This window comes from Natrix helvetica (genome assembly GCF_964273705.1).
Source record: "Natrix helvetica genome assembly, chromosome: W".
NCBI classification, from domain to species: Eukaryota; Metazoa; Chordata; class Lepidosauria; order Squamata; family Natricidae; genus Natrix; species Natrix helvetica.
The window spans coordinates 50,111,299-50,255,477 of NC_138555.1; positions in this window are offsets into that span (position 1 = coordinate 50,111,299).

The window sequence follows — 144,179 nt, forward strand, 5'->3', positions numbered from 1 at the left end:
GCTGCTTCGTGAACCAGCAGCAGAACAATTGGGCGGAGTACCTCGCCGTGGCGGAGTTTGCGTTCAACAACTCGCAGCACTCCTCCACACGGATGACGCCTTTCATGGCGAACGTCGGGTACCACCCACGTTTTTTCCCTCTCACCCCCATGGACTCTCCGGTCCCCGCAGCGCAGGATTTCCTCTCTGAGCTTCAGGCGGTTCACCAGATGGTGCGCCGCTACTTGAATCAGGCGAAGGAGGATTACAAGAGGGTGGCGGACAGGTCTCGCCGTGCGGTGCCGGAATTGGCCGTGGGTGATCGCGTGTGGTTGTCCACGCGGCATCTTCCATCCCACCGGCCTACGAGGAAGTTGGACCACCGGTATCTGGGGCCGTTCCCTGTGGAGGCCGTTATCAATCCAGTGGCCTATCGCCTGACCCTCCCGCGCTCGATGCGAGTACACCCGGTGTTCCATCGCTCGCTCCTGATCCCTGAGCGGTCGGATTGTCCTCTCCGACATCCCTCTTCGCCCCTGCCGTCGTCGCCTGAGGTGCATGCACGGCCATTGCACAGAGTGACCCGGATCCGTGACTCGAGATGGCTCAAGGGTCGGTTCCAGTATTTGGTCGACTGGGCGGACGAGGACTCGGACGGTGGGACCTGGACCGATGCGACGGCTGTGCATGCTCCAGCTTTGGTGCGGGCCTATCATGGACGTTTTCCCTCCCGACCGCATCCCGAGCGTCAGGCCCGGGGGAAGGGCCCTGCGGTGAGGGATAGTGTTGTGGCCCAGCCGGTGCCGGTGCCGCTGCCACCAGACTCCGACAGCGAGGTGTCCTCTGAGTCGGCTCAAGAGGAGGTGGGGGACCCTGGACAGGGTTCCGACGCTGAGCAGGGCGCAGAGAGGCTGGTTGGCCACCAGGGGGCGCCTGAGGCATGGAGCAGTGGTGAAAGCCAAAGGAAGGGGGCTCCTGATGTCATGCCTTGGAGCAGTGGAGAGGAGTCACAGGACAGTGAGTCAGACAGCAGTGAGCTATTAGATGCTCGTTACCGACGTGCTACCCGGCGTAAGGAGCAATTGAGCAATTACCGGAGGTAATGGCTCTCAGCTGCTGATCATTAGACTCCTCTCCAGACTATAAAGGGACTGATTGTGGACACACCCTTTGCAGGAATCAACTGATCATTGGAGTTGGAGAAGCTCAGATCTGTGTCGTACTTTGGCAGGCTGGATTGCTGCTAAAGATTTTACCTGGATTACTGTCAATCTGTTCCCTGGACCTTGGCTGCTAAGGTGATTATCTGGAGCTTGGTAGCTGGATTGCTGCCAAGGGGTGTCGCTGTAGCTGGATTGCTGCCCAGAGTGCTATCTTGACCTTGGCAGTCTGGATTGCTGCCAAGGTGGAACCTGTATGTCAATAAACATCTTTGAAGAGACTTTGTGTCGGAGTGTCTTGGTATACAAGAGGAGGGGGTCAGAACACATACCCATATCAGTGATGTCCTGAGTCGGGAAAGCTAAAACACTACTCCTTTCGCTGATCTGAGTTTTCCCTGAGGAGTTAGACCAAAGCTTATCTCAGAATTGGCAAAAGAACTCAATTCATCCAGAAATGTTACTTTTGACCAGGAGCTCAGTTATGAATAACATACAGATATCAGTGATGTCCTGAGTCGAGATAGCTAAAACACTACTCCATTCGCTGATCTGAGCTTTCCCTGAGGAGTTCGACCAAAGCTTATCTCAGAATGGGCAAAAGAGCCCTATTCATCCAGAACCGTTATTTTTGACCCAGAGCTCAGTTTCGAATAACATACCCATATCAGTGATGTCCTGAGTCGGGAAAGCTAAATCACTACTCCATTCGCTGATCTGAGCTTTCCCTGAGGAGTTAGACCAAAGCTTATCTCAGAATTGACAAAAGAGCCCAATTCATCCAGAACCGTTATTTTTGACCCAGAGCTCAGTTTCGAATAACATACCCATATCAGTGATGTCCTGAGTCGGGAAAGCTAAAACACTACTCCATTCGCTGATCTGAGCTTTCCCTGAGGAGTTCGACCAAAGCTTATCTCAGAATTGGGAAAAGAGCCCTATTCATCCAGAACCGTTATTTTTGACCCAGAGCTCAGTTTCGAATAACATACCCATAACAGTGATGTCCTGAGTCGGGAAAGCTAAAACACTACTCCATTCGCTGATCTGAGCTTTCCCTGAGGAGTTAGACGAAAGCTTATCTCAGAATTGCCAAAAGAGCCCAATTCAGCCAGAAACGTTACTTTTGACAAAGAGCTCAGTTTCGAATAACATACACTGAGTGTATGTTATTGTGAGGTCCTGAGTCGGGAAAATTAAAAAAATGCTCCATTTGCTGATCTCAGCTTTCCCTGAGGAGTTAGACCAAAGCCTATCTCAGAATTGGCAAAATAACTCAATTCAGCCAGAAGACGTTAGTTTGGATCCAGAGCTTGGATTCCAACTAGTAACACATATTGGTGTGTTCCTGAGTCGGGAAAGATGGAAAACTATTCGATTCGCTGATCTGAGCTTTCCCTGAGGAGTTAGACCAAAGCTTATCTCAGAATTGCCAAAAGAGCCGAATTCATCCAGAACCGTTATTTTTGACCCAGAGCTCAGTTTCGAATAACAAAGAAATCAGCGGTGTCCTGAGTCGAGAAAGCTAAAACACTACTCCATTCGCTGATCTGAGCTTTCTCTGAGGAGTTAGACCAAAGCCTATCTCAGAATTGGCAAAAGAACTCAATTCAGCCAGAAGACGTTAGTTTGGATCCAGAGCTTGGATTCCAACTAGTAACACATATTGGTGTGTTCCTGAGTCGGGAAAGATGGAAAACTATTCGATTCGCTGATCTGAGCTTTCCCTGAGGAGTTCGACCAAAGCTTATCTCAGAATTGCCAAAAGAGCCGAATTCATCCAGAACCGTTATTTTTGACCCAGAGCTCAGTTTCGAATACCATACCCATATCAGTGATGTCCTGAGTCGGGAAAATTAAAAAAATGCTCCATTCGCTGATCTCAGCTTTCCCTGAGGAGTTAGACCAAAGCCTATCTCAGAATTAGCAAAACAACTCAATTCAGCCAGAAGACGTTAGTTTGGATCCAGAGCTTGGATTCCAACTAGTAACACATATTGGTGTGTTCCTGAGTCGGGAAAGATGGAAAACTATTCGATTCGCTGATCTGAGCTTTCCCTGAGGAGTTCGACCAAAGCTTATCTCAGAATTGCCAAAAGAGCCGAATTCATCCAGAACCGTTATTTTTGACCCAGAGCTCAGTTTCGAATAACAAAGAAATCAGCGGTGTCCTGAGTCGAGAAAGCTAAAACACTACTCCATTCGCTGATCTGAGCTTTCCCTGAGGAGTTAGACCAAAGCTTATCTCAGAATTGCCAAAAGAGCCAAATTCATCCAGAACCGTTATTTTTGACCCAGAGCTCAGTTTCGAATAACATACAGATATCAGTGGTGTCCTGAGTCGAGAAAGCTAAAACACTACTCCATTCGCGGATCTGAATTTTCCCTGAGGAGTTCGACCAAAGCTTATCTCACAATTGGCAAAAGAACCCTATTCATCCAGAACCGTTATTTTTGACCCAGAGCTCAGTTTCGAATAACATTCCCATATCAGTGATGTCCTGAGTCGGGAAAGCTAAAATATTACTCCATTCGCTGATCTGAGCTTTCCCTGACGAGTTCGACCAAAGCTTATCTCAGAATTGCCAAAAGAGCCCAATTCAGCCAGAAACGTTACTTTTGACAAAGAGCTCAGTTTCGAATAACATACAGATATCAGTGGTGTCCTGAGTCGGGAAAGCTAGAAAACCACTCCATTCGCTGATCTGAGCTTTCCCTGAGGAGTTAGACCAAAGCCTATCTCAGAATTGGCAAAATAACTCAATTCAGCCAGAAGACGTTAGTTTGGATCCAGAGCTTGGATTCCAAGTAGTAACACATATTGGTGTGTTCCTGAGTCGGGAAAGATGGAAAACTATTCGATTGGCTGATCTGAGCTTTCCCTGAGGAGTTAGACGAAAGCTTATCTCAGAATTGCCAAAAGAGCCCAATTCAGCCAGAAACGTTACTTTTGACAAAGAGCTCAGTTTCGAATAACAAACACTGAGTGTATGTTATTGTAAGGTCCTGAGTCGGGAAAATTAAAAAAATGCTCCATTCGCTGATCTCAGCTTTCCCTGAGGAGTTAGACCAAAGCCTATCTCAGAATTGGCAAAAGAACTCAATTCATCCAGAAATGTTACTTTTGACCAGGAGCTCAGTTATGAATAACATACAGATATCAGTGATGTCCTGAGTCGAGATAGCTAAAACACTACTCCATTCGCTGATCTGAGCTTTCCCTGAGGAGTTCGACCAAAGCTTATCTCAGAATGGGCAAAAGAGCCCTATTCATCCAGAACCGTTATTTTTGACCCAGAGCTCAGTTTCGAATAACATACCTGTTGTGGCCCAGCCGGTGCCGGTGCCGCTGCCACCAGACTCCGACAGCGAGGTGTCCTCTGAGTCGGCTCAAGAGGAGGTGGGGGACCCTGGACAGGGTTCCGACGCTGAGCAGGGCGCAGAGAGGCTGGTTGGCCACCAGGGGGCGCCTGAGGCATGGAGCAGTGGTGAAAGCCAAAGGAAGGGGGCTCCTGATGTCATGCCTTGGAGCAGTGGAGAGGAGTCACAGGACAGTGAGTCAGACAGCAGTGAGCTATTAGATGCTCGTTACCGACGTGCTACCCGGCGTAAGGAGCAATTGAGCAATTACCGGAGGTAATGGCTCTCAGCTGCTGATCATTAGACTCCTCTCCAGACTATAAAGGGACTGATTGTGGACACACCCTTTGCAGGAATCAACTGATCATTGGAGTTGGAGAAGCTCAGATCTGTGTCGTACTTTGGCAGGCTGGATTGCTGCTAAAGATTTTACCTGGATTACTGTCAATCTGTTCCCTGGACCTTGGCTGCTAAGGTGATTATCTGGAGCTTGGTAGCTGGATTGCTGCCAAGGGGTGTCGCTGTAGCTGGATTGCTGCCCAGAGTGCTATCTTGACCTTGGCAGTCTGGATTGCTGCCAAGGTGGAACCTGTATGTCAATAAACATCTTTGAAGAGACTTTGTGTCGGAGTGTCTTGGTATACAAGAGGAGGGGGTCGGAACAGATTGATTCCTGCCCCAAACAAAACTCCATTAAGTTGCAATGGAGCAACTACAAGCTGAGATGGCCCAGTTGGCTCAACTGATTGCTTTGCTGGCTGGTCAGGTCTCTCAGCTCCAGGGGCTTGCAAACCCCCTCCAGCCAAGGAGGAAATGTCCAGTGGCTACACCAGACAAGTTTGATGGCAAACAAGCAATGTTTGCAGCGTTCCTGGGCCAATGCCAGCTGTTTATCAGCTTGAGAGCGGAGGACTTTCCCACTGACCGGACGAAGGTGGGATTTATCATCAGCTTGCTCTCAGGCACAGCAGCGAGGTGGGCCACTCCATTGCTCTCCCAACCGAGCCCCCTGCTGGACGATTTTCAGGGTTTTTGTAACCATCTCCGGCTGATGTTTGAAGATCCCATTAAGGGGGAAACAGCCACCAGACTCCTGAAAGAGTTGCACCAGGGGCGTGGTTCTTTGCAGGATTATGTCAGCGAATTCCGGCTGCTTAGTCAGGACTCTGCTTGGAATGAGCCAGCCCTTATGGACACTTTCCAGGACGGCCTATCAGATGGCCTGCAGGACGAGCTTGTGAGGGTGGACAGGCCTCCAACGTTCGACGCGTTGGTTTATTTGTGCCTCCGGATAGACGCCCGGCTGCAGAGGCGGAGGCCTCGCCGCGTGTCCCAGGAGACCAGTAGGGTGCCGGTCCCTCACGAGACTGCAGTTGCACGGGAGGAGCCCATGGAGTTGGGTGCCGCCAAACCCCGCTTGTTGCGCACGGAGATGGACAGACGGCGTGCAGGGGGGTTGTGTTTCTACTGTGGGGATTTTGGACACTTGGCTTTGGTTTGCCCCAAAAAGGGTAGGGGGGCTGTGCGGACTGCGGCCTCCCCTCAGCAACGTGTCGGGAAACGGGCGGGGCCCAATCTGAGGGAGACTTCGGGTCGGGCACAGGCCGGAACAGAGGCGGAGGGGCCTCCACGACATCTGATTCTTGCAGCGCACATTCTCTTGTCGGGTAGTCCGCAGGGAATTCCAGCCCATGCCTTGGTCGATTCCGGGGCTACCACGAATTTTATGGATGCAGCGTTTGTCACGAAATATCACGTCCCTCTGTGCCCGGTAGACCCTCCGATGCGAGTGGAGACCATTGACGGCCGGGTGCTTCTGTCTGGACCCATCAAGAACGCCACGCAGCCTTTGTGCCTGATCCTCGGGGAGCATGAGGAGGCCATTCAATTTTACGTGGCTTCGGGTCTGCATTTCCCCGTGGTGTTGGGCTTGGCTTGGCTGCGGGCGCACGATCCCCAGATCTACTGGTCGCAGAACCGCATCTCGTTCCCGTCCTTGCAATGCGTGGACCATACCCGTCATGTTTGCGCGGCTCAGGTGCCCAGTTCGGCCGAGGTGACAGTGCCGCCGGATTTAGCGGAGTTCGCGGACGTGTTTAGCGAGCAGGAGGCGGATCAACTGCCACCGCACCGGCCTTACGACTGTCCCATTGACCTGGTACCTGATGCGAAACTCCCGACGGGCCGCCTATACTCCATGTCTGAACCGGAGTTGGCCGCATTGCGGGACTTCCTTGACAAGAACCTGGCCCGGGGTTTTATCCGGCCTTCGTCTTCGCCCTTGTCTGCCCCGGTTTTGTTCGTCAAAAAGAAGACCGGGGATCTAAGACTTTGTTGCGATTACCGGCGCTTGAACACCATCACGATCCGTAATCGCTACCCGTTGCCTCTGATTCCCGAGTTGTTGGAGCGGCTCCGGGAGGCCGTGGTGTTTACAAAACTGGACTTACGTGGAGCTTACAATCTGGTTCGAGTCAGGGCGGGGGACGAATGGAAGACAGCTTTTGGCACCCGATATGGACATTTTGAGTATACGGTCATGCCGTTCGGGTTGACCAATGCCCCAGCTGTCTTCCAACATTTTATGAACGATATCTTTCGGGACCTTTTGGATCAGTTTGTCGTCATCTACCTGGACGACATCTTGATCTACTCTACATCTCGGAAGGATCACCAACAGCACTTGCGTCAGGTCTTGCAGCGCCTTCGAAAGCATCGCTTGTTTGCCAAGCTGGAGAAGTGTCAGTTCTGGCAGACCACCATCGAGTTCCTGGGGCACCGTATATCCCCTGAAGGAATTGCGATGGAGCCAGGCAAGGTGGAGGCATTACGAAGTTGGCAATCTCCTCGACGGATGAAAGACGTTCAGAGACTCCTCGGGTTTGCCAACTACTACCGGTCCTTCATCCCCGGCTTTGCTTTCTTGACCGCGCCCCTCACTCGGCTCCTGCAAAAGAAAGTGCCGTTTCACTGGGGGTCCACGGAACAACAAGCGTTCGTGGCCTTGAAGCGCGCTTTTACAAAGGAGCCGATCTTGAAACACCCTGATCCCCATCGCCCCTTTGTAGTCGAGGCGGATGCGTCCGACATCGCGGTGGGGGCGGTGTTATTGCAGGCTCACGCCCCTGATGGCACCCTTTTCCCTTGCGCCTATTACTCTCGGAAACTCAATCCTTCCGAGCGCAATTATACCATCTGGGAGAAGGAGTTGCTGGCTATCAAGGCGGCGTTCGAAGCCTGGCGACATCACCTGGAGGGGGCCAGGCATCAGGTCGAAGTCCGGACAGACCATCGGAATCTGGAGTTTTTGACAACAGCCCGGAAGCTCAATCAGCGCCAGATCCGGTGGTCTCTGTTTTTTGCCCGGTTCCACTTCAAGGTCACGTATATCCCCAGTGCCTTGAACCAGAGGGCGGATGCCCTATCTAGAAAGCCGGAGTACTCAGACCCTGCTGACTCACTGCCCCCCCGGACGGTCCTACCCGTCGAGTCCTTCGCTGCAATCCAGGAACCCGTGGATTTACGGTCGTTGATACGGAATGCGCAGCGAAACGACGAGTGGGTAGAACAACGGCGGGCAGAGGTAGGGCCGACATCCCCGTGGACCTTTGACGAGGACCTTTTGAGGTATCGGGATCGGCTCTACGTGCCTGCAGGACCGCTCCGTGGATTGGTTCTCTCCCAATGTCATGACACTCCGGCAGCGGGACACTTTGGCCTGTTCAAAACTTTGCACCTGGTTTCCCGTACGTTTTGGTGGCCTCGCCTGCGACACGACGTGCAGACGTACGTCACGTCATGTGTGCAGTGTCGACAGGCCAAATCAGCGACGGGAGCTCCTCCAGGCTTGCTACAGCCATTGCCGACCCCGGACAGACCCTGGGGAGCCGTGTCCATGGACTTCTTGACGGAACTGCCTCCGTCGTCCGGTTTCACTACGGTCCTAGTGGTGGTGGACATGCTCACCAAGATGGCGCATTTCATCCCCTGCCGGAGATTGCCGACAGCCCGCGCCACCGCCCGCATGTTCATCCAGCACGTGTTCCGGCTGCACGGCCTACCTGACCGGGTCGTCTCCGATCGTGGTACACAATTCACGGCCCAGTTCTGGAAAGGGCTGATGGCCGCTCTTGACGTTCAAGTTTGTCTGTCCTCGGCGCACCATCCCGAAACCGATGGAGGGACGGAGAAGGTGATTGGGATTCTGGAACAATATCTGCGCTGCTTCGTGAACCAGCAGCAGAACAATTGGGCGGAGTACCTCGCCGTGGCGGAGTTTGCGTTCAACAACTCGCAGCACTCCTCCACACGGATGACGCCTTTCATGGCGAACGTCGGGTACCACCCACGTTTTTTCCCTCTCACCCCCATGGACTCTCCGGTCCCCGCAGCGCAGGATTTCCTCTCTGAGCTTCAGGCGGTTCACCAGATGGTGCGCCGCTACTTGAATCAGGCGAAGGAGGATTACAAGAGGGTGGCGGACAGGTCTCGCCGTGCGGTGCCGGAATTGGCCGTGGGTGATCGCGTGTGGTTGTCCACGCGGCATCTTCCATCCCACCGGCCTACGAGGAAGTTGGACCACCGGTATCTGGGGCCGTTCCCTGTGGAGGCCGTTATCAATCCAGTGGCCTATCGCCTGACCCTCCCGCGCTCGATGCGAGTACACCCGGTGTTCCATCGCTCGCTCCTGATCCCTGAGCGGTCGGATTGTCCTCTCCGACATCCCTCTTCGCCCCTGCCGTCGTCGCCTGAGGTGCATGCACGGCCATTGCACAGAGTGACCCGGATCCGTGACTCGAGATGGCTCAAGGGTCGGTTCCAGTATTTGGTCGACTGGGCGGACGAGGACTCGGACGGTGGGACCTGGACCGATGCGACGGCTGTGCATGCTCCAGCTTTGGTGCGGGCCTATCATGGACGTTTTCCCTCCCGACCGCATCCCGAGCGTCAGGCCCGGGGGAAGGGCCCTGCGGTGAGGGATAGTGTTGTGGCCCAGCCGGTGCCGGTGCCGCTGCCACCAGACTCCGACAGCGAGGTGTCCTCTGAGTCGGCTCAAGAGGAGGTGGGGGACCCTGGACAGGGTTCCGACGCTGAGCAGGGCGCAGAGAGGCTGGTTGGCCACCAGGGGGCGCCTGAGGCATGGAGCAGTGGTGAAAGCCAAAGGAAGGGGGCTCCTGATGTCATGCCTTGGAGCAGTGGAGAGGAGTCACAGGACAGTGAGTCAGACAGCAGTGAGCTATTAGATGCTCGTTACCGACGTGCTACCCGGCGTAAGGAGCAATTGAGCAATTACCGGAGGTAATGGCTCTCAGCTGCTGATCATTAGACTCCTCTCCAGACTATAAAGGGACTGATTGTGGACACACCCTTTGCAGGAATCAACTGATCATTGGAGTTGGAGAAGCTCAGATCTGTGTCGTACTTTGGCAGGCTGGATTGCTGCTAAAGATTTTACCTGGATTACTGTCAATCTGTTCCCTGGACCTTGGCTGCTAAGGTGATTATCTGGAGCTTGGTAGCTGGATTGCTGCCAAGGGGTGTCGCTGTAGCTGGATTGCTGCCCAGAGTGCTATCTTGACCTTGGCAGTCTGGATTGCTGCCAAGGTGGAACCTGTATGTCAATAAACATCTTTGAAGAGACTTTGTGTCGGAGTGTCTTGGTATACAAGAGGAGGGGGTCAGAACACATACCCATATCAGTGATGTCCTGAGTCGGGAAAGCTAAAACACTACTCCTTTCGCTGATCTGAGTTTTCCCTGAGGAGTTAGACCAAAGCTTATCTCAGAATTGCCAAAAGAGCCGAATTCATCCAGAACCGTTATTTTTGACCCAGAGCTCAGTTTCGAATAACATATCCATATCAGTGATGTCCTGAGTCGGGAAAGCTAAAACACTACTCCATTCGCGGATCTGAGTTTTCCCTGAGGAGTTCGACCAAAGCTTATCTCACAATTGGCAAAAGAGCCCTATTCATCCAGAACCGTTATTTTTGACCCAGAGCTCAGTTTCGAATAACATACCCATATCAGTGATGTCCTGAGTCGGGAAAGCTAAAACACTACTCCATTCGCTGATCTGAGCTTTCCCTGAGGAGTTAGACCAAAGCTTATCTCAGAATTGCCAAAAGAGCCCAATTCAGCCAGAAACGTTACTTTTGACAAAGAGCTCAGTTTCGAATAACATACACTGAGTGTATGTTATTGTGAGGTCCTGAGTCGGGAAAATTAAAAAAAATGTTCCATTCGCTGATCTCAGCTTTCCCTGAGGAGTTAGACCAAAGCCTATCTCAGAATTGGCAAAAGAACTCAATTCATCCAGAAATGTTACTTTTGACCAGGAGCTCAGTTATGAATAACATACAGATATCAGTGGTGTCCTGAGTCGAGATAGCTAAAACACTACTCCATTCGCTGATCTGAGCTTTCCCTGAGGAGTTCGACCAAAGCTTATCTCAGAATGGGCAAAAGAGCCCTATTCATCCAGAACCGTTATTTTTGACCCAGAGCTCAGTTTCGAATAACATACCCATATCAGTGATGTCCTGAGTCGGGAAAGCTAAATCACTACTCCATTCGCTGATCTGAGCTTTCCCTGAGGAGTTAGACCAAAGCTTATCTCAGAATTGACAAAAGAGCCCAATTCATCCAGAACCGTTATTTTTGACCCAGAGCTCAGTTTCGAATAACATACCCATATCAGTGATGTCCTGAGTCGGGAAAGCTAAAACACTACTCCATTCGCTGATCTGAGCTTTCCCTGAGGAGTTCGACCAAAGCTTATCTCAGAATTGGCAAAAGAGCCCTATTCATCCAGAACCGTTATTTTTGACCCAGAGCTCAGTTTCGAAAAACATACCCATATCAGTGATGTCCTGAGTCGGGAAAGCTAAAACACTACTCTATTCGCTGATCTGAGCTTTCCCTGAGGAGTTAGACCAAAGCTTATCTCAGAATTGACAAAAGAGCCCAATTCATCCAGAACCGTTATTTTTGACCCAGAGCTCAGTTTCGAATAACACACCCATAACAGTGATGTCCTGAGTCGGGAAAGCTAAAACACTACTCCATTCGCTGATCTGAGCTTTCCCTGAGGAGTTAGACGAAAGCTTATCTCAGAATTGCCAAAAGAGCCCAATTCAGCCAGAAACGTTACTTTTGACAAAGAGCTCAGTTTCGAATAACATACACTGAGTGTATGTTATTGTGAGGTCCTGAGTCGGGAAAATTAAAAAAATGCTCCATTTGCTGATCTCAGCTTTCCCTGAGGAGTTAGACCAAAGCCTATCTCAGAATTGGCAAAATAACTCAATTCAGCCAGAAGACGTTAGTTTGGATCCAGAGCTTGGATTCCAACTAGTAACACATATTGGTGTGTTCCTGAGTCGGGAAAGATGGAAAACTATTCGATTCGCTGATCTGCGCTTTCCCTGAGGAGTTAGACCAAAGCTTATCTCAGAATTGCCAAAAGAGCCGAATTCATCCAGAACCGTTATTTTTGACCCAGAGCTCAGTTTCGAATAACAAAGAAATCAGCGGTGTCCTGAGTCGAGAAAGCTAAAACACTACTCCATTCGCTGATCTGAGCTTTCCCTGAGGAGTTAGACCAAAGCCTATCTCAGAATTGGCAAAAGAACTCAATTCAGCCAGAAGACGTTAGTTTGGATCCACAGCTTGGATTCCAACTAGTAACACATATTGGTGTGTTCCTGAGTCGGGAAAGATGGAAAACTATTCGATTCGCTGATCTGAGCTTTCCCTGAGGAGTTCGACCAAAGCTTATCTCAGAATTGCCAAAAGAGCCGAATTCATCCAGAACCGTTATTTTTGACCCAGAGCTCAGTTTCGAATAACATACAGATATCAGTGGTGTCCTGAGTCGAGAAAGCTAAAACACTACTCCATTCGCTGATCTGAGCTTTCCCTGAGGAGTTCGACCAAAGCTTATCTCACAATTGGCAAAAGAGCCCTATTCATCCAGAACCGTTATTTTTGACCCAGAGCTCAGTTTCGAATAACATACCCATATCAGTGATGTCCTGAGTCGGGAAAGCTAAAACACTACTCCTTTCGCTGATCTGAGTTTTCCCTGAGGAGTTAGACCAAAGCTTATCTCAGAATTGCCAAAAGAGCCGAATTCATCCAGAACCGTTATTTTTGACCCAGAGCTCAGTTTCGAATAACATACCCATATCAGTGATGTCCTGAGTCGGGAAAGCTAAAACACTACTCCATTCGCGGATCTGAGTTTTCCCTGAGGAGTTCGACCAAAGCTTATCTCACAATTGGCAAAAGAGCCCTATTCATCCAGAACCGTTATTTTTGACCCAGAGCTCAGTTTCGAATAACATACCCATATCAGTGATGTCCTGAGTCGGGAAAGCTAAAACACTACTCCATTCGCTGATCTGAGCTTTCCCTGAGGAGTTAGACCAAAGCTTATCTCAGAATTGCCAAAAGAGCCCAATTCAGCCAGAAACGTTACTTTTGACAAAGAGCTCAGTTTCGAATAACATACACTGAGTGTATGTTATTGTGAGGTCCTGAGTCAGGAAAATTAAAAAAAATTCTCCATTCGCTGATCTCAGCTTTCCCTGAGGAGTTAGACCAAAGCCTATCTCAGAATTGGCAAAAGAACTCAATTCATCCAGAACCGTTATTTTTGACCCAGAGCTCAGTTTCGAATAACATACAGATATCAGTGGTGTCCTGAGTCGAGAAAGCTAAAACACTACTCCATTCGCTGATCTGAGTTTTCCCTGAGGAGTTAGACCAAAGCTTATCTCAGAATTGACAAAAGAGCCCAATTCAGCCAGAACCGTTATTTTTGACCCAGAGCTCAGTTTCGAATACCAGACTCATATCAATGATGTCCTGAGTCGGGAAAATTAAAAAAATGCTCCATTTGCTGATCTCAGCTTTCCCTGAGGAGTTAGACCAAAGCCTATCTCAGAATTGGCAAAATAACTCAATTCCGCCAGAAGACGTTAGTTTGGATCCAGAGCTTGGATTCCAACTAGTAACACATATTGGTGTGTTCCTGAGTCGGGAAAGATGGAAAACTATTCGATTCGCTGATCTGAGCTTTCCCTGAGGAGTTCGACCAAAGCTTATCTCAGAATTGCCAAAAGAGCCGAATTCATCCAGAACCGTTATTTTTGACCCAGAGCTCAGTTTCGAATAACATACAGATATCAGTGGTGTCCTGAGTCGAGAAAGCTAAAACACTATTCCATTCGCTGATCTGAGCTTTCCCTGAGGAGTTCGACCAAAGCTTATCTCACAATTGGCAAAAGAGCCCTATTCATCCAGAACCGTTATTTTTGACCCAGAGCTCAGTTTCGAATAACATACCCATATCAGTGATGTCCTGAGTCGGGAAAGCTAAAACACTACTCCTTTCGCTGATCTGAGTTTTCCCTGAGGAGTTAGACCAAAGCTTATCTCAGAATTGCCAAAAGAGCCGAATTCATCCAGAACCGTTATTTTTGACCCAGAGCTCAGTTTCGAATAACATACCCATATCAGTGATGTCCTGAGTTGGGAAAGCTAAAACACTACTCCATTCGCGGATCTGAGTTTTCCCTGAGGAGTTCGACCAAAGCTTATCTCACAATTGGCAAAAGAGCCCTATTCATCCAGAACCGTTATTTTTGACCCAGAGCTCAGTTTCGAATAACATACCCATATCAGTGATGTCCTGAGTCGGGAAAGCTAAAACACTACTCCATTCGCTGATCTGAGCTTTCCCTGAGGAGTTAGACCAAAGCTTATCTCAGAATTGCCAAAAGAGCCCAATTCAGCCAGAAACGTTACTTTTGACAAAGAGCTCAGTTTCGAATAACATACACTGAGTGTATGTTATTGTGAGGTCCTGAGTCGGGAAAATTAAAAAAAATGCTCCATTCGCTGATCTCAGCTTTCCCTGAGGAGTTAGACCAAAGCCTATCTCAGAATTGGCAAAAGAACTCAATTCATCCAGAAATGTTACTTTTGACCAGGAGCTCAGTTATGAATAACATACAGATATCAGTGGTGTCCTGAGTCGAGATAGCTAAAACACTACTCCATTCGCTGATCTGAGCTTTCCCTGAGGAGTTAGACCAAAGCTTATCTCAGAATTGCCAAAAGAGCCCAATTCAGCCAGAACCGTTATTTTTGACCCAGAGCTCAGTTTCAAATACCATACCCATATCAGTGATGTCCTGAGTCGGGAAAATTAAAAAAATGCTCCATTCGGTGATCTGAGCTTTCCCTGAGGAGTTAGACCAAAGCCTATCTCAGAATTGGCAAAACAACTCAATTCAGCCAGAAGACGTTAGTTTGGATCCAGAGCTTGGATTCCAACTAGTAACACATATTGGTGTGTTCCTGAGTCGGGAAAGATGGAAAACTATTCGATTCGCTGATCTGAGCTTTCCCTGAGGAGTTCTACCAAAGCTTATCTCAGAATTGGCAAAAGAGCCCTATTCATCCAGAACCGTTATTTTTGACCCAGAGCTCAGTTTCGAAAAACATACCCATATCAGTGATGTCCTGAGTCGGGAAAGCTAAAACACTACTCTATTCGCTGATCTGAGCTTTCCCTGAGGAGTTAGACCAAAGCTTATCTCAGAATTGACAAAAGAGCCCAATTCATCCAGAACCGTTATTTTTGACCCAGAGCTCAGTTTCGAATAACACACCCATAACAGTGATGTCCTGAGTCGGGAAAGCTAAAACACTACTCCATTCGCTGATCTGAGCTTTCCCTGAGGAGTTAGACGAAAGCTTATCTCAGAATTGCCAAAAGAGCCCAATTCAGCCAGAAACGTTACTTTTGACAAAGAGCTCAGTTTCGAATAACATACACTGAGTGTATGTTATTGTGAGGTCCTGAGTCGGGAAAATTAAAAAAATGCTCCATTTGCTGATCTCAGCTTTCCCTGAGGAGTTAGACCAAAGCTTATCTCAGAATTGCCAAAAGAGCCGAATTCATCCAGAACCGTTATTTTTGACCCAGAGCTCAGTTTCGAATAACAAAGAAATCAGCGGTGTCCTGAGTCGAGAAAGCTAAAACACTACTCCATTCGCTGATCTGAGCTTTCCCTGAGGAGTTAGACCAAAGCCTATCTCAGAATTGGCAAAAGAACTCAATTCATCCAGAAGACGTTAGTTTGGATCCAGAGCTTGGATTCCAACTAGTAACACATATTGGTGTGTTCCTGAGTCGGGAAAGATGGAAAACTATTCGATTCGCTGATCTGAGCTTTCCCTGAGGAGTTCGACCAAAGCTTATCTCAGAATTGCCAAAAGAGCCGAATTCATCCAGAACCGTTATTTTTGACCCAGAGCTCAGTTTCGAATACCATACCCATATCAGTGATGTCCTGAGTCGGGAAAATTAAAAAAATGCTCCATTCGCTGATCTCAGCTTTCCCTGAGGAGTTAGACCAAAGCCTATCTCAGAATTAGCAAAACAACTCAATTCAGCCAGAAGACGTTAGTTTGGATCCAGAGCTTGGATTCCAACTAGTAACACATATTGGTGTGTTCCTGAGTCGGGAAAGATGGAAAACTATTCGATTCGCTGATCTGAGCTTTCCCTGAGGAGTTCGACCAAAACTTATCTCAGAATTGCCAAAAGAGCCGAACTCATCCAGAACCGTTATTTTTGACCCAGAGCTCAGTTTCGAATAACATACCCATATCAGTGATGTCCTGAGTCGGGAAAGCTAAAACACTACTCCATTCGCGGATCTGAGTTTTCCCTGAGGAGTTCGACCAAAGCTTATCTCACAATTGGCAAAAGAACCCTATTCATCCAGAACCGTTATTTTTGACCCAGAGCTCAGTTTCGAATAACATACCCATATCAGTGATGTCCTGAGTCGGGAAAGCTAAAATATTACTCCATTCGCTGATCTGAGCTTTCCCTGACGAGTTCGACCAAAGCTTATCTCAGAATTGCCAAAAGAGCCCAATTCAGCCAGAAACGTTACTTTTGACAAAGAGCTCAGTTTCGAATAACATACAGATATCAGTGGTGTCCTGAGTCGGGAAAGCTAGAAAACCACTCCATTCGCTGATCTGAGCTTTCCCTGAGGAGTTAGACCAAAGCCTATCTCAGAATTGGCAAAAGAACTCAATTCAGCCAGAAGACGTTAGTTTGGATCCAGAGCTTGGATTCCAAGTAGTAACACATATTGGTGTGTTCCTGAGTCGGGAAAGATGGAAAACTATTCGATTGGCTGATCTGAGCTTTCCCTGAGGAGTTCGACCAAAGCTTATCTCAGAATTGTCAAAAGAGCCCAATTCATCCAGAAACGTTACTTTTGACCCAGAGCTCAGTTTCGAATAACATACCCATTCCAGTGATGTCCTGAGTCGGGAAAGCTAAAACACTACTCCATTCGCTGATCTGAGCTTTCCCTGAGGAGTTAGACGAAAGCTTATCTCAGAATTGCCAAAAGAGCCCAATTCAGCCAGAAACGTTACTTTTGACAAAGAGCTCAGTTTCGAATAACAAACACTGAGTGTATGTTATTGTAAGGTCCTGAGTCGGGAAAATTAAAAAAATGCTCCATTCGCTGATCTCAGCTTTCCCTGAGGAGTTAGACCAAAGCCTATCTCAGAATTGGCAAAAGAACTCAATTCATCCAGAAATGTTACTTTTGACCAGGAGCTCAGTTATGAATAACATACAGATATCAGTGATGTCCTGAGTCGAGATAGCTAAAACACTACTCCATTCGCTGATCTGAGCTTTCCCTGAGGAGTTCGACCAAAGCTTATCTCAGAATGGGCAAAAGAGCCCTATTCATCCAGAACCGTTATTTTTGACCCAGAGCTCAGTTTCGAATAACATACCCATATCAGTGATGTCCTGAGTCGGGAAAGCTAAATCACTACTCCATTCGCTGATCTGAGCTTTCCCTGAGGAGTTAGACCAAAGCTTATCTCAGAATTGACAAAAGAGCCCAATTCAGCCAGAACCGTTATTTTTGACCCAGAGCTCAGTTTCAAATACCATACCCATATCAGTGATGTCCTGAGTCGGGAAAATTAAAAAAATGCTCCATTCGGTGATCTGAGCTTTCCCTGAGGAGTTAGACCAAAGCCTATCTCAGAATTGGCAAAACAACTCAATTCAGCCAGAAGACGTTAGTTTGGATCCAGAGCTTGGATTCCAACTAGTAACACATATTGGTGTGTTCCTGAGTCGGGAAAGATGGAAAACTATTCGATTCGCTGATCTGAGCTTTCCCTGAGGAGTTCTACCAAAGCTTATCTCAGAATTGGCAAAAGAGCCCTATTCATCCAGAACCGTTATTTTTGACCCAGAGCTCAGTTTCGAAAAACATACCCATATCAGTGATGTCCTGAGTCGGGAAAGCTAAAACACTACTCTATTCGCTGATCTGAGCTTTCCCTGAGGAGTTAGACCAAAGCTTATCTCAGAATTGACAAAAGAGCCCAATTCATCCAGAACCGTTATTTTTGACCCAGAGCTCAGTTTCGAATAACACACCCATAACAGTGATGTCCTGAGTCGGGAAAGCTAAAACACTACTCCATTCGCTGATCTGAGCTTTCCCTGAGGAGTTAGACGAAAGCTTATCTCAGAATTGCCAAAAGAGCCCAATTCAGCCAGAAACGTTACTTTTGACAAAGAGCTCAGTTTCGAATAACATACACTGAGTGTATGTTATTGTGAGGTCCTGAGTCGGGAAAATTAAAAAAATGCTCCATTTGCTGATCTCAGCTTTCCCTGAGGAGTTAGACCAAAGCTTATCTCAGAATTGCCAAAAGAGCCGAATTCATCCAGAACCGTTATTTTTGACCCAGAGCTCAGTTTCGAATAACAAAGAAATCAGCGGTGTCCTGAGTCGAGAAAGCTAAAACACTACTCCATTCGCTGATCTGAGCTTTCCCTGAGGAGTTAGACCAAAGCCTATCTCAGAATTGGCAAAAGAACTCAATTCAGCCAGAAGACGTTAGTTTGGATCCAGAGCTTGGATTCCAACTAGTAACACATATTGGTGTGTTCCTGAGTCGGGAAAGATGGAAAACTATTCGATTCGCTGATCTGAGCTTTCCCTGAGGAGTTCGACCAAAGCTTATCTCAGAATTGCCAAAAGAGCCGAATTCATCCAGAACCGTTATTTTTGACCCAGAGCTCAGTTTCGAATACCATACCCATATCAGTGATGTCCTGAGTCGGGAAAATTAAAAAAATGCTCCATTCGCTGATCTCAGCTTTCCCTGAGGAGTTAGACCAAAGCCTATCTCAGAATTAGCAAAACAACTCAATTCAGCCAGAAGACGTTAGTTTGGATCCAGAGCTTGGATTCCAACTAGTAACACATATTGGTGTGTTCCTGAGTCGGGAAAGATGGAAAACTATTCGATTCGCTGATCTGAGCTTTCCCTGAGGAGTTCGACCAAAACTTATCTCAGAATTGCCAAAAGAGCCGAACTCATCCAGAACCGTTATTTTTGACCCAGAGCTCAGTTTCGAATAACATACCCATATCAGTGATGTCCTGAGTCGGGAAAGCTAAAACACTACTCCATTCGCGGATCTGAGTTTTCCCTGAGGAGTTCGACCAAAGCTTATCTCACAATTGGCAAAAGAACCCTATTCATCCAGAACCGTTATTTTTGACCCAGAGCTCAGTTTCGAATAACATACCCATATCAGTGATGTCCTGAGTCGGGAAAGCTAAAATATTACTCCATTCGCTGATCTGAGCTTTCCCTGACGAGTTCGACCAAAGCTTATCTCAGAATTGCCAAAAGAGCCCAATTCAGCCAGAAACGTTACTTTTGACAAAGAGCTCAGTTTCGAATAACATACAGATATCAGTGGTGTCCTGAGTCGGGAAAGCTAGAAAACCACTCCATTCGCTGATCTGAGCTTTCCCTGAGGAGTTAGACCAAAGCCTATCTCAGAATTGGCAAAAGAACTCAATTCAGCCAGAAGACGTTAGTTTGGATCCAGAGCTTGGATTCCAAGTAGTAACACATATTGGTGTGTTCCTGAGTCGGGAAAGATGGAAAACTATTCGATTGGCTGATCTGAGCTTTCCCTGAGGAGTTCGACCAAAGCTTATCTCAGAATTGTCAAAAGAGCCCAATTCATCCAGAAACGTTACTTTTGACCCAGAGCTCAGTTTCGAATAACATACCCATTCCAGTGATGTCCTGAGTCGGGAAAGCTAAAACACTACTCCATTCGCTGATCTGAGCTTTCCCTGAGGAGTTAGACGAAAGCTTATCTCAGAATTGCCAAAAGAGCCCAATTCAGCCAGAAACGTTACTTTTGACAAAGAGCTCAGTTTCGAATAACAAACACTGAGTGTATGTTATTGTAAGGTCCTGAGTCGGGAAAATTAAAAAAATGCTCCATTCGCTGATCTCAGCTTTCCCTGAGGAGTTAGACCAAAGCCTATCTCAGAATTGGCAAAAGAACTCAATTCATCCAGAAATGTTACTTTTGACCAGGAGCTCAGTTATGAATAACATACAGATATCAGTGATGTCCTGAGTCGAGATAGCTAAAACACTACTCCATTCGCTGATCTGAGCTTTCCCTGAGGAGTTCGACCAAAGCTTATCTCAGAATGGGCAAAAGAGCCCTATTCATCCAGAACCGTTATTTTTGACCCAGAGCTCAGTTTCGAATAACATACCCATATCAGTGATGTCCTGAGTCGGGAAAGCTAAATCACTACTCCATTCGCTGATCTGAGCTTTCCCTGAGGAGTTAGACCAAAGCTTATCTCAGAATTGACAAAAGAGCCCAATTCAGCCAGAACCGTTATTTTTGACCCAGAGCTCAGTTTCAAATACCATACCCATATCAGTGATGTCCTGAGTCGGGAAAATTAAAAAAATGCTCCATTCGGTGATCTGAGCTTTCCCTGAGGAGTTAGACCAAAGCCTATCTCAGAATTGGCAAAACAACTCAATTCAGCCAGAAGACGTTAGTTTGGATCCAGAGCTTGGATTCCAACTAGTAACACATATTGGTGTGTTCCTGAGTCGGGAAAGATGGAAAACTATTCGATTCGCTGATCTGAGCTTTCCCTGAGGAGTTCTACCAAAGCTTATCTCAGAATTGGCAAAAGAGCCCTATTCATCCAGAACCGTTATTTTTGACCCAGAGCTCAGTTTCGAAAAACATACCCATATCAGTGATGTCCTGAGTCGGGAAAGCTAAAACACTACTCTATTCGCTGATCTGAGCTTTCCCTGAGGAGTTAGACCAAAGCTTATCTCAGAATTGACAAAAGAGCCCAATTCATCCAGAACCGTTATTTTTGACCCAGAGCTCAGTTTCGAATAACACACCCATAACAGTGATGTCCTGAGTCGGGAAAGCTAAAACACTACTCCATTCGCTGATCTCAGCTTTCCCTGAGGAGTTAGACCAAAGCCTATCTCAGAATTGGCAAAAGAACTCAATTCATCCAGAAATGTTACTTTTGACCAGGAGCTCAGTTATGAATAACATACAGATATCAGTGATGTCCTGAGTCGAGATAGCTAAAACACTACTCCATTCGCTGATCTGAGCTTTCCCTGAGGAGTTCGACCAAAGCTTATCTCAGAATGGGCAAAAGAGCCCTATTCATCCAGAACCGTTATTTTTGACCCAGAGCTCAGTTTCGAATAACATACCCATATCAGTGATGTCCTGAGTCGGGAAAGCTAAATCACTACTCCATTCGCTGATCTGAGCTTTCCCTGAGGAGTTAGACCAAAGCTTATCTCAGAATTGACAAAAGAGCCCAATTCATCCAGAACCGTTATTTTTGACCCAGAGCTCAGTTTCGAATAACATACCCATATCAGTGATGTCCTGAGTCGGGAAAGCTAAAACACTACTCCATTCGCTGATCTGAGCTTTCCCTGAGGAGTTCGACCAAAGCTTATCTCAGAATTGGCAAAAGAGCCCTATTCATCCAGAACCGTTATTTTTGACCCAGAGCTCAGTTTCGAATAACATACCCATAACAGTGATGTCCTGAGTCGGGAAAGCTAAAACACTACTCCATTCGCTGATCTGAGCTTTCCCTGAGGAGTTAGACGAAAGCTTATCTCAGAATTGCCAAAAGAGCCCAATTCAGCCAGAAACGTTACTTTTGACAAAGAGCTCAGTTTCGAATAACATACACTGAGTGTATGTTATTGTGAGGTCCTGAGTCGGGAAAATTAAAAAAATGCTCCATTTGCTGATCTCAGCTTTCCCTGAGGAGTTAGACCAAAGCCTATCTCAGAATTGGCAAAATAACTCAATTCAGCCAGAAGACGTTAGTTTGGATCCAGAGCTTGGATTCCAACTAGTAACACATATTGGTGTGTTCCTGAGTCGGGAAAGATGGAAAACTATTCGATTCGCTGATCTGAGCTTTCCCTGAGGAGTTCGACCAAAGCTTATCTCAGAATTGCCAAAAGAGCCGAATTCATCCAGAACCGTTATTTTTGACCCAGAGCTCAGTTTCGAATAACAAAGAAATCAGCGGTGTCCTGAGTCGAGAAAGCTAAAACACTACTCCATTCGCTGATCTGAGCTTTCCCTGAGGAGTTAGACCAAAGCCTATCTCAGAATTGGCAAAAGAACTCAATTCAGCCAGAAGACGTTAGTTTGGATCCAGAGCTTGGATTCCAACTAGTAACACATATTGGTGTGTTCCTGAGTCGGGAAAGATGGAAAACTATTCGATTCGCTGATCTGAGCTTTCCCTGAGGAGTTCGACCAAAGCTTATCTCAGAATTGCCAAAAGAGCCGAATTCATTCAGAACCGTTATTTTTGACCCAGAGCTCAGTTTCGAATACCATACCCATATCAGTGATGTCCTGAGTCGGGAAAATTAAAAAAATGCTCCATTCGCTGATCTCAGCTTTCCCTGAGGAGTTAGACCAAAGCCTATCTCAGAATTAGCAAAACAACTCAATTCAGCCAGAAGACGTTAGTTTGGATCCAGAGCTTGGATTCCAACTAGTAACACATATTGGTGTGTTCCTGAGTCGGGAAAGATGGAAAACTATTCGATTCGCTGATCTGAGCTTTCCCTGAGGAGTTCGACCAAAGCTTATCTCAGAATTGCCAAAAGAGCCGAATTCATCCAGAACCGTTATTTTTGACCCAGAGCTCAGTTTCGAATAACAAAGAAATCAGCGGTGTCCTGAGTCGAGAAAGCTAAAACACTACTCCATTCGCTGATCTGAGCTTTCCCTGAGGAGTTAGACCAAAGCTTATCTCAGAATTGCCAAAAGAGCCAAATTCATCCAGAACCGTTATTTTTGACCCAGAGCTCAGTTTCGAATAACATACAGATATCAGTGGTGTCCTGAGTCGAGAAAGCTAAAACACTACTCCATTCGCGGATCTGAGTTTTCCCTGAGGAGTTCGACCAAAGCTTATCTCACAATTGGCAAAAGAACCCTATTCATCCAGAACCGTTATTTTTGACCCAGAGCTCAGTTTCGAATAACATTCCCATATCAGTGATGTCCTGAGTCGGGAAAGCTAAAATATTACTCCATTCGCTGATCTGAGCTTTCCCTGACGAGTTCGACCAAAGCTTATCTCAGAATTGCCAAAAGAGCCCAATTCAGCCAGAAACGTTACTTTTGACAAAGAGCTCAGTTTCGAATAACATACAGATATCAGTGGTGTCCTGAGTCGGGAAAGCTAGAAAACCACTCCATTCGCTGATCTGAGCTTTCCCTGAGGAGTTAGACCAAAGCCTATCTCAGAATTGGCAAAATAACTCAATTCAGCCAGAAGACGTTAGTTTGGATCCAGAGCTTGGATTCCAAGTAGTAACACATATTGGTGTGTTCCTGAGTCGGGAAAGATGGAAAACTATTCGATTGGCTGATCTGAGCTTTCCCTGAGGAGTTAGACGAAAGCTTATCTCAGAATTGCCAAAAGAGCCCAATTCAGCCAGAAACGTTACTTTTGACAAAGAGCTCAGTTTCGAATAACAAACACTGAGTGTATGTTATTGTAAGGTCCTGAGTCGGGAAAATTAAAAAAATGCTCCATTCGCTGATCTCAGCTTTCCCTGAGGAGTTAGACCAAAGCCTATCTCAGAATTGGCAAAAGAACTCAATTCATCCAGAAATGTTACTTTTGACCAGGAGCTCAGTTATGAATAACATACAGATATCAGTGATGTCCTGAGTCGAGATAGCTAAAACACTACTCCATTCGCTGATCTGAGCTTTCCCTGAGGAGTTCGACCAAAGCTTATCTCAGAATGGGCAAAAGAGCCCTATTCATCCAGAACCGTTATTTTTGACCCAGAGCTCAGTTTCGAATAACATACCTGTTGTGGCCCAGCCGGTGCCGGTGCCGCTGCCACCAGACTCCGACAGCGAGGTGTCCTCTGAGTCGGCTCAAGAGGAGGTGGGGGACCCTGGACAGGGTTCCGACGCTGAGCAGGGCGCAGAGAGGCTGGTTGGCCACCAGGGGGCGCCTGAGGCATGGAGCAGTGGTGAAAGCCAAAGGAAGGGGGCTCCTGATGTCATGCCTTGGAGCAGTGGAGAGGAGTCACAGGACAGTGAGTCAGACAGCAGTGAGCTATTAGATGCTCGTTACCGACGTGCTACCCGGCGTAAGGAGCAATTGAGCAATTACCGGAGGTAATGGCTCTCAGCTGCTGATCATTAGACTCCTCTCCAGACTATAAAGGGACTGATTGTGGACACACCCTTTGCAGGAATCAACTGATCATTGGAGTTGGAGAAGCTCAGATCTGTGTCGTACTTTGGCAGGCTGGATTGCTGCTAAAGATTTTACCTGGATTACTGTCAATCTGTTCCCTGGACCTTGGCTGCTAAGGTGATTATCTGGAGCTTGGTAGCTGGATTGCTGCCAAGGGGTGTCGCTGTAGCTGGATTGCTGCCCAGAGTGCTATCTTGACCTTGGCAGTCTGGATTGCTGCCAAGGTGGAACCTGTATGTCAATAAACATCTTTGAAGAGACTTTGTGTCGGAGTGTCTTGGTATACAAGAGGAGGGGGTCGGAACAGATTGATTCCTGCCCCAAACAAAACTCCATTAAGTTGCAATGGAGCAACTACAAGCTGAGATGGCCCAGTTGGCTCAACTGATTGCTTTGCTGGCTGGTCAGGTCTCTCAGCTCCAGGGGCTTGCAAACCCCCTCCAGCCAAGGAGGAAATGTCCAGTGGCTACACCAGACAAGTTTGATGGCAAACAAGCAATGTTTGCAGCGTTCCTGGGCCAATGCCAGCTGTTTATCAGCTTGAGAGCGGAGGACTTTCCCACTGACCGGACGAAGGTGGGATTTATCATCAGCTTGCTCTCAGGCACAGCAGCGAGGTGGGCCACTCCATTGCTCTCCCAACCGAGCCCCCTGCTGGACGATTTTCAGGGTTTTTGTAACCATCTCCGGCTGATGTTTGAAGATCCCATTAAGGGGGAAACAGCCACCAGACTCCTGAAAGAGTTGCACCAGGGGCGTGGTTCTTTGCAGGATTATGTCAGCGAATTCCGGCTGCTTAGTCAGGACTCTGCTTGGAATGAGCCAGCCCTTATGGACACTTTCCAGGACGGCCTATCAGATGGCCTGCAGGACGAGCTTGTGAGGGTGGACAGGCCTCCAACGTTCGACGCGTTGGTTTATTTGTGCCTCCGGATAGACGCCCGGCTGCAGAGGCGGAGGCCTCGCCGCGTGTCCCAGGAGACCAGTAGGGTGCCGGTCCCTCACGAGACTGCAGTTGCACGGGAGGAGCCCATGGAGTTGGGTGCCGCCAAACCCCGCTTGTTGCGCACGGAGATGGACAGACGGCGTGCAGGGGGGTTGTGTTTCTACTGTGGGGATTTTGGACACTTGGCTTTGGTTTGCCCCAAAAAGGGTAGGGGGGCTGTGCGGACTGCGGCCTCCCCTCAGCAACGTGTCGGGAAACGGGCGGGGCCCAATCTGAGGGAGACTTCGGGTCGGGCACAGGCCGGAACAGAGGCGGAGGGGCCTCCACGACATCTGATTCTTGCAGCGCACATTCTCTTGTCGGGTAGTCCGCAGGGAATTCCAGCCCATGCCTTGGTCGATTCCGGGGCTACCACGAATTTTATGGATGCAGCGTTTGTCACGAAATATCACGTCCCTCTGTGCCCGGTAGACCCTCCGATGCGAGTGGAGACCATTGACGGCCGGGTGCTTCTGTCTGGACCCATCAAGAACGCCACGCAGCCTTTGTGCCTGATCCTCGGGGAGCATGAGGAGGCCATTCAATTTTACGTGGCTTCGGGTCTGCATTTCCCCGTGGTGTTGGGCTTGGCTTGGCTGCGGGCGCACGATCCCCAGATCTACTGGTCGCAGAACCGCATCTCGTTCCCGTCCTTGCAATGCGTGGACCATACCCGTCATGTTTGCGCGGCTCAGGTGCCCAGTTCGGCCGAGGTGACAGTGCCGCCGGATTTAGCGGAGTTCGCGGACGTGTTTAGCGAGCAGGAGGCGGATCAACTGCCACCGCACCGGCCTTACGACTGTCCCATTGACCTGGTACCTGATGCGAAACTCCCGACGGGCCGCCTATACTCCATGTCTGAACCGGAGTTGGCCGCATTGCGGGACTTCCTTGACAAGAACCTGGCCCGGGGTTTTATCCGGCCTTCGTCTTCGCCCTTGTCTGCCCCGGTTTTGTTCGTCAAAAAGAAGACCGGGGATCTAAGACTTTGTTGCGATTACCGGCGCTTGAACACCATCACGATCCGTAATCGCTACCCGTTGCCTCTGATTCCCGAGTTGTTGGAGCGGCTCCGGGAGGCCGTGGTGTTTACAAAACTGGACTTACGTGGAGCTTACAATCTGGTTCGAGTCAGGGCGGGGGACGAATGGAAGACAGCTTTTGGCACCCGATATGGACATTTTGAGTATACGGTCATGCCGTTCGGGTTGACCAATGCCCCAGCTGTCTTCCAACATTTTATGAACGATATCTTTCGGGACCTTTTGGATCAGTTTGTCGTCATCTACCTGGACGACATCTTGATCTACTCTACATCTCGGAAGGATCACCAACAGCACTTGCGTCAGGTCTTGCAGCGCCTTCGAAAGCATCGCTTGTTTGCCAAGCTGGAGAAGTGTCAGTTCTGGCAGACCACCATCGAGTTCCTGGGGCACCGTATATCCCCTGAAGGAATTGCGATGGAGCCAGGCAAGGTGGAGGCATTACGAAGTTGGCAATCTCCTCGACGGATGAAAGACGTTCAGAGACTCCTCGGGTTTGCCAACTACTACCGGTCCTTCATCCCCGGCTTTGCTTTCTTGACCGCGCCCCTCACTCGGCTCCTGCAAAAGAAAGTGCCGTTTCACTGGGGGTCCACGGAACAACAAGCGTTCGTGGCCTTGAAGCGCGCTTTTACAAAGGAGCCGATCTTGAAACACCCTGATCCCCATCGCCCCTTTGTAGTCGAGGCGGATGCGTCCGACATCGCGGTGGGGGCGGTGTTATTGCAGGCTCACGCCCCTGATGGCACCCTTTTCCCTTGCGCCTATTACTCTCGGAAACTCAATCCTTCCGAGCGCAATTATACCATCTGGGAGAAGGAGTTGCTGGCTATCAAGGCGGCGTTCGAAGCCTGGCGACATCACCTGGAGGGGGCCAGGCATCAGGTCGAAGTCCGGACAGACCATCGGAATCTGGAGTTTTTGACAACAGCCCGGAAGCTCAATCAGCGCCAGATCCGGTGGTCTCTGTTTTTTGCCCGGTTCCACTTCAAGGTCACGTATATCCCCAGTGCCTTGAACCAGAGGGCGGATGCCCTATCTAGAAAGCCGGAGTACTCAGACCCTGCTGACTCACTGCCCCCCCGGACGGTCCTACCCGTCGAGTCCTTCGCTGCAATCCAGGAACCCGTGGATTTACGGTCGTTGATACGGAATGCGCAGCGAAACGACGAGTGGGTAGAACAACGGCGGGCAGAGGTAGGGCCGACATCCCCGTGGACCTTTGACGAGGACCTTTTGAGGTATCGGGATCGGCTCTACGTGCCTGCAGGACCGCTCCGTGGATTGGTTCTCTCCCAATGTCATGACACTCCGGCAGCGGGACACTTTGGCCTGTTCAAAACTTTGCACCTGGTTTCCCGTACGTTTTGGTGGCCTCGCCTGCGACACGACGTGCAGACGTACGTCACGTCATGTGTGCAGTGTCGACAGGCCAAATCAGCGACGGGAGCTCCTCCAGGCTTGCTACAGCCATTGCCGACCCCGGACAGACCCTGGGGAGCCGTGTCCATGGACTTCTTGACGGAACTGCCTCCGTCGTCCGGTTTCACTACGGTCCTAGTGGTGGTGGACATGCTCACCAAGATGGCGCATTTCATCCCCTGCCGGAGATTGCCGACAGCCCGCGCCACCGCCCGCATGTTCATCCAGCACGTGTTCCGGCTGCACGGCCTACCTGACCGGGTCGTCTCCGATCGTGGTACACAATTCACGGCCCAGTTCTGGAAAGGGCTGATGGCCGCTCTTGACGTTCAAGTTTGTCTGTCCTCGGCGCACCATCCCGAAACCGATGGAGGGACGGAGAAGGTGATTGGGATTCTGGAACAATATCTGCGCTGCTTCGTGAACCAGCAGCAGAACAATTGGGCGGAGTACCTCGCCGTGGCGGAGTTTGCGTTCAACAACTCGCAGCACTCCTCCACACGGATGACGCCTTTCATGGCGAACGTCGGGTACCACCCACGTTTTTTCCCTCTCACCCCCATGGACTCTCCGGTCCCCGCAGCGCAGGATTTCCTCTCTGAGCTTCAGGCGGTTCACCAGATGGTGCGCCGCTACTTGAATCAGGCGAAGGAGGATTACAAGAGGGTGGCGGACAGGTCTCGCCGTGCGGTGCCGGAATTGGCCGTGGGTGATCGCGTGTGGTTGTCCACGCGGCATCTTCCATCCCACCGGCCTACGAGGAAGTTGGACCACCGGTATCTGGGGCCGTTCCCTGTGGAGGCCGTTATCAATCCAGTGGCCTATCGCCTGACCCTCCCGCGCTCGATGCGAGTACACCCGGTGTTCCATCGCTCGCTCCTGATCCCTGAGCGGTCGGATTGTCCTCTCCGACATCCCTCTTCGCCCCTGCCGTCGTCGCCTGAGGTGCATGCACGGCCATTGCACAGAGTGACCCGGATCCGTGACTCGAGATGGCTCAAGGGTCGGTTCCAGTATTTGGTCGACTGGGCGGACGAGGACTCGGACGGTGGGACCTGGACCGATGCGACGGCTGTGCATGCTCCAGCTTTGGTGCGGGCCTATCATGGACGTTTTCCCTCCCGACCGCATCCCGAGCGTCAGGCCCGGGGGAAGGGCCCTGCGGTGAGGGATAGTGTTGTGGCCCAGCCGGTGCCGGTGCCGCTGCCACCAGACTCCGACAGCGAGGTGTCCTCTGAGTCGGCTCAAGAGGAGGTGGGGGACCCTGGACAGGGTTCCGACGCTGAGCAGGGCGCAGAGAGGCTGGTTGGCCACCAGGGGGCGCCTGAGGCATGGAGCAGTGGTGAAAGCCAAAGGAAGGGGGCTCCTGATGTCATGCCTTGGAGCAGTGGAGAGGAGTCACAGGACAGTGAGTCAGACAGCAGTGAGCTATTAGATGCTCGTTACCGACGTGCTACCCGGCGTAAGGAGCAATTGAGCAATTACCGGAGGTAATGGCTCTCAGCTGCTGATCATTAGACTCCTCTCCAGACTATAAAGGGACTGATTGTGGACACACCCTTTGCAGGAATCAACTGATCATTGGAGTTGGAGAAGCTCAGATCTGTGTCGTACTTTGGCAGGCTGGATTGCTGCTAAAGATTTTACCTGGATTACTGTCAATCTGTTCCCTGGACCTTGGCTGCTAAGGTGATTATCTGGAGCTTGGTAGCTGGATTGCTGCCAAGGGGTGTCGCTGTAGCTGGATTGCTGCCCAGAGTGCTATCTTGACCTTGGCAGTCTGGATTGCTGCCAAGGTGGAACCTGTATGTCAATAAACATCTTTGAAGAGACTTTGTGTCGGAGTGTCTTGGTATACAAGAGGAGGGGGTCAGAACACATACCCATATCAGTGATGTCCTGAGTCGGGAAAGCTAAAACACTACTCCTTTCGCTGATCTGAGTTTTCCCTGAGGAGTTAGACCAAAGCTTATCTCAGAATTGCCAAAAGAGCCGAATTCATCCAGAACCGTTATTTTTGACCCAGAGCTCAGTTTCGAATAACATACCCATATCAGTGATGTCCTGAGTCGGGAAAGCTAAAACACTACTCCATTCGCGGATCTGAGTTTTCCCTGAGGAGTTCGACCAAAGCTTATCTCACAATTGGCAAAAGAGCCCTATTCATCCAGAACCGTTATTTTTGACCCAGAGCTCAGTTTCGAATAACATACCCATATCAGTGATGTCCTGAGTCGGGAAAGCTAAAACACTACTCCATTCGCTGATCTGAGCTTTCCCTGAGGAGTTAGACCAAAGCTTATCTCAGAATTGCCAAAAGAGCCCAATTCAGCCAGAAACGTTACTTTTGACAAAGAGCTCAGTTTCGAATAACATACACTGAGTGTATGTTATTGTGAGGTCCTGAGTCGGGAAAATTAAAAAAAATGCTCCATTCGCTGATCTCAGCTTTCCCTGAGGAGTTAGACCAAAGCCTATCTCAGAATTGGCAAAAGAACTCAATTCATCCAGAAATGTTACTTTTGACCAGGAGCTCAGTTATGAATAACATACAGATATCAGTGGTGTCCTGAGTCGAGATAGCTAAAACACTACTCCATTCGCTGATCTCAGCTTTCCCTGAGGAGTTCGACCAAAGCTTATCTCAGAATGGGCAAAAGAGCCCTATTCATCCAGAACCGTTATTTTTGACCCAGAGCTCAGTTTCGAATAACATACCCATATCAGTGATGTCCTGAGTCGGGAAAGCTAAATCACTACTCCATTCGCTGATCTGAGCTTTCCCTGAGGAGTTAGACCAAAGCTTATCTCAGAATTGACAAAAGAGCCCAATTCATCCAGAACCGTTATTTTTGACCCAGAGCTCAGTTTCGAATAACATACCCATATCAGTGATGTCCTGAGTCGGGAAAGCTAAAACACTACTCCATTCGCTGATCTGAGCTTTCCCTGAGGAGTTCGACCAAAGCTTATCTCAGAATTGGCAAAAGAGCCCTATTCATCCAGAACCGTTATTTTTGACCCAGAGCTCAGTTTCGAATACCATACCCATATCAGTGATGTCCTGAGTCGGGAAAATTAAAAAAATGCTCCATTCGGTGATCTGAGCTTTCCCTGAGGAGTTAGACCAAAGCCTATCTCAGAATTGGCAAAACAACTCAATTCAGCCAGAAGACGTTAGTTTGGATCCAGAGCTTGGATTCCAACTAGTAACACATATTGGTGTGTTCCTGAGTCGGGAAAGATGGAAAACTATTCGATTCGCTGATCTGAGCTTTCCCTGAGGAGTTCGACCAAAGCTTATCTCAGAATTGCCAAAAGAGCCCTATTCATCCAGAAACGTTACTTTTGACCCAGAGCTCAGTTTCGAATAACATACCCATTCCAGTGATGTCCTGAGTCGGGAAAGCTAAAACACTACTCCATTCGCTGATCTGAGCTTTCCCTGAGGACTTAGACCAAAGCTTATCTCAGAATTGCCAAAAGAGCCCAATTCAGCCAGAAACGTTACTTTTGACAAAGAGCTCAGTTTCGAATAACATACACTGAGTGTATGTTATTGTGAGGTCCTGAGTCGGGAAAATTAAAAAAATGCTCCATTTGCTGATCTCAGCTTTCCCTGAGGAGTTAGACCAAAGCCTATCTCAGAATTGGCAAAATAACTCAATTCAGCCAGAAGACGTTAGTTTGGATCCAGAGCTTGGATTCCAACTAGTAACACATATTGGTGTGTTCCTGAGTCGGGAAAGATGGAAAACTATTCGATTCGCTGATCTGCGCTTTCCCTGAGGAGTTAGACCAAAGCTTATCTCAGAATTGCCAAAAGAGCCGAATTCATCCAGAACCGTTATTTTTGACCCAGAGCTCAGTTTCGAATAACAAAGAAATCAGCGGTGTCCTGAGTCGAGATAGCTAAAACACTACTCCATTCGCTGATCTGAGCTTTCCCTGAGGAGTTCGACCAAAGCTTATCTCAGAATTGGCAAAAGAGCCCTATTCATCCAGAACCGTTATTTTTGACCCAGAGCTCAGTTTCGAAAAACATACCCATATCAGTGATGTCCTGAGTCGGGAAAGCTAAAACACTACTCTATTCGCTGATCTGAGCTTTCCCTGAGGAGTTAGACCAAAGCTTATCTGAGAATTGCCAAAAGAGCCCAATTCAGCCAGAACCGTTATTTTTGACCCAGAGCTCAGTTTCGAATACCATACCCATATCAGTGATGTCCTGAGTCGGGAAAATTAAAAAAATGCTCCATTCGGTGATCTGAGCTTTCCCTGAGGAGTTAGACCAAAGCCTATCTCAGAATTGGCAAAACAACTCAATTCAGCCAGAAGACGTTAGTTTGGATCCAGAGCTTGGATTCCAACTAGTAACACATATTGGTGTGTTCCTGAGTCGGGAAAGATGGAAAACTATTCGATTCGCTGATCTGAGCTTTCCCTGAGGAGTTCGACCAAAGCTTATCTCAGAATTGCCAAAAGAGCCCAATTCATCCAGAAACGTTACTTTTGACCCAGAGCTCAGTTTCGAATAACATACCCATTCCAGTGATGTCCTGAGTCGGGAAAGCTAAAACACTACTCCATTCGCTGATCTGAGCTTTCCCTGAGGAGTTAGACGAAAGCTTATCTCAGAATTGCCAAAAGAGCCCAATTAAGCCAGAAACGTTACTTTTGACAAAGAGCTCAGTTTCGAATAACAAACACTGAGTGTATGTTATTGTAAGGTCCTGAGTCGGGAAAATTAAAAAAATGCTCCATTCGCTGATCTCAGCTTTCCCTGAGGAGTTAGACCAAAGCCTATCTCAGAATTGGCAAAAGAACTCAATTCATCCAGAAATGTTACTTTTGACCAGGAGCTCAGTTATGAATAACATACAGATATCAGTGATGTCCTGAGTCGAGATAGCTAAAACACTACTCCATTCGCTGATCTGAGCTTTCCCTGAGGAGTTCGACCAAAGCTTATCTCAGAATGGGCAAAAGAACTCAATTCATCCAGAAATGTTACTTTTGACCAGGAGCTCAGTTATGAATAACATACAGATATCAGTGGTGTCCTGAGTCGAGATAGCTAAAACACTACTCCATTCGCTGATCTGAGCTTTCCCTGAGGAGTTAGACCAAAGCTTATCTCAGAATTGCCAAAAGTGCCGAATTCATCCAGAACCGTTATTTTTGACCCAGAGCTCAGTTTCGAATAACATACAGATATCAGTGGTGTCCTGAGTCGAGAAACCTAAAACACTACTCCATTCGCTGATCTGAGTTTTCCCTGAGGAGTTAGACCAAAGCTTATCTGAGAATTGCCAAAAGAGCCCAATTCAGCCAGAACCGTTATTTTTGACCCAGAGCTCAGTTTCGAATACCATACCCATATCAGTGATGTCCTGAGTCGGGAAAATTAAAAAAATGCTCCATTCGGTGATCTGAGCTTTCCCTGAGGAGTTAGACCAAAGCCTATCTCAGAATTGGCAAAACAACTCAATTCAGCCAGAAGACGTTAGTTTGGATCCAGAGCTTGGATTCCAACTAGTAACACATATTGGTGTGTTCCTGAGTCGGGAAAGATGGAAAACTATTCGATTCGCTGATCTGAGCTTTCCCTGAGGAGTTCGACCAAAGCTTATCTCAGAATTGCCAAAAGAGCCCAATTCATCCAGAAACGTTACTTTTGACCCAGAGCTCAGTTTCGAATAACATACCCATTCCAGTGATGTCCTGAGTCGGGAAAGCTAAAACACTACTCCATTCGCTGATCTGAGCTTTCCCTGAGGACTTAGACCAAAGCTTATCTCAGAATTGCCAAAAGAGCCCAATTCAGCCAGAAACGTTACTTTTGACAAAGAGCTCAGTTTCGAATAACATACACTGAGTGTATGTTATTGTGAGGTCCTGAGTCGGGAAAATTAAAAAAATGCTCCATTTGCTGATCTCAGCTTTCCCTGCGGAGTTAGACCAAAGCCTATCTCAGAATTGGCAAAATAACTCAATTCAGCCAGAAGACGTTAGTTTGGATCCAGAGCTTGGATTCCAACTAGTAACACATATTGGTGTGTTCCTGAGTCGGGAAAGATGGAAAACTATTCGATTCGCTGATCTGCGCTTTCCCTGAGGAGTTAGACCAAAGCTTATCTCAGAATTGCCAAAAGAGCCGAATTCATCCAGAACCGTTATTTTTGACCCAGAGCTCCGTTTCGAATAACAAAGAAATCAGCGGTGTCCTGAGTCGAGAAAGCTAAAACACTACTCCATTCGCTGATCTGAGCTTTCCCTGAGGAGTTAGACCAAAGCCTATCTCAGAATTGGCAAAAGAACTCAATTCAGCCAGAAGACGTTAGTTTGGATCCAGAGCTTGGATTCCAACTAGTAACACATATTGGTGTGTTCCTGAGTCGGGAAAGATGGAAAACTATTCGATTCGCTGATCTGAGCTTTCCCTGAGGAGTTCGACCAAAGCTTATCTCAGAATTGCCAAAAGAGCCGAATTCATCCAGAACTGTTATTTTTGACCCAGAGCTCAGTTTCGAATAACATACAGATATCAGTGGTGTCCTGAGTCGAGAAAGCTAAAACACTACTCCATTCGCTGATCTGAGTTTTCCCTGAGGAGTTAGACCAAAGCTTATCTGAGAATTGCCAAAAGAGCCCAATTCAGCCAGAACCGTTATTTTTGACCCAGAGCTCAGTTTCGAATAACATACAGATATCAGTGGTGTCCTGAGTCGAGAAACCTAAAACACTACTCCATTCGCTGATCTGAGTTTTCCCTGAGGAGTTAGACCAAAGCTTATCTGAGAATTGCCAAAAGAGCCCAATTCAGCCAGAACCGTTATTTTTGACCCAGAGCTCAGTTTCGAATACCATACCCATATCAGTGATGTCCTGAGTCGGGAAAATTAAAAAAATGCTCCATTCGGTGATCTGAGCTTTCCCTGAGGAGTTAGACCAAAGCCTATCTCAGAATTGGCAAAACAACTCAATTCAGCCAGAAGACGTTAGTTTGGATCCAGAGCTTGGATTCCAACTAGTAACACATATTGGTGTGTTCCTGAGTCGGGAAAGATGGAAAACTATTCGATTCGCTGATCTGAGCTTTCCCTGAGGAGTTCGACCAAAGCTTATCTCAGAATTGCCAAAAGAGCCCAATTCATCCAGAAACGTTACTTTTGACCCAGAGCTCAGTTTCGAATAACATACCCATTCCAGTGATGTCCTGAGTCGGGAAAGCTAAAACACTACTCCATTCGCTGATCTGAGCTTTCCCTGAGGAGTTAGACGAAAGCTTATCTCAGAATTGCCAAAAGAGCCCAATTAAGCCAGAAACGTTACTTTTGACAAAGAGCTCAGTTTCGAATAACAAACACTGAGTGTATGTTATTGTAAGGTCCTGAGTCGGGAAAATTAAAAAAATGCTCCATTCGCTGATCTCAGCTTTCCCTGAGGAGTTAGACCAAAGCCTATCTCAGAATTGGCAAAAGAACTCAATTCATCCAGAAATGTTACTTTTGACCAGGAGCTCAGTTATGAATAACATACAGATATCAGTGATGTCCTGAGTCGAGATAGCTAAAACACTACTCCATTCGCTGATCTGAGCTTTCCCTGAGGAGTTCGACCAAAGCTTATCTCAGAATGGGCAAAAGAACTCAATTCATCCAGAAATGTTACTTTTGACCAGGAGCTCAGTTATGAATAACATACAGATATCAGTGGTGTCCTGAGTCGAGATAGCTAAAACACTACTCCATTCGCTGATCTGAGCTTTCCCTGAGGAGTTAGACCAAAGCTTATCTCAGAATTGCCAAAAGTGCCGAATTCATCCAGAACCGTTATTTTTGACCCAGAGCTCAGTTTCGAATAACATACAGATATCAGTGGTGTCCTGAGTCGAGAAACCTAAAACACTACTCCATTCGCTGATCTGAGTTTTCCGTGAGGAGTTAGACCAAAGCTTATCTGAGAATTGCCAAAAGAGCCCAATTCAGCCAGAACCGTTATTTTTGACCCAGAGCTCAGTTTCGAATACCATACCCATATCAGTGATGTCCTGAGTCGGGAAAATTAAAAAAATGCTCCATTCGGTGATCTGAGCTTTCCCTGAGGAGTTAGACCAAAGCCTATCTCAGAATTGGCAAAACAACTCAATTCAGCCAGAAGACGTTAGTTTGGATCCAGAGCTTGGATTCCAACTAGTAACACATATTGGTGTGTTCCTGAGTCGGGAAAGATGGAAAACTATTCGATTCGCTGATCTGAGCTTTCCCTGAGGAGTTCGACCAAAGCTTATCTCAGAATTGCCAAAAGAGCCCAATTCATCCAGAAACGTTACTTTTGACCCAGAGCTCAGTTTCGAATAACATACCCATTCCAGTGATGTCCTGAGTCGGGAAAGCTAAAACACTACTCCATTCGCTGATCTGAGCTTTCCCTGAGGACTTAGACCAAAGCTTATCTCAGAATTGCCAAAAGAGCCCAATTCAGCCAGAAACGTTACTTTTGACAAAGAGCTCAGTTTCGAATAACATACACTGAGTGTATGTTATTGTGAGGTCCTGAGTCGGGAAAATTAAAAAAATGCTCCATTTGCTGATCTCAGCTTTCCCTGCGGAGTTAGACCAAAGCCTATCTCAGAATTGGCAAAATAACTCAATTCAGCCAGAAGACGTTAGTTTGGATCCAGAGCTTGGATTCCAACTAGTAACACATATTGGTGTGTTCCTGAGTCGGGAAAGATGGAAAACTATTCGATTCGCTGATCTGCGCTTTCCCTGAGGAGTTAGACCAAAGCTTATCTCAGAATTGCCAAAAGAGCCGAATTCATCCAGAACCGTTATTTTTGACCCAGAGCTCCGTTTCGAATAACAAAGAAATCAGCGGTGTCCTGAGTCGAGAAAGCTAAAACACTACTCCATTCGCTGATCTGAGCTTTCCCTGAGGAGTTAGACCAAAGCCTATCTCAGAATTGGCAAAAGAACTCAATTCAGCCAGAAGACGTTAGTTTGGATCCAGAGCTTGGATTCCAACTAGTAACACATATTGGTGTGTTCCTGAGTCGGGAAAGATGGAAAACTATTCGATTCGCTGATCTGAGCTTTCCCTGAGGAGTTCGACCAAAGCTTATCTCAGAATTGCCAAAAGAGCCGAATTCATCCAGAACTGTTATTTTTGACCCAGAGCTCAGTTTCGAATAACATACAGATATCAGTGGTGTCCTGAGTCGAGAAAGCTAAAACACTACTCCATTCGCTGATCTGAGCTTTCCCTGAGGAGTTCGACCAAAGCTTATCTCACAATTGGCAAAAGAGCCCTATTCATCCAGAACCGTTATTTTTGACCCAGAGCTCAGTTTCGAATAACATACCCATATCAGTGATGTCCTGAGTCGGGAAAGCTAAAACACTCCTCCTTTCGCTGATCTGAATTTTCCCTGAGGAGTTAGACCAAAGCTTATCTCAGAATTGCCAAAAGAACCGAATTCATCCAGAACCGTTATTTTTGACCCAGAGCTCAGTTTCGAATAACATACCCATATCAGTGATGTCCTGAGTCCGGAAAGCTAAAACACTACTCCATTCGCGGATCTGAGTTTTCCCTGAGGAGTTCGACCAAAGCTTATCTCACAATTGGCAAAAGAGCCCTATTCATCCAGAACCGTTATTTTTGACCCAGAGCTCAGTTTCGAATAACATACCCATATCAGTGATGTCCTGAGTCGGGAAAGCTAAAACACTACTCCATTCGCTGATCTGAGCTTTCCCTGAGGAGTTAGACCAAAGCTTATCTCAGAATTGCCAAAAGAGCCCAATTCAGCCAGAAACGTTACTTTTGACAAAGAGCTCAGTTTCGAATAACATACACTGAGTGTATGTTATTGTGAGGTCCTGAGTCAGGAAAATTAAAAAAAATTCTCCATTCGCTGATCTCAGCTTTCCCTGAGGAGTTAGACCAAAGCCTATCTCAGAATTGGCAAAAGAACTCAATTCATCCAGAACCGTTATTTTTGATCCAGAGCTCAGTTTCGAATAACATACAGATATCAGTGGTGTCCTGAGTCGAGAAAGCTAAAACACTACTCCATTCGCTGATCTGAGTTTTCCCTGAGGAGTTAGACCAAAGCTTATCTCAGAATTGACAAAAGAGCCCAATTCAGCCAGAACCGTTATTTTTGACCCAGAGCTCAGTTTCGAATACCAGACTCATATCAATGATGTCCTGAGTCGGGAAAATTAAAAAAATGCTCCATTTGCTGATCTCAGCTTTCCCTGAGGAGTTAGACCAAAGCCTATCTCAGAATTGGCAAAATAACTCAATTCCGCCAGAAGACGTTAGTTTGGATCCAGAGCTTGGATTCCAACTAGTAACACATATTGGTGTGTTCCTGAGTCGGGAAAGATGGAAAACTATTCGATTCGCTGATCTGAGCTTTCCCTGAGGAGTTCGACCAAAGCTTATCTCAGAATTGCCAAAAGAGCCGAATTCATCCAGAACCGTTATTTTTGACCCAGAGCTCAGTTTCGAATAACATACAGATATCAGTGGTGTCCTGAGTCGAGAAAGCTAAAACACTACTCCATTCGCTGATCTGAGCTTTCCCTGAGGAGTTCGACCAAAGCTTATCTCACAATTGGCAAAAGAGCCCTATTCATCCAGAACCGTTATTTTTGACCCAGAGCTCAGTTTCGAATAACATACCCATATCAGTGATGTCCTGAGTCGGGAAAGCTAAAACACTACTCCTTTCGCTGATCTGAGTTTTCCCTGAGGAGTTAGACCAAAGCTTATCTCAGAATTGCCAAAAGAGCCGAATTCATCCAGAACCGTTATTTTTGACCCAGAGCTCAGTTTCGAATACCATACCCATATCAGTGATGTCCTGAGTCGGGAAAATTAAAAAAATGCTCCATTCGGTGATCTGAGCTTTCCCTGAGGAGTTAGACCAAAGCCTATCTCAGAATTGGGAAAACAACTCAATTCAGCCAGAAGACGTTAGTTTGGATCCAGAGCTTGGATTCCAACTAGTAACACATATTGGTGTGTTCCTGAGTCGGGAAAGATGGAAAACTATTCGATTCGCTGATCTGAGCTTTCCCTGAGGAGTTCGACCAAAGCTTATCTCAGAATTGGCAAAAGAGCCCAATTCATCCAGAAACGTTACTTTTGACCCAGAGCTCAGTTTCGAATAACATACCCATTCCAGTGATGTCCTGAGTCGGGAAAGCTAAAACACTACTCCATTCGCTGATCTGAGCTTTCCCTGAGGAGTTAGACCAAAGCTTATCTCAGAATTGCCAAAAGAGCCCAATTCAGCCAGAAACGTTACTTTTGACAAAGAGCTCAGTTTCGAATAACATACACTGAGTGTATGTTATTGTGAGGTCCTGAGTCGGGAAAATTAAAAAAAATGCTCCATTCGCTGATCTCAGCTTTCCCTGAGGAGTTAGACCAAAGCCTATCTCAGAATTGGCAAAAGAACTCAATTCATCCAGAAATGTTACTTTTGACCAGGAGCTCAGTTATGAATAACATACAGATATCAGTGGTGTCCTGAGTCGAGATAGCTAAAACACTACTCCATTCGCTGATCTGAGGTTTCCCTGAGGAGTTAGACCAAAGCTTATCTCAGAATTGGCAAAAGAGCCCTATTCATGCAGAACCGTTATTTTTGACCCAGAGCTCAGTTTCGAATAACATACAGATATCAGTGGTGTCCTGAGTCGAGAAAGCTAAAACACTACTCCATTCGCTGATCTGAGTTTTCCCTGAGGAGTTAGACCAAAGCTTATCTCAGAATTGACAAAAGAGCCCAATTCAGCCAGAACCGTTATTTTTGACCCAGAGCTCAGTTTCGAATACCAGACTCATATCAATGATGTCCTGAGTCGGGAAAATTAAAAAAATGCTCCATTTGCTGATCTCAGCTTTCCCTGAGGAGTTAGACCAAAGCCTATCTCAGAATTGGCAAAATAACTCAATTCCGCCAGAAGACGTTAGTTTGGATCCACAGCTTGGATTCCAACTAGTAACACATATTGGTGTGTTCCTGAGTCGGGAAAGATGGAAAACTATTAGATTCGCTGATCTGAGCTTTCCCTGAGGAGTTAGACCAAAGCTTATCTCAGAATTGCCAAAAGAGCCGAATTCATCCAGAACCGTTACTTTTGACCCAGAGCTCAGTTTCGAATAACATACCCATAACAGTGATGTCCTGAGTCGGAAAAGCTAAAACACTACTCCATTCGCTGATCTGAGTTTTCCCTGAGGAGTTAGACCAAAGCTTATCTCAGAATTGCCAAAAGAGCCGAATTCATCCAGAACCGTTATTTTTGACCCAGAGCTCAGTTTCGAATAACATACAGATATCAGTGGTGTCCTGAGTCGAGAAAGCTAAAACACTACTCCATTCGCTGATCTGAGCTTTCCCTGACGAGTTCGACCAAAGCTTATCTCAAAAGAGCCGAATTCATCCAGAACCGTTATTTTTGACCCAGAGCTCAGTTTCGAATAACATACAGATATCAGTGGTGTCCTGAGTCGGGCAATCTAGAAAACCACTCCATTCGCTGATCTGAGCTTTCCTTGAGGAGTTAGACCAAAGCTTATCTCAGAATTGCCAAAATAACTCAATTCAACTGAATTGGGCTCTTTTGTCAATTCTGAGATAAGCTTTGGTCTAACTCCTCAGGGAAAACTCAGATCAGCGAATGGAGTAGTGTTTTAGCTTTCTCGACCAAAGCTTATCTCAGAATTGCCAAAAGAACTCAATTCAGCCAGAAGACGTTAGTTTGGATCCAGAGCTTGGATTCCAACTAGTAACACATATTGGTGTGTTCCTGAGTCGGGAAAGCTAAAAAACCACTCCATTCGGTGATCTGAGCTTTCCCTGAGGAGTTAGACCAAAGCTTATCTCAGAATTGCCAAAAGAGCCGAATTCATCCAGAACCGTTATTTTTGACCCAGAGCTCAGTTTCGAATAACATTCCCATATCAGTGATGTCCTGAGTCGGGAACACTACTCCATTCGCTGATCTGAGCTTTCCCTGACGAGTTCGACCAAAGCTTATCTCACAATTGCCAAAAGAGCCGAATTCATCCAGAACCGTTATTTTTGACCCAGAGCTCGGTTTCGAATAACATACAGATATCAGTGGTGTCCTGAGTCGGGAAAGCTAGAAAACCACTCCATTCGCTGATCTGAGCTTTCCCTGAGGAGTTAGACCAAAGCCTATCTCAGAATTGGCAAAAGAACTCAATTCAGCCAGAAGACGTTAGTTTGGATCCAGAGCTTGGATTCCAACTAGTAACACATATTGGTGTGTTCCTGAGTCGGGAAAGATGGAAAGCTATTCGATTCGCTGATCTGAGCTTTCCCTGAGGAGTTCGACCAAAGCTTATCTCAGAATTGCCAAAAGAGCCGAATTCATCCAGAACCGTTATTTTTGACCCAGAGCTCAGTTTCGAATAACATACAGATATCAGTGGTGTCCTGAGTCGAGAAAGCTAAAACACTACTCCATTCGCTGATCTGAGTTTTCCCTGAGGAGTTCGACCAAAGCTTATCTCACAATTGGCAAAAGAGCCCTATTCATCCAGAAGACGTTAGTTTGGATCCAGAGCTTGGATTCCAACTAGTAACACTTATTGGTGTGTTCCTGAGTCGGGAAAGATGGAAAACTATTCGATTCGCTGATCTGAGCTTTCCCTGAGGAGTTCGACCAAAGCTTATCTCAGAATTGGCAAAAGAGCCCAATTCATCCAGAAACGTTACTTTTGACGCAGACCTCAGTTTCGAATAACATACCCATTCCAGTGATGTCCTGAGTCGGGAAAGCTAAAACACTACTCCATTCGCTGATCTGAGCTTTCCCTGAGGAGTTAGACCAAAGCTTATCTCAGAATTGCCAAAAGAGCCCAATTCAGCCAGAAACGTTACTTTTGACAAAGAGCTCAGTTTCGAATAACATACACTGAGTGTATGTTATTGTGAGGTCCTGAGTCGGGAAAATTAAAAAAAATGCTCCATTCACTGATCTCAGCTTTCCCTGAGGAGTTAGACCAAAGCCTATCTCAGAATTGGCAAAAGAACTCAATTCATCCAGAAATGTTACTTTTGACCAGGAGCTCAGTTATGAATAACATACAGATATCAGTGGTGTCCTGAGTCGAGATAGCTAAAACACTACTCCATTCGCTGATCTGAGGTTTCCCTGAGGAGTTAGACCAAAGCTTATCTCAGAATTGGCAAAAGAGCCCTATTCATCCAGAACCGTTATTTTTGACCCAGAGCTCAGTTTCGAATAACATACATATATTAGTGGTGTCCTGAGTCGAGAAAGCTAAAACACTACTCCATTCGCTGATCTGAGTTTTCCCTGAGGAGTTAGACCAAAGCTTATCTCAGAATTGACAAAAGAGCCCAATTCAGCCAGAACCGTTATTTTTGACCCAGAGCTCAGTTTCGAATACCATACCCATATCAGTGATGTCCTGAGTCGGGAAAATTAAAAAAATGCTCCATTCGCTGATCTGAGCTTTCCCTGAGGAGTTAGACCAAAGCCTATCTCAGAATTGGCAAAACAACTCAATTCAGCCAGAAGACGTTAGTTTGGATCCAGAGCTTGGATTCCAACTAGTAACACATATTGGTGTGTTCCTGAGTCGGGAAAGATGGAAAACTATTCGATTGGCTGATCTGAGCTTTCCCTGAGGAGTTCGACCAAAGCTTATCTCAGAATTGCCAAAAGAGCCGAATTCATCCAGAACCGTTATTTTTGACCCAGAGCTCAGTTTCGAATAACATACAGATTTCAGTGGTGTCCTGAGTCTAGAAAGCTAAAACACTACTCCATTCGCTGATCTGAGTTTTCCCTGAGGAGTTCGACCAAAGCTTATCTCACAATTGGCAAAAGAGCCCTATTCATCCAGAAGACGTTAGTTTGGATCCAGAGCTTGGATTCCAACTAGTAACACTTATTGGTGTGTTCCTGAGTCGGGAAAGATGGAAAACTATTCGATTCGCTGATCTGAGCTTTCCCTGAGGAGTTCGACCAAAGCTTATCTCAGAATTGGCAAAAGAGCCCAATTCATCCAGAAACGTTACTTTTGACGCAGAGCTCAGTTTCGAATAACATACCCATTCCAGTGATGTCCTGAGTCGGGAAAGCTAAAACACTACTCCATTCGCTGATCTGAGCTTTCCCTGAGGAGTTAGACCAAAGCTTATCTCAGAATTGCTAAAAGAGCCCAATTCAGCCAGAAACGTTACTTTTGACAAAGAGCTCAGTTTCGAATAACATACACTGAGTGTATGTTATTGTGAGGTCCTGAGTCGGGAAAATTAAAAAAATGCTCCATTCGCTGATCTCAGCTTTCCCTGAGGAGTTAGACCAAAGCCTATCTCAGAATTGGCAAAAGAACTCAATTCATCCAGAAATGTTACTTTTGACCAGGAGCTCAGTTATGAATAACATACAGATATCAGTGGTGTCCTGAGTCGAGATAGCTAAAACACTACTCCATTTGCTGATCTGAGCTTTCCCTGAGGAGTTCGACCAAAGCTTATCTCAGAATGTGCAAAAGAGCCCTATTCATCCAGAACCGTTATTTTTGACCCAGAGCTCAGTTTCAAATAACATACCCATATCAGTGATGTCCTGAGTCGGGAAAGCTAAATCACTACTCTATTCGCTGATCTGAGCTTTCCCTGAGGAGTTAGACCAAAGCTTATCTCAGAATTGACAAAAGAGCCCAATTCAGCCAGAACCGTTATTTTTGACCCAGAGCTCAGTTTCGAATAACATACAGATATCAGTGGTGTCCTGAGTCGGGAAAGCTAAAACACTACTCCATTCGCTGATATGAGCTTTCCCTGAGGAGTTCGACCAAAGCTTATCTCAGAATGTGCAAAAGAGCCCTATTCATCCAGAACCGTTATTTTTGACCCAGAGCTCAGTTTCAAATAACATACCCATATCAGTGATGTGCTGAGTCGGGAAAGCTAAATCACTACTCTATTCGCTGATCTGAGCTTTCCCTGAGGAGTTAGACCAAAGCTTATCTCAGAATTGACAAAAGAGCCCAATTCAGCCAGAACCGTTATTTTTGACCCAGAGCTCAGTTTCGAATAACATACAGATATCAGTGGTGTCCTGAGTCGGGAAAGCTAGAAAACCACTCCATTCGCTGATCTGAGCTTTCCTTGAGGAGTTAGACCAAAGCTTATCTCAGAATTGCCAAAAGAACTCAATTCAGCCAGAAGACGTTAGTTTGGATCCAGAGCTTGGATTCCAACTAGTAACACATATTGGTGTGTTCCTGAGTCGGGAAAGATGGAAAACTTCTCGATTCTGTGATCTGAGCTTTCCCTGAAAAGTTCGACCAAAGCTTATATCAGAATTGGCAAAAGAGCCCAATTCATCCAGAAACGTTATTTTTGACCCAGAGCTCAGTTTCGAATAACATACCCATATCAGTCATGTCCTGAATCGGGAAACCTAAAAAACTACTCCATTCGCTGATCTGAGCTTTCCCTGAGGAGTTCGACCAAAGCTTATCTGAGAATTGCCAAAAGAACTCAATTCAGCCAGAAGACGTTAGTTTGGATCCAGAGCTTGGATTCCAACTAGTAACACATATTGGTGTGTTCCTGAGTCGGGAAAGATGGAAAACTTCTCGATTCTGTGATCTGAGCTTTCCCTGAAAAGTTCGACCAAAGCTTATATCAGAATTGGCAAAAGAGCCCAATTCATCCAGAAACGTTATTTTTGACCCAGAGCTCAGTTTCGAATAACATACCCATATCAGTGATGTCCTGAGTCGGGAAAGCTAAAACACTACTCCATTCGCTGATCTGAGCTTTCTCTGAGGAGTTAGACCAAAGCTTATCTGAGAATTGCCAAAAGAGCCGAATTCATCCAGAACCGTTATTTTTGACCCAGAGCTCAGTTTCGAATAACATACAGATATCAGTGGTGTCCTGAGTCGAGAAAGCTAAAACACTGCTCCATTCGCTGATCTGAGTTTTCCCTGAGGAGTTCGACCAAAGCTTATCTCACAATTGGCAAAAGAGCCCTATTCATCCAGAACCGTTATTTTTGACCCAGAGCTCAGTTTCGAATAACATACCCATATCAGTGATGTCCTGAGTCGGGAAAGCTAAAACACTACTCCATTCGCTGATGTGAGCTTTCCCTGAGGAGTTAGACCAAAGCCTATCTCACAATTGGCAAAAGAACTCAATTCAGCCAGAAGACGTTAGTTTGGATCCAGAGCTTGGATTCCAACTAGTAACACATATTGGTGTGTTCCTGAGTCGGGAAAGATGGAAAACTATTCGATTGGCTGATCTGAGCTTTCCCTGAGGAGTTCGACCAAAGCTTATCTCAGAATTGCCAAAAGAGCCGAATTCATCCAGAACCGTTATTTTTGACCCAGAGCTCAGTTTCGAATAACATACAGATATCAGTGGTCTCCTGAGTCGAGAAAGCTAAAACACTACTCCATTCGCTGATCTGAGTTTTCCCTGAGGAGTTCGACCAAAGCTTATCTCACAATTGGCAAAAGAGCCCTATTCATCCAGAAGACGTTAGTTTGGATCCAGAGCTTGGATTCCAACTAGTAACACTTATTGGTGTGTTCCTGAGTCGGGAAAGATGGAAAACTATTCGATTCGCTGATCTGAGCTTTCCCTGAGGAGTTCGACCAAAGCTTATCTCAGAATTGACAAAAGAGCCCAATTCAGCCAGAAACGTTACTTTTGACAAAGAGCTCAGTTTCGAATAACATACACTGAGTGTATGTTATTGTGAGGTCCTGAGTCGGGAAAATTAAAAAAAATGCTCCATTCACTGATCTCAGCTTTCCCTGAGGAGTTAGACCAAAGCCTATCTCAGAATTGGCAAAAGAACTCAATTCATCCAGAAATGTTACTTTTGACCAGGAGCTCAGTTTCGAATAACATACAGATATCAGTGGTGTCCTGAGTCGAGAAAGCTAAAACACTACTCCATTCGCTGATCTGAGTTTTCCCTGAGGAGTTAGACCAAAGCTTATCTCAGAATTGACAAAAGAGCCCAATTCAGCCAGAACCGTTATTTTTGACCCAGAGCTCAGTTTCGAATACCATACCCATATCAGTGATGTCCTGAGTCGGGAAAGCTAAATCACTACTCTATTCGTTGATCTGAGCTTTCCCTGAGGAGTTAGACCAAAGCTTATCTCAGAATTGACAAAAGAGCCCAATTCAGCCAGAACCGTTATTTTTGACCCAGAGCTCAGTTTCGAATAACATACAGATATCAGTGGTGTCCTGAGTCGGGAAAGCTAAAACACTACTCCATTCGCTGATCTGAGCTTTCCCTGAGGAGTTCGACCAAAGCTTATCTCAGAATGTGCAAAAGAGCCCTATTCATCCAGAACCGTTATTTTTGACCCAGAGCTCAGTTTCAAATAACATACCCATATCAGTGATGTCCTGAGTCGGGAAAGCTAAATCACTACTCTATTCGCTGATCTGAGCTTTCCCTGAGGAGTTAGACCAAAGCTTATCTCAGAATTGACAAAAGAGCCCAATTCAGCCAGAACCGTTATTTTTGACCCAGAGCTCAGTTTCGAATAACATACAGATATCAGTGGTGTCCTGAGTCGGGAAAGCTAGAAAACCACTCCATTCGCTGATCTGAGCTTTCCTTGAGGAGTTAGACCAAAGCTTATCTCAGAATTGCCAAAAGAACTCAATTCAGCCAGAAGACGTTAGTTTGGATCCAGAGCTTGGATTCCAACTAGTAACACATATTGGTGTGTTCCTGAGTCGGGAAAGATGGAAAACTTCTCGATTCTGTGATCTGAGCTTTCCCTGAAAAGTTCGACCAAAGCTTATATCAGAATTGGCAAAAGAGCCCAATTCATCCAGAAACGTTATTTTTGACCCAGAGCTCAGTTTCGAATAACATACCCATATCAGTCATGTCCTGAGTCGGGAAAGCTAAAACACTACTCCATTCGCTGATCTGAGCTTTCCCTGAGGAGTTCGACCAAAGCTTATCTGAGAATTGCCAAAAGAACTCAATTCAGCCAGAAGACGTTAGTTTGGATCCAGAGCTTGGATTCCAACTAGTAACACATATTGGTGTGTTCCTGAGTCGGGAAAGATGGAAAACTTCTCGATTCTGTGATCTGAGCTTTCCCTGAAAAGTTCGACCAAAGCTTATATCAGAATTGGCAAAAGAGCCCAATTCATCCAGAAACGTTATTTTTGACCCAGAGCTCAGTTTCGAATAACATACCCATATCAGTCATGTCCTGAGTCGGGAAAGCTAAAACACTACTCCATTCGCTGATCTGAGCTTTCCCTGAGGAGTTCGACCAAAGCTTATCTGAGAATTGCCAAAAGAGCCGAATTCATCCAGAACCGTTATTTTTGACCCAGAGCTCAGTTTCGAATAACATACAGATATCAGTGGTGTCCTGAGTCGGGAAACCTAGAAAACCACTCCATTCGCTGATCTGAGCTTTCCTTGAGGAGTTAGACCAAAGCTTATCTCAGAATTGCCAAAAGAACTCAATTCAGCCAGAAGACGTTAGTTGGGATCCAGAGCTTGGATTCCAACTAGTAACACATATTGGTGTGTTCCTGAGTCGGGAAAGATGGAAAACTTCTCGATTCTGTGATCTGAGCTTTCCCTGAAAAGTTCGACCAAAGCTTATATCAGAATTGGCAAAAGAGCCCAATTCATCCAGAAACGTTATTTTTGACCCAGAGCTCAGTTTCGAATAACATACCCATATCAGTGATGTCCTGAGTCGGGAAAGCTAAAACACTACTCCATTCGCTGATCTGAGCTTTCTCTGAGGAGTTAGAACAAAGCTTATCTGAGAATTGCCAAAAGAACCGAATTCATCCAGAACCGTTATTTTTGACCCAGAGCTCAGTTTCGAATAACATACAGATATCAGTGGTGTCCTGAGTCGAGAAAGCTAAAACACTGCTCCATTCGCTGATCTGAGTTTTCCCTGAGGAGTTCGACCAAAGCTTATCTCAGAATGTGCAAAAGAGCCCTATTCATCCAGAACCGTTATTTTTGACCCAGAGCTCAGTTTCAAATAACATACCCATATCAGTGATGTCCTGAGTCGGGAAAGCTAAATCACTACTCTATTCGCTGATCTGAGCTTTCCCTGAGGAGTTAGACCAAAGCTTATCTCAGAATTGACAAAAGAGCCCAATTCAGCCAGAACCGTTATTTTTGACCCAGAGCTCAGTTTCGAATAACATACAGATATCAGTGGTGTCCTGAGTCGGGAAAGCTAGAAAACCACTCCATTCGCTGATCTGAGCTTTCCTTGAGGAGTTAGACCAAAGCTTATCTCAGAATTGCCAAAAGAACTCAATTCAGCCAGAAGACGTTAGTTTGGATCCAGAGCTTGGATTCCAACTAGTAACACATATTGGTGTGTTCCTGAGTCGGGAAAGATGGAAAACTTCTCGATTCTGTGATCTGAGCTTTCCCTGAAAAGTTCGACCAAAGCTTATATCAGAATTGGCAAAAGAGCCCAATTCATCCAGAAACGTTATTTTTGACCCAGAGCTCAGTTTCGAATAACATACCCATATCAGTCATGTCCTGAGTCGGGAAAGCTAAAACACTACTCCATTCGCTGATCTGAGCTTTCCCTGAGGAGTTCGACCAAAGCTTATCTGAGAATTGCCAAAAGAACTCAATTCAGCCAGAAGACGTTAGTTTGGATCCAGAGCTTGGATTCCAACTAGTAACACATATTGGTGTGTTCCTGAGTCGGGAAAGATGGAAAACTTCTCGATTCTGTGATCTGAGCTTTCCCTGAAAAGTTCGACCAAAGCTTATATCAGAATTGGCAAAAGAGCCCAATTCATCCAGAAACGTTATTTTTGACCCAGAGCTCAGTTTCGAATAACATACCCATATCAGTCATGTCCTGAGTCGGGAAAGCTAAAACACTACTCCATTCGCTGATCTGAGCTTTCCCTGAGGAGTTCGACCAAAGCTTATCTGAGAATTGCCAAAAGAGCCGAATTCATCCAGAACCGTTATTTTTGACCCAGAGCTCAGTTTCGAATAACATACAGATATCAGTGGTGTCCTGAGTCGGGAAACCTAGAAAACCACTCCATTCGCTGATCTGAGCTTTCCTTGAGGAGTTAGACCAAAGCTTATCTCAGAATTGCCAAAAGAACTCAATTCAGCCAGAAGACGTTAGTTGGGATCCAGAGCTTGGATTCCAACTAGTAACACATATTGGTGTGTTCCTGAGTCGGGAAAGATGGAAAACTTCTCGATTCTGTGATCTGAGCTTTCCCTGAAAAGTTCGACCAAAGCTTATATCAGAATTGGCAAAAGAGCCCAATTCATCCAGAAACGTTATTTTTGACCCAGAGCTCAGTTTCGAATAACATACCCATTCCAGTGATGTCCTGAGTCGGGAAAGCTAAAACACTACTCCATTCGCTGATCTGAGCTTTCCCTGAGGAGTTAGACCAAAGCTTATCTCACAATTGGCAAAAGAGCCCTATTCATCCAGAACCGTTATTTTTGACCCAGAGCTCAGTTTCGAATAACATACAGATATCAGTGGTGTCCTGAGTCGAGAAAGCTAAAACACTACTCCATTCGATGATCAGAGTTTTCCCTGAGGAGTTAGACCAAAGCTTATCTCACAATTGACAAAAGAGCCCAATTCAGCCAGAACCATTATTTTTGACCCAGAGCTCAGTTTCGAATACCATACCCATATCAGTGATGTCCTGAGTCGGGAAAATTAAAAAAATGCTCCATTCGCTGATCTCAGCTTTCCCTGAGGAGTTAGACCAAAGCCTATCTCAGAATTGGCAAAACAACTCAATTCAGCCAGAAGACGTTAGTTTGGATCCAGAGCTTGGATTCCAACTAGTAACACATATTGGTGTGTTCCTGAGTCGGGAAAGATGGAAAACTATTCGATTCGCTGATCTGAGCTTTCCCTGAGGAGTTCGACCAAAGCTTATCTGAGAATTGCCAAAAGAGCCGAATTCATCCAGAACCGTTATTTTTGACCCAGAGCTCAGTTTCGAATAACATACAGATATCAGTGGTGTCCTGAGTCTAGAAAGCTAAAACACTACTCCATTCGCTGATCTGAGTTTTCCCTGAGGAGTTCGACCAAAGCTTATCTCACAATTGGCAAAAGAGCCCTATTCATCCAGAAGACGTTAGTTTGGATCCAGAGCTTGGATTCCAACTAGTAACACTTATTGGTGTGTTCCTGAGTCGGGAAAGATGGAAAACTATTCGATTCGCTGATCTGAGCTTTCCCTGAGGAGTTCGACCAAAGCTTATCTCAGAATTGGCAAAAGAGCCCAATTCATCCAGAAACGTTACTTTTGACGCAGAGCTCAGTTTCGAATAACATACCCATTCCAGTGATGTCCTGAGTCGGGAAAGCTAAAACACTACTCCATTCGCTGATCTGAGCTTTCCCTGAAGAGTTAGACCAAAGCCTATCTCAGAATTGGCAAAAGAACTCAATTCAGCCAAAAGACGTTAGTTTGGATCCAGAGCTTGGATTCCAACTAGTAACACATATTGGTGTGTTCCTGAGTCGGGAAAGATAGAAAACTTCTCGATTCTGTGATCTGAGCTTTCCCTGAAAAGTTCGACCAAAGCTTATATCAGAATTGGCAAAAGAGCCCAATTCATGCAGAACCGTTATTTTTGACCCAGAGCTCAGTTTCGAATACCATACCCATATCAGTGATGTCCTGAGTCGGGAAAATTAAAAAAATGCTCCATTCGCTGATCTCAGCTTTCCCTGAGGAGTTAGACCAAAGCCTATCTCAGAATTGGCAAAACAACTCAATTCAGCCAGAAGACATTAGTTTGGATCCAGAGCTTGGATTCCAACTAGTAACACATATTGATGTGTTCCTGAGTCGGGAAAGATGGAAAACTATTCGATTCGCTGATCTGAGCTTTCCCTGAGGAGTTCGACCAAAGCTTATCTCAGAATTGCCAAAAGAGCCGAACTCATCCAGAACCGTTATTTTTGACCCAGAGCTCAGTTTCGAATAACATACCCATATCAGTGATGTCCTGAGTCGGGAAAGCTAAAACACTACTCCATTCGCTGATCTGAGCTTTCCCTGAGGAGTTAGACCAAAGCTTATCTCAGAATTGCCAAAAGAGCCGAATTCATCCAGAACCGTTAATTTTGACCCAGAGCTCAGTTTCGAATACCATACAGATATCAGTGGTGTCCTGAGTCGTGAAAGCTAGAAAACCACTCCATTCGCTGATCTGAGCTTTCCCTGAGGAGTTAGACCAAAGCCTATCTCAGAATTGGCAAAAGAACTCAATTCAGCCAAAAGACGTTAGTTTGGATCCAGAGCTTGGATTCCAACTAGTAACACATATTGGTGTGTTCCTGAGTCGGGAAAGATAGAAAACTTCTCGATTCTGTGATCTGAGCTTTCCCTGAAAAGTTCGACCAAAGCTTATATCAGAATTGGCAAAAGAGCCCAATTCATCCAGAAACGTTATTTTTGACCCAGAGCTCAGTTTCGAATAACATACCCATATCAGTGATGTCCTGAGTCGGGAAAGCTAAAACAATACTCCATTCGCTGATCTGAGCTTTCCCAGAGGAGTTAGACCAAAGCTTATCTCACAATTGGCAAAAGAGCCCTATTCATCCAGAAACGTTATTTTTGACCCAGAGCTCAGTTTCGAATAACATACCCATATCAGTTATGTCCTGAGTCGGGAAAGCTAAAACACTACTCCATTCGCTGATCTGAGCTTTCCCTGAGGAGTTAGACCAAAGCTTATCTCAGAATTGCCAAAAGAGCCGAATTCATCCAGAAACGTTATTTTTGACCCAGAGCTCAGTTTCGAATACCATACCCATATCAGTGATGTCCTGAGTCGGGAAAATTAAAAAAATGCTCCATTCGCTGATATCAGCTTTCCCTGAGGAGTTAGACCAAAGCCTATCTCAGAATTGGCAAAAGAACTCAATTCAGCCAAAAGACGTTAGTTTGGATCCAGAGCTTGGATTCCAACTAGTAACACATATTGGTGTGTTCCTGAGTCGGGAAAGATAGAAAACTTCTCGATTCTGTGATCTGAGCTTTCCCTGAAAAGTTCGACCAAAGCTTATATCAGAATTGGCAAAAGAGCCCAATTCATCCAGAAACGTTATTTTTGACCCAGAGCTCAGTTTCGAATAACATACCCATATCAGTGATGTCCTGAGTCGGGAAAGCTAAAACAATACTCCATTCGCTGATCTGAGCTTTCCCAGAGGAGTTAGACCAAAGCTTATCTCACAATTGGCAAAAGAGCCCTATTCATCCAGAAACGTTATTTTTGACCCAGAGCTCAGTTTCGAATAACATACCCATATCAGTGATGTCCTGAGTCGGGAAAGCTAAAACACTTCTCCATTCGCTGATCTGAGCTTTCCCTGAGGAGTTAGACCAAAGCTTATCTCAGAATTGCCAAAAGAGCCGAATTCATCCAGAACCGTTATTTTTGACCCAGAGCTCAGTTTCGAATACCATACCCATATCAGTGATGTCCTGAGTCGGGAAAATTAAAAAAATGCTCCATTCGCTGATATCAGCTTTCCCTGAGGAGTTAGACCAAAGCCTATCTCAGAATTGGCAAAACAACTCAATTCAGCCAGAAGACATTAGTTTGGATCCAGAGCTTGGATTCCAACTAGTAACACATATTGGTGTGTTCCTGAGACGGGAAAGATGGAAAACTATTCGATTCGCTGATCTGAGCTTTCCCTGAGGAGTTCGACCAAAGCTTATCTCAGAATTGCCAAAAGAGCCGAATTCATCCAGAACCGTTAATTTTGACCCAGAGCTCAGTTTCGAATACCATACAGATATCAGTGGTGTCCTGAGTCGGGAAAGCTAGAAAACCACTCCATTCGCTGATCTGAGCTTTCCCTGAGGAGTTAGACCAAAGCCTATCTCAGAATTGGCAAAAGAACTCAATTCAGCCAAAAGACGTTAGTTTGGATCCAGAGCTTGGATTCCAACTAGTAACACATATTGGTGTGTTCCTGAGTCGGGAAAGATAGAAAACTTCTCGATTCTGTGATCTGAGCTTTCCCTGAAAAGTTCGACCAAAGCTTATATCAGAATTGGCAAAAGAGCCCAATTCATCCAGAACCGTTATTTTTGACCCAGAGCTCAGTTTCGAATACCATACCCATATCAGTGATGTCCTGAGTCGGGAAAATTAAAAAAATGCTCCATTCGCTGATCTCAGCTTTCCCTGAGGAGTTAGACCAAAGCCTATCTCAGAATTGGCAAAACAACTCAATTCAGCCAGAAGACATTAGTTTGGATCCAGAGCTTGGATTCCAACTAGTAACACATATTGGTGTGTTCCTGAGTCGGGAAAGATGGAAAACTATTCGATTCGCTGATCTGAGCTTTCCCTGAGGAGTTTGACCAAAGCTTATCTCAGAATTGCCAAAAGAGCCGAACTCATCCAGAACCGTTATTTTTGACCCAGAGCTCAGTTTCGAATAACATACCCATATCAGTGATGTCCTGAGTCGGGAAAGCTAAAACACTACTCCATTCGCTGATCTGAGCTTTCCCTGAGGAGTTCGACCAAAGCTTATCTCACAATTAGCAAAAGAGCCCTATTCATCCAGAACCGTTATTTTTGACCCAGAGCTCAGTTTCGAATAACATACCCATATCAGTGATGTCCTGAGTCGGGAAAGCTAAAACACTACTCCATTCGCTGATCTGAGCTTTCCCTGAGGAGTTAGACCAAAGCTTATCTCAGAATTGCCAAAAGAGCCGAATTCATCCAGAACCGTTATTTTTGACCCAGAGCTCAGTTTCGAATACCATACCCATATCAGTGATGTCCTGAGTCGGGAAAATTAAAAAAATGCTCCATTCGCTGATATCAGCTTTCCCTGAGGAGTTAGACCAAAGCCTATCTCAGAATTGGCAAAACAACTCAATTCAGCCAGAAGACATTAGTTTGGATCCAGAGCTTGGATTCCAACTAGTAACACATATTGGTGTGTTCCTGAGACGGGAAAGATGGAAAACTATTCGATTCGCTGATCTGAGCTTTCCCTGAGGAGTTCGACCAAAGCTTATCTCAGAATTGCCAAAAGAGCCGAATTCATCCAGAACCGTTAATTTTGACCCAGAGCTCAGTTTCGAATACCATACAGATATCAGTGGTGTCCTGAGTCGGGAAAGCTAGAAAACCACTCCATTCGCTGATCTGAGCTTTCCCTGAGGAGTTAGACCAAAGCCTATCTCAGAATTGGCAAAAGAACTCAATTCAGCCAAAAGACGTTAGTTTGGATCCAGAGCTTGGATTCCAACTAGTAACACATATTGGTGTGTTCCTGAGTCGGGAAAGATAGAAAACTTCTCGATTCTGTGATCTGAGCTTTCCCTGAAAAGTTCGACCAAAGCTTATATCAGAATTGGCAAAAGAGCCCAATTCATCCAGAAACGTTATTTTTGACCCAGAGCTCAGTTTCGAATAACATACCCATATCAGTGATGTCCTGAGTCGGGAAAGCTAAAACAATACTCCATTCGCTGATCTGAGCTTTCCCAGAGGAGTTAGACCAAAGCTTATCTCACAATTGGCAAAAGAGCCCTATTCATCCAGAAACGTTATTTTTGACCCAGAGCTCAGTTTCGAATAACATACCCATATCAGTGATGTCCTGAGTCGGGAAAGCTAAAACACTTCTCCATTCGCTGATCTGAGCTTTCCCTGAGGAGTTAGACCAAAGCTTATCTCAGAATTGCCAAAAGAGCCGAATTCATCCAGAACCGTTATTTTTGACCCAGAGCTCAGTTTCGAATACCATACCCATATCAGTGATGTCCTGAGTCGGGAAAATTAAAAAAATGCTCCATTCGCTGATATCAGCTTTCCCTGAGGAGTTAGACCAAAGCCTATCTCAGAATTGGCAAAACAACTCAATTCAGCCAGAAGACATTAGTTTGGATCCAGAGCTTGGATTCCAACTAGTAACACATATTGGTGTGTTCCTGAGACGGGAAAGATGGAAAACTATTCGATTCGCTGATCTGAGCTTTCCCTGAGGAGTTCGACCAAAGCTTATCTCAGAATTGCCAAAAGAGCCGAATTCATCCAGAACCGTTAATTTTGACCCAGAGCTCAGTTTCGAATACCATACAGATATCAGTGGTGTCCTGAGTCGGGAAAGCTAGAAAACCACTCCATTCGCTGATCTGAGCTTTCCCTGAGGAGTTAGACCAAAGCCTATCTCAGAATTGGCAAAAGAACTCAATTCAGCCAAAAGACGTTAGTTTGGATCCAGAGCTTGGATTCCAACTAGTAACACATATTGGTGTGTTCCTGAGTCGGGAAAGATAGAAAACTTCTCGATTCTGTGATCTGAGCTTTCCCTGAAAAGTTCGACCAAAGCTTATATCAGAATTGGCAAAAGAGCCCAATTCATCCAGAACCGTTATTTTTGACCCAGAGCTCAGTTTCGAATACCATACCCATATCAGTGATGTCCTGAGTCGGGAAAATTAAAAAAATGCTCCATTCGCTGATCTCAGCTTTCCCTGAGGAGTTAGACCAAAGCCTATCTCAGAATTGGCAAAACAACTCAATTCAGCCAGAAGACATTAGTTTGGATCCAGAGCTTGGATTCCAACTAGTAACACATATTGGTGTGTTCCTGAGTCGGGAAAGATGGAAAACTATTCGATTCGCTGATCTGAGCTTTCCCTGAGGAGTTTGACCAAAGCTTATCTCAGAATTGCCAAAAGAGCCGAACTCATCCAGAACCGTTATTTTTGACCCAGAGCTCAGTTTCGAATAACATACCCATATCAGTGATGTCCTGAGTCGGGAAAGCTAAAACACTACTCCATTCGCTGATCTGAGCTTTCCCTGAGGAGTTCGACCAAAGCTTATCTCACAATTAGCAAAAGAGCCCTATTCATCCAGAACCGTTATTTTTGACCCAGAGCTCAGTTTCGAATAACATACCCATATCAGTGATGTCCTGAGTCGGGAAAGCTAAAACACTACTCCATTCGCTGATCTGAGCTTTCCCTGAGGAGTTAGACCAAAGCTTATCTCAGAATTGCCAAAAGAGCCGAATTCATCCAGAACCGTTATTTTTGACCCAGAGCTCAGTTTCGAATACCATACCCATATCAGTGATGTCCTGAGTCGGGAAAATTAAAAAAATGCTCCATTCGCTGATATCAGCTTTCCCTGAGGAGTTAGACCAAAGCCTATCTCAGAATTGGCAAAACAACTCAATTCAGCCAGAAGACATTAGTTTGGATCCAGAGCTTGGATTCCAACTAGTAACACATATTGGTGTGTTCCTGAGACGGGAAAGATGGAAAACTATTCGATTCGCTGATCTGAGCTTTCCCTGAGGAGTTCGACCAAAGCTTATCTCAGAATTGCCAAAAGAGCCGAATTCATCCAGAACCGTTAATTTTGACCCAGAGCTCAGTTTCGAATACCATACAGATATCAGTGGTGTCCTGAGTCGGGAAAGCTAGAAAACCACTCCATTCGCTGATCTGAGCTTTCCCTGAGGAGTTAGACCAAAGCCTATCTCAGAATTGGCAAAAGAACTCAATTCAGCCAAAAGACGTTAGTTTGGATCCAGAGCTTGGATTCCAACTAGTAACACATATTGGTGTGTTCCTGAGTCGGGAAAGATAGAAAACTTCTCGATTCTGTGATCTGAGCTTTCCCTGAAAAGTTCGACCAAAGCTTATATCAGAATTGGCAAAAGAGCCCAATTCATCCAGAACCGTTATTTTTGACCCAGAGCTCAGTTTCGAATACCATACCCATATCAGTGATGTCCTGAGTCGGGAAAATTAAAAAAATGCTCCATTCGCTGATCTCAGCTTTCCCTGAGGAGTTAGACCAAAGCCTATCTCAGAATTGGCAAAACAACTCAATTCAGCCAGAAGACATTAGTTTGGATCCAGAGCTTGGATTCCAACTAGTAACACATATTGGTGTGTTCCTGAGTCGGGAAAGATGGAAAACTATTCGATTCGCTGATCTGAGCTTTCCCTGAGGAGTTTGACCAAAGCTTATCTCAGAATTGCCAAAAGAGCCGAACTCATCCAGAACCGTTATTTTTGACCCAGAGCTCAGTTTCGAATAACATACCCATATCAGTGATGTCCTGAGTCGGGAAAGCTAAAACACTACTCCATTCGCTGATCTGAGCTTTCCCTGAGGAGTTCGACCAAAGCTTATCTCACAATTAGCAAAAGAGCCCTATTCATCCAGAACCGTTATTTTTGACCCAGAGCTCAGTTTCGAATAACATACCCATATCAGTGATGTCCTGAGTCGGGAAAGCTAAAACACTACTCCATTCGCTGATCTGAGCTTTCCCTGAGGAGTTAGACCAAAGCTTATCTCAGAATTGCCAAAAGAGCCGAATTCATCCAGAACCGTTATTTTTGACCCAGAGCTCAGTTTCGAATACCATACCCATATCAGTGATGTCCTGAGTCGGGAAAATTAAAAAAATGCTCCATTCGCTGATATCAGCTTTCCCTGAGGAGTTAGACCAAAGCCTATCTCAGAATTGGCAAAACAACTCAATTCAGCCAGAAGACATTAGTTTGGATCCAGAGCTTGGATTCCAACTAGTAACACATATTGGTGTGTTCCTGAGACGGGAAAGATGGAAAACTATTCGATTCGCTGATCTGAGCTTTCCCTGAGGAGTTCGACCAAAGCTTATCTCAGAATTGCCAAAAGAGCCGAATTCATCCAGAACCGTTAATTTTGACCCAGAGCTCAGTTTCGAATACCATACAGATATCAGTGGTGTCCTGAGTCGGGAAAGCTAGAAAACCACTCCATTCGCTGATCTGAGCTTTCCCTGAGGAGTTAGACCAAAGCCTATCTCAGAATTGGCAAAAGAACTCAATTCAGCCAAAAGACGTTAGTTTGGATCCAGAGCTTGGATTCCAACTAGTAACACATATTGGTGTGTTCCTGAGTCGGGAAAGATAGAAAACTTCTCGATTCTGTGATCTGAGCTTTCCCTGAAAAGTTCGACCAAAGCTTATATCAGAATTGGCAAAAGAGCCCAATTCATCCAGAACCGTTATTTTTGACCCAGAGCTCAGTTTCGAATACCATACCCATATCAGTGATGTCCTGAGTCGGGAAAATTAAAAAAATGCTCCATTCGCTGATCTCAGCTTTCCCTGAGGAGTTAGACCAAAGCCTATCTCAGAATTGGCAAAACAACTCAATTCAGCCAGAAGACATTAGTTTGGATCCAGAGCTTGGATTCCAACTAGTAACACATATTGGTGTGTTCCTGAGTCGGGAAAGATGGAAAACTATTCGATTCGCTGATCTGAGCTTTCCCTGAGGAGTTTGACCAAAGCTTATCTCAGAATTGCCAAAAGAGCCGAACTCATCCAGAACCGTTATTTTTGACCCAGAGCTCAGTTTCGAATAACATACCCATATCAGTGATGTCCTGAGTCGGGAAAGCTAAAACACTACTCCATTCGCTGATCTGAGCTTTCCCTGAGGAGTTCGACCAAAGCTTATCTCACAATTAGCAAAAGAGCCCTATTCATCCAGAACCGTTATTTTTGACCCAGAGCTCAGTTTCGAATAACATACCCATATCAGTGATGTCCTGAGTCGGGAAAGCTAAAACACTACTCCATTCGCTGATCTGAGCTTTCCCTGAGGAGTTAGACCAAAGCTTATCTCAGAATTGCCAAAAGAGCCGAATTCATCCAGAACCGTTAATTTTGACCCAGAGCTCAGTTTCGAATACCATACAGATATCAGTGGTGTCCTGAGTCGGGAAAGCTAGAAAACCACTCCATTCGCTGATCTGAGCTTTCCCTGAGGAGTTAGACCAAAGCCTATCTCAGAATTGGCAAAAGAACTCAATTCAGCCAAAAGACATTAGTTTGGATCCAGAGCTTGGATTCCAACTAGTAACACATATTGGTGTGTTCCTGAGTCGGGAAAGATAGAAAACTTCTCGATTCTGTGATCTGAGCTTTCCCTGAAAAGTTCGACCAAAGCTTATCTCAGAATTGGCAAAAGAGCCCAATTCATCCAGAAACGTTATTTTTGACCCAGAGCTCAGTTTCGAATAACATACCCATATCAGTGATGTCCTGAGTCGGGAAAGCTAAAACAATACTCCATTCGCTGATCTGAGCTTTCCCAGAGGAGTTAGACCAAAGCTTATCTCACAATTGGCAAAAGAGCCCTATTCATCCAGAAACGTTATTTTTGACCCAGAGCTCAGTTTCGAATAACATACCCATATCAGTGATGTCCTGAGTCGGGAAAGCTAAAACACTACTCCATTCGCTGATCTGAGCTTTCCCTGAGGAGTTAGACCAAAGCTTATCTCAGAATTGCCAAAAGAGCCGAATTCATCCAGAACCGTTATTTTTGACCCAGAGCTCAGTTTCGAATACCATACCCATATCAGTGATGTCCTGAGTCGGGAAAATTAAAAAAATGCTCCATTCGCTGATATCAGCTTTCCCTGAGGAGTTAGACCAAAGCCTATCTCAGAATTGGCAAAACAACTCAATTCAGCCAGAAGACATTAGTTTGGATCCAGAGCTTGGATTCCAACTAGTAACACATATTGGTGTGTTCCTGAGACGGGAAAGATGGAAAACTATTCGATTCGCTGATCTGAGCTTTCCCTGTGGAGTTCGACCAAAGCTTATCTCAGAATTGCCAAAAGAGCCGAATTCATCCAGAACCGTTAATTTTGACCCAGAGCTCAGTTTCGAATACCATACAGATATCAGTGGTGTCCTGAGTCGGGAAAGCTAGAAAACCACTCCATTCGCTGATCTGAGCTTTCCCTGAGGAGTTAGACCAAAGCCTATCTCAGAATTGGCAAAAGAACTCAATTCAGCCAAAAGACGTTAGTTTGGATCCAGAGCTCAGTTTCGAATAACATACAGATATCAGTGGTGTCCTGAGTCGAGAAAGCTAAAACACTACTCCATTCGCTGATCTGAGCTTTCCCTGAGGAGTTAGACCAAAGCCTATCTCAGAATTGGCAAAAGAACTCAATTCAGCCAAAAGACGTTAGTTTGGATCCAGAGCTTGGATTCCAACTAGTAACACATATTGGTGTGTTCCTGAGTCGGGAAAGACAGAAAACTTCTCGATTCTGTGATCTGAGCTTTCCCTGAAAAGTTCGACCAAAGCTTATATCAGAATTGGCAAAAGAGCCCAATTCATCCAGAAACGTTATTTTTGACCCAGAGCTCAGTTTCGAATAACATACCCATATCAGTGATGTCCTGAGTCGGGAAAGCTAAAACACTACTCCATTCGCTGATCTGAGCTTTCCCTGAGGAGTTAGACCAAAGCTTATCTCACAATTGGCAAAAGAGCCCTATTCATCCAGAACCGTTATTTTTGACCCAGAGCTCAGTTTCGAATAACATACAGATATCAGTGGTGTCCTGAGTCGAGAAAGCTAAAACACTGCTCCATTCGCTGATCTGAGTTTTCCCTGAGGAGTTCGACCAAAGCTTATCTCACAATTGACAAAAGAGCCCTATTCATCCAGAAGACGTTAGTTTGGGTCCAGAGCTTGGATTCCAACTAGTAACACTTATTGGTGTGTTCCTGAGTCGGGAAAGATGGAAAACTATTCGATTCGCTGATCTGAGCTTTCCCTGAGGAGTTCGACCAAAGCTTATCTCAGAATTGGCAAAAGAGCCCAATTCATCCAGAAACGTTACTTTTGACGCAGACCTCAGTTTCGAATAACATACCCATTCCAGTGATGTCCTGAGTCGGGAAAGCTAAAACACTACTCCATTCGCTGATCTGAGCTTTCCCTGAGGAGTTAGACCAAAGCTTATCTCAGAATTGCCAAAAGAGCCCAATTCAGCCAGAAACGTTACTTTTGACAAAGAGCTCAGTTTCGAATAACATACACTGAGTGTATGTTATTGTGAGGTCCTGAGTCGGGAAAATTAAAAAAAATGCTCCATTCACTGATCTCAGCTTTCCCTGAGGAGTTAGACCAAAGCCTATCTCAGAATTGGCAAAAGAACTCAATTCATCCAGAAATGTTACTTTTGACCAGGAGCTCAGTTATGAATAACATACAGATATCAGTGGTGTCCTGAGTCGAGATAGCTAAAACACTACTCCATTCGCTGATCTGAGGTTTCCCTGAGGAGTTAGACCAAAGCTTATCTCAGAATTGGCAAAAGAGCCCTATTCATCCAGAACCGTTATTTTTGACCCAGAGCTCAGTTTCGAATAACATACAGATATCAGTGGTGTCCTGAGTCGAGAAAGCTAAAACACTACTCCATTCGCTGATCTGAGTTTTCCCTGAGGAGTTAGACCAAAGCTTATCTCAGAATTGACAAAAGAGCCCAATTCAGCCAGAACCGTTATTTTTGACCCAGAGCTCAGTTTCGAATACCATACCCATATCAGTGATGTCCTGAGTCGGGAAAATTAAAAAAATGCTCCATTCGCTGATCTGAGCTTTCCCTGAGGAGTTAGACCAAAGCCTATCTCAGAATTGGCAAAACAACTCAATTCAGCCAGAAGACGTTAGTTTGGATCCAGAGCTTGGATTCCAACTAGTAACACATATTGGTGTGTTCCTGAGTCGGGAAAGATGGAAAACTATTCGATTGGCTGATCTGAGCTTTCCCTGAGGAGTTCGACCAAAGCTTATCTCAGAATTGGCAAAAGAGCCGAATTCATCCAGAACCGTTATTTTTGACCCAGAGCTCAGTTTCGAATAACATACAGATTTCAGTGGTTTCCTGAGTCTAGAAAGCTAAAACACTACTCCATTCGCTGATCTGAGTTTTCCCTGAGGAGTTCGACCAAAGCTTATCTCACAATTGGCAAAAGAGCCCTATTCATCCAGAAGACGTTAGTTTGGATCCAGAGCTTGGATTCCAACTAGTAAAACTTATTGGTGTGTTCCTGAGTCGGGAAAGATGGAAAACTATTCGATTCGCTGATCTGAGCTTTCCCTGAGGAGTTCGACCAAAGCTTATCTCAGAATTGGCAAAAGAGCCCAATTCATCCAGAAACGTTACTTTTGACGCAGAGCTCAGTTTCGAATAACATACCCATTCCAGTGATGTCCTGAGTCGGGAAAGCTAAAACACTACTCCATTCGCTGATATGAGCTTTCCCTGAGGAGTTAGACCAAAGTTTATCTCAGAATTGCCAAAAGAGCCCAATTCAGCCAGAAACGTTACTTTTGACAAAGAGCTCAGTTTCGAATTACATACACTGAGTGTATGTTATTGTGAGGTCCTGAGTCGGGAAAATTAAAAAAATGCTCCATTCGCTGATCTCAGCTTTCCCTGAGGAGTTAGACCAAAGCCTATCTCAGAATTGGCAAAAGAACTCAATTCATCCAGAAATGTTACTTTTGACCAGGAGCTCAGTTATGAATAACATACAGATATCAGTGGTGTCCTGAGTCGAGATAGCTAAAACACTACTCCATTCGCTGATCTGAGCTTTCCCTGAGGAGTTCGACCAAAGCTTATCTCAGAATGTGCAAAAGAGCCCTATTCATCCAGAACCGTTATTTTTGACCCAGAGCTCAGTTTCAAATAACATACCCATATCAGTGATGTCCTCAGTCGGGAAAGCTAAATCACTACTCTATTCGCTGATCTGAGCTTTCCCTGAGGAGTTAGACCAAAGCTTATCTCAGAATTGACAAAAGAGCCCAATTCAGCCAGAACCGTTATTTTTGACCCAGAGCTCAGTTTCGAATAACATACAGATATCAGTGGTGTCCTGAGTCGGGAAAGCTAGAAAACCACTCCATTCGCTGATCTGAGCTTTCCCTGAGGAGTTAGACCAAAGCCTATCTCAGAATTGGCAAAAGAACTCAATTCAGCCAGAATACGTTAGTTTGGATCCAGAGCTTGGATTCCAACTAGTAACACTTATTGGTGTGTTCCTGAGTCGGGAAAGATGGAAAACTATTCGATTGGCTGATCTGAGCTTTCCCTGAGGAGTTCGACCAAAGCTTATCTCAGAATTGGCAAAAGAGCCGAATTCATCCAGAACCGTTATTTTTGACCCAGAGCTCAGTTTCGAATAACATACAGATTTCAGTGGTGTCCTGAGTCTAGAAAGCTAAAACACTACTCCATTCGCTGATCTGAGTTTTCCCTGAGGAGTTCGACCAAAGCTTATCTCACAATTGGCAAAAGAGCCCTATTCATCCAGAAGACGTTAGTTTGGATCCAGAGCTTGGATTCCAACTAGTAACACTTATTGGTGTGTTCCTGAGTCGGGAAAGATGGAAAACTATTCGATTCGCTGATCTGAGCTTTCCCTGAGGAGTTCGACCAAAGCTTATCTCAGAATTGCCAAAAGAGCCGAACTCATCCAGAACCGTTATTTTTGACCCAGAGCTCAGTTTCGAATAACATACCCATATCAGTGATGTCCTGAGTCGGGAAAGCTAAAACACTACTCCATTCGCTGATCTGAGCTTTCCCTGAGGAGTTAGACCAAAGCTTATCTCACAATTGACAAAAGAGCCCAATTCAGCCAGAACCGTTATTTTTGACCCAGAGCTCAGTTTCGAATACCATACCCATATCAGTGATGTCCTGAGTCGGGAAAATTAAAAAAATGCTCCATTCGCTGATCTCAGCTTTCCCTGAGGCGTTAGACCAAAGCCTATCTCAGAATTGGCAAAACAACTCAATTCAGCCAAAAGACGTTAGTTTGGATCCAGAGCTTGGATTCCAACTAGTAACACATATTGGTGTGTTCCTGAGTCGGGAAAGATAGAAAACTTCTCGATTCTGTGATCTGAGCTTTCCCTGAAAAGTTCGACCAAAGCTTATATCAGAATTGGCAAAAGAGCCCAATTCATCCAGAAACGTTATTTTTGACCCAGAGCTCAGTTTCGAATAACATACCCTTATCAGTGATGTCCTGAGTCGGGAAAGCTAAAACAATACTCCATTCGCTGATCTGAGCTTTCCCAGAGGAGTTAGACCAAAGCTTATCTCACAATTGGCAAAAGAGCCCTATTCATCCAGAAACGTTATTTTTGACCCAGAGCTCAGTTTCGAATAACATACCCATATCAGTGATGTCCTGAGTCGGGAAAGCTAAAACACTACTCCATTCGCTGATCTGAGCTTTCCCTGAGGAGTTAGACCAAAGCTTATCTCAGAATTGGCAAAAGAGCCCAATTCATCCAGAAACGTTACTTTTGACGCAGAGCTCAGTTTCGAATAACATACCCATTCCAGTGATGTCCTGAGTCGGGAAAATTAAAAAAATGCTCCATTCGCTGATCTCAGCTTTCCCTGAGGAGTTAGACCAAAGCCTATCTCAGAATTGGCAAAAGAACTCAATTCATCCAGAAATGTTACTTTTGACCAGGAGCTCAGTTATGAATAACATACAGATATCAGTGGTGTCCTGAGTCGAGATAGCTAAAACACTACTCCATTCGCTGATCTGAGTTTTCCCTGAGGAGTTAGACCAAAGCTTATCTCAGAATTGACAAAAGAGCCCAATTCAGCCAGAACCGTTATTTTTGACCCAGAGCTCAGTTTCGAATACCATACCCATATCAGTGATGTCCTGAGTCGGGAAAGCTAAATCACTACTCTATTCGTTGATCTGAGCTTTCCCTGAGGAGTTAGACCAAAGCTTATCTCAGAATTGACAAAAGAGCCCAATTCAGCCAGAACCGTTATTTTTGACCCAGAGCTCAGTTTCGAATAACATACAGATATCAGTGGTGTCCTGATTCGGGAAAGCTAAAACACTACTCCATTCGCTGATCTGAGCTTTCCCTGAGGAGTTCGACCAAAGCTTATCTCAGAATGTGCAAAAGAGCCCTATTCATCCAGAACCGTTATTTTTGACCCAGAGCTCAGTTTCAAATAACATACCCATATCAGTGATGTCCTGAGTCGGGAAAGCTAAATCACTACTCTATTCGCTGATCTGAGCTTTCCCTGAGGAGTTAGACCAAAGCTTATCTCAGAATTGACAAAAGAGCCCAATTCAGCCAGAACCGTTATTTTTGACCCAGAGCTCAGTTTCGAATAACATACAGATATCAGTGGTGTCCTGAGTCGGGAAAGCTAGAAAACCACTCCATTCGCTGATCTGAGCTTTCCTTGAGGAGTTAGACCAAAGCTTATCTCAGAATTGCCAAAAGAACTCAATTCAGCCAGAAGACGTTAGTTTGGATCCAGAGCTTGGATTCCAACTAGTAACACATATTGGTGTGTTCCTGAGTCGGGAAAGATGGAAAACTTCTCGATTCTGTGATCTGAGCTTTCCCTGAAAAGTTCGACCAAAGCTTATATCAGAATTGGCAAAAGAGCCCAATTCATCCAGAAACGTTATTTTTGACCCAGAGCTCAGTTTCGAATAACATACCCATATCAGTCATGTCCTGAGTCGGGAAAGCTAAAACACTACTCCATTCGCTGATCTGAGCTTTCCCTGAGGAGTTCGACCAAAGCTTATCTGAGAATTGCCAAAAGAACTCAATTTAGCCAGAAGACGTTAGTTTGGATCCAGAGCTTGGATTCCAACTAGTAACACATATTGGTGTGTTCCTGAGTCGGGAAAGATGGAAAACTTCTCGATTCTGTGATCTGAGCTTTCCCTGAAAAGTTCGACCAAAGCTTATATCAGAATTGGCAAAAGAGCCCAATTCATCCAGAAACGTTATTTTTGACCCAGAGCTCAGTTTCGAATAACATACCCATATCAGTCATGTCCTGAGTCGGGAAAGCTAAAACACTACTCCATTCGCTGATCTGAGCTTTCCCTGAGGAGTTCGACCAAAGCTTATCTGAGAATTGCCAAAAGAGCCGAATTCATCCAGAACCGTTATTTTTGACCCAGAGCTCAGTTTCGAATAACATACAGATATCAGTGGTGTCCTGAGTCGGGAAACCTAGAAAACCACTCCATTCGCTGATCTGAGCTTTCCTTGAGGAGTTAGACCAAAGCTTATCTCAGAATTGCCAAAAGAACTCAATTCAGCCAGAAGACGTTAGTTGGGATCCAGAGCTTGGATTCCAACTAGTAACACATATTGGTGTGTTCCTGAGTCGGGAAAGATGGAAAACTTCTCGATTCTGTGATCTGAGCTTTCCCTGAAAAGTTCGACCAAAGCTTATATCAGAATTGGCAAAAGAGCCCAATTCATCCAGAAACGTTATTTTTGACCCAGAGCTCAGTTTCGAATAACATACCCATATCAGTGATGTCCTGAGTCGGGAAAGCTAAAACACTACTCTATTCGCTGATCTGAGCTTTCTCTGAGGAGTTAGAACAAAGCTTATCTGAGAATTGCCAAAAGAACCGAATTCATCCAGAACCGTTATTTTTGACCCAGAGCTCAGTTTCGAATAACATACAGATATCAGTGGTGTCCTGAGTCGAGAAAGCTAAAACACTGCTCCATTCGCTGATCTGAGTTTTCCCTGAGGAGTTCGACCAAAGCTTATCTCACAATTGGCAAAAGAGCCCTATTCATCCAGAACCGTTATTTTTGACCCAGAGCTCAGTTTCGAATAACATACAGATATCAGTGGTGTCCTGAGTCGGGAAAGCTAGAAAACCACTCCATTCGCTGATCTGAGCTTTCCCTGAGGAGTTAGACCAAAGCCTATCTCAGAATTGGCAAAAGAACTCAATTCAGCCAGAATACGTTAGTTTGGATCCAGAGCTTGGATTCCAACTAGTAACACATATTGGTGTGTTCCTGAGTCGGGAAAGATGGAAAACTATTCGATTGGCTGATCTGAGCTTTCCCTGAGGAGTTCGACCAAAGCTTATCTCAGAATTGGCAAAAGAGCCCAATTCATCCAGAAATGTTACTTTTGACCCAGAGCTCAGTTTCGAATAACATACCCATTCCAGTGATGTCCTGAGTCGGGAAAGCTAAAACACTACTCCATTCGCTGATCTGAGCTTTCCCTGAGGAGTTAGACCAAAGCTTATCTCACAATTGGCAAAAGAGCCCTATTCATCCAGAACCGTTATTTTTGACCCAGAGCTCAGTTTCGAATAACATACAGATATCAGTGGTGTCCTGAGTCGAGAAAGCTAAAACACTACTCCATTCGATGATCTGAGTTTTCCCTGAGGAGTTAGACCAAAGCTTATCTCACAATTGGCAAAAGAGCCCTATTCATCCAGAACCGTTATTTTTGACCCAGAGCTCAGTTTCGAATAACATACAGATATCAGTGGTGTCCTGAGTCGAGAAAGCTAAAACACTACTCCATTCGATGATCTGAGTTTTCCCTGAGGAGTTCGACCAAAGCTTATCTGAGAATTGCCAAAAGAGCCGAATTCATCCAGAACCGTTATTTTTGACCCAGAGCTCAGTTTCGAATAACATACAGATATCAGTGGTGTCCTGAGTCTAGAAAGCTAAAACACTACTCCATTCGCTGATCTGAGTTTTCCCTGAGGAGTTCGACCAAAGCTTATCTCAGAATTGGCAAAAGAGCCCAATTCATCCAGAAACGTTACTTTTGACGCAGAGCTCAGTTTCGAATAACATACCCATTCCAGTGATGTCCTGAGTCGGGAAAGCTAAAACACTACTCCATTCGCTGATCTGAGCTTTCCCTGAAGAGTTAGACCAAAGCTTATCTCACAATTGACAAAAGAGCCCAATTCAGCCAGAACCGTTATTTTTGACCCAGAGCTCAGTTTCGAATACCATACCCATATCAGTGATGTCCTGAGTCGGGAAAATTAAAAAAATGCTCCATTCGCTGATCTCAGCTTTCCCTGAGGAGTTAGACCAAAGCCTATCTCAGAATTGGCAAAAGAACTCAATTCAGCCAAAAGACGTTAGTTTGGATCCAGAGCTTGGATTCCAACTAGTAACACATATTGGTGTGTTCCTGAGTCGGGAAAGATAGAAAACTTCTCGATTCTGTGATCTGAGCTTTCCCTGAAAAGTTCGACCAAAGCTTATATCAGAATTGGCAAAAGAGCCCAATTCATGCAGAACCGTTATTTTTGACCCAGAGCTCAGTTTCAAATACCATACCCATATCAGTGATGTCCTGAGTCGGGAAAATTAAAAAAATGCTCCATTCGCTGATCTCAGCTTTCCCTGAGGAGTTAGACCAAAGCCTATCTCAGAATTGGCAAAACAACTCAATTCAGCCAGAAGACATTAGTTTGGATCCAGAGCTTGGATTCCAACTAGTAACACATATTGGTGTGTTCCTGAGTCGGGAAAGATGGAAAACTATTCGATTCGCTGATCTGAGCTTTCCCTGAGGAGTTCGACCAAAGCTTATCTCAGAATTGCCAAAAGAGCCGAACTCATCCAGAACCGTTATTTTTGACCCAGAGCTCAGTTTCGAATAACATACCCATATCAGTGATGTCCTGAGTCGGGAAAGCTAAAACACTACTCCATTCGCTGATCTGAGCTTTCCCTGAGGAGTTCGACCAAAGCTTATCTCACAATTAGCAAAAGAGCCCTATTCATCCAGAACCGTTATTTTTGACCCAGAGCTCAGTTTCGAATAACATACCCATATCAGTGATGTCCTGAGTCGGGAAAGCTAAAACACTACTCCATTCGCTGATCTGAGCTTTCCCTGAGGAGTTAGACCAAAGCTTATCTCAGAATTGCCAAAAGAGCCGAATTCATCCAGAACCGTTAATTTTGACCCAGAGCTCAGTTTCGAATACCATACAGATATCAGTGGTGTCCTGAGTCGTGAAAGCTAGAAAACCACTCCATTCGCTGATCTCAGCTTTCCCTGAGGAGTTAGACCAAAGCCTATCTCAGAATTGGCAAAACAACTCAATTCAGCCAGAAGACATTAGTTTGGATCCAGAGCTTGGATTCCAACTAGTAACACATATTGGTGTGTTCCTGAGTCGGGAAAGATGGAAAACTATTCGATTCGCTGATCTGAGCTTTCCCTGAGGAGTTCGACCAAAGCTTATCTCAGAATTGCCAAAAGAGCCGAACTCATCCAGAACCGTTATTTTTGACCCAGAGCTCAGTTTCGAATAACATACCCATATCAGTGATGTCCTGAGTCGGGAAAGCTAAAACACTACTCCATTCGCTGATCTGAGCTTTCCCTGAGGAGTTAGACCAAAGCTTATCTCACAATTGACAAAAGAGCCCAATTCAGCCAGAACCGTTATTTTTGACCCAGAGCTCAGTTTCGAATACCATACCCATATCAGTGATGTCCTGAGTCGGGAAAATTAAAAAAATGCTCCATTCGCTGATCTCAGCTTTCCCTGAGGAGTTAGACCAAAGCCTATCTCAGAATTGGCAAAACAACTCAATTCAGCCAGAAGACGTTAGTTTGGATCCAGAGCTTGGATTCCAACTAGTAACACATATTGGTGTGTTCCTGAGTCGGGAAAGATGGAAAACTATTCGATTCGCTGATCTGAGCTTTCCCTGAGGAGTTCGACCAAAGCTTATCTGAGAATTGCCAAAAGAGCCGAATTCATCCAGAACCGTTATTTTTGACCCAGAGCTCAGTTTCGAATAACATACAGATATCAGTGGTGTCCTGAGTCTAGAAAGCTAAAACACTACTCCATTCGCTGATCTGAGTTTTCCCTGAGGAGTTCGACCAAAGCTTATCTCACAATTGGCAAAAGAGCCCTATTCATCCAGAAGACGTTAGTTTGGATCCAGAGCTTGGATTCCAACTAGTAACACTTATTGGTGTGTTCCTGAGTCGGGAAAGATGGAAAACTATTCGATTCGCTGATCTGAGCTTTCCCTGAGGAGTTTGACCAAAGCTTATCTCAGAATTGGCAAAAGAGCCCAATTCATCCAGAAACGTTACTTTTGACGCAGAGCTCAGTTTCGAATAACATACCCATTCCAGTGATGTCCTGAGTCGGGAAAGCTAAAACACTACTCCATTCGCTGATCTGAGCTTTCCCTGAAGAGTTAGACCAAAGCCTATCTCAGAATTGGCAAAAGAACTCAATTCAGCCAAAAGACGTTAGTTTGGATCCAGAGCTTGGATTCCAACTAGTAACACATATTGGTGTGTTCCTGAGTCGGGAAAGATAGAAAACTTCTCGATTCTGTGATCTGAGCTTTCCCTGAAAAGTTCGACCAAAGCTTATATCAGAATTGGCAAAAGAGCCCAATTCATCCAGAAACGTTATTTTTGACCCAGAGCTCAGTTTCGAATAACATACCCATATCAGTGATGTCCAGAGTCGGGAAAGCTAAAACAATACTCCATTCGCTGATCTGAGCTTTCCCAGAGGAGTTAGACCAAAGCTTATCTCACAATTGGCAAAAGAGCCCTATTCATCCAGAAACGTTATTTTTGACCCAGAGCTCAGTTTCGAATAACATACCCATATCAGTGATGTCCTGAGTCGGGAAAGCTAAAACACTACTCCATTCGCTGATCTGAGCTTTCCCTGAGGAGTTAGACCAAAGCTTATCTCAGAATTGGCAAAAGAGCCCAATTCATCCAGAAACGTTACTTTTGACGCAGAGCTCAGTTTCGAATAACATACCCATTCCAGTGATGTCCTGAGTCGGGAAAGCTAAAACACTACTCCATTCGCTGATCTGAGCTTTCCCTGAGGAGTTAGACCAAAGTTTATCTCAGAATTGCCAAAAGAGCCCAATTCAGCCAGAAACGTTACTTTTGACAAAGAGCTCAGTTTCGAATAACATACACTGAGTGTATGTTATTGTGAGGTCCTGAGTCGGGAAAATTAAAAAAATGCTCCATTCGCTGATCTCAGCTTTCCCTGAGGAGTTAGACCAAAGCCTATCTCAGAATTGGCAAAAGAACTCAATTCATCCAGAAATGTTACTTTTGACCAGGAGCTCAGTTATGAATAACATACAGATATCAGTGGTGTCCTGAGTCGAGATAGCTAAAACACTACTCCATTCGCTGATCTGAGTTTTCCCTGAGGAGTTAGACCAAAGCTTATCTCAGAATGTGCAAAAGAGCCCAATTCAGCCAGAACCGTTATTTTTGACCCAGAGCTCAGTTTCGAATACCATACCCATATCAGTGATGTCCTGAGTCGGGAAAGCTAAATCACTACTCTATTCGTTGATCTGAGCTTTCCCTGAGGAGTTAGACCAAAGCTTATCTCAGAATGTGCAAAAGAGCCCTATTCATCCAGAACCGTTATTTTTGACCCAGAGCTCAGTTTCAAATAACATACCCATATCAGTGATGTCCTGAGTCGGGAAAGCTAAATCACTACTCTATTCGCTGATCTGAGCTTTCCCTGAGGAGTTAGACCAAAGCTTATCTCAGAATTGACAAAAGAGCCCAATTCAGCCAGAACCGTTATTTTTGACCCAGAGCTCAGTTTCGAATAACATACAGATATCAGTGGTGTCCTGAGTCGGGAAAGCTAGAAAACCACTCCATTCGCTGATCTGAGTTTTCCCTGAGGAGTTCGACCAAAGCTTATCTCACAATTAGCAAAAGAGCCCTATTCATCCAGAAGACGTTAGTTTGGATCCAGAGCTTGGATTCCAACTAGTAACACATATTGGTGTGTTCCTGAGTCGGGAAAGATGGAAAACTATTCGATTCGCTGATCTGAGCTTTCCCTGAGGAGTTCGACCAAAGCTTATCTCAGAATTGCCAAAAGAGCCGAACTCATCCAGAACCGTTATTTTTGACCCAGAGCTCAGTTTCGAATAACATACCCATATCAGTGATGTCCTGAGTCGGGAAAGCTAAAACACTACTCCATTCGCTGATCTGAGCTTTCCCTGAGGAGTTAGACCAAAGCTTATCTCACAATTGACAAAAGAGCCCAATTCAGCCAGAACCGTTATTTTTGACCCAGAGCTCAGTTTCGAATACCATACAGATATCAGTGGTGTCCTGAGTCTAGAAAGCTAAAACACTACTCCATTCGCTGATCTGAGTTTTCCCTGAGGAGTTCGACCAAAGCTTATCTCACAATTAGCAAAAGAGCCCTATTCATCCAGAAGACGTTAGTTTGGATCCAGAGCTTGGATTCCAACTAGTAACACTTATTGGTGTGTTCCTGAGTCGGGAAAGATGGAAAACTATTCGATTCGCTGATCTGAGCTTTCCCTGAAAAGTTCGACCAAAGCTTATATCAGAATTGGCAAAAGAGCCCAATTCATCCAGAAACGTTATTTTTGACCCAGAGCTCAGTTTCGAATAACATACCCATATCAGTGATGTCCTGAGTCGGGAAAGCTAAAACAATACTCCATTCGCTGATCTGAGCTTTCCCAGAGGAGTTAGACCAAAGCTTATCTCACAATTGGCAAAAGAGCCCTATTCATCCAGAAACGTTATTTTTGACCCAGAGCTCAGTTTCGAATAACATACCCATATCAGTGATGTCCTGAGTCGGGAAAGCTAAAACACTACTCCATTCGCTGATCTGAGCTTTCCCTGAGGAGTTAGACCAAAGCTTATCTCAGAATTGCCAAAAGAACTCAATTCAGCCAGAAGACGTTAGTTTGGATCCAGAGCTTGGATTCCAACTAGTAACACATATTGGTGTGTTCCTGAGTCGGGAAAGATGGAAAACTTCTCGATTCTGTGATCTGAGCTTTCCCTGAAAAGTTCGACCAAAGCTTATATCAGAATTGGCAAAAGAGCCCAATTCATCCAGAAACGTTATTTTTGACCCAGAGCTCAGTTTCGAATAACATACCCATATCAGTCATGTCCTGAGTCGGGAAAGCTAAAACACTACTCCATTCGCTGATCTGAGCTTTCCCTGAGGAGTTCGACCAAAGCTTATCTGAGAATTGCCAAAAGAACTCAATTCAGCCAGAAGACGTTAGTTTGGATCCAGAGCTTGGATTCCAACTAGTAACACATATTGGTGTGTTCCTGAGTCGGGAAAGATGGAAAACTTCTCGATTCTGTGATCTGAGCTTTCCCTGAAAAGTTCGACCAAAGCTTATATCAGAATTGGCAAAAGAGCCCAATTCATCCAGAAACGTTATTTTTGACCCAGAGCTCAGTTTCGAATAACATACCCATATCAGTCATGTCCTGAGTCGGGAAAGCTAAAACACTACTCCATTCGCTGATCTGAGCTTTCCCTGAGGAGTTCGACCAAAGCTTATCTGAGAATTGCCAAAAGAGCCGAATTCATCCAGAACCGTTATTTTTGACCCAGAGCTCAGTTTCGAATAACATACAGATATCAGTGGTGTCCTGAGTCGGGAAACCTAGAAAACCACTCCATTCGCTGATCTGAGCTTTCCTTGAGGAGTTAGACCAAAGCTTATCTCAGAATTGCCAAAAGAACTCAATTCAGCCAGAAGACGTTAGTTGGGATCCAGAGCTTGGATTCCAACTAGTAACACATATTGGTGTGTTCCTGAGTCGGGAAAGATGGAAAACTTCTCGATTCTGTGATCTGAGCTTTCCCTGAAAAGTTCGACCAAAGCTTATATCAGAATTGGCAAAAGAGCCCAATTCATCCAGAAACGTTATTTTTGACCCAGAGCTCAGTTTCGAATAACATACCCATATCAGTGATGTCCTGAGTCGGGAAAGCTAAAACACTACTCTATTCGCTGATCTGAGCTTTCTCTGAGGAGTTAGAACAAAGCTTATCTGAGAATTGCCAAAAGAACCGAATTCATCCAGAACCGTTATTTTTGACCCAGAGCTCAGTTTCGAATAACATACAGATATCAGTGGTGTCCTGAGTCGAGAAAGCTAAAACACTGCTCCATTCGCTGATCTGAGTTTTCCCTGAGGAGTTCGACCAAAGCTTATCTCACAATTGGCAAAAGAGCCCTATTCATCCAGAACCGTTATTTTTGACCCAGAGCTCAGTTTCGAATAACATACAGATATCAGTGGTGTCCTGAGTCGGGAAAGCTAGAAAACCACTCCATTCGCTGATCTGAGCTTTCCCTGAGGAGTTAGACCAAAGCCTATCTCAGAATTGGCAAAAGAACTCAATTCAGCCAGAATACGTTAGTTTGGATCCAGAGCTTGGATTCCAACTAGTAACACATATTGGTGTGTTCCTGAGTCGGGAAAGATGGAAAACTATTCGATTGGCTGATCTGAGCTTTCCCTGAGGAGTTCGACCAAAGCTTATCTCAGAATTGGCAAAAGTCCCCAATTCATCCAGAAATGTTACTTTTGACCCAGAGCTCAGTTTCGAATAACATACCCATTCCAGTGATGTCCTGAGTCGGGAAAGCTAAAACACTACTCCATTCGCTGATCTGAGCTTTCCCTGAGGAGTTAGACCAAAGCTTATCTCAGAATTGCCAAAAGAGCCGAATTCATCCAGAACCGTTAATTTTGACCCAGAGCTCAGTTTCGAATACCATACAGATATCAGTGGTGTCCTGAGTCGTGAAAGCTAGAAAACCACTCCATTCGCTGATCTCAGCTTTCCCTGAGGAGTTAGACCAAAGCCTATCTCAGAATTGGCAAAACAACTCAATTCAGCCAGAAGACATTAGTTTGGATCCAGAGCTTGGATTCCAACTAGTAACACATATTGGTGTGTTCCTGAGTCGGGAAAGATGGAAAACTATTCGATTCGCTGATCTGAGCTTTCCCTGAGGAGTTCGACCAAAGCTTATCTCAGAATTGCCAAAAGAGCCGAACTCATCCAGAACCGTTATTTTTGACCCAGAGCTCAGTTTCGAATAACATACCCATATCAGTGATGTCCTGAGTCGGGAAAGCTAAAACACTACTCCATTCGCTGATCTGAGCTTTCCCTGAGGAGTTCGACCAAAGCTTATCTCACAATTAGCAAAAGAGCCCTATTCATCCAGAAGACGTTAGTTTGGATCCAGAGCTTGGATTCCAACTAGTAACACTTATTGGTGTGTTCCTGAGTCGGGAAAGATGGAAAACTATTCGATTCGCTGATCTGAGCTTTCCCTGAGGAGTTCGACCAAAGCTTATCTCAGAATTGGCAAAAGAGCCCAATTCATCCAGAAACGTTACTTTTGACGCAGAGCTCAGTTTCGAATAACATACCCATTCCAGTGATGTCCTGAGTCGGGAAAGCTAAAACACTACTCCATTCGCTGATCTGAGCTTTCCCTGAAGAGTTAGACTATCTCAGAATTGGCAAAAGAACTCAATTCAGCCAAAAGACGTTAGTTTGGATCCAGAGCTTGGATTCCAACTAGTAACACATATTGGTGTGTTCCTGAGTCGGGAAAGATAGAAAACTTCTCGATTCTGTGATCTGAGCTTTCCCTGAAAAGTTCGACCAAAGCTTATATCAGAATTGGCAAAAGAGCCCAATTCATCCAGAAACGTTATTTTTGACCCAGAGCTCAGTTTCGAATAACATACCCATATCAGTGATGTCCTGAGTCGGGAAAGCTAAAACAATACTCCATTCGCTGATCTGAGCTTTCCCAGAGGAGTTAGACCAAAGCTTATCTCACAATTGGCAAAAGAGCCCTATTCATCCAGAAACGTTATTTTTGACCCAGAGCTCAGTTTCGAATAACATACCCATATCAGTGATGTCCTGAGTCGGGAAAGCTAAAACACTACTCCATTCGCTGATCTGAGCTTTCCCTGAGGAGTTAGACCAAAGCTTATCTCAGAATTGGCAAAAGAGCCCAATTCATCCAGAAACGTTACTTTTGACGCAGAGCTCAGTTTCGAATAACATACCCATTCCAGTGATGTCCTGAGTCGGGAAAGCTAAAACACTACTCCATTCGCTGATCTGAGCTTTCCCTGAGGAGTTAGACCAAAGTTTATCTCAGAATTGCCAAAAGAGCCCAATTCAGCCAGAAACGTTACTTTTGACAAAGAGCTCAGTTTCGAATAACATACACTGAGTGTATGTTATTGTGAGGTCCTGAGTCGGGAAAATTAAAAAAATGCTCCATTCGCTGATCTCAGCTTTCCCTGAGGAGTTAGACCAAAGCCTATCTCAGAATTGGCAAAAGAACTCAATTCATCCAGAAATGTTACTTTTGACCAGGAGCTCAGTTATGAATAACATACAGATATCAGTGGTGTCCTGAGTCGAGATAGCTAAAACACTACTCCATTCGCTGATCTGAGTTTTCCCTGAGGAGTTAGACCAAAGCTTATCTCAGAATGTGCAAAAGAGACCAATTCAGCCAGAACCGTTATTTTTGACCCAGAGCTCAGTTTCGAATACCATACCCATATCAGTGATGTCCTGAGTCGGGAAAGCTAAATCACTACTCTATTCGTTGATCTGAGCTTTCCCTGAGGAGTTAGACCAAAGCTTATCTCAGAATGTGCAAAAGAGCCCTATTCATCCAGAACCGTTATTTTTGACCCAGAGCTCAGTTTCAAATAACATACCCATATCAGTGATGTCCTGAGTCGGGAAAGCTAAATCACTACTCTATTCGCTGATCTGAGCTTTCCCTGAGGAGTTAGACCAAAGCTTATCTCAGAATTGACAAAAGAGCCCAATTCAGCCAGAACCGTTATTTTTGACCCAGAGCTCAGTTTCGAATAACATACAGATATCAGTGGTGTCCTGAGTCGGGAAAGCTAGAAAACCACTCCATTCGCTGATCTGAGCTTTCCTTGAGGAGTTAGACCAAAGCTTATCTCAGAATTGCCAAAAGAACTCAATTCAGCCAGAAGACGTTAGTTTGGATCCAGAGCTTGGATTCCAACTAGTAACACATATTGGTGTGTTCCTGAGTCGGGAAAGATGGAAAACTTCTCGATTCTGTGATCTGAGCTTTCCCTGAAAAGTTCGACCAAAGCTTATATCAGAATTGGCAAAAGAGCCCAATTCATCCAGAAACGTTATTTTTGACCCAGAGCTCAGTTTCGAATAACATACCCATATCAGTCATGTCCTGAGTCGGGAAAGCTAAAACACTACTCCATTCGCTGATCTGAGCTTTCCCTGAGGAGTTCGACCAAAGCTTATCTGAGAATTGCCAAAAGAGCCGAATTCATCCAGAACCGTTATTTTTGACCCAGAGCTCAGTTTCGAATAACATACAGATATCAGTGGTGTCCTGAGTCTAGAAAGCTAAAACACTACTCCATTCGCTGATCTGAGTTTTCCCTGAGGAGTTCGACCAAAGCTTATCTCACAATTAGCAAAAGAGCCCTATTCATCCAGAAGACGTTAGTTTGGATCCAGAGCTTGGATTCCAACTAGTAACACTTATTGGTGTGTTCCTGAGTCGGGAAAGATGGAAAACTATTCGATTCGCTGATCTGAGCTTTCCCTGAGGAGTTCGACCAAAGCTTATCTCAGAATTGGCAAAAGAGCCCAATTCATCCAGAAACGTTACTTTTGACGCAGAGCTCAGTTTCGAATAACATACCCATTCCAGTGATGTCCTGAGTCGGGAAAGCTAAAACACTACTCCATTCGCTGATCTGAGCTTTCCCTGAAGAGTTAGACTATCTCAGAATTGGCAAAAGAACTCAATTCAGCCAAAAGACGTTAGTTTGGATCCAGAGCTTGGATTCCAACTAGTAACACATATTGGTGTGTTCCTGAGTCGGGAAAGATAGAAAACTTCTCGATTCTGTGATCTGAGCTTTCCCTGAAAAGTTCGACCAAAGCTTATATCAGAATTGGCAAAAGAGCCCAATTCATCCAGAAACGTTATTTTTGACCCAGAGCTCAGTTTCGAATAACATACCCATATCAGTGATGTCCTGAGTCGGGAAAGCTAAAACAATACTCCATTCGCTGATCTGAGCTTTCCCAGAGGAGTTAGACCAAAGCTTATCTCACAATTGGCAAAAGAGCCCTATTCATCCAGAAACGTTATTTTTGACCCAGAGCTCAGTTTCGAATAACATACCCATATCAGTGATGTCCTGAGTCGGGAAAGCTAAAACACTACTCCATTCGCTGATCTGAGCTTTCCCTGAGGAGTTAGACCAAAGCTTATCTCAGAATTGGCAAAAGAGCCCAATTCATCCAGAAACGTTACTTTTGACGCAGAGCTCAGTTTCGAATAACATACCCATTCCAGTGATGTCCTGAGTCGGGAAAGCTAAAACACTACTCCATTCGCTGATCTGAGCTTTCCCTGAGGAGTTAGACCAAAGTTTATCTCAGAATTGCCAAAAGAGCCCAATTCAGCCAGAAACGTTACTTTTGACAAAGAGCTCAGTTTCGAATAACATACACTGAGTGTATGTTATTGTGAGGTCCTGAGTCGGGAAAATTAAAAAAATGCTCCATTCGCTGATCTCAGCTTTCCCTGAGGAGTTAGACCAAAGCCTATCTCAGAATTGGCAAAAGAACTCAATTCATCCAGAAATGTTACTTTTGACCAGGAGCTCAGTTATGAATAACATACAGATATCAGTGGTGTCCTGAGTCGAGATAGCTAAAACACTACTCCATTCGCTGATCTGAGTTTTCCCTGAGGAGTTAGACCAAAGCTTATCTCAGAATGTGCAAAAGAGACCAATTCAGCCAGAACCGTTATTTTTGACCCAGAGCTCAGTTTCGAATACCATACCCATATCAGTGATGTCCTGAGTCGGGAAAGCTAAATCACTACTCTATTCGTTGATCTGAGCTTTCCCTGAGGAGTTAGACCAAAGCTTATCTCAGAATGTGCAAAAGAGCCCTATTCATCCAGAACCGTTATTTTTGACCCAGAGCTCAGTTTCAAATAACATACCCATATCAGTGATGTCCTGAGTCGGGAAAGCTAAATCACTACTCTATTCGCTGATCTGAGCTTTCCCTGAGGAGTTAGACCAAAGCTTATCTCAGAATTGACAAAAGAGCCCAATTCAGCCAGAACCGTTATTTTTGACCCAGAGCTCAGTTTCGAATAACATACAGATATCAGTGGTGTCCTGAGTCGGGAAAGCTAGAAAACCACTCCATTCGCTGATCTGAGCTTTCCTTGAGGAGTTAGACCAAAGCTTATCTCAGAATTGCCAAAAGAACTCAATTCAGCCAGAAGACGTTAGTTTGGATCCAGAGCTTGGATTCCAACTAGTAACACATATTGGTGTGTTCCTGAGTCGGGAAAGATGGAAAACTTCTCGATTCTGTGATCTGAGCTTTCCCTGAAAAGTTCGACCAAAGCTTATATCAGAATTGGCAAAAGAGCCCAATTCATCCAGAAACGTTATTTTTGACCCAGAGCTCAGTTTCGAATAACATACCCATATCAGTCATGTCCTGAGTCGGGAAAGCTAAAACACTACTCCATTCGCTGATCTGAGCTTTCCCTGAGGAGTTCGACCAAAGCTTATCTGAGAATTGCCAAAAGAGCCGAATTCATCCAGAACCGTTATTTTTGACCCAGAGCTCAGTTTCGAATAACATACAGATATCAGTGGTGTCCTGAGTCGGGAAACCTAGAAAACCACTCCATTCGCTGATCTGAGCTTTCCTTGAGGAGTTAGACCAAAGCTTATCTCAGAATTGCCAAAAGAACTCAATTCAGCCAGAAGACGTTAGTTGGGATCCAGAGCTTGGATTCCAACTAGTAACACATATTGGTGTGTTCCTGAGTCGGGAAAGATGGAAAACTTCTCGATTCTGTGATCTGAGCTTTCCCTGAAAAGTTCGACCAAAGCTTATATCAGAATTGGCAAAAGAGCCCAATTCATCCAGAAACGTTATTTTTGACCCAGAGCTCAGTTTCGAATAACATACCCATATCAGTGATGTCCTGAGTCGGGAAAGCTAAAACACTACTCTATTCGCTGATCTGAGCTTTCTCTGAGGAGTTAGAACAAAGCTTATCTGAGAATTGCCAAAAGAACCGAATTCATCCAGAACCGTTATTTTTGACCCAGAGCTCAGTTTCGAATAACATACAGATATCAGTGGTGTCCTGAGTCGAGAAAGCTAAAACACTGCTCCATTCGCTGATCTGAGTTTTCCCTGAGGAGTTCGACCAAAGCTTATCTCACAATTGGCAAAAGAGCCCTATTCATCCAGAACCGTTATTTTTGACCCAGAGCTCAGTTTCGAATAACATACAGATATCAGTGGTGTCCTGAGTCGGGAAAGCTATTGGGCAAAAGAGCCCAATTCATCCAGAAATGTTACTTTTGACCCAGAGCTCAGTTTCGAATAACATACCCATTCCAGTGATGTCCTGAGTCGGGAAAGCTAAAACACTATTCCATTCGCTGATCTAAGCTTTCCCTGAGGAGTTAGACCAAAGCTTATCTCACAATTGGCAAAAGAGCCCTATTCATCCAGAACCGTTATTTTTGACCCAGAGCTCAGTTTCGAATAACATACAGATATCAGTGGTGTCCTGAGTCGAGAAAGCTAAAACACTACTCCATTCGATGATCTGAGTTTTCCCTGAGGAGTTAGACCAAAGCTTATCTCACAATTGACAAAAGAGCCCAATTCAGCCAGAACCGTTATTTTTGACCCAGAGCTCAGTTTCGAATACCATACCCATATCAGTGATGTCCTGAGTCGGGAAAATTAAAAAAATGCTCCATTCGCTGATCTCAGCTTTCCCTGAGGAGTTAGACCAAAGCCTATCTCAGAATTGGCAAAACAACTCAATTCAGCCAGAAGACGTTAGTTTGGATCCAGAGCTTGGATTCCAACTAGTAACACATATTGGTGTGTTCCTGAGTCGGGAAAGATGGAAAACTATTCGATTCGCTGATCTGAGCTTTCCCTGAGGAGTTCGACCAAAGCTTATCTGAGAATTGCCAAAAGAGCCGAATTCATCCAGAACCGTTATTTTTGACCCAGAGCTCAGTTTCGAATAACATACAGATATCAGTGGTGTCCTGAGTCTAGAAAGCTAAAACACTACTCCATTCGCTGATCTGAGTTTTCCCTGAGGAGTTCGACCAAAGCTTATCTCACAATTGGCAAAAGAGCCCTATTCATCCAGAAGACGTTAGTTTGGATCCAGAGCTTGGATTCCAACTAGTAACACTTATTGGTGTGTTCCTGAGTCGGGAAAGATGGAAAACTATTCGATTCGCTGATCTGAGCTTTCCCTGAGGAGTTCGACCAAAGCTTATCTCAGAATTGGCAAAAGAGCCCAATTCATCCAGAAACGTTACTTTTGACGCAGAGCTCAGTTTCGAATAACATACCCATTCCAGTGATGTCCTGAGTCGGGAAAGCTAAAACACTACTCCATTCGCTGATCTGAGCTTTCCCTGAAGAGTTAGACCAAAGCCTATCTCAGAATTGGCAAAAGAACTCAATTCAGCCAAAAGACGTTAGTTTGGATCCAGAGCTTGGATTCCAACTAGTAACACATATTGGTGTGTTCCTGAGTCGGGAAAGATAGAAAACTTCTCGATTCTGTGATCTGAGCTTTCCCTGAAAAGTTCGACCAAAGCTTATATCAGAATTGGCAAAAGAGCCCAATTCATGCAGAACCGTTATTTTTGACCCAGAGCTCAGTTTCGAATACCATACCCATATCAGTGATGTCCTGAGTCGGGAAAATTAAAAAAATGCTCCATTCGCTGATCTCAGCTTTCCCTGAGGAGTTAGACCAAAGCCTATCTCAGAATTGGCAAAACAACTCAATTCAGCCAGAAGACATTAGTTTGGATCCAGAGCTTGGATTCCAACTAGTAACACATATTGGTGTGTTCCTGAGTCGGGAAAGATGGAAAACTATTCGATTCGCTGATCTGAGCTTTCCCTGAGGAGTTCGACCAAAGCTTATCTCAGAATTGCCAAAAGAGCCGAACTCATCCAGAACCGTTATTTTTGACCCAGAGCTCAGTTTCGAATAACATACCCATATCAGTGATGTCCTGAGTCGGGAAAGCTAAAACACTACTCCATTCGCTGATCTGAGCTTTCCCTGAGGAGTTCGACCAAAGCTTATCTCACAATTAGCAAAAGAGCCCTATTCATCCAGAACCGTTATTTTTGACCCAGAGCTCAGTTTCGAATAACATACCCATATCAGTGATGTCCTGAGTCGGGAAAGCTAAAACACTACTCCATTCGCTGATCTGAGCTTTCCCTGAGGAGTTAGACCAAAGCTTATCTCAGAATTGCCAAAAGAGCCGAATTCATCCAGAACCGTTAATTTTGACCCAGAGCTCAGTTTCGAATACCATACAGATATCAGTGGTGTCCTGAGTCGTGAAAGCTAGAAAACCACTCCATTCGCTGATCTGAGCTTTCCCTGAGGAGTTAGACCAAAGCCTATCTCAGAATTGGCAAAAGAACTCAATTCAGCCAAAAGACGTTAGTTTGGATCCAGAGCTTGGATTCCAACTAGTAACACATATTGGTGTGTTCCTGAGTCGGGAAAGATAGAAAACTTCTCGATTCTGTGATCTGAGCTTTCCCTGAAAAGTTCGACCAAAGCTTATATCAGAATTGGCAAAAGAGCCCAATTCATCCAGAAACGTTATTTTTGACCCAGAGCTCAGTTTCGAATAACATACCCATATCAGTGATGTCCTGAGTCGGGAAAGCTAAAACAATACTCCATTCGCTGATCTGAGCTTTCCCAGAGGAGTTAGACCAAAGCTTATCTCACAATTGGCAAAAGAGCCCTATTCATCCAGAAACGTTATTTTTGACCCAGAGCTCAGTTTCGAAGAACATACCCATATCAGTGATGTCCTGAGTCGGGAAAGCTAAAACACTACTCCATTCGCTGATCTGAGCTTTCCCTGAGGAGTTAGACCAAAGCTTATCTCAGAATTGCCAAAAGAGCCGAATTCATCCAGAACCGTTATTTTTGACCCAGAGCTCAGTTTCGAATACCATACCCATATCAGTGATGTCCTGAGTCGGGAAAATTAAAAAAATGCTCCATTCGCTGATATCAGCTTTCCCTGAGGAGTTAGACCAAAGCCTATCTCAGAATTGGCAAAACAACTCAATTCAGCCAGAAGACATTAGTTTGGATCCAGAGCTTGGATTCCAACTAGTAACACATATTGGTGTGTTCCTGAGACGGGAAAGATGGAAAACTATTCGATTCGCTGATCTGAGCTTTCCCTGAGGAGTTCGACCAAAGCTTATCTCAGAATTGCCAAAAGAGCCGAATTCATCCAGAACCGTTAATTTTGACCCAGAGCTCAGTTTCGAATACCATACAGATATCAGTGGTGTCCTGAGTCGGGAAAGCTAGAAAACCACTCCATTCGCTGATCTGAGCTTTCCCTGAGGAGTTAGACCAAAGCCTATCTCAGAATTGGCAAAAGAACTCAATTCAGCCAAAAGACGTTAGTTTGGATCCAGAGCTTGGATTCCAACTAGTAACACATATTGGTGTGTTCCTGAGTCGGGAAAGACAGAAAACTATTCGATTCGCTGATCTGAGCTTTCCCTGAGGAGTTCGACCAAAGCTTATCTCAGAATTGCCAAAAGAGCCGAACTCATCCAGAACCGTTATTTTTGACCCAGAGCTCAGTTTCGAATAACATACCCATATCAGTGTTGTCCTGAGTCGGGAAAGCTAAAACACTACTCCATTCGCTTATCTGAGCTTTCCCTGAGGAGTTCGACCAAAGCTTATCTCACAGTTAGCAAAAGAGCCCTATTCATCCAGAACCGTTATTTTTGACCCAGAGCTCAGTTTCGAATAACATACCCATATCAGTGATGTCCTGAGTCGGGAAAGCTAAAACACTACTCCATTCGCTGATCTGAGCTTTCCCTGAGGAGTTAGACCAAAGCTTATCTCAGAATTGCCAAAAGAGCCGAATTCATCCAGAACCGTTATTTTTGACCCAGAGCTCAGTTTCGAATAACATACAGATATCAGTGGTGTCCTGAGTCGAGAAAGCTAAAACACTGCTCCATTCGCTGATCTGAGCTTTCCCTGAGGAGTTAGACCAAAGCCTATCTCAGAATTGGCAAAAGAACTCAATTCAGCCAAAAGACGTTAGTTTGGATCCAGAGCTTGGATTCCAACTAGTAACACATATTGGTGTGTTCCTGAGTCGGGAAAGACAGAAAACTTCTCGATTCTGTGATCTGAGCTTTCCCTGAAAAGTTTGACCAAAGCTTATATCAGAATTGGCAAAAGAGCCCAATTCATCCAGAAACGTTATTTTTGACCCAGAGCTCAGTTTCGAATAACATACCCATATCAGTGATGTCCTGAGTCGGGAAAGCTAAAACACTACTCCATTCGCTGATCTGAGCTTTCCCTGAGGAGTTAGACCAAAGCTTATCTCACAATTGACAAAAGAGCCCAATTCAGCCAGAACCGTTATTTTTGACCCAGAGCTCAGTTTCGAATACCATACCCATATCAGTGATGTCCTGAGTCGGGAAAATTAAAAAAATGCTCCATTCGCTGATCTCAGCTTTCCCTGAGGAGTTAGACCAAAGCCTATCTCAGAATTGGCAAAACAACTCAATTCAGCCAGAAGACGTTAGTTTGGATCCAGAGCTTGGATTCCAACTAGTAACACATATTGGTGTGTTCCTGAGTCGGGAAAGATGGAAAACTATTCGATTCGCTGATCTGAGCTTTCCCTGAGGAGTTCGACCAAAGCTTATCTGAGAATTGCCAAAAGAGCCGAATTCATCCAGAACCGTTATTTTTGACCCAGAGCTCAGTTTCGAATAACATACAGATATCAGTGGTGTCCTGAGTCTAGAAAGCTAAAACACTACTCCATTCGCTGATCTGAGTTTTCCCTGAGGAGTTCGACCAAAGCTTATCTCACAATTAGCAAAAGAGCCCTATTCATCCAGAAGACGTTAGTTTGGATCCAGAGCTTGGATTCCAACTAGTAACACTTATTGGTGTGTTCCTGAGTCGGGAAAGATGGAAAACTATTCGATTCGCTGATCTGAGCTTTCCCTGAGGAGTTCGACCAAAGCTTATCTCAGAATTGGCAAAAGAGCCCAATTCATCCAGAAACGTTACTTTTGACGCAGAGCTCAGTTTCGAATAACATACCCATTCCAGTGATGTCCTGAGTCGGGAAAGCTAAAACACTACTCCATTCGCTGATCTGAGCTTTCCCTGAAGAGTTAGACTATCTCAGAATTGGCAAAAGAACTCAATTCAGCCAAAAGACGTTAGTTTGGATCCAGAGCTTGGATTCCAACTAGTAACACATATTGGTGTGTTCCTGAGTCGGGAAAGATAGAAAACTTCTCGATTCTGTGATCTGAGCTTTCCCTGAAAAGTTCGACCAAAGCTTATATCAGAATTGGCAAAAGAGCCCAATTCATCCAGAAACGTTATTTTTGACCCAGAGCTCAGTTTCGAATAACATACCCATATCAGTGATGTCCTGAGTCGGGAAAGCTAAAACAATACTCCATTCGCTGATCTGAGCTTTCCCAGAGGAGTTAGACCAAAGCTTATCTCACAATTGGCAAAAGAGCCCTATTCATCCAGAAACGTTATTTTTGACCCAGAGCTCAGTTTCGAATAACATACCCATATCAGTGATGTCCTGAGTCGGGAAAGCTAAAACACTACTCCATTCGCTGATCTGAGCTTTCCCTGAGGAGTTAGACCAAAGCTTATCTCAGAATTGGCAAAAGAGCCCAATTCATCCAGAAACGTTACTTTTGACGCAGAGCTCAGTTTCGAATAACATACCCATTCCAGTGATGTCCTGAGTCGGGAAAGCTAAAACACTACTCCATTCGCTGATCTGAGCTTTCCCTGAGGAGTTAGACCAAAGTTTATCTCAGAATTGCCAAAAGAGCCCAATTCAGCCAGAAACGTTACTTTTGACAAAGAGCTCAGTTTCGAATAACATACACTGAGTGTATGTTATTGTGAGGTCCTGAGTCGGGAAAATTAAAAAAATGCTCCATTCGCTGATCTCAGCTTTCCCTGAGGAGTTAGACCAAAGCCTATCTCAGAATTGGCAAAAGAACTCAATTCATCCAGAAATGTTACTTTTGACCAGGAGCTCAGTTATGAATAACATACAGATATCAGTGGTGTCCTGAGTCGAGATAGCTAAAACACTACTCCATTCGCTGATCTGAGTTTTCCCTGAGGAGTTAGACCAAAGCTTATCTCAGAATGTGCAAAAGAGACCAATTCAGCCAGAACCGTTATTTTTGACCCAGAGCTCAGTTTCGAATACCATACCCATATCAGTGATGTCCTGAGTCGGGAAAGCTAAATCACTACTCTATTCGTTGATCTGAGCTTTCCCTGAGGAGTTAGACCAAAGCTTATCTCAGAATGTGCAAAAGAGCCCTATTCATCCAGAACCGTTATTTTTGACCCAGAGCTCAGTTTCAAATAACATACCCATATCAGTGATGTCCTGAGTCGGGAAAGCTAAATCACTACTCTATTCGCTGATCTGAGCTTTCCCTGAGGAGTTAGACCAAAGCTTATCTCAGAATTGACAAAAGAGCCCAATTCAGCCAGAACCGTTATTTTTGACCCAGAGCTCAGTTTCGAATAACATACAGATATCAGTGGTGTCCTGAGTCGGGAAAGCTAGAAAACCACTCCATTCGCTGATCTGAGCTTTCCTTGAGGAGTTAGACCAAAGCTTATCTCAGAATTGCCAAAAGAACTCAATTCAGCCAGAAGACGTTAGTTTGGATCCAGAGCTTGGATTCCAACTAGTAACACATATTGGTGTGTTCCTGAGTCGGGAAAGATGGAAAACTTCTCGATTCTGTGATCTGAGCTTTCCCTGAAAAGTTCGACCAAAGCTTATATCAGAATTGGCAAAAGAGCCCAATTCATCCAGAAACGTTATTTTTGACCCAGAGCTCAGTTTCGAATAACATACCCATATCAGTCATGTCCTGAGTCGGGAAAGCTAAAACACTACTCCATTCGCTGATCTGAGCTTTCCCTGAGGAGTTCGACCAAAGCTTATCTGAGAATTGCCAAAAGAACTCAATTCAGCCAGAAGACGTTAGTTTGGATCCAGAGCTTGGATTCCAACTAGTAACACATATTGGTGTGTTCCTGAGTCGGGAAAGATGGAAAACTTCTCGATTCTGTGATCTGAGCTTTCCCTGAAAAGTTCGACCAAAGCTTATATCAGAATTGGCAAAAGAGCCCAATTCATCCAGAAACGTTATTTTTGACCCAGAGCTCAGTTTCGAATAACATACCCATATCAGTCATGTCCTGAGTCGGGAAAGCTAAAACACTACTCCATTCGCTGATCTGAGCTTTCCCTGAGGAGTTCGACCAAAGCTTATCTGAGAATTGCCAAAAGAGCCGAATTCATCCAGAACCGTTATTTTTGACCCAGAGCTCAGTTTCGAATAACATACAGATATCAGTGGTGTCCTGAGTCGGGAAACCTAGAAAACCACTCCATTCGCTGATCTGAGCTTTCCTTGAGGAGTTAGACCAAAGCTTATCTCAGAATTGCCAAAAGAACTCAATTCAGCCAGAAGACGTTAGTTGGGATCCAGAGCTTGGATTCCAACTAGTAACACATATTGGTGTGTTCCTGAGTCGGGAAAGATGGAAAACTTCTCGATTCTGTGATCTGAGCTTTCCCTGAAAAGTTCGACCAAAGCTTATATCAGAATTGGCAAAAGAGCCCAATTCATCCAGAAACGTTATTTTTGACCCAGAGCTCAGTTTCGAATAACATACCCATATCAGTGATGTCCTGAGTCGGGAAAGCTAAAACACTACTCTATTCGCTGATCTGAGCTTTCTCTGAGGAGTTAGAACAAAGCTTATCTGAGAATTGCCAAAAGAACCGAATTCATCCAGAACCGTTATTTTTGACCCAGAGCTCAGTTTCGAATAACATACAGATATCAGTGGTGTCCTGAGTCGAGAAAGCTAAAACACTGCTCCATTCGCTGATCTGAGTTTTCCCTGAGGAGTTCGACCAAAGCTTATCTCACAATTGGCAAAAGAGCCCTATTCATCCAGAACCGTTATTTTTGACCCAGAGCTCAGTTTCGAATAACATACAGATATCAGTGGTGTCCTGAGTCGGGAAAGCTATTGGGCAAAAGAGCCCAATTCATCCAGAAATGTTACTTTTGACCCAGAGCTCAGTTTCGAATAACATACCCATTCCAGTGATGTCCTGAGTCGGGAAAGCTAAAACACTATTCCATTCGCTGATCTAAGCTTTCCCTGAGGAGTTAGACCAAAGCTTATCTCACAATTGGCAAAAGAGCCCTATTCATCCAGAACCGTTATTTTTGACCCAGAGCTCAGTTTCGAATAACATACAGATATCAGTGGTGTCCTGAGTCGAGAAAGCTAAAACACTACTCCATTCGATGATCTGAGTTTTCCCTGAGGAGTTAGACCAAAGCTTATCTCACAATTGACAAAAGAGCCCAATTCAGCCAGAACCGTTATTTTTGACCCAGAGCTCAGTTTCGAATACCATACCCATATCAGTGATGTCCTGAGTCGGGAAAATTAAAAAAATGCTCCATTCGCTGATCTCAGCTTTCCCTGAGGAGTTAGACCAAAGCCTATCTCAGAATTGGCAAAACAACTCAATTCAGCCAGAAGACGTTAGTTTGGATCCAGAGCTTGGATTCCAACTAGTAACACATATTGGTGTGTTCCTGAGTCGGGAAAGATGGAAAACTATTCGATTCGCTGATCTGAGCTTTCCCTGAGGAGTTCGACCAAAGCTTATCTGAGAATTGCCAAAAGAGCCGAATTCATCCAGAACCGTTATTTTTGACCCAGAGCTCAGTTTCGAATAACATACAGATATCAGTGGTGTCCTGAGTCTAGAAAGCTAAAACACTACTCCATTCGCTGATCTGAGTTTTCCCTGAGGAGTTCGACCAAAGCTTATCTCACAATTGGCAAAAGAGCCCTATTCATCCAGAAGACGTTAGTTTGGATCCAGAGCTTGGATTCCAACTAGTAACACTTATTGGTGTGTTCCTGAGTCGGGAAAGATGGAAAACTATTCGATTCGCTGATCTGAGCTTTCCCTGAGGAGTTCGACCAAAGCTTATCTCAGAATTGGCAAAAGAGCCCAATTCATCCAGAAACGTTACTTTTGACGCAGAGCTCAGTTTCGAATAACATACCCATTCCAGTGATGTCCTGAGTCGGGAAAGCTAAAACACTACTCCATTCGCTGATCTGAGCTTTCCCTGAAGAGTTAGACCAAAGCCTATCTCAGAATTGGCAAAAGAACTCAATTCAGCCAAAAGACGTTAGTTTGGATCCAGAGCTTGGATTCCAACTAGTAACACATATTGGTGTGTTCCTGAGTCGGGAAAGATAGAAAACTTCTCGATTCTGTGATCTGAGCTTTCCCTGAAAAGTTCGACCAAAGCTTATATCAGAATTGGCAAAAGAGCCCAATTCATGCAGAACCGTTATTTTTGACCCAGAGCTCAGTTTCGAATACCATACCCATATCAGTGATGTCCTGAGTCGGGAAAATTAAAAAAATGCTCCATTCGCTGATCTCAGCTTTCCCTGAGGAGTTAGACCAAAGCCTATCTCAGAATTGGCAAAACAACTCAATTCAGCCAGAAGACATTAGTTTGGATCCAGAGCTTGGATTCCAACTAGTAACACATATTGGTGTGTTCCTGAGTCGGGAAAGATGGAAAACTATTCGATTCGCTGATCTGAGCTTTCCCTGAGGAGTTCGACCAAAGCTTATCTCAGAATTGCCAAAAGAGCCGAACTCATCCAGAACCGTTATTTTTGACCCAGAGCTCAGTTTCGAATAACATACCCATATCAGTGATGTCCTGAGTCGGGAAAGCTAAAACACTACTCCATTCGCTGATCTGAGCTTTCCCTGAGGAGTTCGACCAAAGCTTATCTCACAATTAGCAAAAGAGCCCTATTCATCCAGAACCGTTATTTTTGACCCAGAGCTCAGTTTCGAATAACATACCCATATCAGTGATGTCCTGAGTCGGGAAAGCTAAAACACTACTCCATTCGCTGATCTGAGCTTTCCCTGAGGAGTTAGACCAAAGCTTATCTCAGAATTGCCAAAAGAGCCGAATTCATCCAGAACCGTTAATTTTGACCCAGAGCTCAGTTTCGAATACCATACAGATATCAGTGGTGTCCTGAGTCGTGAAAGCTAGAAAACCACTCCATTCGCTGATCTGAGCTTTCCCTGAGGAGTTAGACCAAAGCCTATCTCAGAATTGGCAAAAGAACTCAATTCAGCCAAAAGACGTTAGTTTGGATCCAGAGCTTGGATTCCAACTAGTAACACATATTGGTGTGTTCCTGAGTCGGGAAAGATAGAAAACTTCTCGATTCTGTGATCTGAGCTTTCCCTGAAAAGTTCGACCAAAGCTTATATCAGAATTGGCAAAAGAGCCCAATTCATCCAGAAACGTTATTTTTGACCCAGAGCTCAGTTTCGAATAACATACCCATATCAGTGATGTCCTGAGTCGGGAAAGCTAAAACAATACTCCATTCGCTGATCTGAGCTTTCCCAGAGGAGTTAGACCAAAGCTTATCTCACAATTGGCAAAAGAGCCCTATTCATCCAGAAACGTTATTTTTGACCCAGAGCTCAGTTTCGAAGAACATACCCATATCAGTGATGTCCTGAGTCGGGAAAGCTAAAACACTACTCCATTCGCTGATCTGAGCTTTCCCTGAGGAGTTAGACCAAAGCTTATCTCAGAATTGCCAAAAGAGCCGAATTCATCCAGAACCGTTATTTTTGACCCAGAGCTCAGTTTCGAATACCATACCCATATCAGTGATGTCCTGAGTCGGGAAAATTAAAAAAATGCTCCATTCGCTGATATCAGCTTTCCCTGAGGAGTTAGACCAAAGCCTATCTCAGAATTGGCAAAACAACTCAATTCAGCCAGAAGACATTAGTTTGGATCCAGAGCTTGGATTCCAACTAGTAACACATATTGGTGTGTTCCTGAGACGGGAAAGATGGAAAACTATTCGATTCGCTGATCTGAGCTTTCCCTGAGGAGTTCGACCAAAGCTTATCTCAGAATTGCCAAAAGAGCCGAATTCATCCAGAACCGTTAATTTTGACCCAGAGCTCAGTTTCGAATACCATACAGATATCAGTGGTGTCCTGAGTCGGGAAAGCTAGAAAACCACTCCATTCGCTGATCTGAGCTTTCCCTGAGGAGTTAGACCAAAGCCTATCTCAGAATTGGCAAAAGAACTCAATTCAGCCAAAAGACGTTAGTTTGGATCCAGAGCTTGGATTCCAACTAGTAACACATATTGGTGTGTTCCTGAGTCGGGAAAGACAGAAAACTATTCGATTCGCTGATCTGAGCTTTCCCTGAGGAGTTCGACCAAAGCTTATCTCAGAATTGCCAAAAGAGCCGAACTCATCCAGAACCGTTATTTTTGACCCAGAGCTCAGTTTCGAATAACATACCCATATCAGTGTTGTCCTGAGTCGGGAAAGCTAAAACACTACTCCATTCGCTTATCTGAGCTTTCCCTGAGGAGTTCGACCAAAGCTTATCTCACAGTTAGCAAAAGAGCCCTATTCATCCAGAACCGTTATTTTTGACCCAGAGCTCAGTTTCGAATAACATACCCATATCAGTGATGTCCTGAGTCGGGAAAGCTAAAACACTACTCCATTCGCTGATCTGAGCTTTCCCTGAGGAGTTAGACCAAAGCTTATCTCAGAATTGCCAAAAGAGCCGAATTCATCCAGAACCGTTATTTTTGACCCAGAGCTCAGTTTCGAATAACATACAGATATCAGTGGTGTCCTGAGTCGAGAAAGCTAAAACACTGCTCCATTCGCTGATCTGAGCTTTCCCTGAGGAGTTAGACCAAAGCCTATCTCAGAATTGGCAAAAGAACTCAATTCAGCCAAAAGACGTTAGTTTGGATCCAGAGCTTGGATTCCAACTAGTAACACATATTGGTGTGTTCCTGAGTCGGGAAAGACAGAAAACTTCTCGATTCTGTGATCTGAGCTTTCCCTGAAAAGTTTGACCAAAGCTTATATCAGAATTGGCAAAAGAGCCCAATTCATCCAGAAACGTTATTTTTGACCCAGAGCTCAGTTTCGAATAACATACCCATATCAGTGATGTCCTGAGTCGGGAAAGCTAAAACACTACTCCATTCGCTGATCTGAGCTTTCCCTGAGGAGTTAGACCAAAGCTTATCTCACAATTGGCAAAAGAGCCGAATTCATCCAGAACCGTTATTTTTGACCCAGAGCTCAGTTTCGAATAACATACAGATATCAGTGGTGTCCTGAGTCGAGAAAGCTAAAACACTACTCCATTCGCTGATCTGAGTTTTCCCTGAGGAGTTAGACCAAAGCTTATATCAGAATTGCCAAAAGAGCCGAATTCATCCAGAACCGTTATTTTTGACCCAGAGCTCAGTTTCGAATACCATACCCATATCAGTGATGTCCTGAGTCGGGAAAATTAAAAAAATGCTCCATTCGCTGATCTCAGCTTTCCCTGAGGAGTTAGACCAAAGCCTATCTCAGAATTGGCAAAACAACTCAATTTAGCCAGAAGACATTAGTTTGGATCCAGAGCTTGGATTCCAACTAGTAATACATATTGGTGTGTTCCTGAGTCGGGAAAGATGGAAAACTATTCGATTCGCTGATCTGAGCTTTCCCTGAGGAGTTCGACCAAAGCTTATCTCAGAATTGCCAAAAGAGCCGAACTCATCCAGAACCTTTATTTTTGACCCAGAGCTCAGTTTCGAATAACATACCCATATCAGTGATGTCCTGAGTCGGGAAAGCTAAAACACTACTCCATTCGCTGATCAGAGCTTTCCCTGAGGAGTTCGACCAAAGCTTATCTCACAATTAGCAAAAGAGCCCTATTCATCCAGAACCGTTATTTTTGACCCAGAGCTCAGTTTCGAATAACATACAGATATCAGTGGTGTCCTGAGTCGAGAAAGCTAAAACACTACTCCATTCGCTGATCTGAGTTTTCCCTGAGGCGTTAGACCAAAGCTTATCTCAGAATTGCCAAAAGAGCCGAATTCATCCAGAACCGTTAATTTTGACCCAGAGCTCAGTTTCGAATACCATACAGATATCAATGGTGTCCTGAGTCGGGAAAGCTAGAAAACCACTCCATTCGCTGATCTGAGCTTTCCCTGAGGAGTTAGACCAAAGCCTATCTCAGAATTGGCAAAAGAACTCAATTCAGCCAAAAGACGTTAGTTTGGATCCAGAGCTTGGATTCCAACTAGTAACACATATTGGTGTGTTCCTGAGTCGGGAAAGATGGAAAACTATTCGATTCGCTGATCTGAGCTTTCCCTGAGGAGTTCGACCAAAGCTTATCTCAGAATTGCCAAAAGAGCCGAACTCATCCAGAACCGTTATTTTTGACCCAGAGCTCAGTTTCGAATAACATACCCATATCAGTGATGTCCTGAGTCGGGAAAGCTAAAACACTACTCCATTTGCTGATCTGAGCTTTCCCTGAGGAGTTCGACCAAAGCTTATCTCAGAATTGCCAAAAGAGCCGAATTCATCCAGAACCGTTATTTTTGACCCAGAGCTCAGTTTCGAATAACATACAGATATCAGTGGTGTCCTGAGTCGAGAAAGCTAAAACACTACTCCATTCGCTGATCTGAGCTTTCCCTGAGGAGTTAGACCAAAGCCTATCTCAGAATTGGCAAAAGAACTCAATTCAGCCAAAAGACGTTAGTTTGGATCCAGAGCTTGGATTCCAACTAGTAACACATATTGGTGTGTTCCTGAGTCGGGAAAGACAGAAAACTTCTCGATTCTGTGATCTGAGCTTTCCCTGAAAAGTTCGACCAAAGCTTATATCAGAATTGGCAAAAGAGCCCAATTCATCCAGAAACGTTATTTTTGACCCAGAGCTCAGTTTCGAATAACATACCCATATCAGTGATGTCCTGAGTCGGGAAAGCTAAAACACTACTCCATTCGCTGATCTGAGCTTTCCCTGAGGAGTTAGACCAAAGCTTATCTCACAATTGGCAAAAGAGCCCTATTCATCCAGAACCGTTATTTTTGACCCAGAGCTCAGTTTCGAATAACATACAGATATCAGTGGTGTCCTGAGTCGAGAAAGCTAAAACACTGCTCCATTCGCTGATCTGAGTTTTCCCTGAGGAGTTCGACCAAAGCTTATCTCACAATTGGCAAAAGAGCCCTATTCATCCAGAACCGTTATTTTTGACCCAGAGCTCAGTTTCGAATAACATACCCATATCAGTGATGTCCTGAGTCGGGAAAGCTAAAACACTACTCCATTCGCTGATGTGAGCTTTCCCTGAGGAGTTAGACCAAAGCCTATCTCACAATTGGCAAAAGAACTCAATTCAGCCAGAAGACGTTAGTTTGGATCCAGAGCTTGGATTCCAACTAGTAAAACATATTGGTGTGTTCCTGAGTCGGGAAAGATGGAAAACTATTCGATTCGCTGATCTGAGCTTTCCCTGAGGAGTTCGACCAAAGCTTATCTCAGAATTGCCAAAAGAGCCGAATTCATCCAGAACCGTTATTTTTGACCCAGAGCTCAGTTTCGAATAACATACAGATATCAGTGGTGTCCTGAGTCGAGAAAGCTAAAACACTACTCCATTCGCTGATCTGAGTTTTCCCTGAGGAGTTCGACCAAAGCTTATCTCACAATTGGCAAAAGAGCCCTATTCATCCAGAAGACGTTAGTTTGGATCCAGAGCTTGGATTCCAACTAGTAACACTTATTGGTGTGTTCCTGAGTCGGGAAAGATGGAAAACTATTCGATTCGCTGATCTGAGCTTTCCCTGAGGAGTTCGACCAAAGCTTATCTCAGAATTGCCAAAAGAGCCGAATTCATCCAGAACCGTTATTTTTGACCCAGAGCTCAGTTTCGAATAACATACAGATATCAGTGGTGTCCTGAGTCGAGAAAGCTAAAACACTGCTCCATTCGCTGATCTGAGCTTTCCCTGAGGAGTTAGACCAAAGCCTATCTCAGAATTGGCAAAAGAACTCAATTCAGCCAAAAGACGTTAGTTTGGATCCAGAGCTTGGATTCCAACTAGTAACACATATTGGTGTGTTCCTGAGTCGGGAAAGACAGAAAACTTCTCGATTCTGTGATCTGAGCTTTCCCTGAAAAGTTTGACCAAAGCTTATATCAGAATTGGCAAAAGAGCCCAATTCATCCAGAAACGTTATTTTTGACCCAGAGCTCAGTTTCGAATAACATACCCATATCAGTGATGTCCTGAGTCGGGAAAGCTAAAACACTACTCCATTCGCTGATCTGAGCTTTCCCTGAGGAGTTAGACCAAAGCTTATCTCACAATTGGCAAAAGAGCCGAATTCATCCAGAACCGTTATTTTTGACCCAGAGCTCAGTTTCGAATAACATACAGATATCAGTGGTGTCCTGAGTCGAGAAAGCTAAAACACTACTCCATTCGCTGATCTGAGTTTTCCCTGAGGAGTTAGACCAAAGCTTATATCAGAATTGCCAAAAGAGCCGAATTCATCCAGAACCGTTATTTTTGACCCAGAGCTCAGTTTCGAATACCATACCCATATCAGTGATGTCCTGAGTCGGGAAAATTAAAAAAATGCTCCATTCGCTGATCTCAGCTTTCCCTGAGGAGTTAGACCAAAGCCTATCTCAGAATTGGCAAAACAACTCAATTTAGCCAGAAGACATTAGTTTGGATCCAGAGCTTGGATTCCAACTAGTAATACATATTGGTGTGTTCCTGAGTCGGGAAAGATGGAAAACTATTCGATTCGCTGATCTGAGCTTTCCCTGAGGAGTTCGACCAAAGCTTATCTCAGAATTGCCAAAAGAGCCGAACTCATCCAGAACCTTTATTTTTGACCCAGAGCTCAGTTTCGAATAACATACCCATATCAGTGATGTCCTGAGTCGGGAAAGCTAAAACACTACTCCATTCGCTGATCAGAGCTTTCCCTGAGGAGTTCGACCAAAGCTTATCTCACAATTAGCAAAAGAGCCCTATTCATCCAGAACCGTTATTTTTGACCCAGAGCTCAGTTTCGAATAACATACAGATATCAGTGGTGTCCTGAGTCGAGAAAGCTAAAACACTACTCCATTCGCTGATCTGAGTTTTCCCTGAGGCGTTAGACCAAAGCTTATCTCAGAATTGCCAAAAGAGCCGAATTCATCCAGAACCGTTAATTTTGACCCAGAGCTCAGTTTCGAATACCATACAGATATCAATGGTGTCCTGAGTCGGGAAAGCTAGAAAACCACTCCATTCGCTGATCTGAGCTTTCCCTGAGGAGTTAGACCAAAGCCTATCTCAGAATTGGCAAAAGAACTCAATTCAGCCAAAAGACGTTAGTTTGGATCCAGAGCTTGGATTCCAACTAGTAACACATATTGGTGTGTTCCTGAGTCGGGAAAGATGGAAAACTATTCGATTCGCTGATCTGAGCTTTCCCTGAGGAGTTCGACCAAAGCTTATCTCAGAATTGCCAAAAGAGCCGAACTCATCCAGAACCGTTATTTTTGACCCAGAGCTCAGTTTCGAATAACATACCCATATCAGTGATGTCCTGAGTCGGGAAAGCTAAAACACTACTCCATTTGCTGATCTGAGCTTTCCCTGAGGAGTTCGACCAAAGCTTATCTCAGAATTGCCAAAAGAGCCGAATTCATCCAGAACCGTTATTTTTGACCCAGAGCTCAGTTTCGAATAACATACAGATATCAGTGGTGTCCTGAGTCGAGAAAGCTAAAACACTACTCCATTCGCTGATCTGAGTTTTCCCTGAGGAGTTCGACCAAAGCTTATCTCACAATTGGCAAAAGAGCCCTATTCATCCAGAAGACGTTAGTTTGGATCCAGAGCTTGGATTCCAACTAGTAACACTTATTGGTGTGTTCCTGAGTCGGGAAAGATGGAAAACTATTCGATTCGCTGATCTGAGCTTTCCCTGAGGAGTTCGACCAAAGCTTATCTCAGAATTGGCAAAAGAGCCCAATTCATCCAGAAACGTTACTTTTGACGCAGAGCTCAGTTTCGAATAACATACCCATTCCAGTGATGTCCTGAGTCGGGAAAGCTAAAACACTACTCCATTCGCTGATCTGAGCTTTCCCTGAAGAGTTAGACCAAAGCCTATCTCAGAATTGGCAAAAGAACTCAATTCAGCCAAAAGACGTTAGTTTGGATCCAGAGCTTGGATTCCAACTAGTAACACATATTGGTGTGTTCCTGAGTCGGGAAAGATAGAAAACTTCTCGATTCTGTGATCTGAGCTTTCCCTGAAAAGTTCGACCAAAGCTTATATCAGAATTGGCAAAAGAGCCCAATTCATGCAGAACCGTTATTTTTGACCCAGAGCTCAGTTTCGAATACCATACCCATATCAGTGATGTCCTGAGTCGGGAAAATTAAAAAAATGCTCCATTCGCTGATCTCAGCTTTCCCTGAGGAGTTAGACCAAAGCCTATCTCAGAATTGGCAAAACAACTCAATTCAGCCAGAAGACATTAGTTTGGATCCAGAGCTTGGATTCCAACTAGTAACACATATTGGTGTGTTCCTGAGTCGGGAAAGATGGAAAACTATTCGATTCGCTGATCTGAGCTTTCCCTGAGGAGTTCGACCAAAGCTTATCTCAGAATTGCCAAAAGAGCCGAACTCATCCAGAACCGTTATTTTTGACCCAGAGCTCAGTTTCGAATAACATACCCATATCAGTGATGTCCTGAGTCGGGAAAGCTAAAACACTACTCCATTCGCTGATCTGAGCTTTCCCTGAGGAGTTCGACCAAAGCTTATCTCACAATTAGCAAAAGAGCCCTATTCATCCAGAACCGTTATTTTTGACCCAGAGCTCAGTTTCGAATAACATACCCATATCACTGATGTCCTGAGTCGGGAAAGCTAAAACACTACTCCATTCGCTGATCTGAGCTTTCCCTGAGGAGTTAGACCAAAGCTTATCTCAGAATTGCCAAAAGAGCCGAATTCATCCAGAACCGTTATTTTTGACCCAGAGCTCAGTTTCGAATAACATACAGATATCAGTGGTGTCCTGAGTCGAGAAAGCTAAAACACTGCTCCATTCGCTGATCTGAGCTTTCCCTGAGGAGTTAGACCAAAGCCTATCTCAGAATTGGCAAAAGAACTCAATTCAGCCAAAAGACGTTAGTTTGGATCCAGAGCTTGGATTCCAACTAGTAACACATATTGGTGTGTTCCTGAGTCGGGAAAGACAGAAAACTTCTCGATTCTGTGATCTGAGCTTTCCCTGAAAAGTTTGACCAAAGCTTATATCAGAATTGGCAAAAGAGCCCAATTCATCCAGAAACGTTATTTTTGACCCAGAGCTCAGTTTCGAATAACATACCCATATCAGTGATGTCCTGAGTCGGGAAAGCTAAAACACTACTCCAATCGCTGATCTGAGCTTTCCCTGAGGAGTTAGACCAAAGCTTATCTCACAATTGGCAAAAGAGCCGAATTCATCCAGAACCGTTATTTTTGACCCAGAGCTCAGTTTCGAATAACATACAGATATCAGTGGTGTCCTGAGTCGAGAAAGCTAAAACACTACTCCATTCGCTGATCTGAGTTTTCCCTGAGGAGTTAGACCAAAGCTTATATCAGAATTGCCAAAAGAGCCGAATTCATCCAGAACCGTTATTTTTGACCCAGAGCTCAGTTTCGAATACCATACCCATATCAGTGATGTCCTGAGTCGGGAAAATTAAAAAAATGCTCCATTCGCTGATCTCAGCTTTCCCTGAGGAGTTAGACCAAAGCCTATCTCAGAATTGGCAAAACAACTCAATTTAGCCAGAAGACATTAGTTTGGATCCAGAGCTTGGATTCCAACTAGTAATACATATTGGTGTGTTCCTGAGTCGGGAAAGATGGAAAACTATTCGATTCGCTGATCTGAGCTTTCCCTGAGGAGTTCGACCAAAGCTTATCTCAGAATTGCCAAAAGAGCCGAACTCATCCAGAACCGTTATTTTTGACCCAGAGCTCAGTTTCAAATAACATACCCATATCAGTGATGTCCTGAGTCGGGAAAGCTAAAACACTACTCCATTCGCTGATCAGAGCTTTCCCTGAGGAGTTCGACCAAAGCTTATCTCACAATTAGCAAAAGAGCCCTATTCATCCAGAACCGTTATTTTTGACCCAGAGCTCAGTTTCGAATAACATACCCATATCAGTGATGTCCTGAGTCGGGAAAGCTAAAACACTACTCCATTCGCTGATCTGAGTTTTCCCTGAGGAGTTCGACCAAAGCTTATCTCACAATTGGCAAAAGAGCCCTATTCATCCAGAACCGTTATTTTTGACCCAGAGCTCAGTTTCGAATAACATACCCATATCAGTGATGTCCTGAGTCGGGAAAGCTAAAACACTACTCCATTCGCTGATGTGAGCTTTCCCTGAGGAGTTAGACCAAAGCCTATCTCACAATTGGCAAAAGAACTCAATTCAGCCAGAAGACGTTAGTTTGGATCCAGAGCTTGGATTCCAACTAGTAACACATATTGGTGTGTTCCTGAGTCGGGAAAGATGGAAAACTATTCGATTCGCTGATCTGAGCTTTCCCTGAGGAGTTCGACCAAAGCTTATCTCAGAATTGCCAAAAGAGCCGAATTCATCCAGAACCGTAATTTTTGACCCAGAGCTCAGTTTCGAATAACATACAGATATCAGTGGTGTCCTGAGTCGAGAAAGCTAAAACACTACTCCATTCGCTGATCTGAGTTTTCCCTGAGGAGTTCGACCAAAGCTTATCTCACAATTGGCAAAAGAGCCCTATTCATCCAGAAGACGTTAGTTTGGATCCAGAGCTTGGATTCCAACTAGTAACACTTATTGGTGTGTTCCTGAGTCGGGAAAGATGGAAAACTATTCGATTCGCTGATCTGAGCTTTCCCTGAGGAGTTCGACCAAAGCTTATCTCAGAATTGGCAAAAGAGCCCAATTCATCCAGAAACGTTACTTTTGACGCAGACCTCAGTTTCGAATAACATACCCATTCCAGTGATGTCCTGAGTCGGGAAAGCTAAAACACTACTCCATTCGCTGATCTGAGCTTTCCCTGAGGAGTTAGACCAAAGCTTATCTCAGAATTGCCAAAAGAGCCCAATTCAGCCAGAAACGTTACTTTTGACAAAGAGCTCAGTTTCGAATAACATACACTGAGTGTATGTTATTGTGAGGTCCTGAGTCGGGAAAATTAAAAAAAATGCTCCATTCACTGATCTCAGCTTTCCCTGAGGAGTTAGACCAAAGCCTATCTCAGAATTGGCAAAAGAACTCAATTCATCCAGAAATGTTACTTTTGACCAGGAGCTCAGTTATGAATAACATACAGATATCAGTGGTGTCCTGAGTCGAGATAGCTAAAACACTACTCCATTCGCTGATCTGAGGTTTCCCTGAGGAGTTAGACCAAAGCTTATCTCAGAATTGGCAAAAGAGCCCTATTCATCCAGAACCGTTATTTTTGACCCAGAGCTCAGTTTCGAATAACATACAGATATCAGTGGTGTCCTGAGTCGAGAAAGCTAAAACACTACTCCATTCGCTGATCTGAGTTTTCCCTGAGGAGTTAGACCAAAGCTTATCTCAGAATTGACAAAAGAGCCCAATTCAGCCAGAACCGTTATTTTTGACCCAGAGCTCAGTTTCGAATACCATACCCATATCAGTGATGTCCTGAGTCGGGAAAATTAAAAAAATGCTCCATTCGCTGATCTGAGCTTTCCCTGAGGAGTTAGACCAAAGCCTATCTCAGAATTGGCAAAACAACTCAATTCAGCCAGAAGACGTTAGTTTGGATCCAGAGCTTGGATTCCAACTAGTAACACATATTGGTGTGTTCCTGAGTCGGGAAAGATGGAAAACTATTCGATTGGCTGATCTGAGCTTTCCCTGAGGAGTTCGACCAAAGCTTATCTCAGAATTGGCAAAAGAGCCGAATTCATCCAGAACCGTTATTTTTGACCCAGAGCTCAGTTTCGAATAACATACAGATTTCAGTGGTGTCCTGAGTCTAGAAAGCTAAAACACTACTCCATTCGCTGATCTGAGTTTTCCCTGAGGAGTTCGACCAAAGCTTATCTCACAATTGGCAAAAGAGCCCTATTCATCCAGAAGACGTTAGTTTGGATCCAGAGCTTGGATTCCAACTAGTAACACTTATTGGTGTGTTCCTGAGTCGGGAAAGATGGAAAACTATTCGATTCGCTGATCTGAGCTTTCCCTGAGGAGTTCGACCAAAGCTTATCTCAGAATTGGCAAAAGAGCCCAATTCATCCAGAAACGTTACTTTTGACGCAGAGCTCAGTTTCGAATAACATACCCATTCCAGTGATGTCCTGAGTCGGGAAAGCTAAAACACTACTCCATTCGCTGATGTGAGCTTTCCCTGAGGAGTTAGACCAAAGCCTATCTCACAATTGGCAAAAGAACTCAATTCAGCCAGAAGACGTTAGTTTGGATCCAGAGCTTGGATTCCAACTAGTAACACATATTGGTGTGTTCCTGAGTCGGGAAAGATGGAAAACTATTCGATTCGCTGATCTGAGCTTTCCCTGAGGAGTTCGACCAAAGCTTATCTCAGAATTGCCAAAAGAGCCGAATTCATCCAGAACCGTAATTTTTGACCCAGAGCTCAGTTTCGAATAACATACAGATATCAGTGGTGTCCTGAGTCGAGAAAGCTAAAACACTACTCCATTCGCTGATCTGAGTTTTCCCTGAGGAGTTCGACCAAAGCTTATCTCACAATTGGCAAAAGAGCCCTATTCATCCAGAAGACGTTAGTTTGGATCCAGAGCTTGGATTCCAACTAGTAACACTTATTGGTGTGTTCCTGAGTCGGGAAAGATGGAAAACTATTCGATTCGCTGATCTGAGCTTTCCCTGAGGAGTTCGACCAAAGCTTATCTCAGAATTGGCAAAAGAGCCCAATTCATCCAGAAACGTTACTTTTGACGCAGACCTCAGTTTCGAATAACATACCCATTCCAGTGATGTCCTGAGTCGGGAAAGCTAAAACACTACTCCATTCGCTGATCTGAGCTTTCCCTGAGGAGTTAGACCAAAGCTTATCTCAGAATTGCCAAAAGAGCCCAATTCAGCCAGAAACGTTACTTTTGACAAAGAGCTCAGTTTCGAATAACATACACTGAGTGTATGTTATTGTGAGGTCCTGAGTCGGGAAAATTAAAAAAAATGCTCCATTCACTGATCTCAGCTTTCCCTGAGGAGTTAGACCAAAGCCTATCTCAGAATTGGCAAAAGAACTCAATTCATCCAGAAATGTTACTTTTGACCAGGAGCTCAGTTATGAATAACATACAGATATCAGTGGTGTCCTGAGTCGAGATAGCTAAAACACTACTCCATTCGCTGATCTGAGGTTTCCCTGAGGAGTTAGACCAAAGCTTATCTCAGAATTGGCAAAAGAGCCCTATTCATCCAGAACCGTTATTTTTGACCCAGAGCTCAGTTTCGAATAACATACAGATATCAGTGGTGTCCTGAGTCGAGAAAGCTAAAACACTACTCCATTCGCTGATCTGAGTTTTCCCTGAGGAGTTAGACCAAAGCTTATCTCAGAATTGACAAAAGAGCCCAATTCAGCCAGAACCGTTATTTTTGACCCAGAGCTCAGTTTCGAATACCATACCCATATCAGTGATGTCCTGAGTCGGGAAAATTAAAAAAATGCTCCATTCGCTGATCTGAGCTTTCCCTGAGGAGTTAGACCAAAGCCTATCTCAGAATTGGCAAAACAACTCAATTCAGCCAGAAGACGTTAGTTTGGATCCAGAGCTTGGATTCCAACTAGTAACACATATTGGTGTGTTCCTGAGTCGGGAAAGATGGAAAACTATTCGATTGGCTGATCTGAGCTTTCCCTGAGGAGTTCGACCAAAGCTTATCTCAGAATTGGCAAAAGAGCCGAATTCATCCAGAACCGTTATTTTTGACCCAGAGCTCAGTTTCGAATAACATACAGATTTCAGTGGTGTCCTGAGTCTAGAAAGCTAAAACACTACTCCATTCGCTGATCTGAGTTTTCCCTGAGGAGTTCGACCAAAGCTTATCTCACAATTGGCAAAAGAGCCCTATTCATCCAGAAGACGTTAGTTTGGATCCAGAGCTTGGATTCCAACTAGTAACACTTATTGGTGTGTTCCTGAGTCGGGAAAGATGGAAAACTATTCGATTCGCTGATCTGAGCTTTCCCTGAGGAGTTCGACCAAAGCTTATCTCAGAATTGGCAAAAGAGCCCAATTCATCCAGAAACGTTACTTTTGACGCAGAGCTCAGTTTCGAATAACATACCCATTCCAGTGATGTCCTGAGTCGGGAAAGCTAAAACACTACTCCATTCGCTGATCTGAGCTTTCCCTGAGGAGTTAGAGCAAAGCTTATCTCAGAATTGCCAAAAGAGCCGAATTCATCCAGAACCGTTATTTTTGACCCAGAGCTCAGTTTCGAATACCATACCCATATCAGTGATGTCCTGAGTCGGGAAAATTAAAAAAATGCTCCATTCGCTGATATCAGCTTTCCCTGAGGAGTTAGACCAAAGCCTATCTCAGAATTGGCAAAACAACTCAATTCAGCCAGAAGACATTAGTTTGGATCCAGAGCTTGGATTCCAACTAGTAACACATATTGGTGTGTTCCTGAGACGGGAAAGATGGAAAACTATTCGATTCGCTGATCTGAGCTTTCCCTGAGGAGTTCGACCAAAGCTTATCTCAGAATTGCCAAAAGAGCCGAATTCATCCAGAACCGTTAATTTTGACCCAGAGCTCAGTTTCGAATACCATACAGATATCAGTGGTGTCCTGAGTCGGGAAAGCTAGAAAACCACTCCATTCGCTGATCTGAGCTTTCCCTGAGGAGTTAGACCAAAGCCTATCTCAGAATTGGCAAAAGAACTCAATTCAGCCAAAAGACGTTAGTTTGGATCCAGAGCTTGGATTCCAACTAGTAACACATATTGGTGTGTTCCTGAGTCGGGAAAGACAGAAAACTATTCGATTCGCTGATCTGAGCTTTCCCTGAGGAGTTCGACCAAAGCTTATCTCAGAATTGCCAAAAGAGCCGAACTCATCCAGAACCGTTATTTTTGACCCAGAGCTCAGTTTCGAATAACATACCCATATCAGTGTTGTCCTGAGTCGGGAAAGCTAAAACACTACTCCATTCGCTTATCTGAGCTTTCCCTGAGGAGTTCGACCAAAGCTTATCTCACAGTTAGCAAAAGAGCCCTATTCATCCAGAACCGTTATTTTTGACCCAGAGCTCAGTTTCGAATAACATACCCATATCAGTGATGTCCTGAGTCGGGAAAGCTAAAACACTACTCCATTCGCTGATCTGAGCTTTCCCTGAGGAGTTAGACCAAAGCTTATCTCAGAATTGCCAAAAGAGCCGAATTCATCCAGAACCGTTATTTTTGACCCAGAGCTCAGTTTCGAATAACATACAGATATCAGTGGTGTCCTGAGTCGAGAAAGCTAAAACACTGCTCCATTCGCTGATCTGAGCTTTCCCTGAGGAGTTAGACCAAAGCCTATCTCAGAATTGGCAAAAGAACTCAATTCAGCCAAAAGACGTTAGTTTGGATCCAGAGCTTGGATTCCAACTAGTAACACATATTGGTGTGTTCCTGAGTCGGGAAAGACAGAAAACTTCTCGATTCTGTGATCTGAGCTTTCCCTGAAAAGTTTGACCAAAGCTTATATCAGAATTGGCAAAAGAGCCCAATTCATCCAGAAACGTTATTTTTGACCCAGAGCTCAGTTTCGAATAACATACCCATATCAGTGATGTCCTGAGTCGGGAAAGCTAAAACACTACTCCATTCGCTGATCTGAGCTTTCCCTGAGGAGTTAGACCAAAGCTTATCTCACAATTGGCAAAAGAGCCGAATTCATCCAGAACCGTTATTTTTGACCCAGAGCTCAGTTTCGAATAACATACAGATATCAGTGGTGTCCTGAGTCGAGAAAGCTAAAACACTACTCCATTCGCTGATCTGAGTTTTCCCTGAGGAGTTAGACCAAAGCTTATATCAGAATTGCCAAAAGAGCCGAATTCATCCAGAACCGTTATTTTTGACCCAGAGCTCAGTTTCGAATACCATACCCATATCAGTGATGTCCTGAGTCGGGAAAATTAAAAAAATGCTCCATTCGCTGATCTCAGCTTTCCCTGAGGAGTTAGACCAAAGCCTATCTCAGAATTGGCAAAAGAGCCCTATTCATCCAGAACCGTTATTTTTGACCCAGAGCTCAGTTTCGAATAACATAGCCATTCCACTGATGTCCTGAGTCGGGAAAGCTAAAACACTACTCCATTCGCTGATCTGAGCTTTCCCTGAGGAGTTAGACCAAAGCTTATCTCAGAATTGCCAAAAGAGCCCAATTCATCCAGAAACGTTACTTTTGACGCAGACCTCAGTTTCGAATAACATACCCATTCCAGTGATGTCCTGAGTCGGGAAAGCTAAAACACTACTCCATTCGCTGATCTGAGCTTTCCCTGAGGAGTTAGACCAAAGCTTATCTCAGAATTGCCAAAAGAGCCCAATTCAGCCAGAAACGTTACTTTTGACAAAGAGCTCAGTTTCGAATAACATACACTGAGTGTATGTTATTGTGAGGTCCTGAGTCGGGAAAATTAAAAAAAATGCTCCATTCACTGATCTCAGCTTTCCCTGAGGAGTTAGACCAAAGCCTATCTCAGAATTGGCAAAAGAACTCAATTCATCCAGAAATGTTACTTTTGACCAGGAGCTCAGTTATGAATAACATACAGATATCAGTGGTGTCCTGAGTCGAGATAGCTAAAACACTACTCCATTCGCTGATCTGAGGTTTCCCTGAGGAGTTAGACCAAAGCTTATCTCAGAATTGGCAAAAGAGCCCTATTCATCCAGAACCGTTATTTTTGACCCAGAGCTCAGTTTCGAATAACATACAGATATCAGTGGTGTCCTGAGTCGAGAAAGCTAAAACACTACTCCATTCGCTGATCTGAGTTTTCCCTGAGGAGTTAGACCAAAGCTTATCTCAGAATTGACAAAAGAGCCCAATTCAGCCAGAACCGTTATTTTTGACCCAGAGCTCAGTTTCGAATACCATACCCATATCAGTGATGTCCTGAGTCGGGAAAATTAAAAAAATGCTCCATTCGCTGATCTGAGCTTTCCCTGAGGAGTTAGACCAAAGCCTATCTCAGAATTGGCAAAACAACTCAATTCAGCCAGAAGACGTTAGTTTGGATCCAGAGCTTGGATTCCAACTAGTAACACATATTGGTGTGTTCCTGAGTCGGGAATGATGGAAAACTATTCGATTGGCTGATCTGAGCTTTCCCTGAGGAGTTCGACCAAAGCTTATCTCAGAATTGGCAAAAGAGCCGAATTCATCCAGAACCGTTATTTTTGACCCAGAGCTCAGTTTCGAATAACATACAGATTTCAGTGGTGTCCTGAGTCTAGAAAGCTAAAACACTACTCCATTCGCTGATCTGAGTTTTCCCTGAGGAGTTCGACCAAAGCTTATCTCACAATTGGCAAAAGAGCCCTATTCATCCAGAAGACGTTAGTTTGGATCCAGAGCTTGGATTCCAACTAGTAACACTTATTGGTGTGTTCCTGAGTCGGGAAAGATGGAAAACTATTCGATTCGCTGATCTGAGCTTTCCCTGAGGAGTTCGACCAAAGCTTATCTCAGAATTGGCAAAAGAGCCCAATTCATCCAGAAACGTTACTTTTGACGCAGAGCTCAGTTTCGAATAACATACCCATTCCAGTGATGTCCTGAGTCGGGAAAGCTAAAACACTACTCCATTCGCTGATCTGAGCTTTCCCTGAGGAGTTAGACCAAAGTTTATCTCAGAATTGCCAAAAGAGCCCAATTCAGCCAGAAACGTTACTTTTGACAAAGAGCTCAGTTTCGAATAACATACACTGAGTGTATGTTATTGTGAGGTCCTGAGTCGGGAAAATTAAAAAAATGCTCCATTCGCTGATCTCAGCTTTCCCTGAGGAGTTAGACCAAAGCCTATCTCAGAATTGGCAAAAGAACTCAATTCATCCAGAAATGTTACTTTTGACCAGGAGCTCAGTTATGAATAACATACAGATATCAGTGGTGTCCTGAGTCGAGATAGCTAAAACACTACTCCATTCGCTGATCTGAGCTTTCCCTGAGGAGTTCGACCAAAGCTTATCTCAGAATGTGCAAAAGAGCCCTATTCATCCATAACCGTTTTTTTTGACCCAGAGCTCAGTTTCAAATAACATACCCATATCAGTGATGTCCTGAGTCGGGAAAGCTAAATCACTACTCTATTCGCTGATCTGAGCTTTCCCTGAGGAGTTAGACCAAAGCTTATCTCAGAATTGACAAAAGAGCCCAATTCAGCCAGAACCGTTATTTTTGACCCAGAGCTCAGTTTCAAATAACATACCCATATCAGTGATGTCCTGAGTCGGGAAAGCTAAATCACTACTCTATTCGCTGATCTGAGCTTTCCCTGAGGAGTTAGACCAAAGCTTATCTCAGAATTGACAAAAGAGCCCAATTCATCCAGAAACGTTATTTTTGACCCAGAGCTCAGTTTCGAATAACATACAGATATCAGTGGTGTCCTGAGTCGGGAAAGCTAGAAAACCACTCCATTCGCTGATCTGAGCTTTCCCTGAGGAGTTAGACCAAAGCCTATCTCAGAATTGGCAAAAGAACTCAATTCAGCCAGAATACGTTAGTTTGGATCCAGAGCTTGGATTCCAACTAGTAACACATATTGGTGTGTTCCTGAGTCGGGAAAGATGGAAAACTATTCGATTGGCTGATCTGAGCTTTCCCTGAGGAGTTCGACCAAAGCTTATCTCAGAATTGGCAAAAGAGCCCTATTCATCCAGAAGACGTTAGTTTGGATCCAGAGCTTGGATTCCAACTAGTAACACTTATTGGTGTGTTCCTGAGTCGGGAAAGATGGAAAACTATTCGATTCGCTGATCTGAGCTTTCCCTGAGGAGTTCGACCAAAGCTTATCTCAGAATTGGCAAAAGAGCCCAATTCATCCAGAAACGTTACTTTTGACGCAGAGCTCAGTTTCGAATAACATACCCATTCCAGTGATGTCCTGAGTCGGGAAAGCTAAAACACTACTCCATTCGCTGATCTGAGCTTTCCCTGAGGAGTTAGACCAAAGTTTATCTCAGAATTGCCAAAAGAGCCCAATTCAGCCAGAAACGTTACTTTTGACAAAGAGCTCAGTTTCGAATAACATACACTGAGTGTATGTTATTGTGAGGTCCTGAGTCGGGAAAATTAAAAAAATGCTCCATTCGCTGATCTCAGCTTTCCCTGAGGAGTTAGACCAAAGCCTATCTCAGAATTGGCAAAAGAACTCAATTCATCCAGAAATGTTACTTTTGACCAGGAGCTCAGTTATGAATAACATACAGATATCAGTGGTGTCCTGAGTCGAGATAGCTAAAACACTACTCCATTCGCTGATCTGAGCTTTCCCTGAGGAGTTCGACCAAAGCTTATCTCAGAATGTGCAAAAGAGCCCTATTCATCCAGAACCGTTATTTTTGACCCAGAGCTCAGTTTCGAATAACATACCCATATCAGTGATGTCCTGAGTCGGGAAAGCTAAATCACTACTCTATTCGCTGATCTGAGCTTTCCCTGAGGAGTTAGACCAAAGCTTATCTCAGAATTGACAAAAGAGCCCAATTCAGCCAGAACCGTTATTTTTGACCCAGAGCTCAGTTTCGAATAACATACAGATATCAGTGGTGTCCTGAGTCGGGAAAGCTAAAACACTACTCCATTCGCTGATCTGAGCTTTCCCTGAGGAGTTCGACCAAAGCTTATCTCAGAATGTGCAAAAGAGCCCTATTCATCCAGAACCGTTATTTTTGACCCAGAGCTCAGTTTCAAATAACATACCCATATCAGTGATGTCCTGAGTCGGGAAAGCTAAATCACTACTCTATTCGCTGATCTGAGCTTTCCCTGAGGAGTTAGACCAAAGCTTATCTCAGAATTGACAAAAGAGCCCAATTCATCCAGAAACGTTATTTTTGACCCAGAGCTCAGTTTCGAATAACATACAGATATCAGTGGTGTCCTGAGTCGGGAAAGCTAGAAAACCACTCCATTCGCTGATCTGAGCTTTCCCTGAGGAGTTAGACCAAAGCCTATCTCAGAATTGGCAAAAGAACTCAATTCAGCCAGAATACGTTAGTTTGGATCCAGAGCTTGGATTCCAACTAGTAACACATATTGGTGTGTTCCTGAGTCGGGAAAGATGGAAAACTATTCGATTGGCTGATCTGAGCTTTCCCTGAGGAGTTCGACCAAAGCTTATCTCAGAATTGGCAAAAGAGCCCAATTCATCCAGAAACGTTACTTTTGACCCAGAGCTCAGTTTCGAATAACATACCCATTCCAGTGATGTCCTGAGTCGGGAAAGCTAAAACACTACTCCATTCGCTGATCTGAGCTTTCCCTGAGGAGTTAGACCAAAGCTTATCTCACAATTGGCAAAAGAGCCCTATTCATCCAGAACCGTTATTTTTGACCCAGAGCTCAGTTTCGAATAACATACAGATATCAGTGGTGTCCTGAGTCGAGAAAGCTAAAACACTACTCCATTCGATGATCTGAGTTTTCCCTGAGGAGTTAGACCAAAGCTTATCTCACAATTGACAAAAGAGCCCAATTCAGCCAGAACCGTTATTTTTGACCCAGAGCTCAGTTTCGAATACCATACCCATATCAGTGATGTCCTGAGTCGGGAAAATTAAAAAAATGCTCCATTCGCTGATCTCAGCTTTCCCTGAGGAGTTAGACCAAAGCCTATCTCAGAATTGGCAAAACAACTCAATTCAGCCAGAAGACGTTAGTTTGGATCCAGAGCTTGGATTCCAACTAGTAACACTTATTGGTGTGTTCCTGAGTCGGGAAAGATGGAAAACTATTCGATTCGCTGATCTGAGCTTTCCCTGAGGAGTTCGACCAAAGCTTATCTCAGAATTGGCAAAAGAGCCCAATTCATCCAGAAACGTTACTTTTGACGCAGAGCTCAGTTTCGAATAACATACCCATTCCAGTGATGTCCTGAGTCGGGAAAGCTAAAACACTACTCCATTCGCTGATCTGAGCTTTCCCTGAAGAGTTAGACCAAAGCCTATCTCAGAATTGGCAAAACAACTCAATTCAGCCAGAAGACGTTAGTTTGGATCCAGAGCTTGGATTCCAACTAGTAACACATATTGGTGTGTTCCTGAGTCGGGAAAGATGGAAAACTATTCGATTCGCTGATCTGAGCTTTCCCTGAGGAGTTCGACCAAAGCTTATCTGAGAATTGCCAAAAGAGCCGAATTCATCCAGAACCGTTATTTTTGACCCAGAGCTCAGTTTCGAATAACATACAGATATCAGTGGTGTCCTGAGTCTAGAAAGCTAAAACACTACTCCATTCGCTGATCTGAGTTTTCCCTGAGGAGTTCGACCAAAGCTTATCTCACAATTGGCAAAAGAGCCCTATTCATCCAGAAGACGTTAGTTTGGATCCAGAGCTTGGATTCCAACTAGTAACACTTATTGGTGTGTTCCTGAGTCGGGAAAGATGGAAAACTATTCGATTCGCTGATCTGAGCTTTCCCTGAGGAGTTCGACCAAAGCTTATCTCAGAATTGGCAAAAGAGCCCAATTCATCCAGAAACGTTACTTTTGACGCAGAGCTCAGTTTCGAATAACATACCCATTCCAGTGATGTCCTGAGTCGGGAAAGCTAAAACACTACTCCATTCGCTGATCTGAGCTTTCCCTGAAGAGTTAGACCAAAGCCTATCTCAGAATTGGCAAAAGAACTCAATTCAGCCAAAAGACGTTAGTTTGGATCCAGAGCTTGGATTCCAACTAGTAACACATATTGGTGTGTTCCTGAGTCGGGAAAGATAGAAAACTTCTCGATTCTGTGATCTGAGCTTTCCCTGAAAAGTTCGACCAAAGCTTATATCAGAATTGGCAAAAGAGCCCAATTCATGCAGAACCGTTATTTTTGACCCAGAGCTCAGTTTCGAATACCATACCCATATCAGTGATGTCCTGAGTCGGGAAAATTAAAAAAATGCTCCATTCGCTGATCTCAGCTTTCCCTGAGGAGTTAGACCAAAGCCTATCTCAGAATTGGCAAGTCAACTCAATTCAGCCAGAAGACATTAGTTTGGATCCAGAGCTTGGATTCCAACTAGTAACACATATTGGTGTGTTCCTGAGTCGGGAAAGATGGAAAACTATTCGATTCGCTGATCTGAGCTTTCCCTGAGGAGTTCGACCAAAGCTTATCTCAGAATTGCCAAAAGAGCCGAACTCATCCAGAACCGTTATTTTTGACCCAGAGCTCAGTTTCGAATAACATACCCATATCAGTGATGTCCTGAGTCGGGAAAGCTAAAACACTACTCCATTCGCTGATCTGAGCTTTCCCTGAGGAGTTAGACCAAAGCTTATCTCACAATTGACAAAAGAGCCCAATTCAGCCAGAACCGTTATTTTTGACCCAGAGCTCAGTTTCGAATACCATACCCATATCAGTGATGTCCTGAGTCGGGAAAATTAAAAAAATGCTCCATTCGCTGATCTCAGCTTTCCCTGAGGAGTTAGACCAAAGCCTATCTCAGAATTGGCAAAACAACTCAATTCAGCCAGAAGACGTTAGTTTGGATCCAGAGCTTGGATTCCAACTAGTAACACATATTGGTGTGTTCCTGAGTCGGGAAAGATGGAAAACTATTCGATTCGCTGATCTGAGCTTTCCCTGAGGAGTTCGACCAAAGCTTATCTGAGAATTGCCAAAAGAGCCGAATTCATCCAGAACCGTTATTTTTGACCCAGAGCTCAGTTTCGAATAACATACAGATATCAGTGGTGTCCTGAGTCTAGAAAGCTAAAACACTACTCCATTCGCTGATCTGAGTTTTCCCTGAGGAGTTCGACCAAAGCTTATCTCACAATTGGCAAAAGAGCCCTATTCATCCAGAAGACGTTAGTTTGGATCCAGAGCTTGGATTCCAACTAGTAACACTTATTGGTGTGTTCCTGAGTCGGGAAAGATGGAAAACTATTCGATTCGCTGATCTGAGCTTTCCCTGAGGAGTTCGACCAAAGCTTATCTCAGAATTGGCAAAAGAGCCCAATTCATCCAGAAACGTTACTTTTGACGCAGAGCTCAGTTTCGAATAACATACCCATTCCAGTGATGTCCTGAGTCGGGAAAGCTAAAACACTACTCCATTCGCTGATCTGAGCTTTCCCTGAAGAGTTAGACCAAAGCCTATCTCAGAATTGGCAAAAGAACTCAATTCAGCCAAAAGACGTTAGTTTGGATCCAGAGCTTGGATTCCAACTAGTAACACATATTGGTGTGTTCCTGAGTCGGGAAAGATAGAAAACTTCTCGATTCTGTGATCTGAGCTTTCCCTGAAAAGTTCGACCAAAGCTTATATCAGAATTGGCAAAAGAGCCCAATTCATCCAGAAACGTTATTTTTGACCCAGAGCTCAGTTTCGAATAACATACCCATATCAGTGATGTCCTGAGTCGGGAAAGCTAAAACAATACTCCATTCGCTGATCTGAGCTTTCCCAGAGGAGTTAGACCAAAGCTTATCTCACAATTGGCAAAAGAGCCCTATTCATCCAGAAACGTTATTTTTGACCCAGAGCTCAGTTTCGAATAACATACCCATATCAGTGATGTCCTGAGTCGGGAAAGCTAAAACACTACTCCATTCGCTGATCTGAGCTTTCCCTGAGGAGTTAGACCAAAGCTTATCTCAGAATTGCCAAAAGAGCCGAATTCATCCAGAACCGTTATTTTTGACCCAGAGCTCAGTTTCGAATACCATACCCATATCAGTGATGTCCTGAGTCGGGAAAATTAAAAAAATGCTCCATTCGCTGATATCAGCTTTCCCTGAGGAGTTAGACCAAAGCCTATCTCAGAATTGGCAAAACAACTCAATTCAGCCAGAAGACGTTAGTTTGGATCCAGAGCTTGGATTCCAACTAGTAACACATATTGGTGTGTTCCTGAGTCGGGAAAGATGGAAAACTATTCGATTCGCTGATCTGAGCTTTCCCTGAGGAGTTCGACCAAAGCTTATCTGAGAATTGCCAAAAGAGCCGAATTCATCCAGAACCGTTATTTTTGACCCAGAGCTCAGTTTCGAATAACATACAGATATCAGTGGTGTCCTGAGTCTAGAAAGCTAAAACACTACTCCATTCGCTGATCTGAGTTTTCCCTGAGGAGTTCGACCAAAGCTTATCTCACAATTGGCAAAAGAGCCCTATTCATCCAGAAGACGTTAGTTTGGATCCAGAGCTTGGATTCCAACTAGTAACACTTATTGGTGTGTTCCTGAGTCGGGAAAGATGGAAAACTATTCGATTCGCTGATCTGAGCTTTCCCTGAGGAGTTCGACCAAAGCTTATCTCAGAATTGGCAAAAGAGCCCAATTCATCCAGAAACGTTACTTTTGACGCAGAGCTCAGTTTCGAATAACATACCCATTCCAGTGATGTCCTGAGTCGGGAAAGCTAAAACACTACTCCATTCGCTGATCTGAGCTTTCCCTGAAGAGTTAGACCAAAGCCTATCTCAGAATTGGCAAAAGAACTCAATTCAGCCAAAAGACGTTAGTTTGGATCCAGAGCTTGGATTCCAACTAGTAACACATATTGGTGTGTTCCTGAGTCGGGAAAGATAGAAAACTTCTCGATTCTGTGATCTGAGCTTTCCCTGAAAAGTTCGACCAAAGCTTATATCAGAATTGGCAAAAGAGCCCAATTCATCCAGAAACGTTATTTTTGACCCAGAGCTCAGTTTCGAATAACATACCCATATCAGTGATGTCCTGAGTCGGGAAAGCTAAAACAATACTCCATTCGCTGATCTGAGCTTTCCCAGAGGAGTTAGACCAAAGCTTATCTCACAATTGGCAAAAGAGCCCTATTCATCCAGAAACGTTATTTTTGACCCAGAGCTCAGTTTCGAATAACATACCCATATCAGTGATGTCCTGAGTCGGGAAAGCTAAAACACTACTCCATTCGCTGATCTGAGCTTTCCCTGAGGAGTTAGACCAAAGCTTATCTCAGAATTGCCAAAAGAGCCGAATTCATCCAGAACCGTTATTTTTGACCCAGAGCTCAGTTTCGAATACCATACCCATATCAGTGATGTCCTGAGTCGGGAAAATTAAAAAAATGCTCCATTCGCTGATATCAGCTTTCCCTGAGGAGTTAGACCAAAGCCTATCTCAGAATTGGCAAAACAACTCAATTCAGCCAGAAGACGTTAGTTTGGATACAGAGCTTGGATTCCAACTAGTAATACATATTGGTGTGTTCCTGAGTCGGGAAAGATGGAAAACTACTCGATTCGCTCATCTGAGCTTTCCCTGAGGAGTTCGACCAAAGCTTATCTCAGAATTGCCAAAAGAGCCGAACTCATCCAGAACCGTTATTTTTGACCCAGAGCTCAGTTTCGAATAACATACCCATATCAGTGATGTCCTGAGTCGGGAAAGCTAAAACACTACTCCATTCGCTGATCAGAGCTTTCCCTGAGGAGTTCGACCAAAGCTTATCTCACAATTAGCAAAAGAGCCCTATTCATCCAGAACCGTTATTTTTGACCCAGAGCTCAGTTTCGAATAACATACAGATATCAGTGGTGTCCTGAGTCGAGAAAGCTAAAACACTACTCCATTCGCTGATCTGAGTTTTCCCTGAGGCGTTAGACCAAAGCTTATCTCAGAATTGCCAAAAGAGCCGAATTCATCCAGAACCGTTAATTTTGACCCAGAGCTCAGTTTCGAATACCATACAGATATCAGTGGTGTCCTGAGTCGGGAAAGCTAGAAAACCACTCCATTCGCTGATCTGAGCTTTCCCTGAGGAGTTAGACCAAAGCCTATCTCAGAATTGGCAAAAGAACTCAATTCAGCCAAAAGACGTTAGTTTGGATCCAGAGCTTGGATTCCAACTAGTAACACATATTGGTGTGTTCCTGAGTCGGGAAAGATGGAAAACTATTCGATTCGCTGATCTGAGCTTTCCCTGAGGAGTTCGACCAAAGCTTATCTCAGAATTGCCAAAAGAGCCGAACTCATCCAGAACCGTTATTTTTGACCCAGAGCTCAGTTTCGAATAACATACCCATATCAGTGATGTCCTGAGTCGGGAAAGCTAAAACACTACTCCATTTGCTGATCTGAGCTTTCCCTGAGGAGTTCGACCAAAGCTTATCTCAGAATTGCCAAAAGAGCCGAATTCATCCAGAACCGTTATTTTTGACCCAGAGCTCAGTTTCGAATAACATACAGATATCAGTGGTGTCCTGAGTCGAGAAAGCTAAAACACTACTCCATTCGCTGATCTGAGCTTTCCCTGAGGAGTTAGACCAAAGCCTATCTCAGAATTGGCAAAAGAACTCAATTCAGCCAAAAGACGTTAGTTTGGATCCAGAGCTTGGATTCCAACTAGTAACACATATTGGTGTGTTCCTGAGTCGGGAAAGACAGAAAACTTCTCGATTCTGTGATCTGAGCTTTCCCTGAAAAGTTCGACCAAAGCTTATATCAGAATTGGCAAAAGAGCCCAATTCATCCAGAAACGTTATTTTTGACCCAGAGCTCAGTTTCGAATAACATACCCATATCAGTGATGTCCTGAGTCGGGAAACCTAAAACACTACTCCATTCGCTGATCTGAGCTTTCCCTGAGGAGTTAGACCAAAGCTTATCTCAGAATTGCCAAAAGAGCCCAATTCAGCCAGAAACGTTACTTTTGACAAAGAGCTCAGTTTCGAATAACATACACTGAGTGTATGTTATTGTGAGGTCCTGAGTCGGGAAAATTAAAAAAAATGCTCCATTCACTGATCTCAGCTTTCCCTGAGGAGTTAGACCAAAGCCTATCTCAGAATTGGCAAAAGAACTCAATTCATCCAGAAATGTTACTTTTGACCAGGAGCTCAGTTATGAATAACATACAGATATCAGTGGTGTCCTGAGTCGAGATAGCTAAAACACTACTCCATTCGCTGATCTGAGGTTTCCCTGAGGAGTTAGACCAAAGCTTATCTCAGAATTGGCAAAAGAGCCCTATTCATCCAGAACCGTTATTTTTGACCCAGAGCTCAGTTTCGAATAACATACAGATATCAGTGGTGTCCTGAGTCGAGAAAGCTAAAACACTACTCCATTCGCTGATCTGAGTTTTCCCTGAGGAGTTAGACCAAAGCTTATCTCAGAATTGACAAAAGAGCCCAATTCAGCCAGAACCGTTATTTTTGACCCAGAGCTCAGTTTCGAATACCATACCCATATCAGTGATGTCCTGAGTCGGGAAAATTAAAAAAATGCTCCATTCGCTGATCTGAGCTTTCCCTGAGGAGTTAGACCAAAGCCTATCTCAGAATTGGCAAAACAACTCAATTCAGCCAGAAGACGTTAGTTTGGATCCAGAGCTTGGATTCCAACTAGTAACACATATTGGTGTGTTCCTGAGTCGGGAAAGATGGAAAACTATTCGATTGGCTGATCTGAGCTTTCCCTGAGGAGTTCGACCAAAGCTTATCTCAGAATTGGCAAAAGAGCCGAATTCATCCAGAACCGTTATTTTTGACCCAGAGCTCAGTTTCGAATAACATACAGATTTCAGTGGTGTCCTGAGTCTAGAAAGCTAAAACACTACTCCATTCGCTGATCTGAGTTTTCCCTGAGGAGTTCGACCAAAGCTTATGTCACAATTGGCAAAAGAGCCCTATTCATCCAGAAGACGTTAGTTTGGATCCAGAGCTTGGATTCCAACTAGTAACACTTATTGGTGTGTTCCTGAGTCTGGAAAGATGGAAAACTATTCAATTCGCTGATCTGAGCTTTCCCTGAGGAGTTCGACCAAAGCTTATCTCAGAATTGGCAAAAGAGCCCAATTCATCCAGAAACGTTACTTTTGACGCAGAGCTCAGTTTCGAATAACATACCCATTCCAGTGATGTCCTGAGTCGGGAAAGCTAAAACACTACTCCATTCGCTGATCTGAGCTTTCCCTGAGGAGTTAGACCAAAGTTTATCTCAGAATTGCCAAAAGAGCCCAATTCAGCCAGAAAAGTTACTTTTGACAAAGAGCTCAGTTTCGAATAACATACACTGAGTGTATGTTATTGTGAGGTCCTGAGTCGGGAAAATTAAAAAAATGCTCCATTCGCTGATCTCAGCTTTCCCTGAGCAGTTAGACCAAAGCCTATCTCAGAATTGGCAAAAGAACTCAATTCATCCAGAAATGTTACTTTTGACCAGGAGCTCAGTTATGAATAACATACAGATATCAGTGGTGTCCTGAGTCGAGATAGCTAAAACACTACTCCATTCGCTGATCTGAGCTTTCCCTGAGGAGTTCGACCAAAGCTTATCTCAGAATGTGCAAAAGAGCCCTATTCATCCAGAACCGTTATTTTTGACCCAGAGCTCAGTTTCAAATAACATACCCATATCAGTGATGTCCTGAGTCGGGAAAGCTAAATCACTACTCTATTCGCTGATCTGAGCTTTCCCTGAGGAGTTAGACCAAAGCTTATCTCAGAATTGACAAAAGAGCCCAATTCAGCCAGAACCGTTATTTTTGACCCAGAGCTCAGTTTCGAATAACATACAGATATCAGTGGTGTCCTGAGTCGGGAAAGCTAAAACACTACTCCATTCGCTGATCTGAGCTTTCCCTGAGGAGTTCGACCAAAGCTTATCTCAGAATGTGCAAAAGAGCCCTATTCATCCAGAACCGTTATTTTTGACCCAGAGCTCAGTTTCAAATAACATACCCATATCAGTGATGTCCTGAGTCGGGAAAGCTAAATCACTACTCTATTCGCTGATCTGAGCTTTCCCTGAGGAGTTAGACCAAAGCTTATCTCAGAATTGACAAAAGAGCCCAATTCAGCCAGAACCGTTATTTTTGACCCAGAGCTCAGTTTCGAATAACATACAGATATCAGTGGTGTCCTGAGTCGGGAAAGCTAGAAAACCACTCCATTCGCTGATCTGAGCTTTCCCTGAGGAGTTAGACCAAAGCTTATCTCACAATTGACAAAAGAGCCCAATTCAGCCAGAACCGTTATTTTTGACCCAGAGCTCAGTTTCGAATACCATACCCATATCAGTGATGTCCTGAGTCGGGAAAATTAAAAAAATGCTCCATTCGCTGATCTGAGCTTTCCCTGAGGAGTTAGACCAAAGCCTATCTCAGAATTGGCAAAACAACTCAATTCAGCCAGAAGACGTTAGTTTGGATCCAGAGCTTGGATTCCAACTAGTAACACATATTGGTGTGTTCCTGAGTCGGGAAAGATGGAAAACTATTCGATTGGCTGATCTGAGCTTTCCCTGAGGAGTTCGACCAAAGCTTATCTCAGAATTGGCAAAAGAGCCCAATTCATCCAGAAACGTTACTTTTGACCCAGAGCTCAGTTTCGAATAACATACCCATTCCAGTGATGTCCTGAGTCGGGAAAGCTAAAACACTACTCCATTCGCTGATCTGAGCTTTCCCTGAGGAGTTAGACCAAAGCTTATCTCACAATTGGCAAAAGAGCCCTATTCATCCAGAACCGTTATTTTTGACCCAGAGCTCAGTTTCGAATAACATACAGATATCAGTGGTGTCCTGAGTCGAGAAAGCTAAAACACTACTCCATTCGATGATCTGAGTTTTCCCTGAGGAGTTAGACCAAAGCTTATCTCACAATTGACAAAAGAGCCCAATTCAGCCAGAACCGTTATTTTTGACCCAGAGCTCAGTTTCGAATACCATATCCATATCAGTGATGTCCTGAGTCGGGAAAATTAAAAAAATGCTCCATTCGCTGATCTCAGCTTTCCCTGAGGAGTTAGACCAAAGCCTATCTCAGAATTGGCAAAACAACTCAATTCAGCCAGAAGACGTTAGTTTGGATCCAGAGCTTGGATTCCAACTAGTAACACATATTGGTGTGTTCCTGAGTCGGGAAAGATGGAAAACTATTCGATTCGCTGATCTGAGCTTTCCCTGAGGAGTTCGACCAAAGCTTATCTGAGAATTGCCAAAAGAGCCGAATTCATCCAGAACCGTTATTTTTGACCCAGAGCTCAGTTTCGAATAACATACAGATATCAGTGGTGTCCTGAGTCTAGAAAGCTAAAACACTACTCCATTCGCTGATCTGAGTTTTCCCTGAGGAGTTCGACCAAAGCTTATCTCACAATTGGCAAAAGAGCCCTATTCATCCAGAAGACGTTAGTTTGGATCCAGAGCTTGGATTCCAACTAGTAACACTTATTGGTGTGTTCCTGAGTCGGGAAAGATGGAAAACTATTCGATTCGCTGATCTGAGCTTTCCCTGAGGAGTTCGACCAAAGCTTATCTCAGAATTGGCAAAAGAGCCCAATTCATCCAGAAACGTTACTTTTGACGCAGAGCTCAGTTTCGAATAACATACCCATTCCAGTGATGTCCTGAGTCGGGAAAGCTAAAACACTACTCCATTCGCTGATCTGAGCTTTCCCTGAAGAGTTAGACCAAAGCCTATCTCAGAATTGGCAAAAGAACTCAATTCAGCCAAAAGACGTTAGTTTGGATCCAGAGCTTGGATTCCAACTAGTAACACATATTGGTGTGTTCCTGAGTCGGGAAAGATAGAAAACTTCTCGATTCTGTGATCTGAGCTTTCCCTGAAAAGTTCGACCAAAGCTTATATCAGAATTGGCAAAAGAGCCCAATTCATCCAGAAACGTTATTTTTGACCCAGAGCTCAGTTTCGAATAACATACCCATATCAGTGATGTCCTGAGTCGGGAAAGCTAAAACAATACTCCATTCGCTGATCTGAGCTTTCCCAGAGGAGTTAGACCAAAGCTTATCTCACAATTGGCAAAAGAGCCCTATTCATCCAGAAACGTTATTTTTGACCCAGAGCTCAGTTTCGAATAACATACCCATATCAGTGATGTCCTGAGTCAGGAAAGCTAAAACACTACTCCATTCGCTGATCTGAGCTTTCCCTGAGGAATTAGACCAAAGCTTATCTCAGAATTGGCAAAAGAGCCCAATTCATCCAGAAACGTTACTTTTGACGCAGAGCTCAGTTTCGAATAACATACCCATATCAGTGATGTCCTGAGTCAGGAAAGCTAAAACACTACTCCATTCGCTGATCTGAGCTTTCCCTGAGGAGTTAGACCAAAGTTTATCTCAGAATTGCCAAAAGAGCCCAATTCAGCCAGAAACGTTACTTTTGACAAAGAGCTCAGTTTCGAATAACATACACTGAGTGTATGTTATTGTGAGGTCCTGAGTCGGGAAAATTAAAAAAATGCTCCATTCGCTGATGTCAGCTTTCCCTGAGGAGTTAGACCAAAGCCTATCTCAGAATTGGCAAAAGAACTCAATTCATCCAGAAATGTTACTTTTGACCAGGAGCTCAGTTATGAATAACATACAGATATCAGTGGTGTCCTGAGTCGAGATAGCTAAAACACTACTCCATTCGCTGATCTGAGCTTTCCCTGAGGAGTTCGACCAAAGCTTATCTCAGAATGTGCAAAAGAGCCCTATTCATCCAGAACCGTTATTTTTGACCCAGAGCTCAGTTTCAAATAACATACCCATATCAGTGATGTCCTGAGTCGGGAAAGCTAAATCACTACTCTATTCGCTGATCTGAGCTTTCCCTGAGGAGTTAGACCAAAGCTTATCTCAGAATTGACAAAAGAGCCCAATTCAGCCAGAACCGTTATTTTTGACCCAGAGCTCAGTTTCGAATAACATACAGATATCAGTGGTGTCCTGAGTCGGGAAAGCTAAAACACTACTCCATTCGCTGATCTGAGCTTTCCCTGAGGAGTTCGACCAAAGCTTATCTCAGAATGTGCAAAAGAGCCCTATTCATCCAGAACCGTTATTTTTGACCCAGAGCTCAGTTTCAAATAACATACCCATATCAGTGATGTCCTGAGTCGGGAAAGCTAAATCACTACTCTATTCGCTGATCTGAGCTTTCCCTGAGGAGTTAGACCATAGCTTATCTCAGAATTGACAAAAGAGCCCAATTCAGCCAGAACCGTTATTTTTGACCCAGAGCTCAGTTTCGAATAACATACAGATATCAGTGGTGTCCTGAGTCGGGAAAGCTAGAAAACCACTCCATTCGCTGATCTGAGCTTTCCCTGAGGAGTTAGACCAAAGCCTATCTCAGAATTGGCAAAAGAACTCAATTCAGCCAGAATACGTTAGTTTGGATCCAGAGCTTGGATTCCAACTAGTAACACATATTGGTGTGTTCCTGAGTCGGGAAAGATGGAAAACTATTCGATTGGCTGATCTGAGCTTTCCCTGAGGAGTTCGACCAAAGCTTATCTCAGAATTGGCAAAAGAGCCCAATTCATCCAGAAACGTTACTTTTGACCCAGAGCTCAGTTTCGAATAACATACCCATTCCAGTGATGTCCTGAGTCGGGAAAGCTAAAACACTACTCCATTCGCTGATCTGAGCTTTCCCTGAGGAGTTAGACCAAAGCTTATCTCACAATTGGCAAAAGAGCCCTATTCATCCAGAACCGTTATTTTTGACCCAGAGCTCAGTTTCGAATAACATACAGATATCAGTGGTGTCCTGAGTCGAGAAAGCTAAAACACTACTCCATTCGATGATCTGAGTTTTCCCTGAGGAGTTAGACCAAAGCTTATCTCAGAATTGGCAAAAGAGCCCAATTCAGCCAGAAGACGTTAGTTTGGATCCAGAGCTTGGATTCCAACTAGTAACACATATTGGTGTGTTTCTGAGTCGGGAAAGATGGAAAACTATTCGATTCGCTGATCTGAGCTTTCCCTGAGGAGTTCGACCAAAGCTTATCTGAGAATTGCCAGAAGAGCCGAATTCATCCAGAACCGTTATTTTTGACCCAGAGCTCAGTTTCGAATAACATTCAGATATCAGTGGTGTCCTGAGTCTAGAAAGCTAAAACACTACTCCATTCGCTGATCTGAGTTTTCCCTGAGGAGTTTGACCAAAGCTTATCTCACAATTGGCAAAAGAGCCCTATTCATCCAGAAGACGTTAGTTTGGATCCAGAGCTTGGATTCCAACTAGTAACACTTATTGGTGTGTTCCTGAGTCGGGAAAGATGGAAAACTATTCGATTCGCTGATCTGAGCTTTCCCTGAGGAGTTCGACCAAAGCTTATCTCAGAATTGGCAAAAGAGCCCAATTCATCCAGAAACGTTACTTTTGACGCAGAGCTCAGTTTCGAATAACATACCCATTCCAGTGATGTCCTGAGTCGGGAAAGCTAAAACACTACTCCATTCGCTGATCTGAGCTTTCCCTGAAGAGTTAGACCAAAGCCTATCTCAGAATTGGCAAAAGAACTCAATTCAGCCAAAAGACGTTAGTTTGGATCCAGAGCTTGGATTCCAACTAGTAACACATATTGGTGTGTTCCTGAGTCGGGAAAGATAGAAAACTTCTCGATTCTGTGATCTGAGCTTTCCCTGAAAAGTTCGACCAAAGCTTATATCAGAATTGGCAAAAGAGCCCAATTCATCCAGAACCGTTATTTTTGACCCAGAGCTCAGTTTCGAATACCATACCCATATCAGTGATGTCCTGAGTCGGGAAAATTAAAAAAATGCTCCATTCGCTGATCTCAGCTTTCCCTGAGGAGTTAGACCAAAGCCTATCTCAGAATTGGCAAAACAACTCAATTCAGCCAGAAGACATTAGTTTGGATCCAGAGCTTGGATTCCAACTAGTAACACATATTGGTGTGTTCCTGAGTCGGGAAAGATGGAAAACTATTCGATTCGCTGATCTGAGCTTTCCCTGAGGAGTTCGACCAAAGCTTATCTCAGAATTGCCAAAAGAGCCGAACTCATCCAGAACCGTTATTTTTGACCCAGAGCTCAGTTTCGAATAACATACCCATATCAGTGATGTCCTGAGTCGGGAAAGCTAAAACACTACTCCATTCGCTGATCTGAGCTTTCCCTGAGGAGTTAGACCAAAGCTTATCTCACAATTGACAAAAGAGCCCAATTCAGCCAGAACCGTTATTTTTGACCCAGAGCTCAGTTTCGAATACCATACCCATATCAGTGATGTCCTGAGTCGGGAAAGCTAAAACACTACTCCATTCGCTGATCTGAGCTTTCCCTGAGGAGTTCGACCAAAGCTTATCTCACAATTAGCAAAAGAGCCCTATTCATCCAGAACCGTTATTTTTGACCCAGAGGTCAGTTTCGAATAACATACCCATATCAGTGATGTCCTGAGTCGGGAAAGCTAAAACACTACTCCATTCGCTGATCTGAGCTTTCCCTGAGGAGTTAGACCAAAGCTTATCTCAGAATTGCCAAAAGAGCCGAATTCATCCAGAACCGTTAATTTTGACCCAGAGCTCAGTTTCGAATACCATACAGATATCAGTGGTGTCCTGAGTCGGGAAAGCTAGAAAACCACTCCATTCGCTGATCTGAGCTTTCCCTGAGGAGTTAGACCAAAGCCTATCTCAGAATTGGCAAAAGAACTCAATTCAGCCAAAAGACGTTAGTTTGGATCCAGAGCTTGGATTCCAACTAGTAACACATATTGGTGTGTTCCTGAGTCGGGAAAGATAGAAAACTTCTCGATTCTGTGATCTGAGCTTTCCCTGAAAAGTTCGACCAAAGCTTATATCAGAATTGGCAAAAGAGCCCAATTCATCCAGAAACGTTATTTTTGACCCAGAGCTCAGTTTCGAATAACATACCCATATCAGTGATGTCCTGAGTCGGGAAAGCTAAAACAATACTCCATTCGCTGATCTGAGCTTTCCCAGAGGAGTTAGACCAAAGCTTATCTCACAATTGGCAAAAGAGCCCTATTCATCCAGAAACGTTATTTTTGACCCAGAGCTCAGTTTCGAATAACATACCCATATCAGTGATGTCCTGAGTCGGGAAAGCTAAAACACTACTCCATTCGCTGATCTGAGCTTTCCCTGAGGAGTTAGACCAAAGCTTATCTCAGAATTGCCAAAAGAGCCGAATTCATCCAGAACCGTTATTTTTGACCCAGAGCTCAGTTTCGAATACCATACCCATATCAGTGATGTCCTGAGTCGGGAAAATTAAAAAAATGCTCCATTCGCTGATATCAGCTTTCCCTGAGGAGTTAGACCAAAGCCTATCTCAGAATTGGCAAAACAACTCAATTCAGCCAGAAGACATTAGTTTGGATCCAGAGCTTGGATTCCAACTAGTAACACATATTGGTGTGTTCCTGAGACGGGAAAGATGGAAAACTATTCGATTCGCTGATCTGAGCTTTCCCTGAGGAGTTCGACCAAAGCTTATCTCAGAATTGCCAAAAGAGCCGAATTCATCCAGAACCGTTAATTTTGACCCAGAGCTCAGTTTCGAATACCATACAGATATCAGTGGTGTCCTGAGTCGGGAAAGCTAGAAAACCACTCCATTCGCTGATCTGAGCTTTCCCTGAGGAGTTAGACCAAAGCCTATCTCAGAATTGGCAAAAGAACTCAATTCAGCCAAAAGACGTTAGTTTGGATCCAGAGCTTGGATTCCAACTAGTAACACATATTGGTGTGTTCCTGAGTCGGGAAAGATAGAAAACTTCTCGATTCTGTGATCTGAGCTTTCCCTGAAAAGTTCGACCAAAGCTTATATCAGAATTGGCAAAAGAGCCCAATTCATCCAGAACCGTTATTTTTGACCCAGAGCTCAGTTTCGAATACCATACCCATATCAGTGATGTCCTGAGTCGGGAAAATTAAAAAAATGCTCCATTCGCTGATCTCAGCTTTCCCTGAGGAGTTAGACCAAAGCCTATCTCAGAATTGGCAAAACAACTCAATTCAGCCAGAAGACATTAGTTTGGATCCAGAGCTTGGATTCCAACTAGTAACACATATTGGTGTGTTCCTGAGTCGGGAAAGATGGAAAACTATTCGATTCGCTGATCTGAGCTTTCCCTGAGGAGTTCGACCAAAGCTTATCTCAGAATTGCCAAAACAGCCGAACTCATCCAGAACCGTTATTTTTGACCCAGAGCTCAGTTTCGAATAACATACCCATATCAGTGATGTCCTGAGTCGGGAAAGCTAAAACACTACTCCATTCGCTGATCTGAGCTTTCCCTGAGGAGTTCGACCAAAGCTTATCTCACAGTTAGCAAAAGAGCCCTATTCATCCAGAACCGTTATTTTTGACCCAGAGCTCAGTTTCGAATAACATACCCATATCAGTGATGTCCTGAGTCGGGAAAGCTAAAACACTACTCCATTCGCTGATCTGAGCTTTCCCTGAGGAGTTAGACCAAAGCTTATCTCAGAATTGCCAAAAGAGCCGAATTCATCCAGAACCGTTATTTTTGACCCAGAGCTCAGTTTCGAATAACATACAGATATCAGTGGTGTCCTGAGTCGAGAAAGCTAAAACACTACTCCATTCGCTGATCTGAGCTTTCCCTGAGGAGTTAGACCAAAGCCTATCTCAGAATTGGCAAAAGAACTCAATTCAGCCAAAAGACGTTAGTTTGGATCCAGAGCTTGGATTCCAACTAGTAACACATATTGGTGTGTTCCTGAGTCGGGAAAGACAGAAAACTTCTCGATTCTGTGATCTGAGTTTTCCCTGAGGAGTTAGACCAAAGCTTATCTCAGAATTGCCAAAAGAGCCGAATTCATCCAGAACCGTTAATTTTGACCCAGAGCTCAGTTTCGAATACCATACAGATATCAGTGGTGTCCTGAGTCGGGAAAGCTAGAAAACCACTCCATTCGCTGATCTGAGCTTTCCCTGAGGAGTTAGACCAAAGCCTATCTCAGAATTGGCAAAAGAACTCAATTCAGCCAAAAGACGTTAGTTTGGATCCAGAGCTTGGATTCCAACTAGTAACACATATTGGTGTGTTCCTGAGTCGGGAAAGATGGAAAACTATTCGATTCGCTGATCTGAGCTTTCCCTGAGGAGTTCGACCAAAGCTTATCTCAGAATTGCCAAAAGAGCCGAACTCATCCAGAACCGTTATTTTTGACCCAGAGCTCAGTTTCGAATAACATACCCATATCAGTGATGTCCTGAGTCGGGAAAGCTAAAACACTACTCCATTTGCTGATCTGAGCTTTCCCTGAGGAGTTCGACCAAAGCTTATCTCAGAATTGCCAAAAGAGCCGAATTCATCCAGAACCGTTATTTTTGACCCAGAGCTCAGTTTCGAATAACATACAGATATCAGTGGTGTCCTGAGTCGAGAAAGCTAAAACACTACTCCATTCGCTGATCTGAGCTTTCCCTGAGGAGTTAGACCAAAGCCTATCTCAGAATTGGCAAAAGAACTCAATTCAGCCAAAAGACGTTAGTTTGGATCCAGAGCTTGGATTCCAACTAGTAACACATATTGGTGTGTTCCTGAGTCGGGAAAGACAGAAAACTTCTCGATTCTGTGATCTGAGCTTTCCCTGAAAAGTTCGACCAAAGCTTATATCAGAATTGGCAAAAGAGCCCAATTCATCCAGAAACGTTATTTTTGACCCAGAGCTCAGTTTCGAATAACATACCCATATCAGTGATGTCCTGAGTCGGGAAAGCTAAAACACTACTCCATTCGCTGATCTGAGCTTTCCCTGAGGAGTTAGACCAAAGCTTATCTCACAATTGGCAAAAGAGCCCTATTCATCCAGAACCGTTATTTTTGACCCAGAGCTCAGTTTCGAATAACATACCCATATCAGTGATGTCCTGAGTCGGGAAAGCTAAAACACTACTCCATTCGCTGATCTGAGCTTTCCCTGAGGAGTTAGACCAAAGCTTATCTCAGAATTGCCAAAAGAGCCGAATTCATCCAGAACCGTTATTTTTGACCCAGAGCTCAGTTTCGAATAACATACAGAGATCAGTGGTGTCCTGAGTCGAGAAAGCTAAAACACTACTCCATTCGCTGATCTGAGTTTTCCCTGAGGAGTTAGACCAAAGCTTATATCAGAATTGCCAAAAGAGCCGAATTCATCCAGAACCGTTATTTTTGACCCAGAGCTCAGTTTCGAATACCATACCCATATCAGTGATGTCCTGAGTCGGGAAAATTAAAAAAATGCTCCATTCGCTGATCTCAGCTTTCCCTGAGGAGTTAGACCAAAGCCTATCTCAGAATTGGCAAAACAACTCAATTCAGCCAGAAGACATTAGTTTGGATCCAGAGCTTGGATTCCAACTAGTAACACATATTGGTGTGTTCCTGAGTCGGGAAAGATGGAAAACTATTCGATTCGCTGATCTGAGCTTTCCCTGAGGAGTTCGACCAAAGCTTATCTCAGAATTGCCAAAAGAGCCGAATTCATCCAGAACCGTTAATTTTGACCCAGAGCTCAGTTTCGAATACCATACAGATATCAGTGGTGTCCTGAGTCGGGAAAGCTAGAAAACCACTCCATTCGCTGATCTGAGCTTTCCCTGAGGAGTTAGACCAAAGCCTATCTCAGAATTGGCAAAAGAACTCAATTCAGCCAAAAGACGTTAGTTTGGATCCAGAGCTTGGAATCCAACTAGTAACACATATTGGTGTGTTCCTGAGTCGGGAAAGATGGAAAACTTCTCGATTCTGTCATTTGAGCTTTCCCTGAAAAGTTCGACCAAAGCTTATATCAGAATTGGCAAAAGAGCCCAATTCATCCAGAACCGTTATTTTTGACCCAGAGCTCAGTTTCGAATACCATACCCATATCAGTGATGTCCTGAGTCGGGAAAATTAAAAAAATGCTCCATTCGCTGATCTCAGCTTTCCCTGAGGAGTTAGACCAAAGCCTATCTCAGAATTGGCAAAACAACTCAATTCAGCCAGAAGACATTAGTTTGGATCCAGAGCTTGGATTCCAACTAGTAACACATATTGGTGTGTTCCTGAGTCGGGAAAGATGGAAAACTATTCGATTCGCTGATCTGAGCTTTCCCTGAGGAGTTCGACCAAAGCTTATCTCAGAATTGCCAAAAGAGCCGAACTCATCCAGAACCGTTATTTTTGACCCAGAGCTCAGTTTCGAATAACATACCCATATCAGTGATGTCCTGAGTCGGGAAAGCTAAAACACTACTCCATTCGCTGATCTGAGCTTTCCCTGAGGAGTTCGACCAAAGCTTATCTCACAATTAGCAAAAGAGCCCTATTCATCCAGAACCGTTATTTTTGACCCAGAGCTCAGTTTCGAATAACATACCCATATCAGTGATGTCCTGAGTCGGGAAAGCTAAAACACTACTCCATTCGCTGATCTGAGCTTTCCCTGAGGAGTTAGACCAAAGCTTATCTCAGAATTGCCAAAAGAGCCGAATTCATCCAGAACCGTTATTTTTGACCAAGAGCTCAGTTTCGAATAACATACAGATATCAGTGGTGTCCTGAGTCGAGAAAGCTAAAACACTACTCCATTCGCTGATCTGAGTTTTCCCTGAGGAGTTAGACCAAAGCTTATCTCAGAATTGCCAAAAGAGCCGAATTCATCCAGAACCGTTAATTTTGACCCAGAGCTCAGTTTCGAATACCATACAGATATCAGTGGTGTCCTGAGTCGGGAAAGCTAGAAAACCACTCCATTCGCTGATCTGAGCTTTCCCTGAGGAGTTAGACCAAAGCCTATCTCAGAATTGGCAAAAGAACTCAATTCAGCCAAAAGACGTTAGTTTGGATCCAGAGCTTGGATTCCAACTAGTAACACATATTGGTGTGTTCCTGAGTCGGGAAAGATAGAAAACTTCTCGATTCTGTGATCTGAGCTTTCCCTGAAAAGTTCGACCAAAGCTTATATCAGAATTGGCAAAAGAGCCCAATTCATCCAGAAACGTTATTTTTGAACCAGAGCTCAGTTTCGAATAACATACCCATATCAGTGATGTCCTGAGTCGGGAAAGCTAAAACACTACTCCATTCGCTGATCTGAGCTTTCTCTGAGGAGTTAGACCAAAGCTTATCTGAGAATTGCCAAAAGAGCCGAATTCATCCAGAACCGTTATTTTTGACCCAGAGCTCAGTTTCGAATAACATACAGATATCAGTGGTGTCCTGAGTCGAGAAAGCTAAAACACTACTCCATTCGCTGATCTGAGTTTTCCCTGAGGAGTTCGACCAAAGCTTATCTCACAATTGGCAAAAGAGCCCTATTCATCCAGAACCGTTATTTTTGACCCAGAGCTCAGTTTCGAATAACATACCCATATCAGTGATGTCCTGAGTCGGGAAAGCTAAAACATTACTCCATTCGCTGATCTGAGCTTTCCCTGACGAGTTCGACCAAAGCTTATCTCAGAATTGCCAAAAGAGCCGAATTCACCCAGAACCGTTAATTTTGACCCAGAGCTCAGTTTCGAATACCATACAGATATCAGTGGTGTCCTGAGTCGGGAAAGCTAGAAAACCACTCCATTCGCTGATCTGAGCTTTCCCTGAGGAGTTAGACCAAAGCCTATCTCAGAATTGGCAAAAGAACTCAATTCAGCCAAAAGACGTTAGTTTGGATCCAGAGCTTGGATTCCAACTAGTAACACATATTGGTGTGTTCCTGAGTCGGGAAAGATAGAAAACTTCTCGATTCTGTGATCTGAGCTTTCCCTGAAAAGTTCGACCAAAGCTTATATCAGAATTGGCAAAAGAGCCCAATTCATCCAGAAACGTTATTTTTGACCCAGAGCTCAGTTTCGAATAACATACCCATATCAGTGATGTCCTGAGTCGGGAAAGCTAAAACACTACTCCATTCGCGGATCTGAGTTTTCCCTGAGGAGTTCGACCAAAGCTTATCTCACAATTGGCAAAAGAGCCCTATTCATCCAGAACCGTTATTTTTGACCCAGAGCTCAGTTTCGAATAACATACAGATATCAGTGGTGTCCTGAGTCGAGAAAGCTAAAACACTACTCCATTCGCTGATCTGACTTTTCCCTGAGGAGTTAGACCAAAGCTTATCTCAGAATTGCCAAAAGAGCCGAATTCATCCAGAACCGTTAATTTTGACCCAGAGCTCAGTTTCGAATACCATACCCATATCAGTGATGTCCTGAGTCGGGAAAATTAAAAAAATGCTCCATTCGCTGATCTCAGCTTTCCCTGAGGAGTTAGACCAAAGCTTATCTCAGAATTGCCAAAAGAGCCGAATTCATCCAGAACCGTTATTTTTGACCCAGAGCTCAGTTTCGAATACCATACCCATATCAGTGATGTCCTGAGTCGGGAAAGCTAAATCACTACTCTATTCGCTGATCTGAGCTTTCCCTGAGGAGTTAGACCAAAGCTTATCTCAGAATTGCCAAAAGAGCCGAATTCATCCAGAACCGTTATTTTTGACCCAGAGCTCAGTTTCGAATACCATACCCATATCAGTGGTGTCCTGAGTCTAGAAAGCTAAAACACTACTCCATTCGCTGATCTGAGTTTTCCCTGAGGAGTTCGACCAAAGCTTATCTCACAATTGGCAAAAGAGCCCTATTCATCCAGAAGACGTTAGTTTGGATCCAGAGCTTGGATTCCAACTAGTAACACTTATTGGTGTGTTCCTGAGTCGGGAAAGATGGAAAACTATTCGATTCGCTGATCTGAGCTTTCCCTGAGGAGTTCGACCAAAGCTTATCTCAGAATTGGCAAAAGAGCCCAATTCATCCAGAAACGTTACTTTTGACGCAGAGCTCAGTTTCGAATAACATACCCATTCCAGTGATGTCCTGAGTCGGGAAAGCTAAAACACTACTCCATTCGCTGATCTGAGCTTTCCCTGAGGAGTTAGACCAAAGCTTATCTCAGAATTGCCAAAAGAGCCCAATTCAGCCAGAAACGTTACTTTTGACAAAGAGCTCAGTTTCGAATAACATACACTGAGTGTATGTTATTGTGAGGTCCTGAGTCGGGAAAATTAAAAAAATGCTCCATTGGCTGATCTCAGCTTTCCCTGAGGAGTTAGACCAAAGCCTATCTCAGAATTGGCAAAAGAACTCAATTCATCCAGAAATGTTACTTTTGACCAGGAGCTCAGTTATGAATAACATACAGATATCAGTGGTGTCCTGAGTCGAGATAGCTAAAACACTACTCCATTCGCTGATCTGAGCTTTCCCTGAGGAGTTCGACCAAAGCTTATCTCAGAATGTGCAAAAGAGCCCTATTCATCCAGAACCGTTATTTTTGACCCAGAGCTCAGTTTCAAATAACATACCCATATCAGTGATCTCCTGAGTCGGGAAAGCTAAATCACTACTCTATTCGCTGATCTGAGCTTTCCCTGAGGAGTTCGACCAAAGCTTATCTCAGAATGTGCAAAAGAGCCCTATTCATCCAGAACCGTTATTTTTGACCCAGAGCTCAGTTTCAAATAACATACCCATATCAGTGATCTCCTGAGTCGGGAAAGCTAAATCACTACTCCATTCGCTGATCTGAGCTTTCCTTGAGGAGTTAGACCAAAGCTTATCTCAGAATTGCCAAAAGAACTCAATTCAGCCAGAAGACGTTAGTTGGGATCCAGAGCTTGGATTCCAACTAGTAACACATATTGGTGTGTTCCTGAGTCGGGAAAGATGGAAAACTTCTCGATTCTGTGATCTGAGCTTTCCCTGAAAAGTTCGACCAAAGCTTATATCAGAATTGGCAAAAGAGCCCAATTCATCCAGAAACGTTATTTTTGACCCAGAGCTCAGTTTCGAATAACATACCCATATCAGTGATGTCCTGAGTCGGGAAAGCTAAAACACTACTCCATTCGCTGATCTGAGCTTTCTCTGAGGAGTTAGAACAAAGCTTATCTGAGAATTGCCAAAAGAACCGAATTCATCCAGAACCGTTATTTTTGACCCAGAGCTCAGTTTCGAATAACATACAGATATCAGTGGTGTCCTGAGTCGAGAAAGCTAAAACACTGCTCCATTCGCTGATCTGAGTTTTCCCTGAGGAGTTCGACCAAAGCTTATCTCACAATTGGCAAAAGAGCCCTATTCATCCAGAACCGTTATTTTTGACTCAGAGCTCAGTTTCGAATAACATACCCATATCAGTGATGTCCTGAGTCGGGAAAGCTAAAACACTACTCCATTCGCTGATCTGAGCTTTCCCTGAGGAGTTAGACCAAAGCTTATCTCAGAATTGCCAAAAGAGCCGAATTCATCCAGAACCGTTAATTTTGACCCAGAGCTCAGTTTCGAATACCATACAGATATCAGTGGTGTCCTGAGTCGGGAAAGCTAGAAAACCACTCCATTCGCTGATCTGAGCTTTCCCTGAGGAGTTAGACCAAAGCCTATCTCAGAATTGGCAAAAGAACTCAATTCAGCCAAAAGACGTTAGTTTGGATCCAGAGCTTGGATTCCAACTAGTAACACATATTGGTGTGTTCCTGAGTCGGGAAAGATAGAAAACTTCTCGATTCTGTGATCTGAGCTTTCCCTGAAAAGTTCGACCAAAGCTTATATCAGAATTGGCAAAAGAGCCCAATTCATCCAGAAACGTTATTTTTGACCCAGAGCTCAGTTTCGAATAACATACCCATTCCAGTGATGTCCTGAGTCGGGAAAGCTAAAACACTACTCCATTCGCTGATCTGAGCTTTCCCTGAGGAGTTAGACCAAAGCTTATCTCACAATTGGCAAAAGAGCCCTATTCATCCAGAACCGTTATTTTTGACCCAGAGCTCAGTTTCGAATAACATACAGATATCAGTGGTGTCCTGAGTCGAGAAAGCTAAAACACTACTCCATTCGATGATCTGAGTTTTCCCTGAGGAGTTAGACCAAAGCTTATCTCACAATTGACAAAAGAGCCGAATTCAGCCAGAACCGTTATTTTTGACCCAGAGCTCAGTTTCGAATACCATACCCATATCAGTGATGTCCTGAGTCGGGAAAATTAAAAAAATGCTCCATTCGCTGATCTCAGCTTTCCCTGAGGAGTTAGACCAAAGCCTATCTCAGAATTGGCAAAACAACTCAATTCAGCCAGAAGACGTTAGTTTGGATCCAGAGCTTGGATTCCAACTAGTAACACATATTGGTGTGTTCCTGAGTCGGGAAAGATGGAAAACTATTCGATTCGCTGATCTGAGCTTTCCCTGAGGAGTTCGACCAAAGCTTATCTGAGAATTGCCAAAAGAGCCCTATTCATCCAGAAGACGTTAGTTTGGATCCAGAGCTTGGATTCCAACTAGTAACACTTATTGGTGTGTTCCTGAGTCGGGAAAGATGGAAAACTATTCGATTCGCTGATCTGAGCTTTCCCTGAGGAGTTCGACCAAAGCTTATCTCAGAATTGGCAAAAGAGCCCAATTCATCCAGAAACGTTACTTTTGACGCAGAGCTCAGTTTCGAATAACATACCCATTCCAGTGATGTCCTGAGTCGGGAAAGCTAAAACACTACTCCATTCGCTGATCTGAGCTTTCCCTGAAGAGTTAGACCAAAGCCTATCTCAGAATTGGCAAAAGAACTCAATTCAGCCAAAAGACGTTAGTTTGGATCCAGAGCTTGGATTCCAACTAGTAACACATATTGGTGTGTTCCTGAGTCGGGAAAGATAGAAAACTTCTCGATTCTGTGATCTGAGCTTTCCCTGAAAAGTTCGACCAAAGCTTATATCAGAATTGGCAAAAGAGCCCAATTCATGCAGAACCGTTATTTTTGACCCAGAGCTCAGTTTCGAATACCATACCCATATCAGTGATGTCCTGAGTCGGGAAAATTAAAAAAATGCTCCATTCGCTGATCTCAGCTTTCCCTGAGGAGTTAGACCAAAGCCTATCTCAGAATTGGCAAAACAACTCAATTCAGCCAGAAGACATTAGTTTGGATCCAGAGCTTGGATTCCAACTAGTAACACATATTGGTGTGTTCCTGAGTCGGGAAAGATGGAAAACTATTCGATTCGCTGATCTGAGCTTTCCCTGAGGAGTTCGACCAAAGCTTATCTCAGAATTGCCAAAAGAGCCGAACTCATCCAGAACCGTTATTTTTGACCCAGAGCTCAGTTTCGAATAACATACCCATATCAGTGATGTCCTGAGTCGGGAAAGCTAAAACACTACTCCATTCGCTGATCTGAGCTTTCCCTGAGGAGTTCGACCAAAGCTTATCTCACAATTAGCAAAAGAGCCCTATTCATCCAGAACCGTTATTTTTGACCCAGAGCTCAGTTTCGAATAACATACCCATATCAGTGATGTCCTGAGTCGGGAAAGCTAAAACACTACTCCATTCGCTGATCTGAGCTTTCCCTGAGGAGTTAGACCAAAGCTTATCTCAGAATTGCCAAAAGAGCCGAATTCATCCAGAACCGTTAATTTTGACCCAGAGCTCAGTTTCGAATACCATACAGATATCAGTGGTGTCCTGAGTCGGGAAAGCTAGAAAACCACTCCATTCGCTGATCTGAGCTTTCCCTGAGGAGTTAGACCAAAGCCTATCTCAGAATTGGCAAAAGAACTCAATTCAGCCAAAAGACGTTAGTTTGGATCCAGAGCTTGGATTCCAACTAGTAACACATATTGGTGTGTTCCTGAGTCGGGAAAGATAGAAAACTTCTCGATTCTGTGATCTGAGCTTTCCCTGAAAAGTTCGACCAAAGCTTATATCAGAATTGGCAAAAGAGCCCAATTCATCCAGAAACGTTACTTTTGACGCAGAGCTCAGTTTCGAATAACATACCCATTCCAGTGATGTCCTGAGTCGGGAAAGCTAAAACACTACTCCATTCGCTGATCTGAGCTTTCCCTGAAGAGTTAGACCAAAGCCTATCTCAGAATTGGCAAAAGAACTCAATTCAGCCAAAAGACGTTAGTTTGGATCCAGAGCTTGGATTCCAACTAGTAACACATATTGGTGTGTTCCTGAGTCGGGAAAGATAGAAAACTTCTCGATTCTGTGATCTGAGCTTTCCCTGAAAAGTTCGACCAAAGCTTATATCAGAATTGGCAAAAGAGCCCAATTCATGCAGAACCGTTATTTTTGACCCAGAGCTCAGTTTCGAATACCATACCCATATCAGTGATGTCCTGAGTCGGGAAAATTAAAAAAATGCTCCATTCGCTGATCTCAGCTTTCCCTGAGGAGTTAGACCAAAGCCTATCTCAGAATTGGCAAAACAACTCAATTCAGCCAGAAGACATTAGTTTGGATCCAGAGCTTGGATTCCAACTAGTAACACATATTGGTGTGTTCCTGAGTCGGGAAAGATGGAAAACTATTCGATTCGCTGATCTGAGCTTTCCCTGAGGAGTTCGACCAAAGCTTATCTCAGAATTGCCAAAAGAGCCGAACTCATCCAGAACCGTTATTTTTGACCCAGAGCTCAGTTTCGAATAACATACCCATATCAGTGATGTCCTGAGTCGGGAAAGCTAAAACACTACTCCATTCGCTGATCTGAGCTTTCCCTGAGGAGTTCGACCAAAGCTTATCTCACAATTAGCAAAAGAGCCCTATTCATCCAGAACCGTTATTTTTGACCCAGAGCTCAGTTTCGAATAACATACCCATATCAGTGATGTCCTGAGTCGGGAAAGCTAAAACACTACTCCATTCGCTGATCTGAGCTTTCCCTGAGGAGTTAGACCAAAGCTTATCTCAGAATTGCCAAAAGAGCCGAATTCATCCAGAACCGTTAATTTTGACCCAGAGCTCAGTTTCGAATACCATACAGATATCAGTGGTGTCCTGAGTCGGGAAAGCTAGAAAACCACTCCATTCGCTGATCTGAGCTTTCCCTGAGGAGTTAGACCAAAGCCTATCTCAGAATTGGCAAAAGAACTCAATTCAGCCAAAAGACGTTAGTTTGGATCCAGAGCTTGGATTCCAACTAGTAACACATATTGGTGTGTTCCTGAGTCGGGAAAGATAGAAAACTTCTCGATTCTGTGATCTGAGCTTTCCCTGAAAAGTTCGACCAAAGCTTATATCAGAATTGGCAAAAGAGCCCAATTCATCCAGAACCGTTATTTTTGACCCAGAGCTCAGTTTCGAATACCATACCCATATCAGTGATGTCCTGAGTCGGGAAAATTAAAAAAAATGCTCCATTCGCTGATCTGAGCTTTCCCTGAGGAGTTAGACCAAAGCCTATCTCAGAATTGGCAAAACAACTCAATTCAGCCAGAAGACATTAGTTTGGATCCAGAGCTTGGATTCCAACTAGTAACACATATTGGTGTGTTCCTGAGTCGGGAAAGATGGAAAACTATTCGATTCGCTGATCTGAGCTTTCCCTGAGGAGTTCGACCAAAGCTTATCTCAGAATTGCCAAAAGAGCCGAACTCATCCAGAACCGTTATTTTTGACCCAGAGCTCAGTTTCGAATAACATACCCATATCAGTGATGTCCTGAGTCGGGAAAGCTAAAACACTACTCCATTCGCTGATCTGAGCTTTCCCTGAGGAGTTCGACCAAAGCTTATCTCACAATTAGCAAAAGAGCCCTATTCATCCAGAACCATTATTTTTGACCCAGAGCTCAGTTTCGAATAACATACCCATATCAGTGATGTCCTGAGTCGGGAAAGCTAAAACACTACTCCATTCGCTGATCTGAGCTTTCCCTGAGGAGTTCGACCAAAGCTTATCTCACAATTAGCAAAAGAGCCCTATTCATCCAGAACCGTTATTTTTGACCCAGAGCTCAGTTTCGAATAACATACCCATATCAGTGATGTCCTGAGTCGGGAAAGCTAAAACACTACTCCATTCGCTGATCTGAGCTTTCCCTGAGGAGTTAGACCAAAGCTTATCTCAGAATTGCCAAAAGAGCCGAATTCATCCAGAACCGTTATTTTTGACCCAGAGCTCAGTTTCGAATAACATACAGATATCAGTGGTGTCCTGAGTCGAGAAAGCTAAAACACTACTCCATTCGCTGATCTGAGCTTTCCCTGAGGAGTTAGACCAAAGCCTATCTCAGAATTGGCAAAAGAACTCAATTCAGCCAAAAGACGTTAGTTTGGATCCAGAGCTTGGATTCCAACTAGTAACACATATTGGTGTGTTCCTGAGTCGGGAAAGATGGAAAACTATTCGATTCGCTGATCTGAGCTTTCCCTGAGGAGTTCGACCAAAGCTTATCTCAGAATTGGCAAAAGAGCCCAATTCATCCAGAAACGTTATTTTTGACCCAGAGCTCAGTTTCGAATAACATAACCATATCAGTGATGTCCTGAGTCGGGAAAGCTAAAACACTACTCCATTCGCTGATCTGAGCTTTCCCTGAGGAGTTAGACCAAAGCTTATCTCACAATTGGCAAAAGAGCCCTATTCATCCAGAACCGTTATTTTTGACCCAGAGCTCAGTTTCGAATAACATACCCATATCAGTGATGTCCTGAGTCGGGAAAGCTAAAACACTACTCCATTCGCTGATCTGAGCTTTCCCTGAGGAGTTAGACCAAAGCTTATCTCAGAATTGCCAAAAGAGCCGAATTCATCCAGAACCGTTATTTTTGACCCAGAGCTCAGTTTCGAATACCATACCCATATCAGTGATGTCCTGAGTCGGGAAAATTAAAAAAATGCTCCATTCGCTGATCTCAGCTTTCCCTGAGGAGTTAGACCAAAGCCTATCTCAGAATTGGCAAAACAACTCAATTCAGCCAGAAGACATTAGTTTGGATCCAGAGCTTGGATTCCAACTAGTAACACATATTGGTGTGTTCCTGAGTCGGGAAAGATGGAAAACTATTCGATTCGCTGATCTGAGCTTTCCCTGAGGAGTTCGACCAAAGCTTATCTCAGAATTGCCAAAAGAGCCGAATTCATCCAGAACCGTTAATTTTGACCCAGAGCTCAGTTTCGAATACCATACAGATATCAGTGGTGTCCTGAGTCGGGAAAACTAGAAAACCACTCCATTCGCTGATCTGAGCTTTCCCTGAGGAGTTAGACCAAAGCCTATCTCAGAATTGGCAAAAGAACTCAATTCAGCCAAAAGACGTTAGTTTGGATCCAGAGCTTGGAATCCAACTAGTAACACATATTGGTGTGTTCCTGAGTCGGGAAAGATGGAAAACTTCTCGATTCTGTGATCTGAGCTTTCCCTGAAAAGTTCGACCAAAGCTTATATCAGAATTGGCAAAAGAGCCGAACTCATCCAGAACCGTTATTTTTGACCCAGAGCTCAGTTTCGAATACCATACCCATATCAGTGATGTCCTGAGTCGGGAAAGCTAAAACACTACTCCATTCGCTGATCTGAGCTTTCCCTGAGGAGTTCGACCAAAGCTTATCTCACAATTAGCAAAAGAGCCCTATTCATCCAGAACCGTTATTTTTGACCCAGAGCTCAGTTTCGAATAACATACCCATATCAGTGATGTCCTGAGTCGGGAAAGCTAAAACACTACTCCATTCGCTGATCTGAGCTTTCCCTGAGGAGTTAGACCAAAGCTTATCTCAGAATTGCCAAAAGAGCCGAATTCATCCAGAACCGTTATTTTTGACCCAGAGCTCAGTTTCGAATAACATACAGATATCAGTGGTGTCCTGAGTCGAGAAAGCTAAAACACTAGTCCATTCGCTGATCTGAGTTTTCCCTGAGGAGTTAGACCAAAGCTTATCTCAGAATTGCCAAAAGAGCCGAATTCATCCAGAACCGTTAATTTTGACCCAGAGGTCAGTTTCGAATACCATACAGATATCAGTGGTGTCCTGAGTCGGGAAAGCTAGAAAACCACTCCATTCGCTGATCTGAGCTTTCCCTGAGGAGTTAGACCAAAGCCTATCTCAGAATTGGCAAAAGAACTCAATTCAGCCAAAAGACGTTAGTTTGGATCCAGAGCTTGGATTCCAACTAGTAACACATATTGGTGTGTTCCTGAGTCGGGAAAGATAGAAAACTTCTCGATTCTGTGATCTGAGCTTTCCCTGAAAAGTTCGACCAAAGCTTATATCAGAATTGGCAAAAGAGCCCAATTCATCCAGAAACGTTATTTTTGAACCAGAGCTCAGTTTCGAATAACATACCCATATCAGTGATGTCCTGAGTCGGGAAAGCTAAAACACTACTCCATTCGCTGATCTGAGCTTTCTCTGAGGAGTTAGACCAAAGCTTATCTGAGAATTGCCAAAAGAGCCGAATTCATCCAGAACCGTTATTTTTGACCCAGAGCTCAGTTTCGAATAACATACAGATATCAGTGGTGTCCTGAGTCGAGAAAGCTAAAACACTACTCCATTCGCTGATCTGAGTTTTCCCTGAGGAGTTCGACCAAAGCTTATCTCACAATTGGCAAAAGAGCCCTATTCATCCAGAACCGTTATTTTTGACCCAGAGCTCAGTTTCGAATAACATACCCATATCAGTGATGTCCTGAGTCGGGAAAGCTAAAACATTACTCCATTCGCTGAGCTGAGCTTTCCCTGACGAGTTCGACCAAAGCTTATCTCAGAATTGCCAAAAGAGCCGAATTCACCCAGAACCGTTAATTTTGACCCAGAGCTCAGTTTCGAATACCATACAGATATCAGTGGTGTCCTGAGTCGGGAAAGCTAGAAAACCACTCCATTCGCTGATCTGAGCTTTCCCTGAGGAGTTAGACCAAAGCCTATCTCAGAATTGGCAAAAGAACTCAATTCAGCCAGAAGACGTTAGTTTGGATCCAGAGCTTGGATTCCAACTAGTAACACATATTGGTGTGTTCCTGAGTCGGGAAAGATAGAAAACTTCTCGATTCTGTGATCTGAGCTTTCCCTGAAAAGTTCGACCAAAGCTTATATCAGAATTGGCAAAAGAGCCCAATTCATCCAGAAACGTTATTTTTGACCCAGAGCTCAGTTTCGAATAACATACCCATATCAGTGATGTCCTGAGTCGGGAAAGCTAAAACACTACTCCATTCGCTGATCTGAGCTTTCTCTGAGGAGTTAGACCAAAGCTTATCTGAGAATTTCCAAAAGAGCCGAATTCATCCAGAACCGTTATTTTTGACCCAGAGCTCAGTTTCGAATAACATACAGATATCAGTGGTGTCCTGAGTCGAGAAAGCTAAAACACTACTCCATTCGCTGATCTGAGCTTTCCCTGAGGAGTTAGACCAAAGCCTATCTCAGAATTGGCAAAAGAACTCAATTCAGCCAGAAGACGTTAGTTTGGATCCAGAGCTTGGATTCCAACTAGTAACACATATTGGTGTGTTCCTGAGTCGGGAAAGATGGAAAACTATTCGATTGGCTGATCTGAGCTTTCCCTGAGGAGTTCGACCAAAGCTTATCTCAGAATTGCCAAAAGAGCCGAACTCATCCAGAACCGTTATTTTTGACCCAGAGCTCAGTTTCGAATAACATACCCATATCAGTGATGTCCTGAGTCGGGAAAGCTAAAACACTACTCCATTCGCTGATCTGTGCTTTCCCTGAGGAGTTAGACCAAAGCTTATCTCAGAATTGCCAAAAGAGCCGAATTCATCCAGAACCGTTATTTTTGACCCAGAGCTCAGTTTCGAATAACATACAGATATCAGTGGTGTCCTGAGTCGAGAAAGCTAAAACACTACTCCATTCGCTGATCTGACTTTTCCCTGAGGAGTTAGACCAAAGCTTATCTCAGAATTGCCAAAAGAGCCGAATTCATCCAGAACCGTTAATTTTGACCCAGAGCTCAGTTTCGAATACCATACCCATATCAGTGATGTCCTGAGTCGGGAAAATTAAAAAAATGCTCCATTCGCTGATCTCAGCTTTCCCTGAGGAGTTAGACCAAAGCCTATCTCAGAATTGGCAAAACAACTCAATTCAGCCAGAAGACGTTAGTTTGGATCCAGAGCTTGGATTCCAACTAGTAACACATATTGGTGTGTTCCTGAGTCGGGAAAGATGGAAAACTATTCGATTCGCTGATCTGAGCTTTCCCTGAGGAGTTCGACCAAAGCTTATCTCAGAATTGCCAAAAGAGCCGAACTCATCCAGAACCGTTATTTTTGACCCAGAGCTCAGTTTCGAATAACATACCCATATCAGTGATGTCCTGAGTCGGGAAAGCTAAAACACTACTCCATTCGCTGATCTGAGCTTTCCCTGAGGAGTTCGACCAAAGCTTATCTCACAATTGGCAAAAGAGCCCTATTCATCCAGAACCGTTATTTTTGACCCAGAGCTCAGTTTCAAATAACATACCCATATCAGTGATGTCCTGAGTCAGGAAAGCTAAAACACTACTCCATTCGCTGATCTGAGCTTTCCCTGACGAGTTCGACCAAAGCTTATCTCAGAATTGCCAAAAGAGCCGAATTCATCCAGAACCGTTATTTTTGACCCAGAGCTCAGTTTCGAATAACATACAGATATCAGTGGTGTCCTGAGTCGGGAAAGCTAGAAAACCACTCCATTCGCTGATCCGAGCTTTCCCTGAGGAGTTAGACCAAAGCCTATCTCAGAATTGGCAAAAGAACTCAATTCAGCCAGAAGACGTTAGTTTGGATCCAGAGCTTGGATTCCAACTAGTAACACATATTGGTGTGTTCCTGAGTCGGGAAAGATGGAAAAGTATTCGATTGGCTGATCTGAGCTTTCCCTGAGGAGTTCGACCAAAGCTTATCTCAGAATTGCCAAAAGAGCCGAACTCATCCAGAACCGTTATTTTTGACCCAGAGCTCAGTTTCGAATAACATACCCATATCAGTGATGTCCTGAGTCGGGAAAGCTAAAACACTACTCCATTCGCTGATCTGTGCTTTCCCTGAGGAGTTCGACCAAAGCTTATCTCAGAATTGCCAAAAGAGCCGAATTCATCCAGAACCGTTATTTTTGACCCAGAGCTCAGTTTCGAATAACATACAGATATCAGTGGTGTCCTGAGTCGAGAAAGCTAAAACACTACTCCATTCGCTGATCTGAGTTTTCCCTGAGGAGTTAGACCAAAGCTTATCTCAGAATTGCCAAAAGAGCCGAATTCATCCAGAACCGTTATTTTTGACCCAGAGCTCAGTTTCGAATACCATACCCATATCAGTGATGTCCTGAGTCGGGAAAATTAAAAAAATGCTCCATTCGCTGATATTAGCTTTCCCTGAGGAGTTAGACCAAAGCCTATCTCAGAATTGGGAAAACAACTCAATTCAGCCAGAAGACGTTAGTTTGGATCCAGAGCTTGGATTCCAACTAGTAACACATATTGGTGTGTTCCTGAGTCGGGAAAGATGGAAAACTATTCGATTCGCTGATCTGAGCTTTCCCTGAGGAGTTCGACCAAAGCTTATCTCAGAATTGCCAAAAGAGCCGAACTCATCCAGAACCGTTATTTTTGACCCAGAGCTCAGTTTCGAATAACATACCCATATCAGTGATGTCCTGAGTCGGGAAAGCTAAAACACTACTCCATTCGCTGATCTGTGCTTTCCCTGAGGAGTTCGACCAAAGCTTATCTCAGAATTGCCAAAAGAGCCGAATTCATCCAGAACCGTTATTTTTGACCCAGAGCTCAGTTTCGAATAACATACAGATATCAGTGGTGTCCTGAGTCGAGAATGCTAAAACACTACTCCATTCGCTGATCTGAGTTTTCCCTGAGGAGTTAGACCAAAGCTTATCTCAGAATTGCCAAAAGAGCCGAATTCATCCAGAACCGTTATTTTTGACCCAGAGCTCAGTTTCGAATACCATACCCATATCAGTGATGTCCTGAGTCGGGAAAATTAAAAAAATGCTCCATTCGCTGATATCAGCTTTCCCTGAGGAGTTAGACCAAAGCCTATCTCAGAATTGGCAAAACAACTCAATTCAGCCAGAAGACATTAGTTTGGATCCAGAGCTTGGATTCCAACTAGTAACACATATTGGTGTGTTCCTGAGTCGGGAAAGATGGAAAACTATTCGATTCGCTGATCTGAGCTTTCCCTGAGGAGTTCGACCAAAGCTTATCTCAGAATTGCCAAAAGAGCCCTATTCATCCAGAACCGTTATTTTTGACCCAGAGCTCAGTTTCGAATAACATACCCATATCAGTGATGTCCTGAGTCGGGAAAGCTAAAACACTACTCCATTCGCTGATCTGAGCTTTCCCTGAGGAGTTAGACCAAAGCTTATCTCAGAATTGCCAAAAGAGCCGAATTCATCCAGAACCGTTATTTTTGACCCAGAGCTCAGTTTCGAATAACATACAGATATCAGTGGTGTCCTGAGTCAAGAAAGCTAAAACACTATTCCATTCGCTGATCTGAGTTTTCCCTGAGGAGTTAGACCAAAGCTTATCTCAGAATTGCCAAAAGAGCCGAATTCATCCAGAACCGTTAATTTTGACCCAGAGCTCAGTTTCGAATACCATACAGATATCAGTGGTGTCCTGAGTCGGGAAAGCTAGAAAACCACTCCATTCGCTGATCTGAGCTTTCCCTGAGGAGTTAGACCAAAGCCTATCTCAGAATTGGCAAAAGAACTCAATTCAGCCAAAAGACGTTAGTTTGGATCCAGAGCTTGGATTCCAACTAGTAACACATATTGGTGTGTTCCTGAGTCGGGAAAGATAGAAAACTTCTCGATTCTGTGATCTGAGCTTTCCCTGAAAAGTTCGACCAAAGCTTATATCAGAATTGGCAAAAGAGCCCAATTCATCCAGAACCGTTATTTTTGACCCAGAGCTCAGTTTCGAATACCATACCCATATCAGTGATGTCCTGAGTCGGGAAAATTAAAAAAATGCTCCATTCGCTGATCTCAGCTTTCCCTGAGGAGTTAGAACAAAGCCTATCTCAGAATTGGCAAAACAACTGAATTCAGCCAGAAGACATTAGTTTGGATCCAGAGCTTGGATTCCAACTAGTAACACATATTGGTGTGTTCCTGAGTCGGGAAAGATGGAAAACTATTCGATTCGCTGATCTGAGCTTTCCCTGAGGAGTTCGACCAAAGATTATCTCAGAATTGCCAAAAGAGCCGAACTCATCCAGAACCGTTATTTTTGACCCAGAGCTCACTTTCGAATAACATAGCCATATCAGTGATGTCCTGAGTCGGGAAAGCTAAAACACTACTCCATTCGCTGATCTGAGCTTTCCCTGAGGAGTTCGACCAAAGCTTATCTCACAATTAGCAAAAGAGCCCTATTCATCCAGAACCGTTATTTTTGACCCAGAGCTCAGTTTCGAATAACATACCCATTTCAGTGATGTCCTGAGTCGGGAAAGCTAAAACACTACTCCATTCGCTGATCTGAGCTTTCCCTGAGGAGTTCGACCAAAGCTTATCTCACAATTGGCAAAAGAGCCCTATTCATCCAGAACCGTTATTTTTGACCCAGAGCTCAGTTTCGAATAACATACCCATATCAGTGATGTCCTGAGTCGGGAAAGCTAAAACATTACTCCATTCGCTGATCTGAGCTCTCCCTGACGAGTTCGACCAAAGCTTATCTCTGAATTGCCAAAAGAGCCGAATTCATCCAGAACCGTTATTTTTGACCCAGAGCTCAGTTTCGAATAACATACAGATATCAGTGGTGTCCTGAGTCGGGAAAGCTAGAAAACCAC